This window comes from Toxotes jaculatrix, chromosome 18, assembly GCF_017976425.1.
Source record: "Toxotes jaculatrix isolate fToxJac2 chromosome 18, fToxJac2.pri, whole genome shotgun sequence".
Lineage (NCBI taxonomy): Eukaryota > Metazoa > Chordata > Actinopteri > Toxotidae > Toxotes > Toxotes jaculatrix.
This window is the reverse complement of record NC_054411.1, coordinates 6361260-6465436: the sequence shown is the minus strand read 5'-3', so window position 1 is coordinate 6465436 and position 104177 is coordinate 6361260. Positions and strand designations below refer to the sequence as shown.

At 37.8% G+C, this 104177-nt stretch overlaps 3 protein-coding genes and 1 non-coding gene across 6 annotated transcripts; 1 reads left to right on the top strand and 3 right to left on the bottom strand.

The window, feature by feature from the left end:
• Positions 1-2674: 2674 nt before the first annotated feature.
• trnat-cgu lies at positions 2675-2746 on the bottom strand. The gene has a single exon. It is a non-coding gene; the product is annotated as a tRNA-Thr (tRNA).
• An 11208-nt stretch (positions 2747-13954) lies between these two features.
• axin1 (axin 1) lies at positions 13955-37219 on the top strand. 2 transcript variants are annotated; one of them, XM_041063229.1, is made up of 11 exons: positions 13955-14092; positions 16501-17472; positions 23469-23609; positions 24715-24811; positions 25813-25950; positions 28905-29449; positions 29547-29708; positions 29903-30151; positions 30371-30478; positions 33130-33279; positions 33535-37219. In XM_041063229.1, the coding sequence occupies exons 2-11, from the start codon at positions 16577-16579 to the stop codon at positions 33659-33661; spliced, it is 2613 nt and encodes an 870-aa protein (XP_040919163.1). In that variant the 5' UTR covers positions 13955-14092; positions 16501-16576; the 3' UTR covers positions 33662-37219. The 2 variants fall into 2 exon arrangements, with proteins under 2 accessions (XP_040919163.1, XP_040919164.1); XM_041063230.1 differs by lacking the exon at positions 30371-30478.
• A 6696-nt stretch (positions 37220-43915) lies between these two features.
• galr2b (galanin receptor 2b) lies at positions 43916-53214 on the bottom strand. Its single transcript, XM_041063033.1, has 3 exons — positions 53116-53214; positions 49462-49844; positions 43916-46051 (listed from the first exon to the last, which is right to left on the bottom strand). Exons 2-3 carry the CDS (start codon positions 49833-49835, stop codon positions 45289-45291), a joined length of 1137 nt encoding a protein of 378 aa, XP_040918967.1. The 5' UTR covers positions 49836-49844; positions 53116-53214; the 3' UTR covers positions 43916-45288.
• Positions 53215-65269: 12055 nt separating this feature from the next.
• zfand2a (zinc finger, AN1-type domain 2A) lies at positions 65270-68639 on the bottom strand. Of its 2 annotated transcripts, none has more exons than XM_041062822.1 (11): positions 68476-68639; positions 67964-68014; positions 67691-67789; positions 67501-67595; positions 67194-67325; positions 66937-67088; positions 66710-66838; positions 66500-66575; positions 66327-66403; positions 65738-65868; positions 65270-65580 (listed from the first exon to the last, which is right to left on the bottom strand). In XM_041062822.1, exons 3-10 carry the CDS (start codon positions 67743-67745, stop codon positions 65757-65759), a joined length of 828 nt encoding a protein of 275 aa, XP_040918756.1. In that variant the 5' UTR covers positions 67746-67789; positions 67964-68014; positions 68476-68639; the 3' UTR covers positions 65270-65580; positions 65738-65756. The 2 variants fall into 2 exon arrangements, with proteins under 2 accessions (XP_040918756.1, XP_040918755.1); XM_041062821.1 differs by having other exon boundaries at positions 65784-65868.
• Positions 68640-104177: the final 35538 nt, after the last annotated feature.

The window sequence follows — 104177 nt, the reverse complement described above, 5'->3', positions numbered from 1 at the left end:
TGAGTGACCTTGAGTCTTTCTTTGATGACACCACACTTCAGTTACAGGTAGTTATAACAGTTCATCTCCTAAGATTTTGCCATATAATCCACCAACGGTACTTATGAGTGCAGCAGCAGTTGACACTGGGCTTCAGCTGACGTGTTAAAAATGACTCAACTGACCTCTTATTAACATTTCACAAGCAGTGCGGAACTCTTGAAGAACGCCAGTGTTTGAAGATGTGCTGGTTGCCTATCTTGCACATGCATGACAGCGTGGTTGTCACAATGAATGAGAGCATTCTTTAATCCCTGCCGGGTGAGCTGACAGAACCTGTTCCACGCTAATTGCGTTCTTTAATCAACTGTTTGGCTCCCCAGCCGAGAGCCAGATGGTACACAATGAATTCTTGGCTTAAACAGCACAAAACATAAACAATAACAACCATGTGCAGAACAAACTATGTCTTTATGACAGCATTTGATTTGTGTATCTTTTTAGATATGCCATGTCTAAAAATGGCATATAATGTATAGTCTATAATATATTAATTACAGACTATATCATTTATAAAGAACAAGCAGCAAATATAAAGTAGAATACATGATTTGGATGGGTTACAATCCCTTGCATCTATTGTGTGAAAATCTCCTTTGACTTCAGAATACTGCTGCCCACACAAAGAAGGAAATCAATGTGTGTACAGCCCACGGCAGACCTGGACCTGCTGCCAATATTTTACTCTTTTGTTTTCCGCCTCCTATTTTACTCTGTCCTCTTCATGTTTTTCTTTGAAGACTCTTCTCAGGTGGCAGAGGAGAAATTAAAGGGCAATAAATTAAAGGGATAACAAAGAAAGCGTTGTGGTTCAATCACAAAGGTGGATATAAATTCACAGGACAGGATGTTATTTGAATGTACATAGTTTTTAAAATGAATAATGTAGTTTTGTCTATATAGAGGCTCTCAGACCCATGAATATTTGAAGAGAGAAGACATAATGACAATTAAAGTTTGATGTGTATGATAGCACAATATAATCATTCTTATCAATGACAAGGTTTAGTATGGGAAGAACAACAAATGTGCTGTGCAAAATCTGTACACAACTCAGCAGCTCATTTACAAGGAAACTTATCTCTGTTTTGGTTGTCAAAGTCTTTAGGCCACTACTAAAAGCTGTTTTATACAGTATCATCATCTATCATTACCAGAGGATTCCACCAGGGGGCTGAATTGACAGTATTTTATTGTAGTCCTGAGCTCATTTTGCTCAGGACTACAGAATGTCCCACAGTGTGTTGTTTCATGACTGGAAGGACAGCTTTTATGGATATAATTTTTTAACCAGCTTGGAGAAAACATGTGGAATATGTTTCTCTAAGCCTGCATCACATGGCCCCTACCTGAGCTACTAAAATATAGGAGAAAAGGCAATAAAAGTAAGATCATTAAAACATGAGGAATGTAGACACTTGCTCTGTTGCTATATTTGGAATTTAAATGGAAGGTGTGAAAGTCAAAACTATTTAGAAGGTGACTGATAATTGCTTTCCTATTTTTGTTGGAGGAAACCTTATGTGACGGAGTCACAGTCATTTCCACTAAAGTGAGATAGCATCATTATGCTTATGTAGGTATATACTGTACACTCTTACATTCTTTTGCAATGATGTGCATCTAATTTAAACTGGCTCCCGATCTGAAAACATTGTTTTTTTGCCCCATCTGTTAAGTCATTTGTTAGAAGTTCAAAGGCAGAAGAAAAAACAATTCCCAATAAGCACTTATATTTTGTCATATTACTTTCTTTGATTATGAGATCAATATTTTCTTCTTATTATTGACACCGTCCACAAAAACTCATACAGGGTTACCATGGAAATAAGTTGACAGTACTATAGTGGGAGCTTATCAATAGGAGTCAGTCACAATGGCATTGGCTGCATGATGCATATGAGCCACTCTTTAGCACTCATGATCTATGTGAATATAAAGTCTCCACAACCTTCCTTACACCCTGTTACTGCAATATGAAATTATCATTTGCAGTAGCCTACAGCTGGCTTCACTTGTACATCAAACCCATGTTTGTTTTCAGTGACTAAGGTACTTATACATGTGCTAAATGCATCATTTTGCCTCACAGTGATTGCAGCCAGAGGCTGGACATTGTCCACCAGTGATGTGCTTTGGGTGTTGCTGACTAAGGTTTCTGTAAACCATTGCAGCAGCTTCCAATTGTTTGCTTCCTATCATCATGTGTCAGTTTACAGAGGGTCACTTCAGCAGATGGAATGTGATGATACGCTGCAGCATGAACCACATATGAATCACTGATGCCGCAACATGGAGTGTTACCCAGGAAACTGTAAACTGTCTGCCAGCTCAATGTCAGCTGAATAATGCATCACTGTGATGTGGTGTGAAAACATATTTTCAGAGGAGACTTCATAAAGTATCGTTAAAAAAAAAAAAAAAAAGTGAATTTCTGAAAAATACACAGATTTCTAAACCCACCATGAGGGCAAATCTGAAACACATACCAAAGATTTGATTGGTGTTCTCTGATTTATTTCAGGTGTCCATTTCTATGCTGTGCTTGTTTTCATTTCAGTCAGCAGACAGTGGAGTACTTTCGTTTGTCACACACAATGGACAGAGACGCCAACGAGCCGAAGCCGTTGACAAAAGGCACGGACGGGGTTCGAACCCGCGATCTTCGGTTTACGAGACCGACGCCTTACCACTTGGCCACCGCGCCTGCGCTGAACCGCTCCTCTTTATTCTTTTTGTACATACATAGGACACGTTATTGGTGCGCGTACACTGCTAATAACGTGGTGCAGTAAGCTAATTGTTGTCTTGCCTGTGCTTTCTTGGCACGACTTCGTCCCTCCATTATGCACACGACCTGTAACAAGCTCCTGAGTCGGACTACAGATGTAAATGTATTGTTGTGATTTGGCCACAAGGGGGGGCTGTTATCTACCACGTGAGAACAATATGTCTGGTCTGTTGTAGGTTCTGGCTTCCTGCTGCCAGTGTGAGCAACAAAAGAAGCACAAAGAAGGTGAGAGCCTGTAGTTTCTGCTGCTCGGTTTTTTCACGCTGTCTGTTTGACAGAGATGTTGAAATGTTGCTGCACAAATACCAAGTTGCACGTTCAGCGCGTCCAGCACTGATCCGATTTCAATAAAACTAAGGGTGGCGCTACCCACACGCTGTAATGTTTGCATACACAATGCAGAAGTATTGGAAGGGGGTGGAAAGCCTAGTACACACTCATTTGGAACTAAATTACACCAAGCTAATGAAACTCATGTAGGTTATCAGGTTCAGTTTTTTTTGTTGAAACTCTTTGAGAGAGGTGTTGATCGAACTGTATGGCCGTTTTGGAGGATTTAGTTTTTGTTGCTGTTGAAACTGTATGGCATCACTGGCAATAAAGGAAAATTCACAGTCAGTAAAAAGCCTCATATATATATAATAAACAGGCTACATAGCTGAAAATGAGCACAGTTGAAAGTTGCCAACGATGGGAAAATGAGCTCACATCAATCTATGTATCAGAATTCAATATGTCTCGTCTACAAGGCTGATAGATGAAGAAAAAGCCTGGGGTATCACCACAAAGTTAAGGATTGGTCCAGGTGTCACCAAAAACATTAGTATTTAGCCACTAAAGTAATATAAGCATTAGTTTTTGAGATAACCTTACACAGAACCGTGCCATAGAAAAGTCAGGGATGGGGGGGGGTCACCAAAATCACTTGGAATCTTCTGGGGAACCGTGAATATCCAAACTAAATTTAATGGCAATCTGTGCAGTACTGTCAAGATATTTTTACTGCTTGTAATTCTTTTCTCAGCAATACAATATGCATGAAGCCAGACTGCAGCTTTTCACTGTCTTTCTTTTCAAAACATCAAAGATGAATTCCCGCCTGAGGGGCTTTATTTTTTCTTTCTTTTTTTTTTTGGATCAGATATCCTAGAGGCTGTTTGAAAAACGAATAAGACTCATTTCCATTGGGAATGAGCTAGCAGTGAAAATCACAGATGTGGAGTATTCACCTTGACCTGCTTAGAGCACGTTGTCAGCACATAGACCAAAAGAGGAGCTTCTCTGGAGTAAAGGACATAGGTAGATTTAATTCAGAGCCCCTTGAAATGTGACAATATTTTGCTTAACGTTCAGGCGCACTTTAATTGACCACAGCATCTTTATACATAAGAGAAATAATACATTTTTTAGACAGGTGTACTGTTTATTGGTGACTTGAGGATGATGATTTATAGATTTCAAGATTCCCCTTAATTTCAAGGTTTTGGGATGAATGCTGCTTAATAAGATACATATCTTCTATAGCCTTAGAAGAGATAAGATTACAGTGGATATAGACTGCTTTAAAAATGTAATGAAGTATCTGAGTATACAGACTTTGGATAATTGGGGTTCTGTATTCACATCTGTCCTCTTGAGCCACATCTGTTTTGAGGCTGTGTTTACAGTTTGCGTTGTAGTTTTCGTGGCTGAGAAGCTGTAGCTGCTGGTGAGGGACTGGTCTGGTGACGTTTCCAAGGCCTTTTGCATTGCAACAACTCTCACATTTAATTAGACACAGAAGATGAAAATGTTCTCTCATTAAAGTAAATCATCTTGGGTGCTGTTTCAGTTTTGCTTCTGTCCAGATTTATGTGTGTTTTCAACAGTCTCAGTGTCACATGCAGCTCCAAGAGGTCAAGATAAGGAGAGGGAAATATTTTCAATCCATTAAATTGTCATTTACAGGAAGCCACTGTTGGGAAAAGTTGTTTCAGTAGAGGGCACCATGCTGCTGCTGCCCGCTTTATCAGTTTATGGCATACGAGGTTTGGGAGTTTGACCTGTGCTTTAGCCTCAGATTATAAAGTAAGCTTTTTAAAATGTGTTTTTATTGAAGACAATAGAGTGTTTTTTAAACATATATATATACATATATAATTTAAAATATATATATTTAAATATAAAATCTTACCTTTTAGTAGCTTTTCCTCTGCTGTGTGTAAAGTTAACAAATATTTCTTCCTTTTCAGGAACAAATGGATGACAAAGACAAACTTTTATGGCAACATTCTGCTTTGACCAGGCATTTCCATTTCATGGAGGAGACAGGGAAGTTGCCATTACTGCAGACTGATGTGTTTAATAACTGCGCAATGGAATCCTCAGTAAATGGACGTACTGCTGGAGGATGCGTGAGGAAGACAATCAGACTCAAGGTAAAACATGCAAATGCAAAACATTTGCATGTAAATCATCCTGCTCCTCATCATCGTCATTTATAAAAGCATTTAATGCCATATTTGAGCTGTATTTCTTCTAGGGAATTAATATTTATTTTCCCTCTGTTATTTAAAATGTATACTTGTCATGCAAATAAGGTGAAGCTTTATCAAACAGAATGTAAGTCTTAATTTCTTCAAAGAAAGTTACCATCAATGATAAAACAGGATAAGCATCCTTGAGAAAATCTATTTTATTTTATTTTAGATGGCTGGAGGTGCTTACAGTTTATTTTATAATTGATTCTTTTTAGCAGCTCTGTTTTTTTTGTTATCATAAACCCCTGCAACATCATAACCTGAGAGATACAATATGTTTCAGTCAAAGATCACATGGATCAGAGGTATTTTTGTTCATGTGGGGAACACCAAGCAGCTCACTCCCTGAGAGAATAAGAGGTATTACTGCAGCAGTCTATTAAATTATTTATTGGTGTATTGCTTTGAAACATCATCTTATTTTGCTGTGCTAGTGCAGGAATACTCTTGCCTCCCCTGAATCTGTGAGAATATTTATTTTTTTGTTGAACAGACACACTTTTTTCTTTCCAGAGCTTCATCTTTTGTTATGTAAACAAGAGTGAGACTCTGAGGCATAGATTTGCTATGTCTGAATCCTGACCACCAAAATGATGTACTGCACTAATCCAGTAAACCTCCAATGGCTGCTTTATTTTTCTGTTGGCATCTTAGCTTAGTCATTTCAGCTATATATCAATGTGATAATATAGATATGAGTGTTTCTTTATTCTCAAAATAGTCACATTCCTGAAAGACATCTCCAAGGTAGTGTTTTCTAATAACCTAGATCTGATTATCTACATGAGAGAGCAGGTATCTATACTTATATCCATAATGTTGAAGGACACAGCAGAGGACAATGAGTTTAAAAGTCTGCACTGCAATGCCCCTCAACTGTAACCTAACTAAAAGCAGATACGATGTTCACTGTCAAGGTTCTACCAGTTTTGAGCAGTTTTGAGAATAATTTATGGTAGCTAAAGAGGAAAACTGGCATTAATGTTTTTTTTTTTACATTATCAACCACATCCTAACCAGCCCACCTGAACAGCTCTGTACCTCAGCAGACATAGTCCAGTTGAAATCTATTTTATTGCTTTCTGCCTGTGAGATTCAGAGAAGTCTCCACTTTCATTTAAAATTGCGGCAATAATTGTCTTAGCCCTAAAGCTCTTTCTCATGGCACCTTGTGAGAAAAGGTCTCTCTATTTTAGCAGCTGGTTAATTTAGCTCAGGGACCTGTAGCTTCCTGGAGTATCCACTGTTTGTCTGGCAACTGGTCCTGGCCAATAAATAGTCCAGCATATAACCCTCAGTAAAATGGTTAAACATTTGTAGTTTTTTTTTTTTGTATAAATTAAACAAACATGATACAATGTGTTAATTGCTGCTCTAATGCTTAGAGGTGCTGTAGGCGGCCATGTTTCCTTCGCACAAAACCACACTGTTTCCTGCTGGCAAAGGAGAGCAAAAGATTACTAGTGTAATGTGAGATATAGCAAAGTCAGGTCTTGTGTTAATAGACTAAAAAGACTGCTTTGCTAACTCGCCACAGTTTGTTTTGACGTTTTGAAGGGATCATCCCATTGTCATCTTGCTGTTAATCTTATGATGTCTAATGATCTGAGTCTTTTGCAACTTTTTAATTTCGTCAGAATATGATTTTTGATATTTCCTTAAAATGCATGTTTGTGCAGATCACTGACAATTAAATTACATTCTGGAAATAAAAATGTGTTTAAATGCATTGCTAGGCAAATGCAAGTGGCAGCCAACACCGCGTGCCTCTGCTGGAGCTGTGTGAGGAGAAAATTGGTCATTGTGAGAAGGGTGTGCTGGATCTGACCCTGGCCACAACAAGACATGCAAGTGTGAAATCCAGTTGAAAGGTAAGCAGCTGATAAAGCTACATAACAAAGGCAATATCATCTCTCCCCCTCTCTCCAAAATTTCTTTTCATCCATCTTTCTCCTCCATTCTTTGAATTCATCTCCTCATTCACTGGGCTGTTTTCACAACTTCATACAGCATATGGATGTAAGTTGTAATAAAATATAATTTTGAGATGCAGTTTATTGAAAAGCCTTTGGAGCTAAAATGTGTGATGTCTAATAATCTAAGCTGATTTGGCGCTACACTGCTTGATTTATTTTTCCATTTTTTCCTGTTGCTTAATGTGTACGGAGCAATTAGGTGCACAACACTCGTGCCTGTTGGGGATGTTACCATAGCTACAATACGATTGTGCAGACAATCATCTGGTCCTTGTTTCCTCCAATAGGGTCGCACGGCTGAAGCTGCAATATAAAGTAAAGATGCTCATCTTTCAGCAACAGACTAGTAAGAATCAGAAACAGATTCGTGAGTATGAAAAAGTATTGCAGACTGGCAGGCAGGGGACTGCGCCCAGTCATGGCGGACCACAGAAACAAGATCCGACGAGCCACACAGCAGGAGAGGAAGGTGAGAGCATCTACCATTTTGAAATTCAACTCCTCTTATTGTTCACTGAAAGAGTTTGGCGGAACAAAACAGTGACAGTAAACAAGATACGCCTTTGCATTCACGCTTTGAATGCCAGAACGGACCAGGAGGAACAAAAAGGAAGTGTCACTTTAAATGAAATGCATTAGTTGGATGAAAGCAGACAGACAGAGTCTGCTTATACTTATAAATGTCGTCCGAGGCTGCTCGGGTCAAATCTAGTTTCAGTTGCTAAGATCAAAGAATTCCAGCAAAGCTTTGCTTAAAAGGAGGATGTTTTTTTTTTTTTTTTTGTAGGATACGTGTGATAGGACAGCTGGAAATGGAAAAAAAATGTGAAAACAGCTTTTCGTTTTCAATTATCAGAATGTATCGTAAATGAATTTACGGAATTGAAAGAAGTTATACAGATGTGGCCTCAATCAAAGAGCGCTCCAAATCCCATCAATCAGAACATCTAAGGAAAAGATGCGTTCAGGGACAATCATGGAGGAGCTTTGAGGCCAGGCTTGTTGAAATCAAAGGCCTTAGAGCTGAAATAATTTTTTGCGGGCTATCCATATCATTCTGAGAAAAATAAATGTGGTCAGTTAATCTCCGGCTTGGAAAAGGACAACAGCCAATGTAGCATGTTCAAGCTGCCCCCCTACTGGGCGGCCCATGAGCCTGTCGATATGGTGGTTTGATGTTGGATGGAAAATAAGAACCCCCCACAACAAACACAGAGAGGGCTGGAACACAGAGACTGGAACAGAGAAAGAGAGGGTAGAAAGGGAAGAACCATCGACAGATGGACTCTGTTGTGATTAAAGATGGCGGCAGTCTTTACTGCAGACTACGAAGGACTATACTCGATCCATAGAAAAGCGGTGGGAGTAGTCTGCGATTCAGCACAACAAAACCAAGAAACACACAGTAAGGTAAATCAGCAGGTATGTCTGCTTTTGAATCTCTGTGGATGAAAACTACGATTACCAGTAACTTTCCATTGTATTGTTTATCGTTCTATTATGTCTCTAATCGTTTTTCACGTCAGTGACATACTGGTTTTATTGTGTCCTCCCTCTTATCAAAACCAAAGCACATCATTTGATTTGACCAGTGAATGTGCATCCCATGACCAGGCTACTGAAGACCCCGATAGACTGAACGCTTAAATTAATTTGAATTTCTTCAAGCCGGGAGATGTCTGACAGTGTACTTTCGCCATTTGGTACATGGTTACAGATGTATGTCTTTGGTATTATGTCACCGTAGGAAATATGGGCCTTTTAATAAGATTTTTCTCTTCATGTGGGAATATGGTGCTCTGGGAGCAAGAATATAAAGCAAAATAAACTCAAATCTGCAAATTGCTCAATCCTCTGTGCCTAATCCAGTCCAAGGCTTGTTAGTCATGATATATTCAGCCAGGACAAAGGACATCAGCAGGACTCCAGAATACATTCTCTGACAGTCTTTTGATATTACTCTTTAGATCATTTTCAGAACTTAAAACAAACACTGAATGGCTTTAATATTCCTTGCACTCTTTTATTAAAACCCTCTTATCTAAATAACTTGGTTAATCATAACAATGGTTTTGAGTGTCTAAGTTAAATCTATAAGCTCTATGTATGTTTTCATTTCTATTTTGAGGGCTTTGAAAGATGTCTTGTCTTGTTTGTTGCTGCTTTTGTTCTTCTTAACTTTTAGTGAATTCTTTGAAGACAGCCAATTTGAAAAATAGAAATCTCTATTGTGTGGGCTCAGAATGGGAGCATTCATTTAAACGTCTTAATGGGCTTTTGTTCATCAGAGAGTCCTGAGCAGAGATAAGCCTATTTCAGTCAAGGCCTACAAGGGAATCTAAATCCACACTGACAGGTGGAACAAAAGACGACTGAAAGGACTGAATTGGAAAACATGAAGTTGTCCTCTGGTAACAGTTAACTGCAGTGGGATGTTCCAGAACTTGAAAATGTTTTAAAACTTAAGAATAATTTTTTAAAGGTAGCTTTGAAATCATCCACACATTTGAGTTCATCCTTCTTTAGGAGCCATGATCATGAAAACTCTTTTGGAAAGCCACAAAATAGTGAATATGCATGTTTTGTAATCAGAAATTAGTACAAATGATGAGTGAATTGGCTCCTTCCAACTATATTTCTTTAACTGCTGTGTCACAGAAAGCAGCATAAGATTAGATGGTTTCATAAACAGCCATTTCTTGTTCGTACAGTTACACCTCAGAGCTGAACAGAGAAACGTCTTCCATTGTTCCTCTGTCTGCTGAGCGGCTCCACTGGGCCAGTCGCTTAAGGGCTTCTTGTTTGTAGTTGCTGAGGAAGGGGAGAATACCTTTCATTCGTTGAAGGGATTCAGTTTACCAACCTTCTAGTCACATGACTAATTGCTCTTACATTACTGAAACTTTACCCTACTGAAACTTAAAAAAATATCTAAAGGTATTTTTTGAATAGGATACTTATATACTATACTTTTATATTTACAGTCATATATATAATACATATGACTGTATATAAACTTACTGACATAGATACTTTAATCATGACCCATTGGTTTAACAAAACAAAGATCATCAGTAGTAGTTTAAGGTTTTATATCAGTGGAGTTCAGTAGATGCCTGGTAGGCCACAGAAAGAGGTATTAGAAGAGACAAAAGATTACAGTGGGTATAGAGGGCAAGCTGGTGCACATACATGCAGCATTTTCCTGCTGTATTTGAGTATAAATCAAACCTTAGTTAACTGGGGTTGTGTTGTCACAGTTACAGTTTGTGTTGCAGTTTTTGTGGCCCTGCTCTTTTGATTGACTGGGAAACTGTAGCTGCTGCTGAGGGACTGGTCCGGTGACGTTTTCAAGGCTTTTTGCATTGCAGCCATGAGAAAGTCTCAGCTCTTTAAGTAGCCTTATCTTGGTAAGTTTGAATGCTGATGCTTCATTATGGGCCCAGACATCTGAGGTCTTATCAGATGTGAAGTCTAAAGCACTGGCATTTCGTAGTACTTATCTCTGTTAGTGTGTCTTTAGTTGTAAAACAGATGTTCTCTCATGAACGTAAATCATCTTGGGTGCTGCTCCAGGTTTGATTCTGTCCAGATTTTTGTGTCTTTTCAACAGCAGCAGTGTCACATGCAGCTCCAAGAGGTCGAGATAAGGAGAGGGAAATATTTTCAATCCATTAAATTGTCATTTACAGGAAGCCACTGTTGGGCAAAGTTGTTTCAGTAGAGGGCACCATGCTGCTTTATCAGTTTATGGCAAACGAGGTTTGGGAGTTTGACCTGTGTTACTACTATCATGATGAAGCTCTAGCCTCAGATTATAAAGTAAGCTTTTTTAAATCTGTGTAGGTTATATTTTTTTGAAACGCTGCACAAAATCATCATACAGTATTAGCAGCTTGTCCTCAACTGTTTATAAAGCAAAAGTAACAAATATTTCTTCCCTTTCAGGGACAAATGGATGGCAAAGACAAACTATTATGGCGACATTCTGCTTTGACCAGGCATTTCCATTTCATGGAGGAGACAGGGATGTTGCCATTACTGCAGACTGATATGTTTAGTAACTGCACAATGGAATCCTCAGTAAATGGACGTACTGCTGGAGGATGCGTGAGGAACACAATCAGACTCAAGGTAAATCATGTTGATTTGCATGTAAATCAGCATGTTCTTCGTCATCGTCTTGTGAAACATTTACGAAAGCACACAAGGTGTGAAGAGGCGGTGCATGTATACACACACATGCAGACACATGGAGAGAATATATCTTTTTTTATTCTAGAACATTTAAGAAAACCTCTAAACTAGAACTATGTGGTTCATCTTTAGCTTTCAGGCCTTTTGCACATGAAAGGCAGTAAAGTAACTCTCTCTTCATGACCGGCAATGCAGCTGGTCTGTTGATGGTGACACAGTGACACGCAGTTTGACTCCCAGAGAATTTTGGCACTCTGTTTCCTGTCAAGTGACTAGTCCGTTAATGAGCTAATCATTGCATCTTTAGTTATTTGTATAGTGTGTGATTATAATGGAACATTGTCCAGAAATCAACAGGGCATTGTAAAGAAATCAGGGTCATGACTGGAAGTCACGGATCATGATGTGATAAGGAGGCTGACGCATCTTCGGTCTGAGGTTCTGAAACACTGTCAAGATTTTCTGGTGGAAGAAATCCTGAGTTTTAAACCTATAATATTAAACAATAATAGAAATACATGGGATGGATGGAGAAAATGCTGCTGTGAAGAAAAACTGACTATTTGAGCATCAGGATGCTTAAACTGTTGCTGCCCAAAATCAATTTTGCCCCGAGGAAGCTGAAGTGTGTTGGGGTTTTTTTTTTTTTTTTCATCTTTTATGTTGCTGGCATCAATATTGTAAGCACTATGTACAGTTCACACTTTAACAGGTTTCTAGATTTGAGCAGGCATTTCAGGTGATATGATGAGACAGAGTGTGAAGTGTGTATTCCTGTTCATTCTGGTGCTCTTAAACGGTTTGGTGTAATGACATAATCAAATGCGTTTATGTTTTTATGATGTTCCACAGGCCTTTCATCTTAGACTCAGTAAAAGCGCGTGACTGCTCAATGATTGCCTTGTATGAAGGCACAGAACCTGACAACAGCCTTTATAGCTGCATTTGGTCTATCCCTTAGTCTTTGTACTGCAAAAGTCATAAAATAATGACGCAGTCAAGTGTGCGTGATGGTGCTGGTAAAATGTAGTAAAATGTTTAGATGAACTGAAACATTGCTGCATTAAATTTCTTCCTTCAAAGCGTCAGTACCAGCTCTTACGGCGTGTAAAGGCAAATGTAATGGCAAATGTAATAATGTAGTTCTGTGTGCTCACCTTGTGACTTATTTTCAGTGAGAACTGTCAAAATAAAGAATTAATTTCTTTCTGATTTTGCATGATGACATGTTAATGGCTGTTTCTAACGCTGTAGTGTTTACACAGTAGAGTTATGTCATTGCTTAGTTTGGCTTTCACCACAGATGTATTGGTTTTATTCATAAACACACCAAAACATGGACAAATATATCTAAAAGACTGTTACAATACTATAACATTATGTATGTTGAGTAAATTTACCATTAACCTGGTGTGCTGCTGGTCAGTTTTCCATTATGTGTTGAGGTATAATATCAGAAGTCATAAACTCGGGTATCATGGAGTTTCCCTAAGTTTATCGCTGGCATTTATGACTTTTGTCAGCTGTTCTAGTGAAACTTTATGGTGGTAAAATTTATGACAAAGGCTGCCTGAATGCCCCATTTAACAGGAAGAGTAAAGCCTGTACCATGATAAGCTGATTTAACTGATCAAAGCACCTTCAGCCCATGTAAAGTAATCAGTGAAGTCATCTAGTGCGGTCTTTGTTTGAAAGGAAAACATGCAGACTTTCTGCCTCCAAAGCACATTGTTGTCCAACCTGCTCTATAAACACTTTTGACCTCGAAATCATGTCACACTCACAACAGTCAAATGGAAAACGAGCATAACAAGGACTCAAAACATGGGGTGCTCCTCTTATTTATCAATGATGGAAAAAATGCAAATATATTACAAAGTCCTGCATTCAAAATCTAACTTAAGTCAAAAAGTAACATAGGTTAAGCTGTGAAGGCTGTGATTGTGGCTTTGCCATGACAGATGGGACCTTTAAAGGGGCATTCTGATATGATCAATAATAATCCAATTTGCGCTAGCACAGACAGTTTTATCATTTGATTACAGCACATACACATTATATCATCCACATTGGCTGATCATACGGTGGAATTGAGATGGTTATGTAGAATGATCCCCCCATACAGGTTAGGGTTAGGTTGTTAAAAAAAAAAAAGGTCAGCCAGTATGAAATGCTCTTATTGTTTTTATTATTTTGAATGTTGGCCATATTTCTGTAGATTGTAAATTCAAAAAGCATGGGAGGGAACAGCAACCTCCTTTTCGAGATATTTATTTCAATACTTGAGAAATAGAGATGGAGAAAAAAAAAAAAAAAATCAGTGTACCACATGTACCAAAACTAAACACTGGTAATTTGTGTAGTGAACGGGCGAGGCGCTGTGCATCATCTGCTGTGTATAAGCCTCAGCTCCGCACAGACAGCGAGAGACAGCCATGGAGAGGTGGAGAGCGGACTGTTTTCTTTGTTATTTTTAAAGTCTTGCAGTTCGCAACTATGACACTGTTCGCGGTGACTTGTGCCGGTCCAAATGCCCGATGCACCCGAAAGCAGCAAGAAGATTTTCACCGGTTAAGTATATGTCACTTTTTTTTTTCCTCCCTCCCCTCCGCTCCGCTCAGCTCAGCTCAGCTCAGAGATTGGGATTGCGGTAGTCGGGAGATATGTGCCATCGCTCTGCTGGTTCTAAGTCTATTCGGAAATTGATGTGGGATTCCCTCTGTGTCCTCTGACGGTAGGGGGAATGTTTGCGGCCGTCCTGTTATTCGTTCAGTTTAGCGGCGGTTAGCGGATACCGCACAGATATTAATAGGTAAATAGTGTGACAAAGTTGTGCACTTGTCGGTCGGCTACAGAAAGGCCTGGCTCTCTCTCTCTCTCTCTCTCTCTCTCTCTCTCTCCTCTCTCTCTCTCTCTCCTCTCTCTCTCTCTCTGTGTGTGTGTACGGAGTTTGTTTCTGGCTCCCCTCCCCCACTCGCCGCTGCTGTTCTGCTCGTTCTGGAGAGGCCAAGACATGAATGTGATGAGAGGCTCACTTCAGAGGAACAAACTGATACAGTTTCAGGGGGAAAAAAGGGGGGACATCTCCTCCTGAACTCGGCACTGACCGGCGGAAATCACGCCTTAACCTTCCTCAATATTCCCGTCCAGCCACACACACACCTGTGACCGCACGAGCGTTCATTTATACATGCATGCGCTAACCGAACACCTCTCGTGCCCATGCTTCATTCCGTACAGGTAGCGATAGGACCAGGTGACTGATTCCCGAGCATTTTAACTCCAGCATTGTTCTGCTGTGCTCGTATTAACATTTTTATCGTTATTCTTTTTTTTTTATTTCCGCACACCTGCCCTTATTCGCAGTGCACGTGCTGCTCACACTTAAGGATTGTGCAGAAAATAACACTGTTGGCAATTTTGTTTTTACTGTCTTCGATCAATCAGGAAAATGATTACTGTGTGTATTGGACAAGACAGAGAGTGGGTGGGTGTGCCCTAAAGGGGATGTGATGGCAACCATTAAGAATATTTCTTGTGAAATATAACAGAGTAAAGCCAGCAGTCAGCCCTTGTTGAAATTATAAACCTTTTTTTTTTTTTTTTTTTTTTTAGTTCAAGATTTATTTTTAATCCCCAAACCATTAGAGTCAAATGTGCACGGAGCTATTAACAGGAGAGTGATTTAGATTCAAAATGGAACAAAGTGAACTCAGTGCAATTCAGGTTAAATTTCTATTAACTGACAATTTACACTTTTTGTTTTGATTGATAAGAGCTAGTTTACTGGTCACCATTGTTTTGCCCCATCCACAACTGCCAAGAAGTCTAAAAAAGATTTTTTCACCCCATCTGCTGCAGTTACATTAAAGTGGTTACCAGCTTTACTGGGAAGCTTAGATATAACTGTGTACAGTCCATAGAGGCCGACATATAGGCACTACTTTGTCTTTGCTCAGCAAGAAAGCTCAGGGGCAGTATGTGAGGACCAGGACGTGTCCTTGAACAAGACATTCGGTCTCTAAAATCATTACATATGCTGTTCTGCAGCTGACCTGTCACTTTGATAGCAGGGCAATGAAGCAATGAAGACTATGGCCCAAGGATCAATAAAGTATCATTTGCAGTGTTGCTCAAATCAGTTAATAGTAGAAAGACGAAGGCTGCTTCATTTTAGAGTTTATAAACCACAAGTGAATTTACCACTGTGATGATACACTGATACTAATCTGGATGTAACTGGAGTATCTGTGAATATAATGATATGCATATAAATCAGTAAGTTAGTACTGGATACTACATTAACACTGCACCATATTCATCCTGCTGCCTGGTAGAAAGCTCCCTCCAGACTATCAAACCACTTTAAAAGCCTAATGACTTCAGTTTTTAATTTCTGCTCAGGTTTGCAGATGCTGTGCAGAATCTGGGGCCACAGACCAAGTGCAGTTTATTTCAGTTTCAGTTTATTCCTGTATTGTTGCTTGTTGAGTTATTATGAAAAACACACTACTAATCTTGGAGTGTAAACAGCTGACGTTATCACCCTACTGTAGGGGACCTGCCACCGTCTTAGAGCTTTACATTAGCTCGTCCCGCATTTTCAAATCCTCTGGATTTCTGCAGAATTTGTATTAATTTTAATGTTCAGATGGAAAGTGGCCACATGATGAGTTTTTCATGAAAATCTGAAAAAAATGCAAACGGTGCAGAATTCTAAAAATTCCCCATGAGGAAGTAGTCCTCTGCTAAAATATGGCACATAATCGATCAACTTTTTGTCAAAGCTATATGTTCATTTGAGTTCACTTGACCTTGGTATCAGTTAATTGCTGCATTTATTTTTATTTTTTTACATTCATTTGAGAATGGATATTAAAATATCTTATAACAGTAGTTCCCTGTGAAGACTAGCAATAGTCTGCCTTTCAGTGATGTGATGAAGCTGAGTCTCATTTTATATTTTTCCTCCTTGCAGGAGTTTTTTTGCAGTGGCATAAGTAGAGGTCTGGATCTAATAGTTGCGCAGTGTGGGCTCTACGGGGACGTGGTTTATGGATGCTGGGACTATGAGCATAAGCGACAAAAGGGGCTTCTTAGCAGACCTGGGAGGCAGCTTCACTGAGGATGCTCCCAGACCTCCAGTCCCAGGGGAAGAAGGAGAGCTGGTGTGCAGTGATGGACGCCAATGCAGCAACCTTGGCTTCTCCTCAAAGAATGAGAGTCTCAAGTGTGAGGCGTCTGTGGCTACACCCAGGCGACCTGACTTGGATCTGGGTTATGAGCCGGAGGGCAGTGCCTCTCCCACACCACCATACTTAAAGTGGGCGGAATCTCTTCACTCCCTCCTGGATGACCAGGATGGCATCCATCTGTTCAGGACGTTCCTCAAGCAGGAGGAGTGTGCAGATATGCTGGACTTCTGGTTTGCATGCAGCGGCTTCCGCAAACTTGAAGCTAACGAAGGTAATGAGGAGAAGAAGGTCAAACTGGCAAAAGCAATCTATAAGAAATACATCTTGGACAGCAATGGAATTGTTTCCAGGCAGATCAAACCAGCCACCAAGTCCTTTATCAAAGACTGTGTGATGAAACTTCACATTGATCCTGCAATGTTTGACCAGGCTCAGACTGAGATACAGACTATGATGGAGGAAAACACCTACCCCTTATTCCTTAAGTCTGACATTTATTTGGAATATACTCGGACAGGAGGAGAGAGCCCTAAGCTGTGCAGTGATCAGAGCTCTGTTTCAGGGAATGGAAAGGGACTGTCGGGCTATTTACCGACTTTGAATGAAGATGAGGAATGGAGATGTGACCATGAGTCAGAGGAGCAGCCCGAGTGTGACCCCACACCAAGCAACCGTCTCACTCAGAAGCTTCTAATGGAGACGGCACCGCAGCGAGTTGCCAACAGTGCGAGATTCCAGGACAGTCACGAGTACAGGTAAATCCTCCCAGCAATCTAGAAAGCTTCACTTCAGCTCTAACTACACAGCTTTTCTCCGCAAACTGCTGAATTAGAAATAAACCTGAAACCCCACACCACCATGAGCACTGCCTGAAGTTTGAAAAGAAAACAGTCAGAGTGTGTAGCACTGGAGACAGCTGAGATTAGAGGAAGATGGTGCGTGAAGTGAATCTAAGCTTATCTTGACTTGCTGTTAGAGGGTTGAAGGAGCATTCTTTGTTTTTCTTTTTTTTTGTGCAGGTACTCTGGGAATAGTGTGTTTTCCCATTGGACGGAGTTTTGTAGTGATAGAGTTCACTGCAATTTTGTTTAAAGAGGAGCTTTCTGAAATCACTGTAATCTTTGCCCTCCTGTTCCTCTTCTTCCTGTTAATATTAAACCTGGATTTATGGGAAAAAATTCTTTTTCTGCGATGAAATCACCAGCTCCCAAACCTTTTTTTATATTGCTGACTTGTCACAGGCAAGGATATTGATTTGATTTAATAGTTTGTTTTTTTCTCTGATTCTGGATTTTTCAGCCACATTATGACATTATCTATTTACATTAATGTGCACATCTGCTGCGAAATTCCTCTTGCACAATTTAGAATACAAGACAATGTGCTCTTTCAAGGTGCTTTTGCTCTTTGGTGTCAGAATCATAAATGGCTCTAATACTGGTAGTTTAGATAGTTTGTGACTGTTTTGCTGCAGTGCAATGGTTGACTGTGTTGACCAGCAGTGTTTGTCCAACAGTAGAATTCAATCTGTGGCATCTATGCTCCGAGAAGCTTTTTTTTTTTTATTTTTTTTATTTTCAGTGTGTGGATTCAACCAGATGATGTTATAATCTCTGCAGTCCCAAATCTGCTGATGCCTGCTGATTTGTTGCTGAGAAACATTAGTGTTTCATCATTTTAATGTGCCTCTGAATGCACAATTAGACAGCTGTACCCGGATTTAAATTCAGTGTTCAGTTGCTTGTTTGATCCAACGCCAGTTATCCTCAACAGTGTATCGAGGTTAACCTTGTTGATTGCAGCTACTCAGCTGAATGTCCAGCATCTATCCTGCTCCTTGACTGTTTCTTCTCTTGTGATGACCGAGTCATTAGCATTTTGTGGCTGTTTGTGATTCTGGTCTGTCTTTTTAACCTAATGTTGGTGCTTTGCATAATTTACACCTTTGCTAATTTCAACATGACAGATTAACTGAAGACGTTTGGTCTAAACGTTCCCTTCTCTGTCACTCTGAGGCAGGATTTGAACATAATTTAGTCTGATGTACTCTGAGGTGTGTTTACCATTGGCATCTTCTACAATGTAAGCATTACACATACTCCCAGCATTTACTCTGTTCAGTTGATTCATCAGTCTGGCTACATATAATAATCCATCGACAGTAGATTTGAATATCGCGATGGGACAGATGGTCAAGAAGAACAAAAAATATTTTTTAAAATATATATATTCACTTATTAATGCCAGCATATTTTAATAAATGTGAAACTGAAACTCAAACAGAAAGACTTGGTCATGTTGACCTCCTTGTGATCTTTTCGATAATTCTTGGAATTATTAACCAGTTTTTAATTTGCCCTCTCTTGTCTTAAAGTTATTTTATCTCATAGATTGTAAAATCATATTTGACAGTGTTGTCCATGTGTGATTGAAAACGTGGATACGGTGTATTGGTTTATTATAATTTTTTATGATGTTATTCTGTATTTCCACAAAGAATAATCCTGTTAGTTTGTACTGTTTGAATAATCACAGCCTTTGAATAGTGCAGCTTGCGCTGTGTGACAAAAATATGTACAGATGATGGAAACATAATGAGAAGCAAAGAGGAAAAGGAAGTGTCAACAGCACTTTTTCATGGATGACATTCTGACATGTCACAGTTGTAAATAATAAAAGTAGCAATGGTTGAGTTAAACCTTAAACTGTTTTAGGTTTGGGGCTCCTGGTACTGCGCATGCTGGATCACTGTCACACTCCCCTGACACTTGTGTATAATGGAGCCATGAGTCATGCAAGCTGTTGAAAGAGAGCGCTCATGGCAAATTTAAATTTGGCCAAAAAATGAATGATATTTTGCGCTTTGAATCTGTCTAATACACAACAGACACTGTTTAATTCTATAGGGCTCTGAGTGATCAGACTGTGTGTGCCTGTTTACTCCACATACTTGTGATCCTCCAGCGTAAGAAACTGTAATGACATTAAATGAAAACTGGCATTAGGAACTTGTTTTCAGTTTAAACGTCTTTGAGAACAAAAGTCTTAACAATGAGATATCAGATAAGTAACTGCTCACTGCCACTTAAGTTATATCACTGCTGATTTATACTTGTAAAACTTATTATATATAACAAGGTGACATTTTAAACAGAGGATTACAGTCACTTGCAGTTAGAAACATCCAGTAACAACATGTTTGGTGTCATTTTTCAGAGGTCAAAAGGAAAAATATGCACTGGTTGGTCCTGTAAACTAATCCCTGAAAAGAGAATTTAAGACCCACCAACGGGATTGCAGATTTGTTTAGTTAACGACAATGTTGGTGCGCAGCAGAGCGATTGTAAACGCCATATTTGACCTCTGCTGCTGCAGCACGGGAGGACGGACAGGAATTCACACAAGCTCAGAGACAAACAATACCTTCCAGATAAAACCCGCTTTGTGACTGAGCACAGTGCCGTACAGGCAGGGGAGACAGAAAAACCCTGATAACAGTTTGGCCAGTTAAAATATCATGACAGAACGAGACTTGTTTGTGCAAGAAAAACAGAAAAGCATAACCAAAGGCAGTTTTGCTCGAGTTTGATGTTTGCTTGAAATCTCCCCCAAAATGTAAGAGAAAAAGTTGAGACAACTTAACTACCAGAGGCATTTCAGCCATTTGAGTTTATTTTCGCATCATTATTTCAGCAATCAAGCATTTCGCTGGAATCACAGAAAAAAACACTTCATTTTTAAACAGCTTTTCAGCATCACCCGTTGGGTTTTTCTGAAACTAAATTTTACATCACTTGTGTCTGATCTCTTAAGAGACGGGCAACAAAAGACATTAAACAGTCTTTCAGATCAGCTTTAAAAAATCTAATGACTTGAAAGAGAATGACCTATACATTCATTAATGTTGAGGGAGATTTCTGAAATGTGAACAGCTCCGTTTTGTTCTCATTCAAGTAAGATGTGCACTTCAAAGGCAAGACTTCGTTGTCTTTGTAATTTTAATGAAAGTTGTTGTTGTTGCCTGTGAGTGATCTGATGAGGGCCATAACAACCTGCACGCGAGACTAAAGTTGTGACAAACATGGAAAAATAGTATAGCCGAACAGTTGTGTCACTGCTTAGCGTTTCTCTCAAATTGACATTATTATGTGTCATGTCTTAAAGAAATGCTCTTTATTCTTTTTTTGGAATCAAACCGTGATCGTTGACAATGTTGTGTTTGGAGTCTGACCTTTTTTGTGTGTGTTTTTGAGAAAAGGAAATAATACAATCAATACAAATAATACATTTTCTTTTTAATAAGATTTTTTTGGCCTTGTGTTTAGCAGTTGACAGGGAGAGATAAGGTAATGGCATGTGGAAGTTGTGATTACATGGCAGGGAGGTGAGGACACCATGGCCAACCATGCTCTCAAAAATTAAATGTATGTTCAACAAAACTCAGCTATAGCTTAAACAGTTGAAACCCTTTATATTGTAAGTTGAATAAATGAAATCCATACAAATGTGGCTAACAAAATAGAGTATGAGCATACTATGTGTTAAATATGTCCTATAAGAATAACTTCAGTTTTTCAGCATCAATAGGTGGGTTAATAAACCCACCTATTGTGGGTTTATTAAAGGCTAGGTTCACACTTTATTAAATACATTATCAAAACAAAAATCAGGTGCTCATAAGATCACTGAAACTGTGTTATTTACTGTAATCATTCCTCCTGTTCATACTGGCCTTTAAGAGATCCCAGCTTGCTTCCAGTGTAAATGATGAGGGGACAAAATCAACATTGTGCATTCTGTGCAAAAATATCCGAGGCTTCAGCAGTCTGACTTAATCAAATCAAGAGGGTATCTTCCAAATTTAGTCTTTTTCTAGTACAGAATTCACTTTTGATTTTCCCAGAGAGTGCTGATTTGCTGAGCAGCGGCTGAGGTATAGTCATACAAACTCAAACCTTTGTGCTAAAAACAGAGTAGCCTTTAACTCAATAGCTTTTTAAATAACTCTTTTCTGTATAACTTGTTTGAAACTCCCTGTACTCTTGAAAATAGAACACAAAAGTGCAGTATTCTGTGTTCAAACTGACAATGTGACTCTTTCCTATTTGTCTTTTTTTTTCTTTTTCTTTTTTTTTTTAGCTCGGCAGAAAAATAGTTTACCTTGTTACCCACATGATTAGCTGTTTTTGAGAATTTGCTTATCTTATCCAGATCTTGGTAGAATTTTCTCAAACCACCAAAAGCAATAAATGGACAGTTTATATGAAGTTTTTTATTTTTGAGTGTGTACTGCTGTATGGTCCTGCCTGTAAAGCAGATGTTCCTATGCTTACTTGATTATTTGCAGCCTGGAAGTTTTAGCACTTTATCCTTTAATCAGTTGGCGTTAACAAAATGTAACTTGCATATCCAGTACTGAACCAAGTGAAGGTCAAATGATTTTACATAAATACTGAGACAGTGTGGTACTGCTGTTATCACTCATATGTGGTTATGAGAAGCTAATGTTCTCATTAATTGTTGGGGGACTGTGAGCAGTGCTGCAGGAGAGTATTGCTCCAGGAATCATCTCATCAAATAACAGCTTGCCTTAGAACGAATTACGTTCTTTAGCTTGTCATTTCCTTTCGTTTCTCATCATCGGAAATGTTGCCGCACATCATCACAACTTTAAAAATCATTTTCCGTAGACTGCGCTTTTTTTTATTTGTCCCAACTCTTCACCAACCCTCCACAGTAATTATTCACTGTTGTTGAATGTAGATGCTAATGAAAATCAGTTGGTCACAAAGGTTTCATTTTGAACTCTGGGTGCTTCTGCATTCCAAACAGGGAGAACGCTCGGGATTAATGCTTCAGGGAATTCCAATTTGAATAAGAAAAAAAAAAGATGATGCCTAACATCTATAATTCATGTGTACAAAGCCCTGTAAGAAATGTGTTCAGCAAAGTCAATGACTGAGAATATAAATGGTGTCAAATGAAGCTTCCACATAATTCTGTTGATGCTCTCTGAAGGATGTGCATCAGGATGAGGCTGACAGTTATACACCCCGTTTCAATGCTATAGTACTGAATTTGGTGTGTTTATAAAAGTGTTGCTTGCCAACGCTTCACAGGATGTGGCAGAACCAGAGAGGTTGACCAGGTGCAGGAAATGGAGTGTTAGTGGCTGTGGAAAGATGTGGGTACATTTTATAAGTGACAACTTTTGCATATTCATCAAACTGTGTATGTGAGTGTGACACGTTCGAATTCATTGGAAGTTTACTAGTTGTCCTAGTTGTGAAGTGGTAAATTAGAAAAGTGGAAAAATAATCATCAGGTTAATCGATCGATCGTGAAAATAATCATTATTAACATCACTGATTTAAAGTTTGTTGCATACAGTCTGACCCAGCTGGAGTATCAGTGCTCTTGTAGTCTTCTCACCAAACCAAAAGAAATTGGCTGTCCTTAAATCATGAAACAAAGTGAATAATCTTCTGGGACAGTGCTGAGCCTTTGTGTCCTTTAGAGAATATTAACTGTGAGCAGACAAACATTTGGCCTCTGCACAGATTTTCTGTTACAGAATCAAACTGCTTAACAATATTTTATGTTCTAAAACAAAGCTGTATGTTCTTAATTTAGGATTATAGAGATTTGTACTGTCTTTATTAATGTGTCACATTCTGTCACATTCTGGTCTGTTCTGGTCAGTGCCATTGCTTTATTTCTCAGCACTTCCTGTATTCTGTCATTTCTCCAGGCATGCACCGTGTCGGGAGCCCATCAACCCATACTACGTCAACACTGGTTATGCTGTCGCTCCTGCCACCAGCGCCAACGATAGCGAGCAGCAGAGTATGTCCAGTGACGCAGACACAATTTCCCTTACCGACAGCAGTGTGTATGTATTTTCTCATCTCACATACACACACATACACACTCGCATGTACAACACACTTTTCTTGCATGAAGTTGTAATACTAGATCTGTGTCAGGCTGCATCCATGGCTGGAGCACCAGAGATTTATCATCAAAATGAAAGACAGAAACCAATTCTATACTAAGTATGCCTAGCTGTTATTTAAAAGGAAGGCATGTCATGTAAGTTTGCATTGCTAGAGGACAGAAATAAAGGTTTAATTGGCTTCAGAATTGTACTTCCATTTACCCTGTGCTCAAACTTTACAACAGGAGCAGCAACTAAAGTTTTATCTGCTCATTAGTCATGCCAGCAAAGGCTGTTAGAATTGATCTCTAATGCTAATTAGGGATCTTAAAAGCCCTCTCTTAGCAGACATCAGGCCATGTCTGATAGAATGTATTTAAATGGAAGTCCTAACCTACTGACCTCTTTTGCAAACATGAGACAAGAACAGATTCTAAATGTTTCCAAAGTGATTCTTTATAGGCGTTCTTACTTCTTAATTTGCAGCGAACAAAGTAAACGTTTTCTTCTTTCACGGATAACTTTGTTAGTCCACAAGCAGCAGAGCCAAAGGCAAAGCATTTTACCATACGGGATCACTTGAAGCAGGACTTGTTTTTCAGTTGCCATGCATGAAACCAGGAATGTGCTGGTGAAAGAAGATTTGAAAAATAATGTTTTCTAGGTGCAGAGATGGCACTGGGGAATTAAGCCAAAGAAACTTCAAAGCTTGCACAACTGGACAAAAACGTGTTTGAAGCTGAATGGATTAGAGGCTGTTATCAGCTAATTGGTCCAGAGCTTCCAGCACAGGAGAGTGTAAAACCCAGCATGGCCAATACCACATGGAATTACAGACTCATGGATGTGTTAACATGTAACTGTAATCTGCCAGACCACTTGTGGTGTAGGAGGGACACAATAAGCCTGTGAGAATACCTGTCCTGCTCTACTGATTAATCAAGACTTACTAGGTGTTCGTTTCAGGCAAAAATTCAGTGAAAAGCTTTCAACTTCAAAGCTGCCTGTGTTGTTTATTCATGAGGATGTTTTATGAAAATGTCTCTGTTGTTAATTCTAGAGATGGGGTACCACCCTACAGATACCGCAAACAGCATCGCCGGGAGATGCACGAAAGTGCCAAAGCAAATGGGCGAGTGCCACTACCTCATATTCCAGTGAGTTATTCATGGGTTATTTCCCTTCCCTCTCACTTTCCGCCTCTACACCTCTCTCTTTAACTGCCTGTCTCTACCTTATTTTTCCCCGCTTCCACCATCGGAGATGTGCATATTTAAGCCCTGCTGTGTCACAGGGCCTGTGATGGAGTATAAGAATAGCTGATGGTGAAAGAGAAGGGTGTCTAAATGCAGCTTGATGCTTTCCTAAGCTGTGTGTGCTGAAGCCTAGCAGACATGAATCCTCCCCTGTGACAGCCTGATGCCTGCCTTTGCAGCTTAGGCTGTCTCTCGGTAGGAAAACCCCGGCCCTAATTAGGCCGCGGAGTAAAGAGTCAAATTAAAACTCCACACGTAGCATCCTATTAGGATGCATGAATTGGCTTTATAGTAGAGTACAAATCCCCAAAGCATAACTCTCACGTTTCCCTGCCCCAACAAATTAATCATGACTTCACTTCATCGACAATAAGAAGATTGACAGGGCTTTAAGGTGTTTTTTTTTTGTCACTTAGTTTTTCACTCCTTTTTTATTTATTTCTTTATTTATCATAAACTGGTTCCAAATCAGGAGTTAACAGCTTTGAATTGTCACGATTGCAGTACAGTAATTCGTGCAAGCAGGAGAGGAAATAAATGCCACTCATGTCCTTAGTAATGAGACTATGCGTAGCATTAAAAATTACGCTTCATTTATTATTATCCTCCCATGTTTGTTTCCGACATTATTGTGAAATGCAAACTTAAACAAAAAGATCTGTCTTAAATCTTGAATTCTTTTTGGTGTAGGCACCATTATCAAGTGGATTTAGTTATGTTATGGTGAGGTGATGCGTTTTTGTTTTTCGTAAGTTTAGCTCTTTCTCAAAATCACACAGAAGGTACAGGAGTGACAGGATGTCATGGTAAAGAGTCATGTTGATAAAACTGTGCTTGTGGTCTTTACAGTAATGCAGTGGTGGCGAAAATGCACTTATATTATGACATTTTTTTCCCCTCAGCGCACAAACCGGATTCCAAAGGACATACACGTAGAGCCAGAAAAGTTTGCTGCAGAGCTGATCAGCAGACTGGAGGCCGTACTGAGGGAGAGGGAGGCGCAAGAGAAAATAGAGGAGCGACTGAAGAGGGTTCGATTGGTATGTTCATCTTATTGTCTAAACCAGTGTCTACTGTTTAAAGCACAACCAGAGCTACTGTTGTGGTCACAGTGGAGAGCAGAGAGTCTGTAGACCAAGTGACTTCGTACGTAATGTAATAAAGGAAGTTCAGGGAACGAGAAAGGGCATGCATGTTTTTGCTTTCAGCTTCTCTCATCTTTTACTTAATAAAGTTAAACATTCAAGCCAAGTGAGACACTTAGGTTTTTAATATTACTGCCACCATGTTAACTTAGCCAGCCTTAATAGCCAGAGGGAAAAGAAAATTGAAGTATGAATCCATGAAGTAGAAATTGTGAATTATATTGTCAATAAAATGTCAGAAAACAGTGAAAAATGCCTGTTGTAACTACCTAGAGCTCATGGTGGCATCTTCAGATTCCTTGCTCTATATAGCCAACAATACAAAGCCCTAAAGATATTCAGTTTACTATTAAACGGAATATATAATATATTATACATAAAGGTCCTGGTTAGACCTGTTATACAGATCTCATCTTAAATCCTCTTTCTTCTTATTATAATATCAGAGGACTCTTTTTTCACTTTAATAACTTCAATTTTCTTTAATAAAAGAACAATTCAATAAATTATGACCATAGTTAAAAAGCAGAATGTTGATCGAGGAGTATCTGTAGATACCACCAAAGACTACTTCTAAACCAGAGAGTGAGATTGTGTGCCTGGCGCCTGGGCTGAAAGTTTTCAGTAACAAAAGAGACTTAAATCCGTATGGCCTTAATGAAATTAATGAGGCCAGCCATTTGAATGGAGAATAAAAAGACATTATGAATCATTTGGAGAATTCTGTCCTTGGCCTGTCAGCGATCTGGCTTTGTCGATCAATCAGATGGAGCACCTGCGCACTCGCCCACTTGTAAGCCTGGAACAGTGTGCCGCCTGTTTGATGTCACTTGAACGGTGATGAAATGGTCGCTGCAACTGCAAACAAAATCTCCCTTAGTACACAAAGCCAAGTATTAAGTCTCAAGGCAGACAATTTATGTGATTTGGCCCTGAAAGGAGAAAAGCTGCCATCACACAGTTCGAGGTTTGCTATTAAACCTGGAGGCGAGTATGAAATGACTTCCTTCATCAAGTGATACTCTGTGCATTTGGAAAAGCATGTTCACCAAGGGCTCAGCTTTTTAACCATAATATCAGAGATATTAAAATGATGATGATGGTTAGGATGCATGAACAATTTCTGCAGCATAAAATCAAGATTTAAAAATCCACCATCTGCTAAAAAATTTATGTTATTATTTTATTGCTGTGAGGAATAAGATCATGAGGATGTGAGCAACCCTTTCCCACAGCTCTGTTACACAGTCCGCTAAGAATGAAATTATGGCTTCACTTAACGTGATTTTTTAGAACAATGAACCCTGTAGTCCAGCTACACTCTGAATAATTCACATACAAGAGCAGCAGCGTGTTGTTCACATAAGTAAATCAATGGCTGAAAGACCACATGAGCAGGATGTTACTCAATTGTCTGAATTGGTTTTTTATTTGGTTTTAACAACATAACAGAGCATGCAAGATCGTGCACTATTACTCCTCATACTGAGAGGCATGGGATTGTATGAATGAGCTAGACTGTTGTCTGTAAATCCTCAGGAACCACCCCCGTCAAATATCTGCTATTGTTTGCCAAGGGTTTTCATTTTCAGATGGGGAAAAGAGGGAGCCAGTGGGGGGAAAAAAAAGTGTTGAAATGAAGATGTTATGGTCCCATGAATAACTTCCAGTAGGCCCAGCTAACACAGATATCTGGATCTGGTGCAGAGACACGAAGACAGATCAGTTAATAAAAACATGCCAAAAAATATTTGGCTGCGTACGGCATCTTGTAGAGCATCACTGAATTTAAGAAAGCAGTGGCCACAGGGAAGTTGAGATTATGTTTTTTTTTTTTTTTTTTTTTTTTTTTTTTTGTTTGTTTGGCATGTTCACAAGTGAAGGTTTATTTAATTATTAACATAACTGACATAAAAAGTTTGGGCATGGGCTGGCTAAAAAATAAAAGTGAAACCCATACCTACTGTTGTCTTTCCACTATACCTCTTTGTTCTCTCCCCTTTTTCTCTCTCTGCCAAAGTGTTTCTAACTTTACTCAGGACTCAGCACAGATAAAAGCTCTGCCGTATGGTGCTTTCTTCTCCAGCTGCATTAAAAGCATTTTTAATAGTACAGATCTTGATGCCTAAGTCATGTGCTAAATGTTAAATGATTTGGTTTAGAGTTTCATTTTATCAGAATTTGTTGCAGTAATAGAGGTGTGATGTTCCTGTGCCATGTAAGGATTACAACTTAACCAGTTTTAGATGACTGAATTTCTCCATCCACTGCTGTGTTTTATTTCATCACTGCACGTCCTCCACCCCCTACAGTGCCTGCTTATCAAAACCTATTCTGAATGCCTGCAGCACCCCGCCCAATGATTCCCATCCCCGAGCAGATTCTGGCACAGCTGAGGCTGTATTGGTTGCACTTGTCACTACATGAAACAACACACATGTGCTGTGTGCATGCATAGTACCCCGGATCTAACGGATACTGCTGTATTCTTGGTTTGTCTCCAAACCTCTGCAGTAAGAACAAGAGGACGATGATTAGCATGTGGAGAAAATCTGCCATCTGCAGGTTGAAATTAGTGCAGTCTGCATCCTTATGGGGAAAAAAAATTCTTAGTTTTGTCAAATGTGTCAGGAAATAAACTGTTAAAGAATAAAATATGTGTAAATATATTTTATAAGGTATAGTTTTATAAATATGTTGTATGGAAAATGCATATATGCCTCAGATGTTCATGCCCTGTCCCTATAGATTTGTTTTATTTTTCTAGATTTTAATTCCAGATCAGATTTTGCAGATTAAATTTTCCTCTAAATAATGTTTTGTTTTGTGTGTGTTTTTCTGTACTACAGGAAGAGGACGGTGATGAAGTCACCATGTCCACATCCACATCATTAACCGGTCATAGGTTCCCCCCTGGTGCTTATCCGCAGAATTACAACTCTCGCTATGCTGACATCACCTACAGTGGCCCTTTTCTGAGAGATGCTCATGAGGAGAATCCAGAGAGCATCCTGGACGACCACGTCCAGCGGGTCATGAAGACTCCTGGCTGCCAGTCACCAGGGACGGGGCGCCATTCTCCCAAGTCACGGTCACCAGACAGTTTCCCAGGGGCCAAAGGGATGGGGCTTGGAATGCCGCTGTCATCAGGCCAGGGTAAACACCCATCCAGGCACGGTCTCAAAGGAGAGACCAGCCACCTGTACCACCACAAACATGTTCATCACATCCACCACACCAGCATTGGGAAGCCCAAAGAGCAGGTGGAGGCTGAGGCAGCCATGCGTGTGCATGGCAGCTTTCCCTGGGGCATGGAGACAAGTCATTACGGATCAAAGTCTCGCAGCTACGCAGATGGCATGGGATCCAACCCCATGGAACATGCAGGGTATAGGTACAAAACTCAAGCATTAGTTGCAGTTGTGGAAGTAGTGCATCCAGAATGCTTTGTTTTCTTTACCTCTTACCAGCTGTTTTTGTCCATTGTACAGTAGCAAAGCTGGCACACAGTGTAAAAGAGTGTACAAGAAAGGAGAGGATGTGCGGCCTTATGACATGCTGGGGCCTGGAGAAGAGATGGAGAAAAACCAGAAGATCCTTTTGTGGCTGATGGAAGGACAGAAAGAAATGGTTCATAAGAGAAGTCCATACGGGTCAGTGATGGTAGTTTACACGAGTGCAAACTTTGCGAGCTACTCTGTGTGGTAACCAGTCATGCTAAAACTTGGAGGAAAGCTTTCCACCTCCATTGCAGCAGTTTTGTTTGTTAATTTTATTTCTCTGCTTATGTAAGCAAAAATTTGCACATAGCCATGAGCGTGTTTCTGTTACAAACTCTACATTTTAGGAGTACCACTGGGTCCAAGAGAACCACAGGCCATGACGGATCTCGTCTAAACTCGGTGGAGAGGCCAGGCTCGGTGTACCCATGCATCAGTGCCCAGCTGCGGAACAATGTGCAGCCGTCTCACCCTTTCATCCAGGATCCCACCATGCCACCCAACCCAGCTCCCAGCCCCCTCATCCAGCTGGAGGAGGTTCGCCGGCGGCTTGAAGAGGAGAAGATTAAGTCTGGAACTTTACAGCCCAAGCAAAGGTAAGTAGACGGACATGTCCCGTTACCATGGTTACCTGTGCACTTGATCAGTGCAGTGTTTCAGCAGAATCTGTTTAATGTGATGTACAAGTGAAGAAGCCGGACCCTGCCCCATGAGTCATTTTGCCGAACTGAAACAGTTACCCTTTTGTTCTCTAGCGTGTGCTCCTCTGGGCCAGTCTGTGTCTAACTGCTGGGGTTGTTCGTTCGGTCCCTCAGGTATGTGATGGAGGTGATCCAGAGGGGTCGCACCGCTGTCAGGCCTGCACTGTTCCCTCCACTCAGCGTGGTGCCCGCCGTTTCTGACAGCGAGCTCTCCGAGCCCGAGTATGTCCACTGTGTCTTACCAGTAACTTTCCCCATACGTCCAAATTCCCCTTTCGTCACGGCTACCCACCTAACTTCCCATTCTCACTACTGGTACTTTAGTTCCCCAGGTCTCTGTGTGTTCGTAGAACTACTAGAAATCAGTTATGGGCAATTTCTTTCCCTAATTACCTCCCTCTGTGTGCTCTATCCCATCTTTGAGTTTGTTTTAATGTGGTTCATTAATGTGAGAATGAGACTCAACCAGCATCCACATACTCCTTATCAGCACACACCTGACAACCACTGAGAAAAGACTATTTTTAATGGCCACATAGAAACTGTATAAATAACAAGGATCAGACTTGATGGTAGGAAACGTATCAGATCTCTTGCTTGTTATTTTCCCCGAAGACCAGAGAGAGGATCACAGAGGAAGTAGAGGTTTATGTTTTCTGTTTTCATGCAGAGGCAGACCAGCCAGAGTATATATTTTTTGATGTTTTGTCAGAAACATGTTTCTGTTTGATGTTTGACTGACGTCTCAGATGGGTACTTAACAGATGGAGGGAAACTGCGTAAGAGGCAGATGAAAGGCAGATTACGTGGCACTGCCAGTGGGTGAAGCCTCTGGTCAGACCTGTGAGGACTGGCATTCAGTTCTTCAGTGCTTGATGTGCGCCTGAATCACGAAGACTAGCTGAACCTTTCAGTTCCTCCAGCCTCCAAACTTGAAGATGTTGGACAGATAGCTGAGAGATTAGAATTTGGAAAAGATGAAGGATGTTGGTTATGAAAGAACATGATGGTGGTGGATGTTTTGTCTCTAAAAAGAGTATAAGGACTGTAAGATTTAAAATTATAAAGCACCACTTTTGTTAGTAAAACATATCTTAATTTGAGTAGCAATACTAGCAAAGAATATACCAGTTAAACAAGGTAACTTGATGATTCACAGGCAGGTTCTGGAGTTATTAGGAGCATGCTTCTTTTATATTTCTATATATATTTTTGTTTTACTCATGATGGACGGAGATAATGATATCCTTGGGAAGTCCAAGTCAATCTGAATCCAAAAAAATGTGTGTTTCATGTCTTTGTGTTCAGCTTTGACTGAGTTATGACGCAAATTGCCGCAATTGGGCGATAATTCCCTCCGTGAGCTGTGTCACAGTGACTGCAGAGTTTGAAAACCTCTGATCTCCTCCGATATTCAGAACAAAGTAACGTATATTATCTCAAGAGCTGTATTAAACTGAATCTCTACTGTAATATCCTGTCATGAAAATTGTATCCCCCTCTGGACCAGTACAAAACTGTACTGGTTTTGTACCTCCTGAATGTTGTCATCTTTTTAGAGGACAGATGGATGTAATGTTGTGTAATGTGTTGACTAATTGACATTCACTGACGTCACTCATTTGTGAGTGAGCTTTTTTCCCAGGTCCACTACACCAAAACCACTACACTGTTGGCTATAGTTGGGGGAAAAATACACTTATATCTTAAACGTTTAGTGGCTTGATCACTCTCAGACGAGCCTGTTGTCCACCTGCAGTTATGTGGTTGTTCAAGTTGGCACAAAAGATGTTATGCTTAAAGTATTTGAGATCACTAAGGATAATGTTATCTCATTGTGGGTCCCGACACACCCAGCATCATCATTTCAGTGCCTCTCCCTGTCAGAGGAAGTCATAGAGAGAACACCCATTTAGTTAAACTACTGTTTAGCTGACTGATAATTGACCCTTCACTTACAGACCTATTCCCAGTTGCGAGCATCTTAAAGGGTCAGTTCACCCAAAATACTAAATAACCTGGGTTTACTATAGAGATGTCTGTCTATCTTTTATGCTGTCGAGGACCTTTGTTTTGGTGCTTTAAGCATCTAAAAATGACTTTTGAACTGAACAGCAGCATGGCTCTGGCATGGCTAGATGCACATGATAATCCACAGACCCCTCTGTCAACATTTTATAATTGAAGCTTTTTTTTCTACTCTGGAAGAAAATAGTAAAAATGGTCCACTGCAAGACCTGTAGATATTTTTTTTTTAAACCCAGTTTCAGTTAATTTGTTTATTTTCTCCCAGATGTCCTGTTGAAACAGTGCTTGCCGTCTTCTTACTACAGTCTTGTATGAACAAAGTATAAAACAAATTATTATTAATTAAAAATAATTGCACCTCACATTTCTGGATCTCAATATCTGCGTGGTTGTGCAAACATCTTTCAGGAGAAAAAACGTTACTCTCACTAAAAACAGCTTCACAATCAGAACCCATTTTGTAAAACACAATTAAAAAACAATGTGCCTTGGTTCACATGTTCCCACAGACCCTTTTCCCTTCATGTCCATCTGTCTGCAACACCAGACAAGTCTGGTGCTTGTCTGGTGTTGCCCACATCACAGGCACGTACTGATTGATGATGAGCCTCATTCTTTATAACATTTCTCTTCATTCCATGTGTTTTGACTTTGTCTGTTTAATTCTCTCGTCCTTTGTTTTATTTTTTTGGTGAACAACTGTGTGATTTTAAATTTTACATCACTGTCATTGTTTCCCCAGTTTTACAGTTACTTAGGAATATGAGCATGTAATTGTAATTTTTTGGCCCTTATGTGTTTTGGATTTTCAAAGTTGTTTTGTTTTGTTTTTCCTCCATCTGCAGACATAAAGCCACTAAAAAGCAGCCGTGTGAAAACACTGTTGTGGCCTATTACTTCTGTGAGGAGCAGATACCGTACAGGACGTCTGTCAAAGGAAGGGTCGTCACTCTGGGCCAGTTCAAAGAACTGCTAACAAAGAAAGGAAATTACAGGTGAGGTTTACTGAATGATGCTACTTGATATCTCTGAACATTTATATTTCCAGAGCTGTATCACACCTAGATATCTGAATTTAATTAATTATCAGCAAGAGGGATTGAATTAAGATTGTGTCTATAACTTTGAGACTCCAATATGTAGCACAGTTTGGTTTCTGATGTTGTTGCCTGCTGGACAACTCAGTGTAAGTGAAGGTCACTGCTTTTAACCTGGAGAACATAGTGTTCAAAGTGTTCTTTGATTTTTAGGTATTATTTTAAGAAGGTAAGCGACGAGTTTGACTGCGGGGTGGTGTTTGAAGAGGTACGTGAGGATGATGCTGTCTTGCCCATCTTTGAGGAGAAGATCATTGGGAAAGTCGAAAAAATTGATTGAAGTTCATGTTGAAGAGGTTGAAAAGCCAGTGTGCATTGGACAGAGCAGCGATTGGATAGTGAAGAGGAAGTGTTTCAAGATGAAAAATGGAAGAGCGGAGAAGAACGTGACAGTAGAAGAGTCGCAGTGGTCACAACGGGCGGCTTTTGGGGCTCGGTAGCACCACTGCAGTGACATGGACTAGAAGGAGAAAAAAAAAAGACCTCATTCACTTCTTTGGAGTGCGATGTAGAGTTGTAAAGTTTACTAGATAAATGAAGAACAAAAGTGCTACTAAAGCTACATATTTTTGATATCATGTATCAGAGGGTGTCCTTTCTAAAGTAATCACACTTGTAATTTTTATATGTATTGGTACCAGATGTGTACAGTTTGTGTTAAAAGATAACAAAATTTTATATCTATTTAAGTATTTAAAATGCTCATTGTCAATCCTATTGAGGCAGAAGTGTTGCCCCTGTTTATGACGATCAAAATCCTTTATAGGGCTGTTTTTATTTTATTTTATTTTATTGTTATTTTTGTTTTGTTTTGTTTTGCCCTCTTGACTCTAATGTTTATGCTCTTCTAAGTGCTTTTAAAACTTCACTTAGCAGTACTTTATTTTATGCCGTTCAGTCAGGCTGCACTCTCATTGTATTATGTACCACTTACTATGTCTCATTTTAGGCTGCAACATCATTTTCTAAACAACAAACACTGAATGACAAGAAAAATAGAACCCCTGAACAGTATAAACTCTATCCAGTATTCCAGTAACAGCAGAACCACATACTTTGTGGTGCTGTTGTAATGGATTCAAAATACAAAATATAAATAACAGTTTTAAGTATAATGCAGTGTAATACATGACCACAACCTCAGCCTTAAAGAAATACCATTGAGTGAAAACAGTTCCCCTTGAGATAGTTTCACTATAAATTGTATAAAGCTGTTTTATTGGGTTGTATTACTGCATACTGCACAGGTCATTTTATTTTTCTGGTAATTTGGTGTATACTGCATGTAAATGTAGCTTATGGCTGTGTTTATGTACAGTCATCCGCAGCATTGTTTTTACCCAACCCAACTGAAGTTTAAAGAAAATTGCCTTGAAATGTCACAGTAGATGCAATAATGCTTTAAAGAAAAAAAGATTTGATTGGAAATCGCAAGGTGAATATCTATGCAAGTTGGTTTTTAATTTTGTCACCTTAATCTGAAATCTACATTGGACATTTGTAATATTTAATAAGCAACATTAGTAAAATGTTCAGAATAATTGGAGGCCACACAGATAGTTGTATGCAAAAGTTTGGGCACCCCTGGGTAAATCTCATATTATTTTGATTTTAAGTTAAAAAGTAAATACAACTCCTGCAGCACAGAGACATTAAAAATTCATCTTTCTTCAAATGTTAATGCACTGTTAAGTTTTTTTTTCATGTACTTCAAAAATGGAAAAAAATCTACAGTAATTGTATCGTGTGCAAAGGTTTGGCCAGCCTTCTACTGGTAGAACACTCAGAACTTCATTAGCTCATTAGGACTCTTAGGAAAGGTCAAGAATTTTCATTAGAAACTATCAGCTGATGACATTTCCTGGTGTTAAGATTCTCTGACTCTTTCCAGCCTGGTGGTAACACTAAACCAAGCACTGACTGAGGATCTAAGATAAATCTGATGCTACAAAGCAGGGGAGGCCATAAAAAGATATCACAGTGCTTCTAGCCTGGAATTTCCACTGCCTGAAATGTCATTAAGAAATGGCTAAGAGGTTCTGTAGAAGTCAAGACAACTTACTTCTTTTCACTCAGCTATATAATCAGTGGTGCCCAGACTTTTGCATACAACTGTAAAAACAGTCAGGATATTAAATATGAATATTATTCAAATAAATGTTTGTTAATTTAGGTGTTTGCTTAGTTAATACCTCAGTCCATCAGGCTGAAATTTAATTTACTAATTAAATTTCTTTTAATTATCTCCAGTTTAACTCTAATTGATAAAACTCAAGTGCTGCATTCAGCAATAGAGGTTAGTGTTGTTCATGAAACAGACGAGCAGCTTCTCCACCTGTAGACTTGCACACTCAAGTGTCATTGTGCTTGTGGTGCGGAGAGGTCCCAGCATTTGAATGAGAAGGCCAGTGAATGTCATCTGAATACTATCAACTGCTGATATGTTTGTGCAATGAAGATCCCGTAAAGGCATATTTAAACACACTGTAAGTGCTGTCCCAGTTTTACACAGTGTAGAGAAGGGTTCAGAATGTTTAGATTTCTCTGGAGTTCTGTAATCACACAGATTTTATCCATGGGAACTGATGAGAACCAACAGACACTGACATATATGTTGGAGTTTTGTTTACATCTGGTTTATTTCTTTCCAGCATCAAGGTCCGCACTCATTAATTTCTGCTTTCCCCAAGACTTACCATCTTAAACCTTTAATCACTGCTAAATTGATGGATCGGTTGAGAAAGGGCTGCACTAAGAACTGATTTCTAATCTGTAGCCTTCTCTTGCTTATCACAGCTAGATCTTGTGCCTGGCAGGAATGAATTGTTAAGTGCAAATGATCTACTTTTGATAGATCACGTTACACCAAAGAGAAAAAAAAAAAGCAGATGGGACGTACAGTTTTGAATTACCCTTTCACACTGATATTCCCCTTTTTTGTGGCAGTACTTATGTGGTATCCTTTTTTTTTTTTTTTTTAGTTAAAAAAGCTCTTGCATGTAAGGCCAGAATGTTTTTTTACAGTGAACAAACTGTATGACTCGTTTTTTGATGCATCAAATATAAATCAACAAAATGAAAATGAAAGCAGTGGCACAGAGTTACTGGGGAAGCTAGATAACATTCAAATTTGTTGCAACCATTATTATCTTTTTTTTTTTTTTTTTTTTTTTTGACTGTGCCTCATCATATGTGCCCATGAGTCCATAGTGAGGAATGCGCTTTTTTTATTGTTATGGAGTCAATCAATCGTATATGTTGTTGAAACGTAAGGAATATGGTTTGGTTTTTTTTTTCTTTTTTTTTTTTTTTTTTTACATTTGTTTGTTCGAGATTCCTATCTTAAATCAGTTTAATATATTTAGTGCATTTGCCTACAGTGGTCCTTTTGTCCTTTCCGAGTACATGATCAAGTTAAATACTTTGTGTTATCTTGATTTTAATCGTTTATTTCTTTTGAAATATATAGTGTCAAATCTGTTATGATTCTTACTGTGAAAGCCCCAAAAGCGAACTTCCCTTATTTAAGATCAATGAAATGTATATAAACATCAGAGTGCCTTTATTACTATGCTAATGATGTCTGCAGTTTGACCTTCAGACAGATGTGGGGACATAAATGCCAGGGACTAGCTTTATGTTTTGTTGTTTAGCCCCCTTTTTTAATTATTATTATTATTTTGCAAAGTTGTTCCTGTTCAATGATTGTCACTATTCCACATTTTCTATGTAAATATGTACAAGTTAAATTGTCATCTACCAGCAACCCAGTAAGCACATTCAGTACCCTGGACCTGTCTCCGTTCACTAACTAGCATGGCTACCATTTAAAGGTACCTGAACAATAAATACATGCAATAAACCAGCGCTCGAGTTCTCTGTGTCTTCATGTAGTGCAGGTGATCATAGGTTAAAGGACAAGGCAGTGGGGTTGTGCATTGCCCGCAAACACAAGATCATTTAAAGTATGGCAGATTACTTGCTGCAGTGTTTTGCTGCAAACTGAAGATGGCACTCTTAGTTTCCTGGTAATAATAGATACACTTATGTACGTGTATGTCACAGTGATCCTTCCACCTAAACAGTTAAGACAAGCATGTCAGATGATACACATGAAAAAATACACTGTGGATCAACATGTTTACTGAACATAAATACAGATCTGAATGGGTTTTCCTCTGGATACAAAGAGAACAGAAATCCTCTGGAAAAACCTGCAATGACCCATTATCTGAGAGAATGAGAGGAACGGAGCACTGCTCTCTCTTTCTCTGGCTGTTTACATATTGATTTGGAATAAATAAGGATGATCAATTTCCTGCGGAGATTACCAGGAATTGTACTGCTTTTACCTTGACTCATGCGAGCTAATCGGCGCTTCATACCGAGGACAGCTGCTTAAATGGACAGGATGTTTGGAGCAAATAAGGCCATGTTGTCTTAGTTGTGCTTTCTCATATTCATGTCAGTCAAACCCCACAGGCTCATATTGGACTAATGACTGATCACCCAGCTCAGATTAGAAAAGCGAAACAGCCTCTTTGTGTGATATCAACACACTGTTGCCAATGCCTTAAGCTACCTCATGAAGTCAAATCAAATAAATAACCACTAATTATGCTGTTTTTCTTTATGCTTAATTAAAATCTGTGTACTGTGCAGATGTATAATAAACACAGCTGTATGGCAGCACTGCAGGTGTTTTGACACAATTGTTTCATACCTCTGAAAGACATAATGCAACTTCATCTTGCCACCTGTTGTTTCATTGTGTTACTGTTGATAAGATCTCTCTGCAGCATGCTGGTCTGCCTGTAAACACCTGTCATTTCACCCACTCCATCCTTTGTGTCACAGGGCCACGAGTTTGTAACCTCAATCCATGCGGCACAAGCTTGGATATAAAGAGAAATGTGTGCCATTTGGGCTGCAATTGATACACTGCTTTATACAAAATAACAAGCATGAGGTTGATCCAATGACTTACACACAGAAATGTAATTGAGTTGATTCAGTTTCCTGGCAAACCTGTGGCAGAAAGTGTTGAAATTGTCACCCAGAATGCTGTGTGGTTCTTGGTGATAGAAGTTCTAGGGATAAGTTCCTGCAACAACATTATGAAATTGCACATATGGTAAACGTGCAACAACGAAATACGGAGCCAAGCTGGATTTTTATTACTGTGCGCTAATTAAATCTGTGTTGTGTCATCAAAAGAAGGTGAAGCAAACAGAGATAACGTCAGTTGCTTGATATTAGGTACTTTGAAGGTAAATGAGTCCCTCATCAAACATACTTTACAGACAAGCACACAGATGACAAAAGAGCCTAACTAAATCTAAAGAAAACAGCTCTGTCAAGTATGTGCTCACGTACAGTGACGTTAGCTCAAATATGAAATCAGTTGTAAAAAGATTGAAAATCGTTCCAGGCGCTCTCATAGACTTACATGTTAATTTTTTTTTTCAAACCGTAGACCCTGCATGGTTTGCCCCAACGTGCTTTCGTCATACGCACTGAAGTCACGTGCTCTTCTGACGATACAGCACAGCGCGCATACGCGTCGCGTTCACGTTCAAGATCAACATGGCTAACGTTGCAACTCGACGGAGCAACTCCATCGTGTCATTGGGGGAATTATCATTCTGTTGTCGGATCAATCAAGATAAATTGCTATCTAAGAAGCAGGTGTCCTCAAAGGCGGAGGAAACCTACAGCCACGTATTTTCACGGAGCTGGTATGAGCGGAAAACGTGGCTAGCATGATGCGAAGTAGCTAACGCGCTGTTCTGCTACCCCTGCCTTCTGATTCACCGGGATGGAAACACAGACACCGCCTGGGACATGGATAATCTCTTGGAGAATGTGGGAAAACATGAAACATCGAAGATGCATATGGACAGCTGCCTGAAACATTCGTCTTTTGGAAGAGTTAACATCGACCCACAGTTGGATGAGAGCTACATGATAGCTGTGTGTTGTCACAACGATGAGGTGAGCAAGAACCGCCCAATTCTAGGCCGCCATATTGACTGTGTCACAATCTGTGTCGTGTTTGAGTTAGGCTCAAGGGGGGAGTTGTAGGTTTCAGCAGTGAGGATCACTTCCGCGTTCAAAAAGCTAGAGTTCCTCGGCTGCCGCTGGGGGCTGGCTCCAGAAGTGAGCAATGATAGCTGTGCCAACTTTACAGCCTAAAATAATATATTTACAGCCTGGTACATTTTTGTTTTTGGTCTTTGAGGGGGGGGTGTACCACAGCCATTTTAGTGTTATTTAGGCTTAAAATTCTTACATCGATTAGGGCGTGGTTACGTTGAGTGACACTTCCATAGACAGGCACTGGCAGTTAGCTCTTTGCTAAAGCTTCGGCTGGGCTGGGCGGCTACATCCAGAGGCCTCCGGCTACTTCTAGGGGTTGACAGGGGCTGCAGTGTCCGTGTTTGTTTGCCAACGTTCGGATAGGTTTTTGTGACAATATGGCTTGTTGTAGTGTAGACTGTACTAGCCGACCGTCGAATGAGTCTGTGTTGCAGTTGTTTCGTTTAGTAAATTTCTCACCATTTTACCTGGATGCTTGCACTAATTAGCATGTATTAGCGTATTTTGCCGCTGGCTTATGACTTATGACCGATTTATGGTCGCTGCTGATACGGATAGAGGACCGGAGCAGCAAATGTTAGGAACGCTTTTGCAGTGTGTTTCGTGCTCTGTTTAAAAAGTTCGACATTGCATGGACAGAGCAGCTCCATCAGTAAGCAGCTGCTGCAACTGTAAGTGGATATTGGATGGAGGCAGCTGTGAAAGCCGGTAAATATCAAGTATTAAATATTTTAATTTATTATTATTATTATTGTTATCATTAATAAGAATGACAATAATAATAATGTTTTGAACGTTTAATATATTTTTATTAATATGAAATTGATTGTTTCACAGTTAAATAATAGGTTCGAAATAAATTTCCCCCCACGAGTTGTAACGTTAACTTTTAAGATGATTTTTGGCGGATTTTTTTGCTTTATTTCTTATGTAGTATGACCTCAATAAAAGATTAATTATTATTTCAAGTGCTGTGGCGTTATAGTTTGTGAGGAACTTGCATTCAGGTACGATCGCTCGCTCTGTGTCGCGGTCTCACGGGGTCGAGCTAGTCGGGTCGGACTCGGGGACTGTCGTGTGGTGGATGTAGCTGCGTGTAGCTGCCGCTTAGCTTGTTAGCCTAGCTGATTAGCCTTAGGCTAGCTCAAATGCCCATGGTTTGGTCACAAAACACGACTCCCCGAAACCAATGGGTGCCGTCACGGGTGCTACGTCCATGTTTTATATAGTCTATGGTTAGACTTGAGAGGCAAAGATGAAATCGAGGGGTCCAGCAACCCCGGGATTTTTCGTGGTCTGGTCGACTTAGTGGCCTCGCTAGACTAGAGGAGGTGTTTGAGGAGCACTTAAAAACGGCCTTGTTATTGTACTCTGTAAATGTTGAATTGTAAATAGTTCTATTGATTGCTCATTGCCAGCTGAATATCACTGTATATACCGAATGTGCTTTGTTATGATTTGATTTTAGTATAATTTGATTTGATTTTCAATATGGCATCATTCTCTTAAGTGTGTTGTCATGGTTACTGTGATGATGACTGTAGGTTATGCCAACATTGATTTCATTAATTGAAACAACTGCTGCACCTAAAATAAAATGTTGTCAGATGAAGACAGTGGGATTGTTGTGATTAATTGTAAAGCAGGTCTTTTTTTTCACTTTCTCTGTGACAAAGGATTCACATCTGGCAGAAGGGTGAATCGGCTAAGTGTAATTATACAAAGAATCCTCATTCCCTCTCATGCAGCTTAATTGTTTTTCAAAGCCAGTCCCAATAAGCTTGATAAGGTCTTGCCACAGCTCAAACCTCCCAACTCCCGCCTTTGATCCACTCCTCACATCTTGCTCAAGTAAATTATTAAACCCTTTTTTTAATTGTTTCACACCATTGTGTTTCCAGCAAAACTGATAATAAAAAAAACTGCAGCTGCTCTTATGCCCTTAAACAATATCTATGATAAATTGCAGTGTGGTTTCCAGAGCAACCATAGCACCAACACAGACCCTGTCAAGGTTATCTGTGACGTAAGTGTAAATTTTCAACCATCACTTCCAACCTAACAAGCCTAATTTCCGGAGCCACATAAGGCATTAACATTCACAAAAATGAACAACCCCTCTAACCCCACTTTGTAGATACACATTTAGTCACTTAAGTGTAAGATGTGTTTCAGTAAAAGCTTGTTCCCTCGGTGGTAGCACATCCAACTTCTCTGATAATAGAGACGTTGTTGGCGCTGATCAATGCGTTTTATGTCAGCTGTTGTCTAAGATACCAAAAGCCAAAGAGGCCATAATCACAGAATGGTTTAGTTCAGTTCTTGCATCACTGCAAGTCAAATTTTGATCCTGAATTAACCTTTACAATAACCTCTGTTTTGTGTTACAGTAATAATTAAAAAATGTTGGCAATTAACCAAAAATATGCATATTTTTGTGTGTGTCAAAAAACACAAAATACACATGATTCTGATATGGCAACCTTTGTCTGAGACTTTGTTTCGGTAAGGATGATGTAGTTTTCTACCTGCTATTGAAAATTTAAAGGGACATTCAAGTGCTTTATGTATAATTTTGTCTGTGTTGCCTTCTGTAAAACTGCTGTTGACAACCCCCTGCCCCTGAAGCACAGGCAGGGATGTTATAATGAGAGAGCTTACATTTGGTTGTAGCTGCATTGAGGTGTAAATTATCTGTTAATTATCTGCTGATGTCCAGTGTGACAGGTGACACATCTGGCAGAGTTTGCTCATTAAAGTGGCATCAACTACTTTTTTTTTTCTTTTACCAATGATTGCCAGAAATCCTTCTTTGATGAGTGCACGAAAATTAAGCTTGAAGAGATGTCAAGATATTTCGTTGATTGAAATTGAATTTCTGTTTTTTTTTTTGTTTGTTTTTGTCAGACATGTTTACTTGATATACGATTGAGCAATTTTAAGTGATCCTGCTGTTTGAATCTTATTCAGTTTCATTTTGAAGTGCTTTGTATGCAAGATGATTATTCAACTCGACCTATTTATCAACAGTAATGTCGCTTTCTGTAATAAGCGTAAGTAAATAAAATTTACTCCTATAGCACCTTTCTTGATTAGGCTTCACAAAGTGTTTCGCAATGAAAGCCAAAAAAAAAAATTCTAATTTCTTTCTAACTGAAATCAAACATGTTGATTGCCCTTGTATGTCCATTTTGTCTGTCTATGTGTTTTTGTGTTTGTCAGGACAGAGCGTGGAGACATCACATTTCCCACCAACTCACCTGCACACCTTTTGTTAATCCTGTCTTCTCTCCGCCCTCTTCCTGGATCTACTTAAGACCGGCACTACTCATCTCCAATTCGTCTGGCCCTGTTCATGGTATAAGAGACTTGTTTTTGAGAATTGCAAAAGTGCCTCATAAAATTTGATTGAGAAAAACAGTGACTCACTGACTGATTAATTAATCTCAAAGAAAAAAATAAGAGTGTAATTATTTCAGTGGGACACACTGAAATGTGTGAGTCTGATAAAATATCCTTTAGTTTGTTACACTAATGAATGATGCTTGTTACTGGCGCTGCTTTTTAATTCTATTTGGTCAGTGGATTTTTATAGTCTACTTGTCTCTGGTCTTCCATTAAGCTTTGAAAGGCAGTAAAATCTTATATGTCTTCATTGTCTTGGTCCACCTCACACCTCTGATGTACTTATCACTTACATCATCTGGGACATGTCTGCAACCAGATCTTATTTATGTACTGCAAGTGGCTTGGTTGTTGCCCATTTGTTTGTACCACCTCACAGGTTATTGATTTGTTTCTTCTTTCTTTTGCCTTGCTGTGCAGACATACCCCCAATTTGGAAAAAAAGAACAACTTAGTTGAAAAGTTTGAACATCCTTACGTAATGTCTGTTCAGTCTGCTTCCTTTGTGACAACCAGAGTCTAATTTATTCATTAGTGGCTTCTTTAAAGTGCAGCATGACCTGGAATGCCACCAGCTCTGCCCTCACCTTCCAGAGAAGCAGTAATCTCCTGGGGATCTGCTCTGTTGTGCTGCATGCTCCTCACAAAGCCTCAGGCTTGGTACAGAAGAGATTGGGTAGTTAAGATCTAACCCCCCCACTTATTTTTTAAGTTAATGGCCCTATCACTGATCCTAAAAAGAGCATTACTGACAAAGCTATCATATCCAGTTTACCCCAGTGTTCAACTGAGTGGTAGTCTTGTCATATTTTATATTTCTCACAGATCATATTTATGCACATTGTAAAGTGAATAAAACCTCCACTAAAACCTCACAGCAGAAAATATTTTATTTGGTCATTAAAGTGTGTATTACATTATATTCTAAAACATTTTTAATGAATATCTCTTTAAATATATATATATATATATTCTTAAAATCTACAGGCTGTTACTTTTGAAAACTTTACATGAAACAGAACAAGCAGAGAAACACTTAAGTATATAGTGTAGATGCAAAGGGCACAGTAAACACAACAGAGGGAAACTGGTCAGTGCAAAGAAGAATACTCCGTTTGGAAATTAGTCTCTCAAGAGGAAAATTGAATATTACTCAATCAGGACATGTTACAAATAAGAGGCGAGAAGATTTTTCTTTTTACAGCTCTGAGGTAGGACACAAGCTTACAGCTAAACAGAAGGAGAAAGATGCTGAGGGTCTGCTTTCATTTGGAGAGCGACACTATAAACCATGTGAATGATCATAATCATGTCACAGCTTTTTAAAAATCTACACAAAATACACACCTTTTAAAATACACAACTCTTAAATGCGTAAGTGCACTCATTGAAAACATTTTCATTTAAATATATAATATTTTACACCAAGGAGAAACATGCTGTGAATACAGTCATTTGCAAAATACAAGTAAAGCAAGAAAATGTGTCCACTTTTATAGTGGAGTCCAAAAGGCTCAAGTTTTCTACTGATAACTGTTTGTTTTTCTTATTCATCAAAAACAAACTTTTTACTAATTTCATACCGTTTGACACCTGATTCCAGGATGTTATTCAGTCCAACTCTGGACATTTTAAATGCCGTTATGAATTTGAAATGTAACTGAATACGATGTTGGCAAACTATTTTCTCAAAGTGTTTTAAGTTAAAACATACATAGTTCAAACAGCATCTGCATGCAAGATACAAAACAGACCAAAGAATCTCCTGCTCCACGTAATAACAGACTAGTAGGTTCAAAACTAGTAAAAAAAAAAGACTTTGAAGATTACAGTTGCAGTTGAAAGACCACATGAGAGACTGAAGAAACTTAAAACCTACAGTGGCACATGGTGTTGGAAATACTGCAGTGCGATGACTTGCAACAGGGTGGACTTCACACGTAGTTCCTTCTGACTTGTGTGCATGAGCTGTGCAATCACCCTTAAACTGCATGATGTAAAATGATACAGCAATGACTTGCAAGGATTTCCCTGCACAGTTACCAACCACTGAACATCTCTGGGACTGAAAAATACTGTAAAATTATGACACACATTAAATTAATACCAAAGTGCAAGCCATGGTTAAGGCAAATAGTGGAAACAGGAAATACTGAGAAATTTTCACTTTTAGTAAAACCGTTCTTTCTGATCTGTTAGTAATATTAAACTAAAAGAAATGATGTATTTATCTATATAAATGTGTTTGTGCATGAATCCTTTTATCTCCTCCCCTGTTTGCCATTAAATATGTGAACATAGTGATTAGAAGCTTAAACATTTATTTTAAAACATTAGCTGCATTATTAGTCTTTTACAAAAGGCAATCTGTCAGGCAGCCTGTCAACAGAGCTGGATCACTTGTCAAGTCTGCCGCTGAAAGGGCAAATTCAGTGTCACCGTGGCTTCTCTCGGCTCTGGGATCGGCCTGTTAATCATTTCACATTCATTCTGACGTATGTTCTCCTCGTTCATCTGTGACACCTCCGTGGAGCCTGCTTCAAACCCCGGCACAGTGTTGGCCACGTGAACCACATGAACCTTATTTCTCCCATTTTTGCTGAGGAGACAACTGAACACTTTCTTGAAGCCTTTGCGAAAGTGCTTGGACACCAGAGCGTACACAATGGGGTTGACACAGGAGTTGGCGTAGGCCATGCAGTGAGAGAGAAGCCTGAAGGCATACGTGGTCTGATTGAAAGGGAAGTCTCCATACAGGTAGCACAGGATCACCACATGATACGGCAGCCAGCATATACAGAAAAGCACGGTGACAATGATGATCATTTTGGTGACTTTGCGTTTGGCCCTCTTGGATTCCGACATGCCGTCCAGAGGGTCGACTGCCGTCCACAGGTACTTGATGGTTCGAGTGTACGAGAGGCTCACGATCAGCACAGGGATGACATAGCCGAACAGGAAGGTGCACGTGTCCAGCACCTTACGGTTCTGTTCTTCCCACCCGGGGATGCACACAGTACTGTTGGCATAATCGATCAGGTCGTAGTAGCTGAGATACGGACCGGCGAAGACCAGGGAAAGACCCCAGATGATCACCATGGCAACCACTGCATTACAAGGGGTTCGTAGCTCCCTGGAGCGGAGTGGGTAGCGAATGGCCAGATACCTACAGAGGGAAAAATATAATAACATTGATATGTGATCCACATGAATTCTTATAACTAGTGGACACGCAGAGCCATGCTGTTTGATTTTAATTTAATTCATCTTCGGTTTATAGTATATTTCCTCCTTACATACTAAAAGGTGGAGTCCTGATGTACATTGTGAATCACTGAGAGATTTTTCGAGATGTCACGAGAGTTTTCGAGGTGTCTAACTTCTTAACATCTCTATACTCACTATTACGAGCATCCCAGCTCAAAATTGCAGTTCTGTGTTGAATGATAATCATTTACATTCCAGCCATTTTGTGTGTTTTATTGAAGAGTAAAACTCCTTAGGGAAATATGTCAAACTGGCTGCAATGTCCACAGAGAGTTTTTTTCAGGGTTTTCACTGGGATATGATTTTGCATGCAATCCTCTGTAAAACCGTGACAATATCACAGAACATGACAGTGCCTTGTCCTTTGCTTTTGATGCTGCTGAACAGAAAGGCGATAGAGGCACAAATCCCAGCATACACCACGTGTTGTCATGGGAGAAGAGCCTAAGATTTTTATGGCACCTATCTCTTTTATCCCTGGTTCATCTTTGAACATTTACAACTGTATTTGCCATTTTCAACATGCTGCTTTATGAGCTCATGTTCTCTGACAGATAGGGATCCATCAGGTGTTGCAGCTTTTTTTTTACCCAAGACAGGGATTCTGGGTAAAGCTGCAAATCCATGTCCCCCCTATCTGCATTTACAGGACACTTCAGCCAGCTCTCCAGAAACAGAGAAAACAGCCTCTCTGGTCTATGAACCCTCACTGAAATGGAGCCAAAGACACTCAGGTTCAACATAAAAGGGAAAAAAAGCAGATACCGTGAACCTACTTGTCATATACAGAGGATCAGTGGCTTAGGGAACAACAAGTACATTACTCTGTGTGCTTGGACAGTCTGTGAATGGCTAATGTTTTGCTTTGTTGTTGTTGTTGTTGTGATTCTAAATTATGTTTTGCTGAATCAGAAACCAATTAGACTGTAGAAAAGCAGACTGGAAAAAATGTGTTGAATGAAATGACTGATCTTTCAATGTTTTCTTCCAAAATGGAGCTTTGACTAGATTCTATGTTTGGTGGACATCGAATACTGTACATCACCGTAAACACACCATCCCCACTGTGAAGCATGGCGGTGGCAGCATCATGATGTGGGGATGCTTCTTGGCTGCAGACCCTGAAAGGCTTGTAAAGGTGTGAATGCAGCAAAATATAGGGAAATCCTGGAGGACAATCTGATTCAGTCTGCAAGAGAGCTATGACTTATTTTCCAGCAAGACAAACACCTGAAGCGTACAGCGAAAGCTACACAGATATGGTTTAAAGACAACAAGGTGAGTGTTCTGGAGAGGCCGAGTCAAAGTCCAGACCTCAATCCAACAGAAAATTTGTGGCTGGAGTAAAATTGCAGTGTCCAGATGCCCCAGCCTGATTGAGACCTATCTACAAAGACTCAGTGTTATGATTGTGGCCAAAGGTGCATCTATTAAACAGATGCACCTTTGGCCACAATGAGTAGCAATGATGCTACTAATTGTGTGTTTGTTTTAATGGGATTATTTTCACAGTGGAAAGTTCTCTAACATAAAATCACGGTAAACACACGACCGGCCCCAGGGAGGCACACTGCATCATCAATTACTTTCCGTGTCTGTGTGTGTGTGAGTGTGTGTGTGAGTGCGCTGTTCATTCAGGCTGAACCATGATTGAATTCTTGCTGGGGATTCCTGGTCTAAAGTGTAACTGTAAGCTGCTGCTATTTCTTTCTTGTTAACACAGGAACTGAGGATGAAAACAGCAGAATCGTATTAACCTCCCGACTCAGATGTTCCTGCTCTTTTCCAGGCTGAGGAGGGAACGTCTGGCTGGCAAGTAAAAAAAAAAAAATCTATTGAATCCACTAAAGTGTAAACACAGCCAGTGTGAGTGGAGTGGGTCTGCTGAAGAGGGCAGCTGCACGCCAACTCTGTCCAGATCGACTGAGCTGATAATGTTTCCCAACAACTATAATGATGGCTTAGAGCTTTGTGAGGGATATAATTTTCAGCCAGGGAGAATGCATGATTCTCTCATAAGATATTCAATTATAGATTCAGCATCTCTGTAAGGTCTCATAGGTCTATGACTAAATTCCATTAATGTGTACCTCTAGGGTCTTGCTGTTCTTGATGTTCCCAGAGTTGTTTTTTATTCATCTTAAGATAAGAAAAATATGTTTGTGAAAAAGTTAAATACACATAACCATGAATCTATGTGTAGTATAAAATCAAAGAAAAGAATAGAGACAAAGTGTGGAGTTTCTGAAACTTGATACTTCGTTGTCTTATAACTTGTTGTTGTTATGATTCCTATTAACAAGCACTATGACTGAGAATACTTGAAAAATTTACACTTCATAATAACTGTCAGTTGTCAACTGCAATATGGTTTTGGTATTTGGATAAAAACCTCATTGTTTATTTTATCTTGTAAATGTGGGAAAACTGGATCACACAGAAACATGTGGATGTTTGCATTTGATGACTAATGTGATAAAACCGCACTGCACTTAACATTTCCAATTGAAAATCTGCTAGATTCCTTTATGGCATGTAACAGAAGAAAAATAATGTTCCTATTCATTCCCTGGAGCACATCCATGTATTGAAGGTTGGAATAAAAAAAAACATTGTGAAAGTGTAGAGAAGACAAACACTAAAGGAGTAAGGTGATGACTGCAGCTATTCATCTGAAGGCGTGCATTAAGGTACCCTAGGGCTCAATTAGTAATCCATTTCCATGAATATTAATTCAAGGTAAAGTGTGAATTGATTATGAGAAAGGAAGATTGATTCTTCAAAGCAGGCATGTGAGTGCATGAATTAGTCATTTGAGTGAGTGATTTAGTCCTGACAGACCCCAGCCTGTAATTTTCTGATAGTTACAAATGTAAACTAAAACTAAGAGATAACGAGTTAATCCAAAGAATATTAATCCTCATTAAAGCTCTTTCGCAAATGGGAATTTTTGCTACACATATTGTATCTTTGGGTTTTGGGCTGTTGTTTGAATAAAACAGACAATTTGAAGATGTCACCTTAAGTTTTGAGGACTTGACATTCTGTGATATTTTAAAAGACTAAACACTTAATTGTTTAGCAGCCTTTTGCAACAGGAAGTAAAGGGCTTAATTTTGAAAAGCAGCACTAACAACACTTACCATCCTCTCCACTGTTCTCCCATTTGTTCACAATGATTATTTCACGGTAATGTCAAAACTGCATGTGAATATTTCAAATGTCACATGTAAGCTTGCTATGTAGGTGGCAATAATAAAACATTCTAATGTGTTTACTGCAGAAATTGACAAGTAATGAGTCACGTACCTGTCAACAGAGACGGCGGCGAGTGTGAAGCTGCTGGCGTACATGGTGAGGTTGATGAAGAAGTGCACCACTTTGCACATGAAGGAGCCAAACACCCATCCCTCCAGAGAGTAGATGGTGGCTTGGAAAGGAACGCAGAAGATGATGAAGAAGAAGTCGGCCACGCTCAGGTTGAGTATGAACAGGTTGGTCGTGTTGTATCCGACCTGTCCACTCCGCAGCAGTACAGCGAGCACCAGGCTGTTGCCGATGGTGCCCAACAGGAAGATGAGGGAGAAGACCACCGACACGATCACACTGGTGGGGTTCAGCTGGTAGCTTTCAGATACATTTGCCTGTCCTCCTGGCTTGCCGAAATCCTCAAAATCAGACATTTTGCAAGTCTGAAATGGGAGAAGAGAGAGAAGACACTTGGGTCAAGCCAATTATAATCACTACAGGTTCTAATTATTTTACCATGAATTCTGGGTGGAAATCTTAAATGACATCATCTGAGAATACAGTTTCCCAATCCAGTGCTATTCACTTCTCAGAAAGACAGCACCTATGCACTGCTGGTCAGTACTGACACAATGACAAAGGAGCTCAGTCAGAGGAGGCTTAACAACACTAAAAAAGTTGACAAGGCTGCATGCACCGAAAGATTTCTTTATCCAATTAATCCCCAGGCGAGTCATGTCAGACATACTAATGAGACAAGAATGAGAAGCTGTTTTTAATTGGCTGGTGACACTTTGCCAGATGTGTATTGTGATTATTTTAGTGTTTAATTAAAAGTAAGTTTGCAATGCAGTAGATCCATAGGATTAATTTTCACTTTAAATGGAAATGTTGCTAGAGTCATTAAAACGGTAATGCTACATTCATATTTTATATAATACCTTTTTTCATTTGCTGTCAGAGTCACACAGAGGGAAAGGAGGTCACCATTAACAAGGTTTAATGCTTTCCTGTCATTTAATCATGTAATATACTACAGCAATTTGCTTGCTTCAAATATAAACTTGGAAGTTTTAAGTTAAGTGGACCAAGCCACTTAGAGCAGCCAATTCAGCTACTCTCCTCTCTAAATCCAAGAAATTGTGTCTTAAACCCAGGGCTGTGCTGAGTGCGGACATCCTGTTGGATTCGCCTAGAGAAAACGAAAAGTGCTGCAGTCCATTTCTGCCGGGGGACTTTTGCTTTCAGCCGAGAACACATCATATGTGATCACCCAATCATGGTGAGTAGCAGTTTATCTCTGACAATTTCTGACCAATGACAGTGTCAAATTAGAGCCTCTGGCATGTTTAAGTTTCATAAAGTGCTGTTTCCAATGACGTCAGTGTGCGCTCTCAGGCTCTTTTTCTTGCCAAATTGTCATATTGCAGAATGGTTAAGTGGTGCTAGACAGTAAAGAGCTGCTCTTGATGGTGAAGTTGATGATTTGCTGGGTAGAGACACACACACACACACACACGCATACAAACAATTCAATCCCATCTATCCATCTATTCCATCAGAGTTCAATTCTAGATTAATGTGTTGAACTGTGCTTGATGAGCAGCTCAGTCTGCAAATCGTGTGGTAATTTTCCTTGTTGAGATTTGATGTGAGTGTCAGTGTGTTGTAAGTCAAGGCTTTGTTAGTTTCTATGGAATTTAACCACATCAGAATATAGGAAACAGTTTAGTTGTGTATAAAGGTAATTTGCATAAAAACATAATAGGAGACAGGGCTGATGAACTGGATCAGATTGCAAGTTAAGAATTTAAAAATTGTTCACATCTCACATTAGTGCTACAGGCTGTCTACAAGCTGCAGGCTATGCTGTCAAGAGCAGGCTCCTGCACATCTGATATGACACTGAGGTCAGATCACAGGTGAACCGCCATCCAGAAGCTTTGGAGTATACGGAGTAACATAATGATGGGAAGCAGGTGCAGCATGTTTGGTTAAAGTGTATCTCAATCAGCTCTTCATGCTGATTTCTGCGGGGAGGAGGGGGGGGTGAAGACATTCTCATTTTTCTTTGCCATGTAGACTTCAAAGCAAGATCGTTGACAAGCGACGTCTCAAAAATGGAAATCTACTGTAGAAATGGCATTTTTGAAACAAAACCCAGATGAAGGAGAAAAGTTACCATTTAACTTGCGTTTACATTTTCATCCAACTGTTATCGTCATGATTTCCACCACAGAATTTGTGTTGTGGTTGATAACACTGCATATGTCAAGCTAAAGCTACAACAATCACACTTTCTTAAGGCTAAAAAAAAAAAAAAACTTATTCATGGAATCAACCTAAAGCAAGAAAGAGAAGAAGCATTAATCAAACTTGCAGATTATACCTAAATTAACAGAGTTGAATTTTATATGAAAGATGTGCTACATGATTAATGAATGCCTCATATCTGTGGCAGTACAAATGTGATCCCTTGTAAAATTCATGGAGCTGAAATGATATTGCAGCACTGGGAAGCTCAGACTGCAACAAAGCTACTTGTAGATGGACAGATTAGATGTTATTTTGGCAGCTGTCTCCACAGACAGGATGAAGAAATCAATCACAGAGATGCTGCTCTTTTAAAGACACAGAAAAGCAAAATCACAGGGTATAAAAACGCAGATGACAAATACTGATATGCTGTGCCATTATTTTAGGTCATCCTCAGATGATGGCTTTTCAGATTCCATTCCTCAAATCTCAGCAATAACCTGCTTAAAATGAATTATTAAACCTTATTAAACTTTTAATATGCTTGCATGTCTCTCTGCATAATCAGAATCACGACTAACAGCAAAATGAAGAGAATATAATTATCACAGTCACAGTCTTATCACAGTGGCGAACAAGCAACACTCTAAAGTGGATATAATAGATGTGGGAATGTATTTTTTATTAATCTTATAAAGAGGCAGGGGTTCGACATCAGCTGGCTGTTGCTGCAGAGGAATTTTCCTCATTGCTCTGATTTCAACAGCCCTTTTCATGCTGTGGCTGATTTCCCCTTTTTCCTCACGAGGGGAGAAATTTGGGACTGATTTTAAATCGCCGACTGCAGTGGGATATCAGGGCTAAGACTCCAGCCAGTGCAAAACATGTGCAATACTCTCAGGGGGGATCAGGGGATACAGGGATGGACATACAAGAGCTTTATGAGCTGGTAACAGTGCATGTGGGAGCTGACAGGTTGTGGAATTTACAGACTTTGGCTGAACTCGGTGTGATGGATAAGAGGGTGTAATTACAGTTTTTGGAAATGAAACAATGAGTAATGAAAACAGCAGTGCCAGAGACGAAGGAGGAAGGTGATGGGGATGTATCACAGTCTCAATCAGACTCTGTGGGAACACATCTTCATTTTGACAGAAGAGTCTTCAGCGTGAGCAGGCACAGATAAGGCAACACACTGCATCTTTATCAGAAGGAAACAGAGCTAGAATAAGAGACATGATATGGCTCATGGGAGGGATTAACAGTCAAACTTTAGATATCAACCAAACAGCAATAACACTTCTGCATCCTGTAATCACATGACTAAAAAAAGAAAATGCCGATTGTATATCATCATTTTGAACTGCAGATGTCCTATAGATCCTTTCAGATGTTTTCATTCTGCACAAAGAGCGGAATCAGCATGCAGATCAGGCAGATGCAGGGTGATAAACCTACCAGGCTGATGACGGGTGGACAGTCTCCAAAGCTTCAGCGCTCTGCTCAGATCAGGAACAACACTCCCAGCAGACGTGCTCTGTGAAGATGCTCATACTCTTTAAAACTGAAGCCTCTGTTATTCCAGAGTACGCTATCTGCTTGTGTTGCTGGTATCTTACTCTTTCTCCTCCTCCTCCTCGTCCTCCTCCACCACCACCCCTACCCCTCTCCCCTTCCTGAGGACTCCTCCTCCACATTCCCTTTAATTTTCACACTTCACTGCAGAAAAGGATTGCGGAGCAAAGGTATGGAGGGAGGCTGCAGCGCCCGGCAATGTATCCACAATCAGTGCACAATGAGGAGGTTCGCGGACAAAATTCGTCAGCACGTTTAATGATCTTTAATAATCTTTCATCGATCATCGATCGCCTCCGTAAAGTGTCTGCACATGCACCCAAATTAGCCTGTCTTCAAATGAGACCGTGACCTGCGCATTTGCATTAGTCTTTAACCAGGCTCGCTGTGTAGCGAGAGAAACGATTGCCTTCTAGGTGCCAACACAATTCAATTTAGTCAGTCAATTCCAGGGGGTGGGGGGTGTGGCCGGAAAAAAAGAAAAAAATATATATCGTCGGTATTATCAGAGCTGTAATTAGTGAGTCATGTTAGTTCAGCCGCAGGTGATATCACTATAGATCGGATGTCCATTATTACTGAGGGACCTGTGGGACCTTTTTCAAATCAAACAACTGATTTCCATTTAGCTCCAACTACCATTCATTTAAAAATTTACATGGGAATTTATACATATAATTTTAAAACGTTTACTTATTTTCCCATTGAAAAGCCTTCCTAATTTATGGGAGTCAATGTTTTAACACTTTTCATATTTATTATCAAAATTCAGCAGACTGCAGCAAACAGCACACTGCTAGCTTGGGTATGAAATCTTGTGTTTGAAGCTACGTTTAAGGTGCATCTTAAACATCAAGATTACCGATCCAAGGGTCTCAGGGCCTTTGTCCAGATTCACTAGGAATAACTGAGCTTTTTTTGATGGAAATGTACATAGTCATAATGAAATGCATGCACGCATGTCTTTTCTGGTATTCATTGCTGTTTTTAATCAGAAATACCACAATGCAAACTTTTAGTATGGATACATGTAACTCTAGTAGAGTAGTAGACACATGGCAGATAGGCAGTTCATTTTGCCCAAAACTAACAACGCCAATCCAACATACCACCTCCTCTCATCTTAAATCAAACAATATATGAATGGAATCCACTCCCTCAACATAGAAACTTTTGTTTTGCTTTATTCTGTGTTGAAAAAGCATGTTCTGAAAGGAGACTCTTATTATGACTGACCTAATTAATATTGCAGTAATGATTTTTGTCTCATTATGTCAGAGGTAAATTAAAAGGTTACAGAATCAGTAAAGGGTCAAGCTGACTTTCTATCTTTCAAATAATTCAAGAGTAAGCAAGGGGATTCATGCCACATAGAACAGGCAGACAGGAGCAATGTCACCGATTGCTTACTCAGAGCTATGATTCATCTCATCATGACCAAAACCATCTGCTAAATAAAAAGCCCCTTAATACCAAATTGACAAATTGTATCAGTCTATGCCACAAATGAATGAAACAATGAGTATATTCTGTTTGTGTTTTTAATGTTTTTTATCGGATTCCTGACACATTTGCAGATTCAGCTTCAAATTAACAGTAGTCAGACTGTAGTGCCCACATGTAGATGCCATGCTTTCTCCTGCTCTTTTTAATCTTTTAAATTTAAATGCATCAAATTGCCAAACGTGCACACAACATCACCTGATGGTTGTTGTCACCTCTAAATAAGAATCCGTGTACAGGAGAGGCACATGGATCCTGGAGACGCTCTAACAACTTGGTGTTGATCACCAGCTGTTGGGTGACAGACAGAGTTTCATTTCATCTATTTACTCACTGGTTCAACTGTAAACTCAGATGAGTCATTCAAGCTCAAGGGAATCATCACCTTTTCCAGCACACTCCAGTGTGAGTAGAAAACATTTCGCCAAATCAGTCGTGTCCGGCGTAGGTCACTCTGCCTGCGGTGTCTGAGTTGGCTCGGGATCCTGAATCCTGAATCAAATAGCATTCAGATGCAACCTCACAACCTTCAGTCTGACACGTTTCTGCCTCTTCCTGTTCTAAACGCAAGTTCTGACATTATCCATTAATTAATTATCCATCAATGAACTGAATGACACAGAGAGTCAGACAAAACTGCAGGGCGGAGCATCATGTCCACATTGAGCACTGCTGTCACTATGTCATTTATTATCACTCTTACATGTTTCTCGATATTTTTGTCCTACTTGTATTTTTTGACAGTGATAAGGTAAATCTGAAATTCATGTAACTGCTCAAACCCACAAGCAAAGGCCATTAACACTTTACTTTTATGCATCTTATCCTCAGTATAAACTTGTGTACTGTATCTGACAATTAACAAAAGAAAAAAAAAGAAACAGAAAGTTACTGGGTTAATTCCAGTTGTGATAAAATGCTGTCACTGGTTCCTTATGTAACAGGACCACCCTTGTTTAAAAGGGATGGTTAGTAAACAGAACCCCCAGCAAACAGTTTAGTTTGAACAATGATGGATTCTGGCCTCAATGTAAGGCAAATTAACATTCAGGAATACCCTCTGGGTGTTGTTTCATGCGAAAGTTTCCATGGCAACCACAGATGAATCACTTTGAATGGATGGCAAAAACATGGAATTGATTTCCACCCAGAACACAGGACATTTTATAGAACAATCCGCAGAGAAATTAGGTGAATTAGTAAATTATTAAAAATTAGTTGAGGCAACTATCAAAAAGATTTCTTCTGCTAACCTAATCCTCAGATTTTAACACTGATCTCTATTGCCAGCAACAATTTACTAAAATGGAACTGATCCATTCAGGCTCCCCTTAATGAATTCAGGCACATGACAACACTCAACAGTTGTTTCTTTTGTGTCCAATTAACATCCTTTTAAGACCAAGAAAAAGCATGTAGCAATACAGCATCTCTTCCTATTATGTGTTGTGCCAGTGGCATGCCGTGATGCTGTTTCTCAGCTGGTAAAAGTAGAGTGAAGTGAACCCACTGTGCATGCGTCCTGTGCAAATAACAGAATCACCAATCAAATAGCTCCTATAATAGAAGTGTGACAAAAATATTGATAGACTAATTAACTTCAAGATGCAACATCTCTGAAGAAATGTCATGTTCTCAACTCAATTACTTTGAACAGACTGCCTTATTAATTAGTCTTTTGCTGAGGTGTAAAAAACAAGCATTCAATATTGATGTTTAACAGTTGAAATCAATTACATTGTGAGTGAATGGTCTATGTGCTGTATGCGACCCTGCGTTAATGGTTCCCTCTCAGTGGAGAAGATTAATCGTAGCAATATCCTCAGAGGAAATGAGAGGTGTATCTAAGGTGAAGTGTTAAACTGCCATGCTCACCGTGGCTCATGATCACTGGAGCATTTACATTAGCTGGTACCTTCTGTGCACAGACTCTAGGGAAATAAAAAAGTAAAATAAATTTTGAAAAGTGTCCTACGCTGTGCTGATGGATCAGCTGGCTAGGGCTAGAAATCTTTTACCAATACCACAATAATGCTCCTTTACAAAACCTACTGATACTCACAAACATAAGTATTATCAATAAAAACAAGTGTCAGTAAAAGTAAAAAGTAAAAGTACACGTTCTACAGAAAAAACATCACATAAGTAAATTGTTAATACTCATGCATCACTGTTTGTGTTGATATAATACCGTAGTACCCCCAAAACCTGTGAGCATACTTTGATTTGTAAAATCATTTCCTCTTTTGCTAGGTCATGTAGAATTAGGAGGTTTGGCCTAGGAGTTCTCTACAGGTGTTAGGTCCCTTCCAAAGGGCCCCACAATACATTTGGGCAGTTATGTGATAATTAATGGGGTAAGAAAGAAGCATTCTACTACACAAATTTGTACTGATGTCTTTGGACTTTAATATATTCTTGGATAATTTTACTTTGTTTGCCCTCAAACACAAGAAATACCAACTCCTAGACATCTCAACTTTAACTGTCAAATAAATGTGGTGAAGTAAAAAGTATTTTATGCAATAACATGGAAATACTCAAGACAAGAAACCTCAAAATTGTATTTACTTGAGTATATGTACTTTGTAATTTCACACCACATGTTGTGCCATAGTCTCGATTTGTGCATTTTTCAATTTATCAGTCTCTCTTTTAGCAGCCAGTACAGCTAAAACAACAATTATTGTAATGCACATACAGCAGGCCGAGCAATTAGTATCTTCAGTATACGTGGGAGTGTGTCAGTCACCTCTGGTCTGGGTCTTTCCCATTGGGAAGAGGAATATTGACTGCCAATTTATCCACATCAATGCCAGCACAGATCTGAGTGGTTTACCCTATGTATAATTTCTAACAGCACCACTCTGAATTAGATGTTGGTATTGAATCTCCCCATCTGTCCCTTTCTGCAGAGGACAATGAAATCTAACCACAATGCATTGAAGAATTGATTGTATTTGCATATGTTTATTCAGTCTAAGCCTTCAAGGTTACTTGCGGTAGCTGAATCATGACTCACTCATTCTACGAGAATTAGGTGATGCTTCAGATAAAAGAGGAATTAATAGCTGCAGTCAATTTCAAGATCCTGACATAGTACATATCGTAGCTGGCAAGTGAAGTATGCTTGTAAAGGCTGATTATGAACCTTGAAAAGAGATGACTGTGGGAGAAAAATGAGAATGGGAGTAGGAATAGGAAATATTTTTTTTTGAGATAAAGACAAGTCATAAAATGTCTAAGAAATACTCAGATTACCATCACTGACAAAGCCTAAATTTGGGATTAGGACCCATTCCATTGTACCTACATGGAAGATCTATAATTTTTCCTTTATGTTTTCATAGAAGAATTTCATACAGACATAGTTCAAAGAGCTTACGATGCTTACAATGAAGACTAAATGAGTGATTTGCAAGAATACTTTTTGTCCATGCTAGCAGCCTTGACTGTAGGAATGGCAGTGTCAGCTGTCTGTTGATTCACTGCTTTAGTCCCAACTGAAAAATCTCAGTAATGTTGGAGGGACAGCCGTGAAATCTTCTACAGAAATCTACGGTTACCAGAGGATGAATCGAACTGTTGTGTCTATGTAAACTTATCAGTCGATTACATCTCATGACTATTTAAAAAAACTGCAGTGAGACTGGATTGGATCAGACACATCTGCATATTTCAACAATGTCAGCATTATCATTGTGAGCATGTTAAAATGCTGATATAAATATCCTGTGATCACACAAATTTGTGTTTAGCTCAAAGCAACACAGAATCAATAGCCTGACTCTCTTAGTCTTGTTATAATTCCAAAGATTGTGGATTAAGTTGCCTTTTTGTGTGGAATCTGAACTAAAGAGGAAGGTTTTCTGAACATTTTTTAAATGAGACACGGCACTGGAGCAAATTTCTCATCAGTAGGCAATCTATTTCATGTCTTAGGTGCACAAACACTGAGAGCTGTTTCCCCGGCTTTGCAGTGAGCTCTGGGACTGTGAGTCAGAGGAGTGTTTGAGGAGAAAAAAAAAATCTAAAGCAAAACAGTGATTTGGCCTCATCAGAAGACTGTAGTAAAATCAGGTTTGATTGCAGAATGAAAATTATACATTATTACAATGCAAATTGCCATCATGGGTCAGTCCCACGTCCCAGTTACGTATATATGACAATAATGATACATACGTGGCATTATCCCTTGGTTGTCATGGAAACCAATGCAGATGATGTTGTGTCTCCACTTTGGCAAATTTGTGGGGTGTGCATCAACTGGGGTTGTTTTTCAGTGTGCCAGCGAGCTTTCTTTAGTTACAACAAAGAAAAAAAAAAGATGCATGTGAGGCTGAGCAGAGTCTCTGCAAGCAGGCATCTCCTTCAAAGCACTTTTTGTGCGGCTTGTTCCTGAAGTTGACAGTATTTCAACTTTTCTGAATTTTAGCAGCGCCACTTTCTGAAAACTGACAGTTTAGAGCTGCCGGATAAGATCGTCGTGCTCACTCCATTTTCCTGCTGTGGAAGCAGGAAATATGGCACCATCAACCTGATCTCGTGGCAACAATGGCCACTAGGATTATGGGTTTACTGGTCAGGGTATAAACTGTTTTGTGCTGGGCTTTTGTCCCCTCACTGCAATAAAACAATAATTTGTACCACTTCCCCTGCAAGTATTTTTTCTTCATACTGTAAACACTGTTACTGTTGTTTCTTCAAGCATCCAGCTCCACATTCAAGTATGCTTTTGTGTGTCCCAGACTTAGTTTGCTGTAATGACACTAAAGCCATTATTACTATATGGATTTGGCAGTGGCTATTCAGAAGACCTTTATTGGAAAAACAGGTAGTCCTGGGATGTTCAAGCCTGCTGTCAATACAGGTATGAATGTGTTTGTTTTAACCCCAGTCTATAATGTCCCACTGGTACTGAGCGAAGAGCCCACAGCTCCGTGGAGAATAGTTCAGCAAACGGCTGACTGACATAATTGATCGGCAGGAAAAGGAAGCATTCATTACCCTCAGAAACCACACAAAACATCATCAGAACAACAGATGGCTAGCACTCATATTGCCACGAACAAATTATTGTCTCTGCGTGATTAACAAATGCAGGCAGAAAGGAGAATAAACTGAGGAAAATTGAAGGGGAAAGGGAACCCTGAGTGGATCATAATTTGTTTGGTTTGGAGTTAAAGTTACCTCTGTCATCGGAGAGGAATAAAATACTGTTATCATATTACAGATAATACTTAGTGAAGCGTTTGACTTCATTTTTGATGCATAAATCATTACTTTCCAGCCTCAGAGTCATTTTGTTTTCAGACATATGCAGCTGCTGAGAACATAGTGAACCAAACCACAAAGGACTCTGAAACCACTGAAGTCTGCCCTTGGACAAAGAAAGAAGAACATAATGTAACTAATACTTGATTTACAACGCTGTACATTTACACATGGGGAATGTGCAAGCCTGGCATACCCCAGGCACAGCTGATAACTTGAAAGCAAAAATGTGATTCATCATTAATTTAAACCTGCAAAATGTGGAGAAATGTGGTTTGCATTGCTGTTAAAATGAATGTTCTTGTGTTCAAACACTGGAAAGAGGTGTGTTACTGTGTGTACATGTGCAAGCAAAAATCACGTGGTTAGGAAAAAATGTTCCTGCTTTCTCTGTGTGGGTCCTTCATCTTCTTTTCTGTCACTGACAATCAGCTCTGTATTGTCAGGAGCTGCACAGCAGTGCATTTACCAGAGCTGTTTAGCGTTTTCTCTTTTACACTCATGAGTAGATATAGTTTCTGTAGATGGACATAGATTTTCAGCCCTGGGCACAACACTATTTGCTTCAGCAAATCCATGGTGATGAAACCACTGTGGGGCTGAACAGTGAAAAGCATAAAATGTGCCATAACAGCTGTTTCTTTGCAATACCAGAACATTTACTTCCTCTTATTCTTTAGAAATTTCACTGTGAAGAACACGCATGACTTGCTGAAAATAATCTGCCCTTTCTTATAAATTTGATTCTGCCCAGGCTCAGAGAAGCCCCTCATTCCTGACTGAGCCTGACTGAGCTGAACTGGCTTTTTAGTGATCATGGTGCAGTGTCAGAGCAGACACTACCCTCCTCTGTGTCCTTGGGGCTTGTTGGAGTATAAATGTGGTGCTGGTGAAATGAGAAGCAGAGATAATAATAACCAGGAGCACAAAGCCACAGTACAAAAGAAAGACAACTCAATTAAAGGAGGAAGAAGTGATTCTGGAGAAAGACTGTGGATATTTGAAACTCAATAGCGCTTCATGGACACACATTACCAGAGACAATCCCTGGTTTTGTCTAGCTGTCTGGAATCATAGACTGTATATAAAGATTTGGATCTTCATTGCTTGATGGTCTGGTACTCATTAGTGCAGTCAGAGTCAGAGGCAGAGACAGTTTTAATGAGTGGCTGCACTGATTTGTTCAGTAAAGAAACTGCCTGCGTAATAGCCAGTACCTGTTGTTGCTTGCTTGATTCAAATAGTTGCCGACTGGTCTGTCTGATGCTTGCATATTAATGTCCACCAACACCAGTCTGAGGCATAAATGCCTTTAACCTACAGTACAACATATATCAAAACTGTACTGAAAGTGACAGGAGTTAAACAGAGCATGGTGAGGGCCATGCCAACCTCAGCTCCCTTTGCTCATCTGTACACTTCACATTGCTTTGTTAAAAGGTATATTCAATCAATCAGTTCAGTCTCACAGAAGTCAAGGCCCATTAGCTTGAGCACTATGCACTCTTGAGCTTACAATCGGCTTTTACTGTGTCCCATATTCTGACCTGCTTTATGCTTGTACACCACTCGTCTGTTCAATGACTGAACATTTAAAAAAAAAAACACTCAGCCAGAGCTGCTCCTGTCTACTTTGTCCCACTCTCAGACTCCATTTAGTGTCAAGTATTCTTAATACTTAGAATAAAAATCATACTTACTGAGCTTTAGTACTCGTGGCCTTCCAGTGTTTTAATGGCTGTGATTAATGTCTTTTTCCATGGGTTTTTATCTATAATAATATAAACATTAATGACACCAGTGTTCTTAGATTAAGAGCAAAGGACATTTAAAATTGCTCATTAAAAGCAGAGATTATATTTTGGTAGAGCTAAATGTACTATGAAATTGCTGCTAATAATACAGTTTTTTTTTTCTTGTTTGCAAATTATAAAATAAATGAAGTCACTTTTCTGTTCTGCAGCTAGAATACTGAGAACACAATGAATAGCCAACAGTGCCAAGTCAGCTTGCAATAAATAAGTGGTGCCCAGTGGGTCAGCTGTATGGGGTTTATGGGTTATCTGTGCCACACCAGTAACCTAGGTGCTGCTGGAAGAACAGTTGGGCATCTCGAGTTAAGATGACACAAATCAGAGCTGATGAGTTACTCCATATTTGCTCACCATCTGGTCTGCTATTTGAAATTATCAAATGAGCACTTTGCATTATTGAATCTGTTTCACACGCAAATTGTTGTGTTACCATAGCAATCAATTTTGTAAAAATCCCTCAAAAGCTACTTGTGAAAATGTAACGCTTCAGCTATGGGTGTGGAAACTACTTGTGCATTTGGCTCTAAAAAACCTTTTCAGCAGAAGGTTTCTGCTGCTGTTAGCCTGCCTCTCACAACTTTTCCATTAGCGCTGACACAACAAGGGCACATTCTGGTCCACTCTCCTGTTTTCCTGCTGTGCTGTGAAATGACACTTGTGATACCAGGAAATTGAAGCCGTGTTAGAGCTCTGTGTTTTCCTCCTCAGGCCCCAGGTCACAAATCTTCAGCTGGGAGGCATTTCCACACCTGTAACACTGACACCTGTTGTATGCATGTGATCAATAATTTTTCAGTTTTTAGAGAAACGCGAAAAATTATTTAAGAGTGTAGTCGTTTGGACCTTCCCACTCTATTTAATGATATCAGTTTAGTGCTCAGTGTTTTTAACATGCCAATATTTATCATATACATGAATAAAACACAAAAATTATGGACCTTGATGTCTGCAAACTTTTATTTATGAGGAGTGAATCCACGCTGTAATTTGTTGACAGATGTGGTGAAGAATGTAAGTGCTACTAACAAAACACCGCCAGTGCAGGGTCATATTATGTTGAACTAACTGTGAAGACATTCAGTTGATTCATGGCCACATTTCAAGGCCAGCAGAGCTGAATCATTTTCTTCCAACACGGTGAATCAGAATAATTTATTCTGAAATAGTTTGTCAGTTTCCCCTCAATTCAATAAACAGAATTTGATCAGAGAGCCTTAACGTACTCTGAAACAAATTCAGATGACACAAAAGAGATCATGTCCTCATTCATCATTGAAATGAAATTGGTTTGATTCGCTGAGTGGATGCTGTTGTGTCACAGGGACCAGGTGCATCAAGCTTCTGCCTCAACAAGCCCCATCACAACCTGGACTACAACCCTCAGAGACAGGAGGGAGCAGAGGCGAAAAGCTTCTGTCTTAAACACGTCAGAAGCTGAATGTTTTCCACACCCAGAGAAATGACCTTTACAGCAATCACAGCCAGAATTCTTACTTTTAAATGTAGTTTTTTATTTCGATCTTCTGCCTCTATAAACCCTTCTCACACCTGATGGATGTGAGGAGCACAAAATTGGTCTGCTTTTTGAGCCATGATTGCTTTAAATATGCTATTAGAATTGGGGCCAATGTAAAAGTTCTGTGTGACATATTGGACATAATTTCAATGAATTGAATAACTTTGGCAGTCAGTCTGAATGCCAGGATTGCTAGACAGTTTTGAACACAGTCAGTCTCTGCCTTTCTAACACTTTCTAACGTTTGTACCACTGAAAGTGGCAGACCTCTTCCTTTTGATAATTGTGAAACCAACAAAACACTGCATCTCATCAGGGAAATTTTTGTTCTTCTTCTACACGATTGCAGACACTTGCAGTATCTGCACTGTAACAACAACTCAGGAGAGGCACTAATTGTTGTTTTTTAGATGGAAATATTACTGTAGAGTATAATGAGGAACCTTCTCTGGTGGAAACTGAAAACACAAAGTTATTGAATTGGAATGAAAAAAATAGATTTTATATGAAAACCAAGAAACATCATAATTTTCATATATTAAATTGTATTTATTAATGTTAACTATAAGCATGTTTGTTTGCTCCGAATCTTATGTATAACGTTTAGCACATTTAGTTGTTTCCTCATTATTTGCAGATTTATGCAGCAAGATGCCACAACTGATCAGATCATTCAGTGAATTTGTTAGGTGGTAAGGCGTAGTGTGAATGCAGTCAAATAGCTGTATACAGACAACTGAAGTACTAAGATTTAGGTGAGATGAAAGGGACTAGACAGTATCAGCTGTGAATACTTGGATATATTAAGTGTGAAATGACAGAGGAAACCACATCATAGCATCTGATAAAGGTAATTAGGTATTTTGTGACACATGCTATTTACAGCAGGTTGAGGAGGTCTTGTCCAGCAGCAGCACCCCCTTCACCCTCTGTTTATTAAATATCATTATGCAAATGTCTGTGGTCAGTTAATGTCATAACACTCTCCTTTCCAACATAGCATTTCAGCCCCTGGCAGCACTGGTCATGTCAAAGAGCTCAGTGGACTTTCATAATGTCTGTTCATCATGCAAATTGCAGCAGAGGCAAAAGAATATTTGATCAAAAGTTTCATTAACCAGATTTTACATGACAACTGAATCTCTGGAAGACTAATAGGTAGGAAAAGGGCAGAGATCTTTCCTTACAAACAGCTGTGAAGTAAATATAAATTCTGCAATGACAGATTTAATATCATCCATGAAGCCTTACTGCCCCCTGCTGTACAAACACTGAATAACTTGAGCTGCAACAAGTAAAGATTACAGCTAGTGGGCATCTAGAAAAGCTGAAACTTATTTAATTGATTTTTTGACCTAATAAATTGTCACAAATAAATCTTAAAGATATTCACTTTGTGATAATATAAAATAGAAGATCCTGAAAACTGAGAAACTTGAGCCTAAACTGCTTTTTTTTGCTTGATAAATGGCTTTTGCTCTCAATTATCCAAAGTGTTGCTGAATAATTTTCTGTCAACTAATCAATAGATTTTTTTCAGCTCTAGTAGCAAGAAAATGCTAGCAAAAAATGTGAGTTTAGTTCTGGCAGCTTCCCCTACATCATTTGTAAATAATAGTTCATAAACATTACATTTTGAAAAAAACAATCATTTTGTTAAGATCTGTCAAGCCTACTACATCTTAACAAAATAATTCTAAGCCACATTTACTGTAGTTTGCTGAATATAGCTCACCAGCGTTTATCCCAAACTCTGTGAAATCTGAGCAATTATCTCCTGATGAGAGTCTGAATAAGTTATTTGATTATTCCACCTCACAGCTCTAATGGACTTGCTGATTTGCCTAAATAACAGGCTTCACCCCTCAGAGTCTCAGTGTTAAGTGTGTCGTCGCATGTGAATCAACTTGGCAATTCAAAACTCAGGGTGCATCTTTGAAATAATTTATTCAATATTCATATATGGTAATATAATGAATTCATCATGATCAGCATATAAAATATGTACAGAGCAAATCATTAGTAAAAATGACAGATCCTGCTGGGAAAGTATGTGCTTATATTGTAGAAGGCGGTAATATCGCAGCTACTTCCAAGAGCATGTCTTCATGTAACAATCATTGATCCCGGATAGTGATATCCCAGGTGTGCATCTTCTAGTAGATAATTAGTTCAGCTAAAAGTGAAATTGGTGGTCGATGATTAAGAAAGGCTGCAGTTGGACTGTTTGGACTCTCTCCCCTAAACAAAGAGAAAACACAGTTAGAGACAAAGACTCATTTCACCCTGCACATTTCATGTAATAATTTAAAATGTATGAAAGAGAAATTAGCATTTCATCTTCTGCCAGTATAGAAAGTTCAAAGAGGATGGGTTGCCATGACAACGGTGTACCTACATCTGTTCCTGTTAGCATGCTACTGACGGCTAAGCTTTCCGGGTACCTGTTGTCTCTGCTGCTGGCGTCTGTATTCTTCTTCACTGGCAGCAAGAGCCTGAGCGAGAGCCAGATCCTCCTGCTCCTGAGGGCTGAGAGACATAGAAGGAGACATTAAGACTCACACACTTAAACTAAACACTAAACACAATATATTGCATATACACTGTCTGTAATCTGGACAATAATGGTGGTAAATCTGTAAATATCCAAACGTTCTTATTGTATGTGCAAGAAAAATGCAACAACAAACTTTGTGAATGCTCTGCCTACTTATGTGAAACTGAATCTCTTTGGGTGTTGGACTGTTGGCTGGACAAAAAAAATAATATAAAGACTTCACATTTAGGCTTTAGAAAATTATGATCAACATTTTTCGCCTGTTAATACCTCTTGGTTATGAAACTACTGTTTTAAACTGAAGGTCAATGATGAAAACACTCTTCCATTCTTAACAGCAGCATACTGACACAAGTGGCTTAGGACTAATGTGAAGCTGATAACAGTATGTTTCTGGCATTATAGGTTTTCATGTTTCAAGTTTACTCACCTAAGGGCTGGCTGAACTGTCTGTCTCGACTCAGCCAGAGACATCTCCAGAGCCCGTTGTAAAGCCTGCTCTTCTGTCTGCAATAACAGCAACAGAGCAGTACACTCATGTTTACATTTTACTTGCACTGGGGAACTTTTAATAAGGTGATTTTGTGTAAATCATGTTCATACCATGCCAGCCTGAAACGAAGCAGAGGGTGGTATTACATTCTGTGCTGAAACAGAAGTAGGCATCTGCTGGGTAGTGCTGAGGAAAGGAGGTAAAAATAGCAGCAGAAGGAAGCAACATGTTACTGTTTTACGTATCAGTTTAAAAAGTCAGTGGAATGATCATTTTTAATGAAACATTCAGAGACAACAGAGTAGAGTAGAAGTGCTTACCTACTGTTGTGGCCTCTGGTATTTGCTCTCACACCATTTGAAACAGGTCTCGAGTTTCCTGAAGAAGATGAACTAGAGCTGGAGGCAGAGGTGGAAGAAGCACCTTGGGTCCTCATTACAGCAGCATGTCTAAGGTTAAAAAGAATAATAATAAGTCAACCATTCTTACTGTGATATTTTAGATGAAAGGATAGCATCATCTGAAGGTGTAGTATAACTGTACCCACCCAGATTTGGACAGAGGTTTCCCATCGGTCTTACAATCATGGTCTAGTGGGTGCCGGTGTTTAAGACAGTAATTTAAATGGCATTGGTCACAGGTCACTCGTATCATTTCCTTCTGCTTACAGCCTCCTTTAGAACATTTATTTGTGAAAATCTGAAAAAAGGAGGAAAGAGTCATTTAAGCCTGTTATAACACAGAATCTAATAAAGAGCAAAGTACAACCCATTAATTTTATTCTGTTCTGTTCTGAACACATACTTTTCTCTTTCTTTGTGCAGGGTCCGATTTGCAGTCCCGATCAATGTGTTCACCGACTTTAATGTCAGGCATCTCTCCTCTCTTGATGGGAATGGGGATATTGCACAAAGGACATACTGGAACCTGGACATCCTATAAAATAATAAGAAGTGAATATATTACCACACTGTTGTCCAATCTAACTTTAAAACTCACAACAAAAAGAAAACATGAAAACCATGTTCTTGTATTAAAACAACTGAAATGAAAATCTCCACACTGAGGTAAATTGAAAACACAACTTCGTACTGACAACATTATGCTTTACCTTTTTGTAGGATGACGTGCATTTGTGATTTGCATAGGTTATGTGGTCCTTGCAGAAAATCTCTTGACAGGCGTCACATTTCATAGGAAGAAAATCTGTAATGTCAGGTAAGGTTTTAAATTTCAAGATCAAATCAGACTTAGATTTCTAAACAAACCGGACACGGTCATCTCTTTGAAACTGTACTCACCTAAACGTTTGCAGGTCTTCTCGGTGCAGTGTTCGCCTAAATCTGGAAACTCCATCACAGAGATACCTCTACAGCGGACAGTGGTAAAATCTCAACACCCTGAAGGAGGAAGGATGTTTAGAGTTTCACTCAAAACTATGACAGATGAAGTGCTGACTGTGTCAACATTGAAAAGGGTGGACTCGCTGCATGCTAGCTAGCGTTAGCTATGAAAACAGCTATGTCATTCACATGCATGTTAGTGCTAATATCGTGTCAAGACGGCTTACTTACAAGTTAACTCAGAAGCGACGCTGGTTTTGACTTTCAGAAGTTGTCTTGATCCTGTGGAAAAATAGATATTATGAGTCCCCACAAAGAGCTAGCTAAGCCAGGTTAACTTATACGATTAGGTTGGTTACATAACAACAGCTCACGCTGTTTACGATCGTATGGCGGAGGGATGACTTAACTAATAGCGAACAGATATGACTGTACTCTGATAACAAGATGTCTTCAAAGCACCATCGGTAACACTTGTTTATTAACTACACAAATGCTAACGGTTAGCTTGTGTCTTGCTAAGTAAAAGGCCAACATTAAAGTTAACAGTACCTTGTCTAGAAAACATTATTTAAGTACGTAAGGACAAACACATGCCCCTCGCTACACTAAACCTCCAGAATAAACATAGTAAACACCGTCAACATATTGGTTTTATCAGCGTTAATCAAACTGTGCTATTAGCTGACTCAGCTAGCGAGATGAATCTGACAGTTCGTTTTTGTTTTTGTTTTTTTACTCACCAAATCCCGTTTTCCTTTCGGTCTGTTGTGTTATAGTTGGAGGCAACGATGTTATTAAAATATCCAAGTTAAATGTGACTTCACAGCGCCTTTTCTTTTGACACTGCTTTTACCACAGATCCCTGAGCACCACTGTCTGTTAGCTGCGCTGGGCTGTTGTCAAGTTTTGATGTGTCACGCACGCTCCTCCCACGTCAATGACGTAACCCGACGTCAGGAAAACACACATCACTGCAGGTGTGGTTTTACGGAGGGTGGAAAAGACCAGTGAGGTCTGGAAAGATCCAAACCTTCTGTACATCTGTACTTATTAGTGGTGCGGGATGTAGCACCGCACACTATTGTTATTCTCGTTTTTCTTACACCTAGAATTTCGGTTCGTAACTCGTCCCACACTGTTGAGCGCACACCGACAAATTATACATTACATATATACAACTGCTCCGGCATACTTTCACCCAGAAACACCAATCAAGCTTTAAAATGTAGACACAAGTCCTGTGTATTCGAGGTCTATTCAGCTCTACAACAGTGATATTCTCCAACTTTGTAGCCACACTTGTCTTCTTTCTCACAATGTGTTTATCGGTAGGATTTACGGTTTTTAAATAGTCTGCCTTTTATCGACATGAGTCGCTCCATTGACTCCAATGTAAATCGAGAAGAGGATTTTTGGAGAAAAGCAGAAAGTACCCTTTTTTAAACTCGCCGTATTATCCACATTTTTGACACTAGGACCAAAACAAACAAACAAAAAATTTAAATTAAAAAATAAAAATACATCACTGTGTTCCTTAAGGTCTCGTGGCTTTGACGGTGAAATTTGGCGAAAACATCATACAAGAAAACAAGAGAAAACAAAGTCATGTGAGGATTCCAGTGTCCCCACATGGTGCAGGCACATTAGATCCATTCATAGGATCAGACAAATTATTACTGTGATTAGCAGTGATAACAGTAGTCATACTAACTGCAGTAAAAGTCAAATATAAAATAGATAAAAAAATAGTAACAGTAGCAGATTTAGTGGTCAGCAATTGCAATTGCAGCAAGTGCAATAAAAGGGAAAAATGTAAACATGTTATTGTTCCTGAACAAAAACCTATAAATCTGTGTCTCTAAACATGGGGACAGGGCCCAAAGGTCGTGAATGACATCCAACTGTAGTTTTTGCTTTTGTTTAGTTATTTGCACTTTAAAAAAAAAAAAAAAAAAAAACCTGCCCTGTTGATTTTATTTTTCACAAACAACTGTGTGTAATGCAAGCTCATTTTTTTGTTATATTTTTATAGTGTTGATATTGTTAATTTATATATTGTTATTGTTTCTGAACAAAAATCTTAAATGAAAAAGTAAAATTTAAAGTTTGACTTAAAAAGTATTTTTATTTTCCTTAAATCATTGTCCTGTGTTTTATCATGATCATAATCATGATCAACTAATTCAAAATTGAAAAATCATTCAATGTTCATGAAGATTCAAATTTTCAATTTTCATTCAAGTTTGCATATTGCATTCACGTCATTATGACGCATTGCTCCGCCCTACACAAAAGTAGATAAGCTGCTTTTCTGTGTAAAAAAGTATTGATGGGTATCAGCAGTACTGGCCCTGTATTTTCTTGGTAACGGATCATACCAAATTTTGCAGTATCGCACACCACTATTGGTCTGGCTCAATTATCATTGGCCAATAATTAGCCAATCAGAGATGACGACCCACCTGGTTGTTAGAGGGGTGGGACTTAAAAAGGGCAGGTGAACGCCGGGAGGACGCTATAAACAGGTGGACACGGAGACGCTGGTTGTGAGTTCATTCAAATCTGTGAAATACTGTTGTTCATCAGGTGAAGACCCAGGACTTTGAGTCAAAGTGTAACCTGATAAAACCGGATGCTGAGCCGTGTGTTGGAGCTGGTTTCAACTCGTCGTTCAGCTAAACCACGGTACCACTGTGACCACCAAGCAGTGCACCAAGCCCGCCATTACCGCGCCGGTTTTGAGGAGAGGACTGCGCGTGTGCGCGTCATCAGGTGAAGACCCGGGACTTTGAGTCAAAGTGTAACCTGATAAAACCGGACGCTGAGCCATGTGTTGGAGCTGGTTTCAGCTGGTAGTTCAGCTAAACCACGGTACCACTGTGACCACCACGCAGTGCACCAAGCCCGCCATTACCGCGCCGGTTTGGAGGAGAGGACAGCGCGTGTGCGCGTCATCAGGTGAAGACCCGGGACTTTGAGTCAAAGTGTAACCTGATAAAACCGGACGCCGGGCCGTGTGTTGGAGCTGGTTTCAGCTCGTAGTTCAGCTAAACCACGGTACCACTGTGACCACCACGCAGTGCACCAAGCCCGCCATTACCGCGCCGGTTTGGAGGAGAGGAGAGGAGAGCGCGTGTGCGTGGAACGCAGACTTCCACTGAGTTTCTGAGTGAGTATGGAGACAGTGAGCACATTGAGGGAAACAGACCAAGTGTATCAGCATGTGAATCTCTATGCTTCAGATGCTGTAACAGAGGCCTTTCCACCACGTGAGCCACAGACGCCACTTTCTGTTCACGCGAGCGCACACGCGAGCGCACACAGCCTCAGTGCGCGTGTCTCCATCGCACCGCTCACCTTGGACAGACGGCTTGGAAACGGCTTTCTGGACTTTCTACGAAAAGTGAGTAAACATAACATTTCATTCCACGATTTTAGACGAGCCCCAAGGAGCGCGCCACCGACATGGTTCCGAAAACAGTCACAGTTTATGGCGCCATGTTGCGCTGGTGCCACCTGGGGTTATGTTTTAAGGCGGAGCTCACCTGGTTCTGTAGTAAATGTGGAGACAGACCTGTAAGTCCTCTGAGTTTTTACCCACATAAACATTTATTAGTTATATTAGAGTAAAGAACTGCAGGTCAGTGCACGCGGACTGTGGCTGTCTGGAGCGCACCTGCTGCTTTGGCTCACAGGTGCAGCAGCGGCCTGGGTGAAGGTGAACCTGAGGGCCATGGATCGCTCTGAGTAAAGCTCCGACGGTAAAATACCGTCATCAGTTTGATCAGTGTTGATTTTCCATTTTACTCCTTGAGCAGAATTTAATCAATAAACAGTGTTTAAATATTGTGAAACGCTGCTCAGTGAAGAGAACTTGCTGCCGATCTATAAACCACATGCAGTCAGTCTGAAAATCTTCATCTTTCAGCTTCGCCACAGTCATCCTCACTCATACATCGCTGTCTCCAATATGATCAATGACTATGACAGAATGTTCCATAAGCTGGATCACAGCAGGAGAAATTATTATTCCCTGATCAGTGTGAGGTGTGTATAAAGCTTCACTCAGATGGGTTTATATTCAGTGAACTGATGTCCACAGAGTGAGTGTTGGACAGGATAAGTCCACTCCGTGTCTTCACAGGTGAACTGGCTCTGACCTGCAGACTCAGACTGAGCTGGTTTTTCTTCTTTGTCTTCTTTCAGGTCCACAAAAAGATCAGCATGAGAAGAAATCAACTAATTGTAAGCGAAGTTTTTATTCTGCTGCTGGGGTGTGTTTGTGTGTGTGTGTCTCTTGCGCACACACACACATGCACACATGCCACACACACACACACACGTGCAGGCACGCACGCACCCACGGCCACTGTGCCGGTCTGTCTCACCCTCTTTTTCTTTCTGTCTCACACACAGCCACCATGCCATAATTTGTCCGCCCGACCGTTTGCCCGTCTGTCACTCTCTCTCCCTTGCACCCTCACTTGTGCTCTAACCCTAACCATTGCAGCATTATAGCGTCGATTTTGACTACGTTGGATGAAGAGGCTAAACGAGGTATTTGACTTTCAGTTTTTTGATGCTGGGATGTCTGGCCGCCGTGCCATAACTTTTCCTCCTAGAGAATTTGTTCCTGTCCATCCAGTGTGGCTGCCATCGGTCATCTCTCTATTGGTCTGTTGGTCGGGCGGATGTATGTTTGTTGTATGTTTTTTTTATGCTCGTCGATTTTGACTACGTGGGATGAAGAGGCCATACGAGGTATAAGTTTCATTTCTTTGATGCTGGGATGTCTGGCCGCCGCGCCATAACTTTTCCTCCTAGAGAATTTGTTCCTGTCCATCCTTCCAACCTGGCTGCTGTCCATCAGTCCGTCCACCGTGTCTGTCCAGTCTTCAAGAGGTATTTGATATCTAGTGTTTGCTTTGCCACCGTGCCATCACTTTACCTTGTCTCGACTGCTGTGCCAGTCTCTGTCCTTAATCTGTCTCACACACACAGACTCAGACTCAGACTCACACTCACACTCACACCTCTGTCTCTCTCCCTCCCTCTAATCAGCCTGCTAGGGGTTGATCTGGGGACCCAGCATTGTGGCCATCTAGGGCCTGTCTCTCTCTGTCTAAAATGGTCGATTTTGACCTCTCCCCTCCCCATCCCCATTAGCTTTATGTGGGCTGATTTGGGGACCCTGTATTGGGCCTGATTTTGGCCTGCCCCCCCCCCCCCCCCCATTAGCTTTATTGGCATATCAGATCAACCTAAACACCAAATTTCCAAAGCAAACAGATGATTGGCAGAATATACAGTGATATATCAGCTCTTATGTCGCATGACAAAATAATTCAAATAAGACAAAATAACTTGAACTTGTGACCATAGTCACAAGTGTGGAAAGACAACACAGGCAGCTATTTTTTTTTTTTAAACAATCAGGCATTTTGATAAGTCAGACCCTACTTTCAGTTTGGATAGTTAAGGTCAGGTTAAGGTAAGGAGCTACAGCATTATGCTTCAGTGTGTCCTCACAACTGAAGTAAGACAAGAATGTGTGTGTCAGGTCTACTGTATATAGGAGTGAATACTGTTGAGGTAAAAGGTAGAGTGTGAGAAAGGAGGCATCTACAGCCGCCATGTTGGTGTGCTGGCCATCTCTTAGGCTCTGATGGTGTTACCTCCAAGTAGGTGCTGTATTTTAGTTTAATCAGACTCTAAATGTTTGAATGAACTTTTTTTAATTTTTTTAATTTTTTTTTTTTTTTTTTTTTTTATTATTTTTTTTTTTTTTTTTTTTTTTTTTTTTTTTTTTTTTATAACTGCTGGAAGGGGAATGTTGTGGCCTGACCTGATCCACCAAGCCCTGGACACTGCATAGATCTCTGGACCTCATCTCTGAAGGACTGCTGCAGCCCACATCGCACAAGTCTGCAAGCTGCTCTTCAAACTACAGGACATGACCAGGAAGTGAGTCTGCTGCATCTAGGAGGTGGATGGACTGATTTTCTGCGTAATGAAGTTCAAGTGCTGATTAAGCACAGATTCTGACCTTTTTTTTTTTTTTTTTTTTTTTAAATCTCTGTTGTTGGAACTGAAGTTTTACCAGCTCTTCACTTGTGATGCCTCAAGAGGACATGGTCTCAGGAAAGCGCAAACTAAACACAGCTGAATCTGTGATGTTGGCTTTCTCAAGCAGTTATTCAGCCCATGGATGATGTTTTATGAATGCATTTAAAATCTGTATTGGCATCTGAGATACATTTGTGATCACATTTTTTGATATTGAGTAAAATCATTATTAGGTCAGTAAGTTGCTAAGTTTTCCATCATTAAATGGTGGAGATTGATTGGCCAGCCTGTGTCCTGAGCATAGTGGCATTGCTGTCCATCATCACCACCCAGATTTTGATAGAAGCTTTATTGTACAGGGACGGTGAGTTGACTTTGAGGTCAAACACTGGCTTGTCTCGCTATGCCAAGTTTTGTTCCAAAGGGAGACTGGAGTAGGACCTGTCTGGGTTGAAGTGGGTGTGATGAGGAAAAGTTTTGCAATTCTTACGTTTTTTGGCGTCGGCACAAAGGGAGGCCTCCCGGCAGGGGAATTTTTCACACCCCTGTAAAGCGCTACGTACAGTCAATCGCACACAAGATTCACTGCAGTATCAAGCGACATAGGATTATTTGGATCAGCTTTACGTGTAGGTGGGTTCGTACCATTTTTTTTTTTTTTTTGGCGTGGTGGACAGGGACAGGGTAAGGGAAGGAAGCCTGGCAGAGAGACAACTAAAGATACTCCCAGTTTGGGTATATTTGCTGAATTTTCCATCTAGTGGTGATGATGAACGCAGTGACCACTGTGAAAACCTAATAGATGTGTCAAGTTTACCAGGTTGAACAATAATGATTAATTTGCTTCTACTAAGCTATGTGCTGTTGACATACTTGAAATGAGACGTTGTCATGGGCTGAATTGAAGAGAAGGTCTTAAGGAAATTAGAACTGCTAATCTTTATAAACAAATCTTAACAGAGTGACAGCCATTTCAGAAGGCAAACCTGAAAAGATGTTTACAGATGGTAGAGAAACCTTTCACTCTGTTTTAGAAACTATGTCAAAAACACTAGAAGGGAACACACAGTTAAGGCCTCGTTCTAGTGCTTGAAGAAACAGTGAGGAAGACATGTTGAAGTTTGGACAGACCATAAATTCTACTTAAATGATTCTGTAGGTGCTGTAGTTTGATTATGAGTGAACTGAGGCTTTAATCTGTAGCTGAACCTCCAGTAATGGTGTTACTCTCTTTATTCATGATATTTACTTTTGCATGGTCTGTTGCACACATTGCTCCTCAGTTTTCTATCCTTTAGCACCTTTTTCATATACTTGTCATGTTATTTATTTTAGTTTAACTTTACATATTTATGTGTATTTTTTTTGTTCTTTTATTTTCATAGTTATCCTTTTTCGTAAATTTTTGTTATTGTGAATTTATTTTACTTTGTCACTTGGATGAAGAAAACCTTGTACTCTGTAGTGCTTGATCATTTGTCTTTTGTGTGTATGTGGGGTTGTTGTTTTTTTTGTTGTTGTTTTTTTTTTTTAATTTCTTGCTTTACATTTGGACTTTTCTGTCTCTGAGCCTAAGACATGGAGCTGTCAACCTGTTGATATGATTAGTCTGCAAAAGGTGTAAGGTGCAGTACAAGACAATAGTGTCTTCTCAGACTGTCTCCATGTACATCAGGACATTGGACTTGCTAATTACTGCTGAGCCTCTGTGGAAGGCTTTGCAAAGATCACAAGACCACGGTAGAACATTCTGAGGAGGAGTTCCACAGGCAATACACAACTAGAATGTGATGAAGTTTCAAGTTAATGGATTGATGGATAGATGACTTCAGAGACTCCCAGCAGACTTTCCACACTGCAGGGATGGATGCACTGGACTGTTCCACAACAGTCTGTGAAAGCAGCAGACACCAGAGTCAGGGGAAGTGAGAGAGCGGCAACCAAAGGTAAGATCCGGTCATGTTGAAGGTTTGGTTTAGTCTGTTTGCTTTTTACTGATGGCTAATGAATTTTTTTTTCTTTTTTATCTGTTCAAGTCATATGCCCAACTTTAAGGAAGGCTGGAAGGGGAATGTTGTGGCCTGACCTGATCCACCAAGCCCTGGACACTGCATAGATCTCTGGACCTCATCTCTGAAGGACTGCTGCAGCCCACATCGCACAAGTCTGCAAGCTGCTCTTCAAACTACAGGACATGACCAGGAAGTGAGTCTGCTGCATCTAGGAGGTGGATGGACTGATTTTCTGCGTAATGAAGTTCAAGTGCTGATTAAGCACAGACTCTGACCATTTTTTTTATCTCTGTTGTTGGAACTGAAGTTTTACCAGCTCTTCACTTGTGATGCCTCAAGAGGACATGGTCTCAGGAAAGTGCAAACTAAACACAGCTGAATCTGTGATGTTGGCTTTCTCAAGCAGTTATTCAGCCCATAGATGATGTTTTATGAATGCATTTAAAATCTGTATTGGCATCTGAGATACATTTGTGATCACATTTTTTGATATTGAGTAAAATCATTATTAGGTCAGTAAGTTGCTAAGTTTTCCATCATTAAATGGTGGAGATTGATTGGCCAGCCTGTGTCCTGAGCATAGTGGCATTGCTGTCCATCATCACCACCCAGATTTTGATAGAAGCTTTATTGTACAGGGACGGTGAGTTGACTTTGAAGTCAAACACTGGCTTGTCTCGCTCTGCCAAGTTTTGTTCCAAAGGGAGACTGGAGTAGGACCTGTCTGGGTTGAAGTGGGTGTGATGAGGAAAAGTTTTGCAATTCTTACGTTTTTTGGCGTTGGCACAAAGGGAGGCCTCCCGGCAGGGGAATTTTTCACACCCCTGTAAAGCGCTACGTACAGTCAATCGCACACAAGATTCACTGCAGTATCAAGCGACATAGGGTTATTTGGATCAGCTTTACGTGTAGGTGGGTTCGTACCATTTTTTTTTTTTTTTTGGCGTGGTGGACAGGGACAGGGTAAGGGAAGGAAGCCTGGCAGAGAGACAACTAAAGATACTCCCAGTTTGGGTATATTTGCTGAATTTTCCATCTAGTGGTGATGATGAACGCAGTGACCACTGTGAAAACCTAATAGATGTGTCAAGTTTACCAGGTTGAACAATAATGATTAATTTGCTTCTACTAAGCTATGTGCTGTTGACATACTTGAAATGAGACGTTGTCATGGGCTGAATTGAAGAGAAGGTCTTAAGGAAATTAGAACTGCTAATCTTTATAAACAAATCTTAACAGAGTGACAGCCATTTCAGAAGGCAAACCTGAAAAGATGTTTACAGATGGTAGAGAAACCTTTCACTCTGTTTTAGAAACTATGTCAAAAACACTAGAAGGGAACACACAGTTAAGGCCTCGTTCTAGTGCTTGAAGAAACAGTGAGGAAGACATGTTGAAGTTTGGACAGACCATAAATTCTACTTAAATGATTCTGTAGGTGCTGTAGTTTGATTATGAGTGAACTGAGGCTTTAATCTGTAGCTGAACCTCCAGTAATGGTGTTACTCTCTTTATTCATGATATTTACTTTTGCATGGTCTGTTGCACACATTGCTCCTCAGTTTTCTATCCTTTAGCACCTTTTTCATATACTTGTCATGTTATTTATTTTAGTTTAACTTTACATATTTATGTGTATTTTTTTTATTCTTTTATTTTCATAGTTATCCTTTTTCGTAAATTTTTGTTATTGTGAATTTATTTTACTTTGTCACTTGGATGAAGAAAACCTTGTACTCTGTAGTGCTTGATCATTTGTCTTTTGTGTGTATGTGGGGTTGTTGTTTTTTTTGTTGTTTTTTTTTTTTTTAATTTCTTGCTTTACATTTGGACTTTTCTGTCTCTGAGCCCAAGACATGGAGCTGTCAACCTGTTGATATGATTAGTCTGCAAAAGGTGTAAGGTGCAGTACAAGACAATAGTGTCTTCTCAGACTGTCTCCATGTACATCAGGACATTGGACTTGCTAATTACTGCTGAGCCTCTGTGGAAGGCTTTGCAAAGATCACAAGACCACGGTAGAACATTCTGAGGAGGAGTTCCACAGGCAATACACAACTAGAATGTGATGAAGTTTCAAGTTAATGGATTGATGGATAGATGACTTCAGAGACTCCCAGCAGACTTTCCACACTGCAGGGATGGATGCACTGGACTGTTCCACAACAGTCTGTGAAAGCAGCAGACACCAGAGTCAGGGGAAGTGAGAGAGCGGCAACCAAAGGTAAGATCCGGTCATGTTGAAGGTTTGGTTTAGTCTGTTTGCTTTTTACTGATGGCTAATGAATTTTTTTTTCTTTTTTATCTGTTCAAGTCATATGCCCAACTTTAAGGAAGGCTGGAAGGGGAATGTTGTGGCCTGACCTGATCCACCAAGCCCTGGACACTGCATAGATCTCTGGACCTCATCTCTGAAGGACTGCTGCAGCCCACATCGCACAAGTCTGCAAGCTGCTCTTCAAACTACAGGACATGACCAGGAAGTGAGTCTGCTGCATCTAGGAGGTGGATGGACTGATTTTCTGCGTAATGAAGTTCAAGTGCTGATTAAGCACAGACTCTGACCATTTTTTTTTATCTCTGTTGTTGGAACTGAAGTTTTACCAGCTCTTCACTTGTGATGCCTCAAGAGGACATGGTCTCAGGAAAGTGCAAACTAAACACAGCTGAATCTGTGATGTTGGCTTTCTCAAGCAGTTATTCAGCCCATAGATGATGTTTTATGAATGCATTTAAAATCTGTATTGGCATCTGAGATACATTTGTGATCACATTTTTTGATATTGAGTAAAATCATTATTAGGTCAGTAAGTTGCTAAGTTTTCCATCATTAAATGGTGGAGATTGATTGGCCAGCCTGTGTCCTGAGCATAGTGGCATTGCTGTCCATCATCACCACCCAGATTTTGATAGAAGCTTTATTGTACAGGGACGGTGAGTTGACTTTGAAGTCAAACACTGGCTTGTCTCGCTCTGCCAAGTTTTGTTCCAAAGGGAGACTGGAGTAGGACCTGTCTGGGTTGAAGTGGGTGTGGTGAGGAAAAGTTTTGCAATTCTTACGTTTTTTGGCGTCGGCACAAAGGGAGGCCTCCCGGCAGGGGAATTTTTCACACCCCTGTAAAGCGCTACGTGCAGACAAGATTCACTGCAGTATCAAGCGACGTAGGGTTATTTGGATCAGCTTTACGTGTAGGTGGGTTCGTATTATTATTTTTTTTTTTTTTTTTTTTTTTTAATTGCGTGGTGGACAGGGACAGGGTAAGGGAAGGAAGCCTGGCAGAGAGTCAACTAAAGATACACCCAGTTTGGGTATATTTGCTGAATTTTCCATCTAGTGGTGATGATGAACGCAGTGACCACTGTGAAAACCTAATAGATGTGTCAAGTTTACCAGGTTAAACAATAATGATTAATTTGCTTCTACTAAGCTATGTGCTGTTGACATACTTGAAATGAGACGTTGTCATGGGCTGAATTGAAGAGAAGGTCTCAAGGAAATTAGAACTGCTAATCTTTATAAACAAGTCTTAACAGAGTGACAGCCATTTCAGAAAAAACAAAAAACACTACACAGCACAACACACAGTGTCAAAAACACTAGAAGGGAAGACACAGTTAAGGCCTCGTTCTAGTGCTTGAAGAAACAGTGAGGAAGACATGTTGAAGTTTGGACAGACCATAAATTCTGCTTAAATGATTCTGTAGGTGCTGTAGTTTGATTATGAGTGAACTGAGGCTTTAATCTGTAGCTGAACCTCCAGTAATGGTGTTACTCTCTTTATTCATGATATTTACTTTTGCATGGTCTGTTGCACACATTGCTCCTCAGTTTTCTATCCTTTAGCACCTTTTTCATATACTTGTCATGTTATTTATTTTAGTTTAACTTTACATATTTATGTGTATTTTTTTTTTATTCTTTTATTTTCATAGTTATCCTTTTTTGTAAATTTTTGTTATTGTGAATTTATTTTACTTTGTCACTTGGATGAAGAAAACCTTGTACTCTGTAGTGCTTGATCATTTGTCTTTTGTGTGTTTTTTTTTGTGTTTTTTTTTTTTTTTAATTTCTTGCTTTACATTTGGACTTTTCTGTCTCTGAGCCCAAGACATGGAGCTGTCAACCTGTTGATATGATTAGTCTGCAAAAGGTGTAAAGTGCAGTACAAGACAATAGTGTCTTCTCAGACTGTCTCCATGTACGTCAGGACATTGGACTTGCTAATTACTGCTGAACATCTGTGGAAGGGTTTGCAAAGATCACAAGACCACGGCAGAACATTCTAAGGAGGAGTTCCACAGGCAATACACAACTGGAATGTGATGAAGTTTCGACTTCATGGACTAATGGATTGATGAGTTTGGAGACTCTCAGCAGATTTTCCACCGTGCAGGGATGGATGCACTGGACTGTTCCACAACAGTCTGTGAAAGTATGTGAAAGCAGCAGACACCAGAGTCAGGGAAAATTAGTCAGTGGAAGTGAGAGCGTGGCAACCAAAGGTAAGATCTGAGGTCATGTTGAAGGTTTGGTTTAGTGTGTTTGCATTTTACTTATTGCTAATGATTGTTTTTTTTCTGTTTGAATCATATGTCCAACCTTAAGGAAGGCTGGAAGGGGAATCTTGTGGCCTGACCTGATCCACCAAGCCCTGGACACCGCCTAAATTTCCGGACCTCACCTCTTAAGGACTGTTGCAGCCCACATCGCACAAGTCTGCAAGCTGCTCTTCAAACTACAGGACACGACCAGGAAGTGAATCTACTGCACCTAGGAGGTGGATGGACTGATTTTCTGCGTAGTGAAGCTCAAGTGCTGATTAAGCGCATACTGTGACCATTTATTAACTTTGTTGTTGGAACTGAAGTTTTACCAGCTCTTCACTTGTGATGCCTCAAGAGGACACGGTCTCAGGAAAACTAAACACAGCTGGATCTGTGATGTTGGCTTTCTCAAGCAGTTTTTCAGCCCATGGACGATGTTTTATGAATGCATTTAAAATCTGTAGTGGCATCTGAGATACATTTGTGATCACATTTTTTGATATTGAGTAAAATCATTGTTGGGTCAGTTAGTTGGTAGGCTTTACATCATTAAATGGTTGAGGTACATGGGCAGGTCTGGTGTATATTGATTGGTCAGCCTGTGTCCTGAGCATAGTGGCATTGCTGTCATCATCACCACCCAAATTTTGATAGAACCTTTATTGTACAGGGAGGATCAGTTGGACTTTGAGGTCAAACACTGGCTCGTCTCGCTCTGCCAAGTTTCGTTCCAAAGGGAGACTGGAGTAGGAACTGTCTGGGTTGAAGTAGGTGCAGTGAGGAAAAGTTTTGCGATTCTTACGTTTTTTTGGCGTCGGCACAAAGGGAGGCCTCCTGGCAGGGGAATTTTTCCCACCCCTGTAAAGCGCTACGTACGATCAATCTTTTTTTTTTTTCTCTGTTTTTTTAAATTGCGTGGTGGACAGGGTAAGGGAAGGAAGCCTGGCAGAGAGACGACTCAGATAGCCCAGACGACTGTAAAGATGCACCCAGTTTGGGTATATTAGCTTAATTTTCCATCTAGTGGTGATGATGAACACAGAGACCACTATGAAAACCTAACAGATGTGTCAAGTTTACCAGGTTGAACGATAATGATTAATTTGCTCCTTCTGAGCTACGCGCTATTGACATACTTGAAGTTGAACACCTGGAGAAACTGTCTAAACATGTGCTGGTGTCTGTGTTTTCTTTTTGTGAATAAGGTCAAACTGAGTCGATTCATATGACATAAGATGTGATACTAATATGACATTGCATTATATAATATGTGTTGTTGTAAGTTGTTGTTCATTTAGACTGTTGCTGTCTCTGTTTTAAGGCTGTATTTTTACCAATTGAGTGATTTTATGAAGGAATTTCAAATCTGTATTGGCATCTGAATTATATGTATGTTTAACACAAGAAACCATAGCAAATTCTTTTAACTTTAGGTTCTTATGAGATATTCTGCTGTTTCCAAGGTTACCATTCTCAGTTTGTACTGTGAGGTCGTTATTATTAGCTGTTATTGTGCTCTGTCCTGATTGTTAGCTGATGCTCTGTGTCATTTCCAGTCTCTGGTCAGTCTGTGTTGAACTGCAATAAGTATGTTATTCATATAACTGAATGTGATGTAATTAAAGACCCAAATTAATTTGTTCATATGCTATCCTTTATCTTACCTCTTAAGATCTCCTACTCATTTTTATCTATCTTTTCCTCCCTTTCCTAACCCCTCTGTGCCCCCATTCCCATCTATCCATCCTTTCTGTATCCTCCCTCTACCCTCCCTTCCTTCTTTCCTTCCTACAGTGATTTTCCATGATAGCGCATTTTTATCATTCCTCTCCCCTCTGTGAATCAGACCCTTTTCTATCTGTCCTACACTCCCTCTCTTCTTCTTCTCCCACCCTCTCTTTTATCATTCTTTCATTTACAAATGTCATGTTGTTATCTAATTGTACTTAGTACTGCCATTCAGAGACAAGACAGTTAAATCTTAATTTTTTTTGGCAATGTTCCCCTAAACATCTTTGTCTCCCTCTTTGTTTCTTCTCTGTTTTATTTGGCATCTGTAAAATTATTCTCAGTCGATTTACACTAAGTGTACACAATAGCACTGTTTTTTTTTCTTTTTTAAGAACTTTGTTTAGATCATTTTCCTACAAAACAGGTTACATGAGTTACGATGAGATATCCATTTCATCATTTCTGAAAGTGTCATGTAGAAAAGACATGACACTTTCATGTCTTTTCTACATGACACTTTACATATCAAAAAAAAATTGATATGTACTATACATTAAGATACATGATGACACAGAATGTCTTAAGAAAGATTATTTTACCATTGATTCTCCAAAAATTTATGGTAAAATATAGAAATGTGAAAAAGAAAATAAAGAACATGTAAATCAAGATATAGTTTTTTTTTTTTTTTTTTTTAATGTTTGTGACCTTACTGGAACTCTTCACTGTCTTCTTGTGTCTGAAGGAGTAGCTGCAACGTGCCTTTAAATTTGTGGCTAAGAAACACCGCCAACTTTGGTACAGCGTGATAAGGGCCTGAGCACAAAATTCGTGCAAAGCCCCATTGTAACTGAATGGATTATTATTATTCTCCTTTTATTTTTCTTCCGCTGCTTTGCCGGCTAATTTGACCCCCTGAACGTGCTCATAAAGTCACCAAACTGCCCAAAATTGTCCCCCGATGAAAATTCTTGGTTGACACTGTCCGTGCGACCGGGCACAGCCAAATGGCAGCACCCCTTAGAGTGTGAAAATATTCACCGTAAGACCTATCGACTTGAAAATCGGTACAAAGATGCATCATGTCGAGATGAGAAAAAGATGCCTCTTGGAGAAAAATTCCACGATGTGCAGGAAGTTGGCCATATTGGAAAAACTGCACCATTTTGCCTTTCGCACTTGCCGTACTTCGACGAACTCCTCCTAGGGGTTGTTGAATCTAAGGACAAAAAGTTAAAAAAAGTTTTGGTGTGGGTTACACGGTCTACCTTTGGTGCCGCCACGAACTTGACTCTTCGCCTACACACAGGAAATGGATATAATTGTGGCTGTATCTCCCACATCATCCAATGTGGATGAAAAAAATCAGGCATGATGACCATGTAATTCTGAACAGATTGATATGCTAATATGATGATACAGTCATAGTGCCACCTACTGCCTGTATGCATTATTTTTAGCCATATTTTCCACATTCCATACATTGTATTTTAATTAAGCCTCAAAATTTCATAAAAAACGTCATAGTATACTAAGGCGTCAAAATCGGCCAAAAAGAGTCAAAAAATTTTTTGCCCTAAAAATGTCATAAAAAACGTCATAGTATAGTAAGGCGTCAAAATCGGCTAAAAAGAGTCAAAAAATTTTTTGACCTCAAAATGTCATAAGAAACGTCATAGTATAGTAAGGCGTCAAAAACGTCATAGTGTAGTATGGCGTTTTTTCGGGCAAAAAAAGTCAAAAAATTTTTTGACCTCAAAATGTCATAAAAAACGTCAAAAATTTTTTTGACTTTTTTTGCCCGAAAAAAACGCCATACTACACTATGACGTTTTTTATGACATTTTGAGGCCGAAAGAAATTTAGATTTTTTTTTGCCCGAAAAAAAAAACGCCATACTATACTATGACGTTTTTTATGACATTTTGAGGCCGAAAAAAATTTTGACTTTTTTTGCCCGAAAAAAACGCCATACTATACTATGACGTTTTTTATGACATTTTGAGGTCGAAAAAAAATTTGACTTTTTTTGCCCGAAAAAAACGCCATACTATACTATGACGTTTTTTATGACATTTTGAGGTCGAAAAAAAATTTGACTTTTTTTGCCCGAAAAAAACGCCATACTATACTATGACCTTTTTTATGACATTTTGAGGTCGAAAAAATTTTTGACTTTTTTTGTCCGATTTTGACGCCATACTATACTATGACGTTTTTTATGACATTTTGAGGTCGAAAAAAAATTTGACTTTTTTTGCCCGAAAAAAAACGCCATACTATACTATGACGTTTTTTATGACATTTTGAGGCCGAAAAAAATTTTGACTTTTTTTGTCCGATTTTGACGCCATACTATACTATGACGTTTTTTATGACATTTTGAAGTCGAAAAAAAATTTGACTTTTTTTGCCCGAAAAAAACGCCATACTATACTATGACGTTTTTTATGACATTTTGAGGTCGAAAAAAAATTTGACTTTTTTTGTCCGATTTTGACGCCATACTATACTATGACGTTTTTTGACATTTTGAGGCTGAAAAAAAATTTGACTTTTTTTGCCCGAAAAAAACGCCATACTATACTATGACATTTTTTATGACATTTTGAGGCCGAAAAAAATTTTGACTTTTTTTGCCCGAAAAAAACGCCATACTATACTATGACGTTTTTTATGACATTTTGAGGTCGAAAAAAATTTTGACTTTTTTTGTCCGATTTTGACGCCTTACTATACTATGACGTTTTTTATGACATTTTGAGGCTGAAAAAAATTTTGACTTTTTTTGCCCGAAAAAAACGGCATACTATACTATGACGTTTTTTATGACATTTTGAGGTCGAAAAAAAATTTGACTTTTTTTGCCCGAAAAAAACGCCATACTATACTATGACCTTTTTTATGACATTTTGAGGTCGAAAAAAAATTTGACTTTTTTTGCCCGAAAAAAACGCCATACTATACTATGACGTTTTTTATGACATTTTGAGGTCAAATTTTTTTCTGACTTTTTTTGTCCAAAAAAAACGCCATATTACGTTTTTTATGACATTTTGAGGCCAAAAAAAATTTTGACTTTTTTTGCCTGAAAAAAACGCCATACTATACTATGACGTTTTTTATGACATTTTGAGGTCAAATTTTTTTCTGAATTTTTTTGTCCGAAAAAAACGCCATACTATACTATGACGTTTTTTATGACATTTTGAGGCCGAAAAAAATGTTGACTTTTTTTTGTCCGATTTTGACGCCATACTATACTATGACGTTTTTTATGACATTTTGAGGTCGAAAAAAAATTTGACTTTTTTTGCCCGAAAAAAACGCCATACTATACTATGACGTTTTTTATGACATTTTGAGGTCAAAAAAAATTTTGACTTTTTTTGTCCGATTTTGACGCCTTACGGCCGTATGACATTTTTTGTGACATTTTGAGGTCAAAAAAAATTTTGACTTTTTTTGTCCGAAAAAAACGCCATACTATACTATGACGTTTTTTATGACATTTTGAGGTCAAAAAAAATTTTGACTTTTTTTGTCCGATTTTGACGCCTTACGGCCGTATGACGTTTTTTATGCCATTTTGAGGTCAAAAAAAATTTTGACTTTTTTTGTCTGAAAAAAAACGGCATACTATACTATGACGTTTTTTATGACATTTTGAGGTCAAAAAAAATTTTGACTTTTTTTGTCCGAAAAAAACGCCTTACTATACTATGACGTTTTTTATGACATTTTGAGGTCAAAAAAATTTTTGACTTTTTTTGGCCGAAAAAAACGCCTTACTATACTATGACGTTTTTTATGACATTTTGAGGTCAAAAAAAATTTTGACTTTTTTTGGCCGAAAAAAACGCCATACTATACTATGACGTTTTTTATGACATTTTGAGGTCAAAAAATTTTTTGACTTTTTTTGTCCGAAAAAAAACGCCATACTATACTATGACGTTTTTTATGACATTTTGAGGTCAAAAAAATTTTTGACTTTTTTTGTCCGAAAAAAACGCCATACTATACTATGACGTTTTTTTATGACATTTTGAGGTCAAAAAAAATTTTGACTTTTTTTGTCCGAAAAAAACGCCATACTATACTATGACGTTTTTTATGACATTTTGAGGTCAAAAAAATTTTTGACTTTTTTTGTCCGATTTTGACGCCTTACGGCCGTATGACGTTTTTTATGACATTTTGAGGTCAAAAAAAATTTTGACTTTTTTTGTCCGAAAAAAACGGCATACTATACTATGACGTTTTTTATGACATTTTGAGGTCAAAAAAATTTTTGACTTTTTTTGTCCGATTTTGACGCCTTACGGCCGTATGACGTTTTTTATGACATTTTGAGGTCAAAAAAAATTTTGACTTTTTTTGTCCGAAAAAAACGCCATACTATACTATGACGTTTTTTATGACATTTTGAGGTCAAAAAAAATTTTGACTTTTTTTGTCCGATTTTACGCCATACTATACGATGACGTTTTTTATGACATTTTGAGGCTGAAAAAAAATTTGACTTTTTTTGCCCGAAAAAAACGCCATACTATATTATACTATGACATTTTTTATGACATTTTGAGGCCGAAAAAAAATTTGACTTTTTTTGCCCGAAAAAAACGCCATACTATACTATGACGTTTTTTATGACATTTTGAGGTCGAAAAAAATTTTGACTTTTTTTGTCCGATTTTGACACCATACTATACTATGACGTTTTTTATGACATTTTGAGGCTGAAAAAAATTTTGACTTTTTTTGCCTGAAAAAAACGCCATACTATACTATGACGTTTTTTATGACATTTTGAGGTCAAATTTTTTTTTGACTTTTTTTGTCCGATTTTGACGCCATACTATACTATGACGTTTTTTATGACATTTTGAGGCTGAAAAAAAATTTGACTTTTTTTGCCCGAAAAAAACGCCATACTATACTATGACGTTTTTTATGACATTTTGAGGTCAAATTTTTTTCTGACTTTTTTTGTCCGAAAAAAACGCCATACTATACTATGACGTTTTTTATGACATTTTGAGGTCGAAAAAAAATTTGACTTTTTTTGCCCGAAAAAAACGCCATACTATACTATGACGTTTTTTATGACATTTTGAGGTCGAAAAAAAATTTGACTTTTTTTGCCCGAAAAAAACGCCATACTATACTATGACGTTTTTTATGACATTTTGAGGCCGAAAAAAAATTTGACTTTCTTTGTCCGATTTTGACGCCATACTATACTATGACGTTTTTTATGACATTTTGAGGCCGAAAAATTTTTTGACTTTTTTTGCCCGAAAAAAACGCCATACTATACTATGACGTTTTTTATGACATTTTGAGGTCGAAAAAAAATTTGACTTTTTTTGCCCGAAAAAAACGCCATACTATACTATGACGTTTTTTATGACATTTTGAGGTCAAATTTTTTTCTGACTTTTTTTGTCCAAAAAAAACGCCATACTATACTATGACGTTTTTTATGACATTTTGAGGTCGAAAAAAAATTTGACTTTTTTTGCCCGAAAAAAACGCCATACTAAACTATGACGTTTTTTATGACATTTTGAGGTCGAAAAAAATTTGACTTTTTTTGCCCGAAAAAAACGCCATACTATACTATGACGTTTTTTATGACATTTTGAGGCCGAAAAAAAAATTGACTTTCTTTGTCCGATTTTGACGCCATACTATACTATGACGTTTTTTATGACATTTTGAGGTCGAAAAAAAATTTGACTTTTTTTGCCCGAAAAAAACGCCATACTATACTATGACGTTTTTTATGACATTTTGAGGCCGAAAAAAATTTTGACTTTTTTTGTCCGATTTTGACGCCATACTATACTATGACGTTTTTTATGACATTTTGAAGTCGAAAAAAAATTTGACTTTTTTTGCCCGAAAAAAACGCCATACTATACTATGACGTTTTTTATGACATTTTGAGGTCGAAAAAAAATTTGACTTTTTTTGTCCGATTTTGACGCCATACTATACTATGACGTTTTTTGACATTTTGAGGCTGAAAAAAAATTTGACTTTTTTTGCCCGAAAAAAACGCCATACTATACTATGACATTTTTTATGACATTTTGAGGCCGAAAAAAATTTTGACTTTTTTTGCCCGAAAAAAACGCCATACTATACTATGACGTTTTTTATGACATTTTGAGGTCGAAAAAAAATTTGACTTTTTTTGCCCGAAAAAAACGCCATACTATACTATGACGTTTTTTATGACATTTTGAGGTCGAAAAAAATTTTGACTTTTTTTGTCCGATTTTGACGCCTTACTATACTATGACGTTTTTTATGACATTTTGAGGCTGAAAAAAATTTTGACTTTTTTTGCCCGAAAAAAACGCCATACTATACTATGACGTTTTTTATGACATTTTGAGGTCGAAAAAAAATTTGACTTTTTTTGCCCGAAAAAAACGCCATACTATACTATGACCTTTTTTATGACATTTTGAGGTCGAAAAAAAATTTGACTTTTTTTGCCCGAAAAAAACGCCATACTATACTATGACGTTTTTTATGACATTTTGAGGTCAAATTTTTTTCTGACTTTTTTTGTCCAAAAAAAACGCCATATGACGTTTTTTATGACATTTTGAGGCCGAAAAAAATTTTGACTTTTTTTGCCTGAAAAAAACGCCATACTATACTATGACGTTTTTTATGACATTTTGAGGTCAAATTTTTTTCTGAATTTTTTTGTCCGAAAAAAACGCCATACTATACTATGACGTTTTTTATGACATTTTGAGGCCGAAAAAAATTTTGACTTTTTTTGTCCGATTTTGACGCCATACTATACTATGATGTTTTTTATGACATTTTGAGGTCGAAAAAAAATTTGACTTTTTTTGCCCGAAAAAAACGCCATACTATACTATGACGTTTTTTATGACATTTTGAGGTCGAAAAAAAATTTGACTTTTTTTGCCCGAAAAAAACGCCATACTATACTATGACGTTTTTTATGACATTTTGAGGCCGAAAAAAAATTTGACTTTCTTTGTCCGATTTTGACGCCATACTATACTATGACGTTTTTTATGACATTTTGAGGCCGAAAAATTTTTTGACTTTTTTTGCCCGAAAAAAACGCCATACTATACTATGACGTTTTTTATGACATTTTGAGGTCGAAAAAAAATTTGACTTTTTTTGCCCGAAAAAAACGCCATACTATACTATGACGTTTTTTATGACATTTTGAGGTCAAATTTTTTTCTGACTTTTTTTGTCCAAAAAAAACGCCATACTATACTATGACGTTTTTTATGACATTTTGAGGTCGAAAAAAAATTTGACTTTTTTTGCCCGAAAAAAACGCCATACTAAACTATGACGTTTTTTATGACATTTTGAGGTCGAAAAAAATTTGACTTTTTTTGCCCGAAAAAAACGCCATACTATACTATGACGTTTTTTATGACATTTTGAGGTCAAATTTTTTTCTGACTTTTTTTGTCCGAAAAAAACGCCATACTATACTATGACGTTTTTTATGACATTTTGAGGTCAAATTTTTTTCTGAATTTTTTTGTCCAAAAAAAACGCCATACTATACTATGACGTTTTTTATGACATTTTGAGGTCGAAAAAAAATTTGACTTTTTTTGCCCGAAAAAAACGCCATACTAAACTATGACGTTTTTTATGACATTTTGAGGTCGAAAAAAATTTGACTTTTTTTGCCCGAAAAAAACGCCATACTATACTATGACGTTTTTTATGACATTTTGAGGTCAAATTTTTTTCTGACTTTTTTTGTCCGAAAAAAACGCCATACTATACTATGACGTTTTTTATGACATTTTGAGGTCAAATTTTTTTCTGAATTTTTTTGTCCGAAAAAAACGCCATACTATACTATGACGTTTTTTATGACATTTTGAGGTCGAAAAAAAATTTGACATTTTTTGCCCGAAAAAAACGCCATACTATACTATGACGTTTTTTATGACATTTTGAGGCCGAAAAAAATTTTGACTTTTTTTGTCCGATTTTGACGCCATACTATACTATGACGTTTTTTATGACATTTTGAGGTCGAAAAAAAATTTGACTTTTTTTGCCCGAAAAAAACGCCATACTATACTATGACGTTTTTTATGACATTTTGAGGTCGAAAAAAATTTTGACTTTTTTTGTCCGATTTTGACACCATACTATACTATGACGTTTTTTATGACATTTTGAGGCTGAAAAAAATTTTGACTTTTTTTGCCCGAAAAAAACGCCATACTATACTATGACGTTTTTTATGACATTTTGAGGTCGAAAAAAAATTTGACTTTTTTTGTCCGATTTTGACGCCATACTATACTATGACGTTTTTTATGACATTTTGAGGTCGAAAAAAAATTTGACTTTTTTTGCCCGAAAAAAACGCCATACTATACTATGACGTTTTTTATGACATTTTGAGGTCGAAAATTTTTTTGACTTTTTTTGACCGAAAAAAAACGGCATACTATACTATGACGTTTTTTATGACATTTTGAGGTCGAAAAAAAATTTGACTTTTTTTGCCCGAAAAAAACGCCATACTATACTATGACGTTTTTTATGACATTTTGAGGCCGAAAAAATTTTTGACTTTTTTTGTCCGATTTTGACGCCATACTATACTATGACGTTTTTTATGACATTTTGAAGTCGAAAAAAAATTTGACTTTTTTTGCCCGAAAAAAACGCCATACTATACTATGACGTTTTTTATGACATTTTGAGGTCAAATTTTTTTCTGACTTTTTTTGTCCGAAAAAAACGCCATACTATACTATGACGTTTTTTATGACATTTTGAGGTCAAATTTTTTTCTGAATTTTTTTGTCCGAAAAAAACGCCATACTATACTATGACGTTTTTTATGACATTTTGAGGTCGAAAAAAAATTTGACATTTTTTGCCCGAAAAAAACGCCATACTATACTATGACGTTTTTTATGACATTTTGAGGCCGAAAAAAATTTTGACTTTTTTTGTCCGATTTTGACGCCATACTATACTATGACGTTTTTTATGACATTTTGAGGTCGAAAAAAAATTTGACTTTTTTTGCCCGAAAAAAACGCCATACTATACTATGACGTTTTTTATGACATTTTGAGGTCGAAAAAAATTTTGACTTTTTTTGTCCGATTTTGACACCATACTATACTATGACGTTTTTTATGACATTTTGAGGCTGAAAAAATTTTTGACTTTTTTTGCCCGAAAAAAACGCCATACTATACTATGACGTTTTTTATGACATTTTGAGGTCGAAAAAAAATTTGACTTTTTTTGTCCGATTTTGACGCCATACTATACTATGACGTTTTTTATGACATTTTGAGGTCGAAAAAAAATTTGACTTTTTTTGCCCGAAAAAAACGCCATACTATACTATGACGTTTTTTATGACATTTTGAGGTCGAAAATTTTTTTGACTTTTTTTGACCGAAAAAAAACGGCATACTATACTATGACGTTTTTTATGACATTTTGAGGTCGAAAAAAAATTTGACTTTTTTTGCCCGAAAAAAACGCCATACTATACTATGACGTTTTTTATGACATTTTGAGGCCGAAAAAATTTTTGACTTTTTTTGTCCGATTTTGACGCCATACTATACTATGACGTTTTTTATGACATTTTGAAGTCGAAAAAAAATTTGACTTTTTTTGCCCGAAAAAAACGCCATACTATACTATGACGTTTTTTATGACATTTTGAGGTCGAAAAAAAATTGACTTTTTTTGTCCGATTTTGACGCCATACTATACTATGACGTTTTTTGACATTTTGAGGCTGAAAAAAAATTTGACTTTTTTTGCCCGAAAAAAACGCCATACTATACTATGACATTTTTTATGACATTTTGAGGCCGAAAAAAATTTTGACTTTTTTTGCCCGAAAAAAACGCCATACTATACTATGACGTTTTTTATGACATTTTGAGGTCGAAAAAAATTTTGACTTTTTTTGTCCGATTTTGACGCCTTACTATATTATGACGTTTTTTATGACATTTTGAGGCTGAAAAAAATTTTGACTTTTTTTGCCCGAAAAAAACGCCATACTATACTATGACGTTTTTTATGACATTTTGAGGTCGAAAAAAAATTTGACTTTTTTTGCCCGAAAAAAACGCCATACTATACTATGACCTTTTTTATGACATTTTGAGGTCGAAAAAAAATTTGACTTTTTTTGCCCGAAAAAAACGGCATACTATACTATGACGTTTTTTATGACATTTTGAGGTCAAATTTTTTTCTGACTTTTTTTGTCCAAAAAAAACGCCATATGACGTTTTTTATGACATTTTGAGGCCGAAAAAAATTTTGACTTTTTTTGCCTGAAAAAAACGCCATACTATACTATGACGTTTTTTATGACATTTTGAGGTCAAAAAAAATTTTGACTTTTTTTGTCCGATTTTACGCCATACTATACGATGACGTTTTTTATGACATTTTGAGGCTGAAAAAAATTTTGACTTTTTTTGCCCGAAAAAAACGCCATACTATATTATACTATGACATTTTTTATGACATTTTGAGGCCGAAAAAAAATTTGACTTTTTTTGCCCGAAAAAAACGCCATACTATACTATGACGTTTTTTATGACATTTTGAGGTCGAAAAAAATTTTGACTTTTTTTGTCCGATTTTGACACCATACTATACTATGACGTTTTTTATGACATTTTGAGGCTGAAAAAAATTTTGACTTTTTTTGCCTGAAAAAAACGCCATACTATACTATGACGTTTTTTATGACATTTTGAGGTCAAATTTTTTTTTGACTTTTTTTGTCCGATTTTGACGCCATACTATACTATGACGTTTTTTATGACATTTTGAGGCTGAAAAAAAATTTGACTTTTTTTGCCCGAAAAAAACGCCATACTATACTATGACGTTTTTTATGACATTTTGAGGTCAAATTTTTTTCTGACTTTTTTTGTCCGAAAAAAACGCCATACTATACTATGACGTTTTTTATGACATTTTGAGGTCGAAAAAAAATTTGACTTTTTTTGCCCGAAAAAAACGCCATACTATACTATGACGTTTTTTATGACATTTTGAGGTCGAAAAAAAATTTGACTTTTTTTGCCCGAAAAAAACGCCATACTATACTATGACGTTTTTTATGACATTTTGAGGCCGAAAAAAAATTTGACTTTCTTTGTCCGATTTTGACGCCATACTATACTATGACGTTTTTTATGACATTTTGAGGCCGAAAAATTTTTTGACTTTTTTTGCCCGAAAAAAACGCCATACTATACTATGACGTTTTTTATGACATTTTGAGGTCGAAAAAAAATTTGACTTTTTTTGCCCGAAAAAAACGCCATACTATACTATGACGTTTTTTATGACATTTTGAGGTCAAATTTTTTTCTGACTTTTTTTGTCCAAAAAAAACGCCATACTATACTATGACGTTTTTTATGACATTTTGAGGTCGAAAAAAAATTTGACTTTTTTTGCCCGAAAAAAACGCCATACTAAACTATGACGTTTTTTATGACATTTTGAGGTCGAAAAAAATTTGACTTTTTTTGCCCGAAAAAAACGCCATACTATACTATGACGTTTTTTATGACATTTTGAGGCCGAAAAAAAAATTGACTTTCTTTGTCCGATTTTGACGCCATACTATACTATGACGTTTTTTATGACATTTTGAGGTCGAAAAAAAATTTGACTTTTTTTGCCCGAAAAAAACGCCATACTATACTATGACGTTTTTTATGACATTTTGAGGCCGAAAAAAATTTGACTTTCTTTGTCCGATTTTGACGCCATACTATACTATGACGTTTTTTATGACATTTTGAGGCCGAAAAAAATTTTGACTTTTTTTGCCCGAAAAAAACGCCATACTATACTATGACGTTTTTTATGACATTTTGAGGTCGAAAAAAATTTTGACTTTTTTTGCCCGAAAAAAACGCCATACTATACTATGACGTTTTTTATGACATTTTGAGGTCAAATTTTTTTCTGACTTTTTTTGTCCGAAAAAAACGCCATACTATACTATGACGTTTTTTATGACATTTTGAGGTCAAATTTTTTTCTGAATTTTTTTGTCCGAAAAAAACGCCATACTATACTATGACGTTTTTTATGACATTTTGAGGTCGAAAAAAAATTTGACTTTTTTTGCCCGAAAAAAACGCCATACTATACTATGACGTTTTTTATGACATTTTGAGGCCGAAAAAATTTTTGACTTTTTTTGTCCGATTTTGACGCCATACTATACTATGACGTTTTTTATGACATTTTGAGGTCGAAAAAAAATTTGACTTTTTTTGCCCGAAAAAAACGCCATACTATACTATGACGTTTTTTATGACATTTTGAGGTCGAAAAAAATTTTGACTTTTTTTGTCCGATTTTGACACCATACTATACTATGACGTTTTTTATGACATTTTGAGGCTGAAAAAAATTTTGACTTTTTTTGCCCGAAAAAAACGCCATACTATACTATGACGTTTTTTATGACATTTTGAGGTCGAAAAAAAATTTGACTTTTTTTGTCCGATTTTGACGCCATACTATACTATGACGTTTTTTATGACATTTTGAGGTCGAAAAAAAATTTGACTTTTTTTGCCCGAAAAAAACGCCATACTATACTATGACGTTTTTTATGACATTTTGAGGTCGAAAATTTTTTTGACTTTTTTTGACCGAAAAAAAACGGCATACTATACTATGACGTTTTTTATGACATTTTGAGGTCGAAAAAAAATTTGACTTTTTTTGCCCGAAAAAAACGCCATACTATACTATGACGTTTTTTATGACATTTTGAGGCCGAAAAAAATTTTGACTTTTTTTGTCCGATTTTGACGCCATACTATACTATGACGTTTTTTATGACATTTTGAAGTCGAAAAAAAATTTGACTTTTTTTGCCCGAAAAAAACGCCATACTATACTATGACGTTTTTTATGACATTTTGAGGTCGAAAAAAAATTTGACTTTTTTTGTCCGATTTTGACGCCATACTATACTATGACGTTTTTTGACATTTTGAGGCTGAAAAAAAATTTGACTTTTTTTGCCCGAAAAAAACGCCATACTATACTATGACATTTTTTATGACATTTTGAGGCCGAAAAAATTTTTGACTTTTTTTGCCCGAAAAAAACGCCATACTATACTATGACGTTTTTTATGACATTTTGAGGTCGAAAAAAATTTTGACTTTTTTTGTCCGATTTTGACGCCTTACTATACTATGACGTTTTTTATGACATTTTGAGGCTGAAAAAAATTTTGACTTTTTTTGCCCGAAAAAAACGCCATACTATACTATGACGTTTTTTATGACATTTTGAGGTCGAAAAAAAATTTGACTTTTTTTGCCCGAAAAAAACGCCATACTATACTATGACCTTTTTTATGACATTTTGAGGTCGAAAAAAAATTTGACTTTTTTTGCCCGAAAAAAACGCCATACTATACTATGACGTTTTTTATGACATTTTGAGGTCAAATTTTTTTCTGACTTTTTTTGTCCAAAAAAAACACCATATGACGTTTTTTATGACATTTTGAGGCCGAAAAAAATTTTGACTTTTTTTGCCTGAAAAAAACGCCATACTATACTATGACGTTTTTTATGACATTTTGAGGTCAAATTTTTTTCTGAATTTTTTTGTCCGAAAAAAACGCCATACTATACTATGACGTTTTTTATGACATTTTGAGGCCGAAAAAAATTTTGACTTTTTTTGTCCGATTTTGACGCCATACTATACTATGATGTTTTTTATGACATTTTGAGGTCGAAAAAAAATTTGACTTTTTTTGCCCGAAAAAAACGCCATACTATACTATGACGTTTTTTATGACATTTTGAGGTCGAAAAAAAATTTGACTTTTTTTGCCCGAAAAAAACGCCATACTATACTATGACGTTTTTTATGACATTTTGAGGCCGAAAAAAAATTTGACTTTCTTTGTCCGATTTTGACGCCATACTATACTATGACGTTTTTTATGACATTTTGAGGCCGAAAAATTTTTTGACTTTTTTTGCCCGAAAAAAACGCCATACTATACTATGACGTTTTTTATGACATTTTGAGGTCAAATTTTTTTCTGACTTTTTTTGTCCAAAAAAAACGCCATACTATACTATGACGTTTTTTATGACATTTTGAGGTCGAAAAAAAATTTGACTTTTTTTGCCCGAAAAAAACGCCATACTAAACTATGACGTTTTTTATGACATTTTGAGGTCGAAAAAAATTTGACTTTTTTTGCCCGAAAAAAACGCCATACTATACTATGACGTTTTTTATGACATTTTGAGGCCGAAAAAAAAATTGACTTTCTTTGTCCGATTTTGACGCCATACTATACTATGACGTTTTTTATGACATTTTGAGGTCGAAAAAAAATTTGACTTTTTTTGCCCGAAAAAAACGCCATACTATACTATGACGTTTTTTATGACATTTTGAGGCCGAAAAAAATTTGACTTTCTTTGTCCGATTTTGACGCCATACTATACTATGACGTTTTTTATGACATTTTGAGGCCGAAAAAAATTTTGACTTTTTTTGCCTGAAAAAAACGCCATACTATACTATGACGTTTTTTATGACATTTTGAGGTCGAAAAAAATCTTGACTTTTTTTGCCCGAAAAAAACGCCATACTATACTATGACGTTTTTTATGACATTTTGAGGTCAAATTTTTTTCTGACTTTTTTTGTCCGAAAAAAACGCCATACTATACTATGACGTTTTTTATGACATTTTGAGGTCAAATTTTTTTCTGAATTTTTTTGTCCGAAAAAAACGCCATACTATACTATGACGTTTTTTATGACATTTTGAGGTCGAAAAAAAATTTGACATTTTTTGCCCGAAAAAAACGCCATACTATACTATGACGTTTTTTATGACATTTTGAGGCCGAAAAAAATTTTGACTTTTTTTGTCCGATTTTGACGCCATACTATACTATGACGTTTTTTATGACATTTTGAGGTCGAAAAAAATTTTTGACTTTTTTTGCCCGAAAAAAACGCCATACTATACTATGACGTTTTTTATGACATTTTGAGGTCGAAAAAAATTTTGACTTTTTTTGTCCGATTTTGACGCCATACTATACTATGACGTTTTTTATGACATTTTGAGGCCGAAAAATTTTTTGACTTTTTTTGCCCGAAAAAAACGCCATACTATACTATGACGTTTTTTATGACATTTTGAGGTCGAAAAAAAATTTGACTTTTTTTGCCCGAAAAAAACGCCATACTATACTATGACGTTTTTTATGACATTTTGAGGTCGAAAAAAAATTTGACTTTTTTTGCCCGAAAAAAACGCCATACTAAACTATGACGTTTTTTATGACATTTTGAGGCCGAAAAAAAATTTGACTTTCTTTGTCCGATTTTGACGCCATACTATACTATGACGTTTTTTATGACATTTTGAGGTCGAAAAAAAATTTGACTTTTTTTGCCCGAAAAAAACGCCATACTATACTATGACGTTTTTTATGACATTTTGAGGCCGAAAAAAATTTGACTTTCTTTGTCCGATTTTGACGCCATACTATACTATGACGTTTTTTATGACATTTTGAGGCTGAAAAAAAATTTGACTTTTTTTGCCCGAAAAAAACGCCATACTATACTATGACGTTTTTTATGACATTTTGAGGTCGAAAAAAAATTTGACTTTTTTTGCCCGAAAAAAACGCCATACTATACTATGACGTTTTTTATGACATTTTGAGGTCGAAAAAAAATTTGACTTTTTTTGCCCGAGAAAAACGCCATACTATACTATGACGTTTTTTATGACATTTTGAGGTCGAAAAAAAATTTGACTTTTTTTGCCCGAAAAAAACGCCATACTATACTATGACGTTTTTTTATGACATTTTGAGGCCGAAAAAAAATTTGACTTTCTTTGTCCGATTTTGACGCCATACTATACTATGACGTTTTTTATGACATTTTGAGGCCGAAAAATTTTTTGACTTTTTTTGCCCGAAAAAAACGCCATACTATACTATGACGTTTTTTATGACATTTTGAGGTCAAATTTTTTTTTGACTTTTTTTGTCCGATTTTGACGCCATACTATACTATGACGTTTTTTATGACATTTTGAGGCTGAAAAAAAATTTGACTTTTTTTGCCCGAAAAAAACGCCATACTATACTATGACGTTTTTTATGACATTTTGAGGTCAAATTTTTTTCTGACTTTTTTTGTCCGAAAAAAACGCCATACTATACTATGACGTTTTTTATGACATTTTGAGGTCGAAAAAAAATTTGACTTTTTTTGCCCGAAAAAAACGCCATACTATACTATGACGTTTTTTATGACATTTTGAGGTCGAAAAAAAATTTGACTTTTTTTGCCCGAAAAAAACGCCATACTATATGACGTTTTTTATGACATTTTGAGGCCGAAAAAAAATTTGACTTTCTTTGTCCGATTTTGACGCCATACTATACTATGACGTTTTTTATGACATTTTGAGGCCGAAAAATTTTTTGACTTTTTTTGCCCGAAAAAAACGCCATACTATACTATGACGTTTTTTATGACATTTTGAGGTCGAAAAAAAATTTGACTTTTTTTGCCCGAAAAAAACGCCATACTATACTATGACGTTTTTTATGACATTTTGAGGCCGAAAAAAATTTTGACTTTTTTTGTCCAAAAAAAACGCCATACTATACTATGACGTTTTTTATGACATTTTGAGGTCGAAAAAAAATTTGACTTTTTTTGCCGGAAAAAAACGCCATACTAAACTATGACGTTTTTTATGACATTTTGAGGTCGAAAAAAAATTTGACTTTTTTTGCCCCAAAAAAACGCCATACTATACTATGACGTTTTTTATGACATTTTGAGGCCGAAAAAAAAATTGACTTTCTTTGTCCGATTTTGACGCCATACTATACTATGACGTTTTTTATGACATTTTGAGGTCGAAAAAAAATTTGACTTTTTTTGCCCGAAAAAAACGCCATACTATACTATGACGTTTTTTATGACATTTTGAGGCCGAAAAAAACTTGACTTTCTTTGTCCGATTTTGACGCCATACTATACTATGACGTTTTTTATGACATTTTGAGGCTGAAAAAAAATTTGACTTTTTTTGCCCGAAAAAAACGCCATACTATACTATGACGTTTTTTATGACATTTTGAGGTCAAATTTTTTTCTGACTTTTTTTGTCCGAAAAAAACGCCATACTATACTATGACGTTTTTTATGACATTTTGAGGTCGAAAAAAAATTTGACTTTTTTTGCCCGAAAAAAACGCCATACTATACCATGACGTTTTTAATGACATTTTGAGGCCGAAAAAAAATTTGACTTTCTTTGTCCGATTTTGACGCCATACTATACTATGACGTTTTTTATGACATTTTGAGGCCGAAAAAAATTTTGACTTTTTTTGCCCGAAAAAAACGCCATACTATACTATGACGTTTTTTTATGACATTTTGAGGCCGAAAAAAATTTTGACTTTTTTTGCCCGAAAAAAACGCCATACTATACTATGACGTTTTTTATGACATTTTGAGGTCAAATTTTTTTCTGACTTTTTTTGCCTGAAAAAAACGCCATACTATACTATGACGTTTTTTATGACATTTTGAGGTCGAAAAAAAATTTGACTTTTTTTGCCCGAAAAAAACCGCCATACTATACTATGACGTTTTTTATGACATTTTGAGGTCAAATTTTTTTCTGACTTTTTTTGTCCAAAAAAAACGCCATACTATACTATGACGTTTTTTATGACATTTTGAGGTCGAAAAAAAATTTGACTTTTTTTGCCCGAAAAAAATGCCATACTAAACTATGACGTTTTTTATGACATTTTGAGGTCGAAAAAAATTTTGACTTTTTTTGCCCGATTTTGACGCCATACTATACTATGACGTTTTTTATGACATTTTGAGGCCGAAAAAATTTTTGACTTTCTTTGTCCGATTTTGACGCCATACTATACTATGACGTTTTTTATGACATTTTGAGGCCGAAAAAAATTTTGACTTTTTTTGTCCGAAAAAAACGCCATACTATACTATGACGTTTTTTATGACATTTTGAGGTCAAATTTTTTTCTGACTTTTTTTGCCCGAAAAAAACGTCATACTATACTATGACGTTTTTTATGACATTTTGAGGTCGAAAAAAAATTTGACTTTTTTTGCCCGAAAAAAACGCCATACTATACTATGACGTTTTTTATGACATTTTGAGGTCGAAAAAAATTTGACTTTTTTTGCCCGAAAAAAAAACGCCATACTATACTATGACGTTTTTTATGACATTTTGAGGTCAAATTTTTTTCTGACTTTTTTTGTCCAAAAAAAACGCCATACTATACTATGACGTTTCTTATGACATTTTGAGGCCGAAAAAATTTTTGACTTTTTTTGCCTGAAAAAAACGCCATACTATACTATGACGTTTTTTATGACATTTTGAGGTCAAATTTTTTTCTGAATTTTTTTGCCCGAAAAAAACGCCATACTATACTATGACGTTTTTTATGACATTTTGAGGTCGAAAAAAAATTTGACTTTTTTTGCCCGAAAAAAACGCCATACTATACTATGACGTTTTTTATGACATTTTGAGGTCAAATTTTTTTTTGACTTTTTTTGCCCGATTTTGACGCCATACTATACTATGACGTTTTTTATGACATTTTGAGGCTGAAAAAAAATTTGACTTTTTTTGCCCGAAAAAAACGCCATACTATACTATGACGTTTTTTATGACATTTTGAGGCTGAAAAAAAATTTGACTTTTTTTGCCCGAAAAAAACGCCATACTATACTATGACGTTTTTTATGACATTTTGAGGCTGAAAAAAAACTTGACTTTTTTTGCCCGAAAAAAACGCCATACTATACTATGACGTTTTTTATGACATTTTGAGGTCAAATTTTTTTCTGACTTTTTTTGTCCGAAAAAAACGCCATACTATACTATGATGTTTTTTATGACATTTTGAGGTCAAATTTTTTTCTGACTTTTTTTGTCCGAAAAAAACGCCATACTATACTATGACGTTTTTTATGACATTTTGAGGTCGAAAAAAAATTTGACTTTTTTTGCCCGAAAAAAACGCCATACTATACTATGACGTTTTTTATGACATTTTGAGGTCGAAAAAAAATTTGACTTTTTTTGCCCGAAAAAAACGCCATACTATACTATGACGTTTTTTATGACATTTTGAGGCCGAAAAAAATTTTGACTTTTTTTGCCCGAAAAAAACGCCATACTATACTATGACGTTTTTTATGACATTTTGAGGTCGAAAAAAATTTTGACTTTTTTTGCCCGAAAAAAACGCCATACTATACTATGACGTTTTTTATGACATTTTGAGGCCGAAAAAAATTTTGACTTTTTTTGCCCGAAAAAAACGCCATCCTATACTATGACGTTTTTTATGACATTTTGAGGTCAAATTTTTTTCTGACTTTTTTTGCCCGAAAAAAACGTCATACTATACTATGACGTTTTTTATGACATTTTGAGGCCGAAAAAAATTTTGACTTTTTTTGCCCGAAAAAAAGCCATACTATACTATGACGTTTTTTATGACATTTTGAGGTCGAAAAAAATTTTGACTTTTTTTGCCCGAAAAAAACGCCATCCTATACTATGACGTTTTTTATGACATTTTGAGGTCAAATTTTTTTCTGACTTTTTTTGTCCAAAAAAAACGCCATACTATACTATGACGTTTTTTATGACATTTTGAGGTCGAAAAAAAATTTGACTTTTTTTGCCCGAAAAAAACGCCATACTAAACTATGACGTTTTTTATGACATTTTGAGGTCGAAAAAAAATTTGACTTTTTTTGCCCGAAAAAAACGCCATACTATACTATGACGTTTTTTATGACATTTTGAGGCCGAAAAAAAATTTGACTTTTTTTGCCCGAAAAAAACGCCATACTATACTATGACGTTTTTTATGACATTTTGAGGTCGAAAAAAAATTTGACTTTTTTTGCCCGAAAAAAACGCCATACTATACTATGACGTTTTTTATGACATTTTGAGGTCAAATTTTTTTCTGACTTTTTTTGTCCGAAAAAAACGCCATACTATACTATGACGTTTTTTATGACATTTTGAGGTCGAAAAAAAATTTGACTTTTTTTGTCAGAAAAAAACGCCATACTATACTATGACGTTTTTTATGACATTTTGAGGTCGAAAAAAAATTTGACTTTTTTTGCCCGAAAAAAACGCCATACTATACTATGACGTTTTTTATGACATTTTGAGGCCGAAAAAAAGTTGACTTTCTTTGTCCGATTTTGACGCCATACTATACTATGACGTTTTTTATGACATTTTGAGGCCGAAAAAAAATTTGACTTTCTTTGTCCGATTTTGACGCCATACTATACTATGACGTTTTTTATGACATTTTGAGGCCGAAAAAAAATTTGACTTTTTTTGCCCGAAAAAAACGCCATACTATACTATGACGTTTTTTATGACATTTTGAGGTCGAAAAAAAAATTGACTTTTTTTGCCCGAAAAAAACGCCATACTATACTATGACGTTTTTTATGACATTTTGAGGCCGAAAAAAATTTGACTTTCTTTGTCCGATTTTGACGCCATACTATACTATGACGTTTTTTATGACATTTTGAGGCCGAAAAAAAATTTGACTTTTTTTGCCCGAAAAAAACGCCATACTATACTATGACGTTTTTTATGACATTTTGAGGTCGAAAAAAAATTTGACTTTTTTTGCCCGAAAAAAACTTCATACTATACTATGACGTTTTTTATGACATTTTGAGGTCAAATTTTTTTCTGACTTTTATTGTCCGAAAAAAACGCCATACTATACTATGACGTTTTTTATGACATTTTGAGGTCGAAAAAAAATTTGACTTTTTTTGCCCGAAAAAAACGCCATACTATACTATGACGTTTTTTATGACATTTTGAGGTCGAAAAAAAATTTGACTTTTTTTGCCCGAAAAAAACGCCATACTATACTATGACGTTTCTTATGACATTTTGAGGCCGAAAAAATTTTTGACTTTTTTTGCCTGAAAAAAACGCCATACTATACTATGACGTTTTTTATGACATTTTGAGGTCAAATTTTTTTCTGAATTTTTTTGTCCGAAAAAAACGCCATACTATACTATGACGTTTTTTATGACATTTTGAGGTCAAATTTTTTTCTGAATTTTTTTGTCCGAAAAAAACGCCATACTATACTATGACGTTTTTTATGACATTTTGAGGCCGAAAAAAAATTTGACTTTTTTTGTCCGATTTTGACGCCTTACTATACTATGACGTTTTTTATGACATTTTGAGGCTGAAAAAAATTTTGACTTTTTTTGCCCGAAAAAAACGCCATACTATACTATGACGTTTTTTATGACATTTTGAGGTCGAAAAAAAATTTGACTTTTTTTGCCCGAAAAAAACGCCATACTATACTATGACGTTTTTTATGACATTTTGAGGTCGAAAAAAATTTTGACTTTTTTTGTCCGATTTTGACGCCTTACTATACTATGACGTTTTTTATGACATTTTGAGGCTGAAAAAAATTTTGACTTTTTTTGCCCGAAAAAAACGCCATACTATACTATGACGTTTTTTATGACATTTTGAGGTCGAAAAAAAATTTGACTTTTTTTGCCCGAAAAAAACGCCATACTATACTATGACCTTTTTTATGACATTTTGAGGTCGAAAAAAAATTTGACTTTTTTTGCCCGAAAAAAACGCCATACTATACTATGACGTTTTTTATGACATTTTGATGTCAAATTTTTTTCTGACTTTTTTTGTCCAAAAAAAACGCCATATGACGTTTTTTATGACATTTTGAGGCCGAAAAAAATTTTGACTTTTTTTGCCCGAAAAAAACGCCATACTATACTATGACGTTTTTTATGACATTTTGAGGTCAAATTTTTTTCTGAATTTTTTTGTCCGAAAAAAACGCCATACTATACTATGACGTTTT

What these genes read in the sequence shown, in the direction of transcription:
- zfand2a (XM_041062821.1), bottom strand. Translation starts at nt 67,745, where the DNA reads ATGGAGTTTCCAGATTTAGGCGAACACTGCACCGAGAAGACCTGCAAA. An exon ending in GCACGTCATCCTACAAAAAG is followed by an intron (nt 67,326 to 67,500) that starts GTAAAGCATAAT and finishes ATTATTTTATAG; the next exon opens with GATGTCCAGGTTCCAGTATG. An exon ending in AAACCTCTGTCCAAATCTGG is followed by an intron (nt 66,839 to 66,936) that starts GTGGGTACAGTT and finishes TTTTAACCTTAG; the next exon opens with ACATGCTGCTGTAATGAGGA.
- galr2b (XM_041063033.1), bottom strand. Translation starts at nt 49,835, where the DNA reads ATGTCTGATTTTGAGGATTTCGGCAAGCCAGGAGGACAGGCAAATGTA. An exon ending in GCCGCCGTCTCTGTTGACAG is followed by an intron (nt 46,052 to 49,461) that starts GTACGTGACTCA and finishes TTCCCTCTGTAG; the next exon opens with GTATCTGGCCATTCGCTACC.
- axin1 (XM_041063229.1), top strand. Translation starts at nt 16,577, where the DNA reads ATGGATGCTGGGACTATGAGCATAAGCGACAAAAGGGGCTTCTTAGCA. An exon ending in TCCCTTACCGACAGCAGTGT is followed by an intron (nt 23,610 to 24,714) that starts GTATGTATTTTC and finishes TGTTAATTCTAG; the next exon opens with AGATGGGGTACCACCCTACA. An exon ending in ACTTTACAGCCCAAGCAAAG is followed by an intron (nt 30,152 to 30,370) that starts GTAAGTAGACGG and finishes TCGGTCCCTCAG; the next exon opens with GTATGTGATGGAGGTGATCC.